Source organism: Halichoerus grypus, chromosome 3 (assembly GCF_964656455.1).
Source record: "Halichoerus grypus chromosome 3, mHalGry1.hap1.1, whole genome shotgun sequence".
Classification (NCBI taxonomy): domain Eukaryota; kingdom Metazoa; phylum Chordata; class Mammalia; order Carnivora; family Phocidae; genus Halichoerus; species Halichoerus grypus.
The window spans coordinates 162,780,241-162,924,419 of record NC_135714.1 but is presented as its reverse complement, the minus strand read 5'-3'; the positions used below and the strand labels follow the sequence as shown (position 1 = coordinate 162,924,419).

Below are 144,179 nucleotides of genomic sequence, written 5' to 3'. Positions count from 1 at the left end.
AAGACATAAATGTGAGGGGTGGAGCAAGATGGCGGAGGCGTAGGAGACCTGGATTTCCTCTGGTCCCAGGAATTCAACTGGATAGGGATCAAACCATTCTGAACACCTACGAACTCAACAGGAGATGGAAGAAAAGAATAGCAACAACTCTCTGAACAGAAAAGCAACCACTTTCTGGAAGGTAGGACATGTGGAGAAGTGAATCTGAGGCAACATTTGGGAGGATAGGCGGTGGGGGAGGGGGCCTCCATCCGCCACTTCTGGCAAGTGATAGAGCAGTGGAGCACAAAATTGGAACTTTTAGAAGTTGGCTCCGCTGAGGGACGTTGCTCCAGTGGCTAAGCGGGGAGTGGAACCCTCGTGGGACAGTGTGGTCTCAGGACCCTCGGGGTCACAGAAAGACCGGGGGTGACTGAGTGCGGCAGAGCTCCCAGGTATCGGAGCGGGGAAGCCAACTGCAGAGACGGAGCAGAGGAGTGGGCTCTCAGCTTGGGGTTGCCATAAACTGTGAACTGCGGCACTGTCGGGCCACTGCTCCTCCAGCAGGGACCCAACAAGCAGCAGATCCGGGGAGACTCCCCTTCCTCCCCTGGAGGAGCAGCGCAGGAGTGCACCGCAGGGATCTGCTGGGTTTGGAGACTCCACACGGGATCGGGTGCCAGAGATAGAAACGCTCAGTCACAGGCTGGGTGAGCACGGAGTGCGGCCGGAGACCGGGGAGACGGGAGTGATTGACTGCTTTTCTCTGGGGGTGCACTGAGGAGTGGGGACCCAACTTCTCGGCTCCTCTGGGGTGGAGATTGGGAGGCCATCATTTTCACTCTTGTCCTCCAAAGCCAAACAGAAAGCTTGCAGGGAACAGAAGCTCCCAAGAGCAAACCCGAGCAGATTACTTAGCCCGGACGAGCAAGGGCGGGGCAATTCCACCTCAGGCAAAGACATTTAGGAACCACGGCAACAGGCCCCTCCCCCAGAAGATCAGCAAGAAGCACCAGCCAAGACCAAGTTTACCAATCAATGAGAACGGCAGAACTCCAGAGCTAGGGGAATACTGCATATAGAATCCATGGCTTTTTTACCATGATTCTTTAGTCTTTCAAAGTTAATTTTTTTTAACTTTTTTTTTTTGAATTTTTCTTTTTCCCTTTTTCAACAAACATCATATCAATCCCTTTTTTAAAAAACATTTTTATTTTTCATTTTTAGAGTCATATTCTTTTTTTTTTTTTTAAAGATTTTATTTATTTATTTGAGACAGAGAGAATGAGAGAGAGAGAGAGAGCACATGAGATGGGGGAGGGTCAGAGGGAGAAGCAGGCTCCCTGCCCAGCGGGGAGCCCGATGCGGGACTCGATCCAGGGACTCCAGGATCATGACCTGAGCCGAAGGCAGTCGCTTAACCAACTGAGCCACCCAGGTGCCCTAGAGTCATATTCTATCCCTTCATAGTAGTTACCCTTATTTTTGGCATATATATATAAGATGTTCTCTCTTTAAAATTTTGAGGTACAGTTTCTTCTAACAGATCAAAATATACCCTAAATCTCTAGTGTATGGCTTTGTTCTAGTCTCCTGCCTGATCACATTCTCTCCCTTTTTTTTTCTTTTTTCTTTTTTAAATCCTCTTTTCTTTTTTCAATCAACTTCTTATATTATCAATTCCTTTTATAAAATTTTTTATAATTTTCATCTTTACAGTCATATTCCATCCCTTCATTGTATTACCCCTTATTTTTATACATATATAAGTTTTTCTTTCTTTAAAATTTTGGGAGGCACTTTCTTCTAACAGACCAAAATACACCCAAAATCTACTGTGTGGCACTGATCTATAAACCAGCCTGATCATATTTGATCATATTCTGGGTTTTTTTGTTTTGTTCTGTTTTTGTTTGTTTTTATCTTTTTCATTTTCTTTTTTTTCTTTTTCTTTTTTCTTTTTTTCCCTTTCTTTTTCCCTGGTTTCAGGTCTTTTCTGATTTATTTAGAGTATATTTTCTGGGGACGTTTTTACCCTGTTAGCATTTTGTTCTCTCATTCATCTATTCTCCTATGGACAAAATGACAAGACGGAAAAAATCACCAAAACAAAAAGAACAAGAGGCAGTACCAACTGCCAGGGACCTACTCAATACGGACATTAGTATGATGTTGGACCTTGAGTTCAGAATCATGATTTTAAAGATACTAGCTGGGCTTCAAAAAAGCATGGAAGTTATTAGAGAAACTCTTTCTGGAGAAATAAAAGAACTAAAATCTAACCAAGTCGAAATCAAAAAGGCTATTAATGAGGTGCAATAAAAAATGGGGGTGTTAACCGCTAGGATAAATGAGGCAGAAGAGAGAATCAGTGATATAGAAGACCAAATGATGGAAAATAAAGAAGCTGAGAAAAAGAGAGATAAACAACTACTGGATCACAAGGGCAGAATTCGAGAGATAAGTGATACCATACGATGAAACAACATTAGAATAACTGGGATCCCAGAAGAAGAAGAAAGAGAGCGAGGGGCAGAAGGTCTATTGGAGCAAATTATAGCAGAGAACTTCCTTAATTTGGGGAAGGAAACAGGCATCAAAATCCAGGAGGCACAGAGAACCCCTCTCAAAATCAATAAAAATAGGTCAACATCCCGACATCTAAGAGTAAAACTTACAAGTCTCAGAGAAAAAGAGAAAACCCTGGAAACAGCTCGGAAGAAGAGATATGTAACCTACAATGGTAGAAATATTAGATTGGCAACAGACCTATCCACAGAGACCTGGCAGGCCAGAAAGGACTGGCATGATATCTTCAGAGCACTAAATGAGAAAAATATGCAGCCAAGAATACTATATCCAGCTAGGCTGTCATTAAAAATAGAAGGAGAGATAAAAAGCTTCCAGGACAAACAAAAACAAAGGAATTTGCAAACACGAAACCAGCCCTACAAGAAATATTGAAAGGGATTCTTTAAGCAAAGAGAGAGCCTAAAAGCAACATAGACCAGAAAGGAACACAGACAATATACAGTAACAGTCACCTTACAGGCAATACAATGGCACTAAGTTCATGTCTTTCAGTAGTTATCCTGAATGTAAATGGGCTAAATGCTCCAATCAAAAGACACAGGCCATCATATTGGATAAAAAAACAAGACCCATTGATATGCTGTCTGTAAGAGACTCATTTTAGACCCAAAGACAGCCCCAGATTGAAAGTGAAAGGGTGGAAAACCATTTACCATGCTAATGGACACCAAAAGAAAGCTAGGGTGGCAATCCTTATAGCAGACAAATTAGATTTTAAACCAAAGACTGTAGTAAGAGATGAGGAAGGACACTATATCATACTTAAAGGGTCTATGCAACAAGAAGATCTAACAATTGTAAATATCTATGCCCCTAACATGGGAGCAGCCAATTATATAAGCCAATTAATAACAAAAGCAAAGGAACACATTGAAAACAATACAATAATTGTGGGGGACTTTAACATCCCCCTCACTGAAATGGACAGATCATCTAAGCAAAAGATCAACAGGAAATAAAGACTTTAAATGACACACTGGACCAAATGGACTTCACAGACATATTCAGAACATTCCATCCCAAAGCCACAGAATACACATTCTTCTCTAGTGCCCATGGAACATTCTCCAGAACAGATCACATCCTAGGTCACAAATCAGGTCTCAGCTGGTACCAAAAGATTGGGATCATTCCCTGCATATTTTCAGACCACAGTGCTTTGAAACTAGAACTCAATCACAAGAGGAAAGTCGGAAAGAACTCAAATACATGGAGGCTAAAGAGCATCCTACTAAAGAATGAATAGGTCAACCAGCCAATTAAAGAAGAATTAAAAAAAATCATGGAAACAAATGAAAATGAAAACACAACTGTTCAAAATATTTGGGATGCAGCAAAGGCAGTCCTAAGAGGAAAGTATATAGCAATACAAGCCTTTCTCAAGAAACAAGAAAGGTCTCAAATACACAACCTAACCCTACACCTAAAGGAGCTGGAGAAAGAACAGCAAATAAAGCCTAAACCCAGCAGGAGAAGAGAAATAATAAAGATCAGAGCAGAAATCAATGAAATAGAAACTAAAAGAACAGTAGAACAGATCAATGAAACTAGGAGCCGGTTCTTTGAAAGAATTAACAAGATTGATAAACCCCTGGCCAGACTTATCAAAAAGAAAAGAAAAATGACCCAAATCAACAAAATCATGAATGAAAGAGGAGAGATCACAACCAACACCAAAGAAATACAAACAATTATAAGAACATATTATGAGCAACTCTATGCCAGCAAATCAGATAATCTGGAAGAAATGGATGCATTCCTAGAGATGTATCAACTACCAAAACTGAACCAGGAAGAAAGAGAAAACCTGAACAGACCTATAACCATGGAAATTGAAGCAGTAATCAAAAGTCTCCCAACAAACACAGGCCCAGGGTGAGATGGCTTCCCGGGGGAATTCTACCATACATTTAAAGAAGAATTAATACCTATTCTTCTGAAACTGTTCCAAAAAATAGAAATGGAAGGAAAACTTCCAAACTCATTTTATGAGGCCACCATTACCTTGATCCCCAAACCAGACAAAGACCCCATCCAAAAAGAGAATTACAGACCAATATCCTTGATGAACATGGATGCAAAAATTCTCACCAAAATACTAGCCAATAAGATCCAACAGTACATTAAAAGGATTATTCACCACGACCAAGTGGGATTTAGCCCCAGGCTGCAAGTTTGGTTCAACATCCACAAATCAATCAACGTGATACAATACATTAACAAAAGAAAGAACAAGAACCATATGATCCTCTCAATAGATGCAGAAAAAGCATTTGACAAAGTACAGCATCCTTTCTTGATCAAAACTCTTCAGAGTTAGGGAGAGAGGGTACATACCTCAATATCATAAAAGCCATCTTTGAAAATCCCACAGCGAATATCATTCGCAATGGGGAAAAACTGAGAACTTTCCCCCTAAGGTCAGGAACATGGCAGGGATGTCCACTATCACCACTGCTATTCAACATAGTACTAGAAGTCCTAGCCACAGCAATCAGACAACAAAAAGAAATCAAAGGCATCCAAATCAGCAAATAAGAAGTCAAACTCTCACTCTTTGCAGATGATATGATACTTTATGTGGAAAACCCAAAAGACTCCACTGCAAAACTGCTAGAACTCATACAGGAATTCAGTAAAGTGGCAGTACATAAAATCAATGCACAGAAATGAGTTGCGTTTCAATACACCAACAACAAGACAGAAGAAAGAGAAATTAAGGAGTCGATCCCATTTACAATTGCACCCAAAATCATAAGATACCTAGGAATAAATCTAACCAAGGAAGCAAAGAATCTGTACTCGGAAAACTATAAAATACTACCTAGAGCAATCTACACATTCAATTCAATCCCCATCAAAATACCATCCACTTTTTTCAAAGAAATGGAACAAATAATCCTAAAATTTGTATGCTACCAGAAAAGACCTCAAATAGCCAGAGGAATGTTGAAAAAGAAAAGCAAAGCTGGCGGCACCACAATTCCAGACTTCAAGCTCTATTACAAAGTTGTCATCATCAAGACAGTATGGTACTGGCACAAAAACAGACACATAGATCAATGGAACAGAATAGAGAGCCCAGAAATGGACCCTCAACTTTATGGTCAACTCATCTTCGACAAAGCAGGAAAGAATGTCCAATGGAAAAAAGACAGTGTCTTCAACAAATGGTGTTGGGAAAATTGGACAGCCACATGCAGAAGAATGAAACTGGACCATTTCCTTACACCACACACAAAAATAGACTCCAAATGGTTGAAAGACCTAAATGTGAGACAGTAGTTCATCAACATCCTAAAGGAGAACACAGGCAGCAACCTCTTCGACCTCAGCCACAGCAACTTCTTCCTAGAAACATCACCAGAGGCAAGGGAAGCAAGGGCAAAAATGAACTATTGGGACTTCATCAAGATAAAAAGCTTTTGCACAACAAAAGAAACAGTCAACAAAACCAAAAGGCAACCGACAGAATGGGAGAAGATATTTGCAAATGACATATCAGATAAAGGGCTAGTATCCAAAATCTATAAAGATCTTATCAAACTCAACACCCAAAGAACAAAAGATCCAATCAAGAAATGGGCAGAAGACATGAACAGACATTTTTCCAAAGAAGACATCCAAATGGCCAACAGACACATGAAAAAGTGCTCAACATCGCTCGGCACCAGGGAAATCCAAATCAAAACCTCAATGAGATACCACCTCACACTAGTCAGAATGGCTAAAATTAACAAGTCAGGAATTGACAGATGTTGGCGGGGATGCAGAGAAAGGGGAACCCTCCTACACTGTTGGTGGGAATGTAAGCTGGTGCAGCCACTCTGGAAAACAGTATGGAGGTTCTTCAAAAAGTTGAAAATAGAGCTACCATATGATCCAGCAATTGCACTACTGGGTGTTTACCCCAAAGATACAAATGTAGGGATCCGAAGGGGTACGTGCACCCCGATGTTTATAGCAGCAATGTACACAATAGCCAAACTGTGGAAAGAGCCAGGATTTCCATCGACAGATGAATGGATAAAGAAGAGGTGGTATATATATACAATGGAATATTATGCAGCCATCAAAAGGAATGAAATCTTGCCATTTGCAATGACGTGGATGGAACTGGAGGGTATTTTGCTGAGCGAAATAAGTCAATCAGAGAAAGACATGTATCATATGACCTCACTGATATGAGGAATTCTTAATCTCAGAAACAAACTGAGGGTTGCTGGAGTGGTGGAGGCTGGAAGGGATGGGGTGGCTGGGTGATAGACATTGGGGAGGGTATGTGTTATGGTGAGCACTGTGAAGTGTGCAAGACTGTTGAATCACAGATCTGTACCTCTGAAGCAAATAATACATTATATGTTAAAAAAAAAAAGAAGAAGAAGAAGATAGCAGGAGAGGAAGAATGAAGGGGGGGAAATCGGAGGGGGAGATGAACCATGAGAGACTATGGACTCTGAAAAACAAACTGAGGGTTCTAGAGGGGAGGGTGGTGGGAGGATGGGTTAGCCTGGTGATGCGTATTAAAGAGGACACGTTCTGCATGGAGCACTGTGGGTTATGCACAAACAATGAATCATGGAACACTACATCAAAAATTAATGATGTAATGTATGGTGATTAGCATAACATAAAAAAAAAAAAAAGACATAAATGTGAGACCTGAAACCATTAAACTCCTAGCAGAAGACATAGGAGGTCATCTCTCTGACATCACCCTTAGCAACATATTCATGGATTTTTCTCAAGGAAAGGGAAATAAAAGCATAAATAAACTATTGGGATTACACCAAAATAAAAAAGCTTTTGCATAGCAAAGGAAGCCATTAACAAAATAAAAAGATGACCAACTAAATTGGGAGAAGTATTTGCAAATGATATAACCAATAAAGTGTTACTATCCAAAATATATAAAGAACTTACAACTCAATACCAAAAAAAACAAATAATCCAATTAAAAATGGCAGAGGACCTGAATAGATATTTTTCCAAAGAATACATGCAGATGGCCAAAAGACACACGAAAAGATACTTAACATCACTAATCGTCAGGGAAATGCAAATCAAAACCATAATGAGGTATCAGCTCACAGCAGGCTAAGTGTCCATCAGTAATTGAATGGATAAAGAAGACATGATGTGTGTGTGTGTGTGTGTGTGTGTGTGTGTGTGTGTGTGATGGAATATTACTCAACCATAAAAAAGAATGAGATCCTGCCATTTGCAAAAACATGGATGGACCTAAGGGGTATTATGCTAAGTGAACTAAGTTAGACTGAGAAACAAATACCATAAGATTTTACTTAAATGTGGAATCTAAAACAAAACAAGACAAAACAAACAAACAAACAAAACAGAAACAGACCCATAAATGCGGAGAACAAACTGGTGGTTGCCAGAGGGGAGGGGGGTTCAGGGATGATCAAAATGGGTGAAAAGGAGTTAGAGATACAGGCTTCCAGTTATGGAAAGAATAAGTCATGGGGATGAAAGGTATAGCATAGGGAACATAGTCAACGGTATTGTAATAGCAGTGTATGGTGACAGATGGTAGCTACACTTGTGGCTAAAATAGCATAATGTATAAAGTTGTTGAATCTCTATGTTGTACACCTGAAACTAATGTAACATTGTGTGTCAACTATACTTCAATTTTAAAAATTACTTAAAAAATAAAATTATTAGTAGTCCTATATAGATATAGATACAAATTCTTTGTCTAGTTCACTATTGTTAGACATTTTAGGTTATTACTTCATTTTTGCTACAGTGAATAATAGTATTGCTATAATAAGCTATAAACATGGTTGTATTTACTTTGGTTAATAATCCCATTCTTGAGGTTACCAAAACAAATTATTGGATCAAGCACTATGAACAGTTTTGTGATCCCTAACCCATATCAGGTTGCTCTGTAGAAGGACTGACCAATTTACAAAGGAAGGAGAAACGTGTTGGCACACCTCTTAGTCCCTAATACTGCCAACACTTAAAAAAAATCACTTGGTTAGTTTTGATAAAACTGTTAAAAACAGATGCAGTGGAACCTCATGGTTGTTTCAGTTTGAATTCTTTCATTATTAGAGAAACTAAAATTTTTCCATATTATCCTATCTGTATTTTTCTATGTGTAAAATATTTGTTTTGGCCTTTGTCTTTTTTTATATTAAGAAAATATTTTTTTTAACATGAGGAAACGTGTTTAAATATGTTCAATTTCAATTGACTATTTTTTTTAGTTATCTGTTGATATCATCATAAAATAAAAATAATTATAATCATCCAGGAAGTTGGAGATGGTGCCAAGTAATACCAACTATCTGACACTATCATATAGAAATTTGATTTAACACCTGTGAATCTATAAATGGATATGCCACTTATCCAATTACTCAGGGATCCTTAGTTATTTTGTTTTCTTTAAGAGTTCCATGTTCCTTTGAGAATCTGATAAAAATCTATGGGTCATCTCCATGAAAAATGCTCATATGAATAATGTTCATTTTTTATAAAGATTCACAGATTGCCATGTGTTCCCAGATAATGACATCTGTTTTACAGCAATCTTAGACTTACCTCTATCCTTTTTCCTTTCATAATGTTTCTCCTAACTGTACTCTTCTCTACAACCCATTGCCAATACCCTTGCTCTGTATCTAAGATTACAGAAAGGAACAGCAGAGGAGAAAAATATAAATGGACACTTATCAGTGCTGTCATTAGAACACTGAGTTCTGTGACAGAGATAAGGCCAGAGTGCTGTGGAGGTGCTTGAGGAGAGCCATCAGTCTAGTTTGAGTCATCCCTGCTCACCAGTTACATGCATCCTAACTGATCTCTCAGTTTCTCTCTTGTCTTCTGTCTCAGTTGTTTGCCCAGGAGAACAAGATGTCTTTGTAAAGCCTAATCAGATAACATTATTCCTTCAAAAACTCTCTACTCTCACTAATAAAATTCAAACCCCCTATCCATATCTTCCAAGGCTCTATCTGACCTGCCCCAGCTCTCTCTCCTACTGCTCTTTGCTTAGCTTAATTCATTCTAGCTCCACTTTAATTCTGCCTCAGGACTTTCCACTTACTATTGTCTCTACCCGGATCACACATCTTCTGGAGCTCCCATGACATTCTTTCTCTTTTCATTCAGGTCTACATAAGACCCTGGCTACACCACTTAAAATCTTCTGTCCTTCACCCTGCTTTATTATTTTTCATCACACAAACTCTTAAAGGCACTTTATTAATGTATTGTTTGTTTTCTGACCTTCCCACTCTTATAAGAGCCATGAGGACAGAGACTTTGTTTATTTATTGGTATATCTCTAGAACTTAGAACAGTACCCAGTACACATGATAAGTTGCTCAAATATTTGTTAAATAAATGCTGAGGTTATATTTTTCACAGAGCTGGAACAAACAATCCTAAAATTTGTATGGAACCAGAAAAGACCCTGAATAGCCAAAGGAATGTTGAAAAAGAAAACCAAAGCCTAGGGCATTGCAATTCCAGACTCCAAGCTATATTACAAAGCCATAATCATCAAGACAATATGGCACTGGCACAAAAACAGACACATAGATCAATAGAACAGAATAGAGAAACCAGAAATGGACCCTCAGCTCTATGGTTAACTAATCTTCAACACAGCAGGAAAGAATATCCAATGGAAAAAGACAGTCTCTTCAACAAATGATGTTGGGAAAACTGGACAGCAACATGCAAAAGAATGAAACTTGACCACTTTCTTACACCATACGCTAAAATAAATTCAAAGTGGATGAAAGACCTAAATGTGAGACAGGAACCCGTCAAAATCCTAGAGGAGAACACAGGCAGCAACCTCTTTGACCTAGGCCACAGGAACTTCTTGCTAGATACATCTCCAAAAGCAAGAGAAACAAAAACAAAAATGAACTATTGAGACTCCATCAGTATAAAAAGCTTTTGCACAGCAAAGGAAACAGTCAACAAAATTAAAAGACAACCTATGGGATGGGAGAAGATATTTGCAAACGACTTACCAGATAAAGGGCTAGTATCCAAAATCCATAAAGAACTTATCAAACTCAACAACCAAACAACAGCAAAATCCAGTCAAGAAATGGGCAGAAGACAAGAACATACTTTTCTCCAAAGAAGACATACAAAGGGTCAACAGACACATGAAAAAATGCTCAATATCACTCAGCATCAGTTAGATCCAAATTAAAACCATAATGAGATACCACCTCACACCAGTCAGAATGGCTAAAATTAACAACTCAGGAAACAACAGATGTTGGCAAGGATGTAGGGAAAGGGGAACTCTCTTACACCGTTGGTGGGAATGCAAACTGGTGCAGCCCCTCTGGAAAACAGTATGGAAGTTCCTCAATATGTTAAAAACAGAGCTACCCTATGACCCAGCAATTGCACTACTAGGTATTTATCCCAAAGATACAGATGTAGTGAAAAGAAGGGGCACCTGCACTCCAATGTTTCTAGCAGCAATGTCCACAATAGCCAAAATATGGAAAGAGCCCAGATGTCCATCAACAGATGAATGGATAAAGAGGAAGTGGTATATATATACACAATGGAATATTACTCAGTCATCAAAAAGAATGAAATCTTGCCATTTCCAATGACATGGATGGAACTAGAGGGTATTATGCTAAGTGAAATAAGTCAGCTAGAGAAAGACAAACACCATATGATTTCATTGTGAAATTTAAAAAACAAAACAGATGAACATAGGGGAAGGGAAGGAAAAATAAAATAAGAGGAAAACAGAGAGGAAGGCAAAGCATAAGAGACTCTTAGCTATAGGGAGCAAACTGAGGGTTGCTGGAGTGGAGGTGATGGGGTAACTGGGTGATAGGCATTAAGGAGAGCACTTGACGTAATGAGCACTGGGTGTTGTAAGCAACTGATGAATCACTGAAACTAATAATACAATATATGTTAATGAATTTGAATTTAAATTAAAAATTTAAAAAATAAATTTTGAGGTTAATACTTTGCTTATGCACTGTAGACCACAACTGATTCCTGCTCGCAGAATAGAAATTACACAAAACTTCTTAAAAATAAGAATTTTGAACTACTCCTAAGACAAAAAGATAAAAGTTGTAATTATATTAATTCACTTTTTTTGTTATTCAAAATGTAGAGCCAATCTAAATGTCCATAAAAAGGAGATGATACATCAACTACAGTTGGAATATTGTATAAAGTTTCAAAACAATGAAGTAAATTTTTATGTATTGATATGGAATGATGCCCAGGATTTATTTTCATTTATTATTAAATAAAAAGAGCAAGTTATAGAACACAGAATGGTATGTACAACATCATCCTATTTATATTAAATACCTACACACACTTCAAATCTATACAGATACCTATCAAATTGACAAGAGTGGTTCCCTTTGGATGGAACTGGATGGAAATCAAGAGAAACTTTTGATTTATTTGTATTGTGCACATTTTTTTAAAAAACAAGAATAAATTACTGTATTACTTGTTTGATTGAAAATAAATTCTAGACAAGAAAAACAGGTGTAAAAATAGCTAATAGTTTGATATTCATATTTGAAACATACTTATGAAAAGTTAACATGAGAATACCAGATTGTAATTTTTATTAAAAAAAAAAAGAAGCTGTTGTATATTGGAAAAAAAACTCAGTGCAAAAACCTATTAAAGGATTGAAACTATACAGACAGATTATTAAATTAAAAGTAGAATTCTCTTGGGGTGCCTTGGTGGCTCAGTTGGCTAAACACCTACATTTGGCTCAGGTCATGATCTCGGGGTCTGGGATCAAGCCCCATGTCAGGCTCCCTATTCAACAGGAAGTCTACTTCTCCCTCTCCCTCTGCTCTTCCCCCCCACTTGTGCTCTCTCTCTCAAATAAATAAAATCTTTTTTAAAGAAGTAGAATTCTCTCACATATGTACATATATGCATATATCTACATATATACTTCTTTATACATGTAACTACATTTATACTTATATACATTTTTACATATATATTTATAATACTACATATTTATATATTACTTAAAATGTATACAAATTAATCTACTTTGCAATTGCTTTTTAAAAAACTTAATAATTTATTTTGAAGGATTTTTTATTTTTAATTTCAACACTTAAGGCTATGCTGAATTCTTCAAAGGTTAAGGAGTACCTTTGACTGGATAGGCCGTAACTTATGAATGGTCATCTAGTTTATTTCTAGATTTTTGGTATTTCAAAATGTTTCAATGAATATGACTGTATATATCCATGTATATGTATATAGATCAATATAGATCACATATCATATAATAATATATGTGATGTATATGTATATGTATGTAATTAATATGTAATTGCAAATATTTATCATATATACTGATATAGATAGATAAATAGATGATAGATAGATGAATCTGAATTGCTTTTCTAGATAACATACCAGTTATACCTTTAGCAATGAAATATGAAAATTCTTGTTTCCTTATGCTCTTGCCAACTTAATTGTTGTCATTCTCACAAATCAAAATGCTGTCTCATATTGTTTTCCCTTTCTTTTCTATAATTATTAAGACATACTAAATGATGCTCAGTATCACTCAAAATTAAGGAATGCTTGCTTCAATGATATGGTTCAAAAGAGCTGTGGGCATTTATACCAAAGGGCATAGAAATGAGACTGACCTAGAATAGACTTTAAATAACCAAGTAACGCTCACTTAATCTGTAATATACCATCCAGACATACAGTTCAAACCCTAAAATTTTCACATATGTGCAAAAGTTTATTGTTCTCTATTAAGCATCCACCTCCCCATCATATCACAATGGTTTTCTAATGGCCAAATACAATGAATATTTGTAATACTTCGATCATTTGCCTTCTCTTCAGTTTTTGGCTTTACACAATAATCTGTCCTTAAGATTTTTCTCTTCCTTTTGCTTCTAGGACATGTGTTCTAGGTTTTCCCAACTCTAATATCATTCCAAATTTGATTGCAGGGTACTCTTCATTTGATCTTAGTGATCTTAGTGATCCCTTAGAGGTTGTCTTTAGCGCCTCCCCACAGTACACACATTCTCTGACGTACCTCTTTTATTCCCATGTTACCTACATGGTGATAAGTTAGAAATTCTGATCTCAGTTTAGCATAGATATCTTCTTGTGAGGCATTGACCTATATAATCCAATAGAAATCTCTTTCAGAATATTCCACTGGGAATTTAACACATCCCCGATGAGCTTTTCTCTTTTCCTCCACCACCACCCGCGAGGTTTTTCACTTCCTTCTCTATTCTTTACCTATAAACAGCACCACAATCAATTCAATCACTCAGGCCCTAAGCCGGGACTGTCACCTCCCCTAACCACCTAGTCATTCTTGTATAAGTTCTATCTCTAAAATAATATCGAAATATGTTACACTTTGTGTTTCACACCGCCCTAAATAGTCCACTATATGTTTTTTGAATGGATACATAAGTGAATAAATTGGATAGGAAGATAGTAAAGTGCAAGAAATGATGGCACATAGTGCCCTATGTTAATAACTAGAATAGGTTTAATGTTTGTTTTTCAAAGTGCTTTTTCAGAACTTTCAGAGTTAACTTCATTCATTGTCATGAAAATGAACACCAGTTGACCTTTTCTTGTACGTGCTCGCCTTTCTTCCCCCTCCCTCCCTTCATGCGCATCCTTTTTTCCTTTCTTCTCTTTCTTGAGTCTTGCCTTTCTATCTGGGACCCTCTTAACGCTTCTCTTCTGTGCCTGGCCCAGCACCCTCCCTCGCAGCACGCTGGTCAGCTCCTTTCGCCAGTGCGCGGACTCAACCCCGCCCACGCGGAATCCGAGTCACGAGGCTGCGGGAGGCGAGCTGCTAAGGGGGCGGGGCGGGCCGGGGCTCCGCAGCGCGCGTGGGCGGAGCCGGGAGCACGGACCACCCCTGCTATATCCGCGCCTGCGCGGCGCGGCTACAGGGCCAGTCGGCACGGAGGAGACAAGATGGCGCTGCGGGCAATGCGGGGGATCGTGAACGGGGCCGCACCCGAGCTACCCGTGCCCACCAGTGGGCCTGTGGTGGGATCTCGGGAGCAAGCGCTGGCAGTTAGCCGGAACTACCTTTCCCAGCCTCGCCTCAGTGAGTATCAGACAAAAGACAAATCCTGTCTTGCTCCTTAGCTCAGTCTCTTGCTTCCATTCACCTGCTTAGCGGGGGAGGGGGCATTTATTTTTCCCTCTCTCATCCCACCTACTCTGACTCATTAGTCTGTCTCTAGAAGGAGATTTGAGTGTATCTGATGTATCTGATGTTTTCGTAAAATAGGTGGGCGGAGGGCAAGAGCATCGACGAGAACTTTTTCCTGGGGTTGGTGGGCTCCTGGCTATAGCCCGCGCTCTCCAACTTCCCTAGACTGGGGCACACTTGGGCTCTTGCTTCTTGTCTCTAAAGGAAGGCCGCTTCTTGTCACTTCAATCTTAATCATCCCCTAACCTCAATTGGATTTGTAGGGGTCGAGGGAACGCCCCTTCCCATCTCCTCCCAGCAGTGTAGATCTTCAGGGCTGGTCAGGAGTTCCTGCCGAGGGAGACTGTGTAGTGCCAACGCTGACGTGATCTGGCCTTTCGTTGATGGTCAGGCCCGCAGCCAGAGGGAGATGTTCTGTGGAGGGGCTGCTCCACAGGAGGACACCTTGATATCAGAGAAGCTACAGCTGAAAAGTACCCTGCAGGTCATCTACTCTAACCCTCTCATTTTACAGTGGGAAGCTTAAGGTGCTGGGAGGGACAGGACTTGCCAGACTTTAAACAGTTATTGGCAGAGCAGAAACTAAAATCCCCCCACCTTTTTTTTAAAAGTAGGCTCTACGCCCAGCGTGGAGCTCAACACGGGGCTTGAACTCACTGAGATCAAGAGTCGCCTGCTCAACCGACTGAGCCAGCAGGCGCCTCTAAAATTCCGTTTAATTCTCGCTGGTCCTTTTTTTTTTTACCATTGTCTCTTCATTTACTGAGGAGTTAAACCTAACACAATTAAGTGCAAGGCTATCTTGGGGAGCTGAGTAGCTTTGGCCATATTATATAGTATTATGTGCAGAATAATATCATATGCATGTTTAAGTGCTGTGATTATAAAAAAAAAAAAACCTGCCTTAATAAATGAGGTTTTAAGTGGACTACCCAGTAGTTCCAAAAGAAATGCCTTTTTTTATTACTAAACAATACAGTTGTGTAGCACCAGATCTCTTCACAGCTTCCTTCGGAATTGGGGATGAGCCCTGGAAATAGACTCTTTTTAAAACTTGGGAAAGCTGATGTTTCCCCAGGTGGTGAGACTATGTTTGCACTGGTTAGTTGCCAGAATGCCTGTTTGTGGGTGGCTCATTGGTTAAAAAGAATTTCAGATGAAGGGTTTCAGTCTAGCCGCCCTCCAGTCTGACTAATCCCATCCTGATCTGTCACTAGGTCATATGACAGCACTGCAGTGTGAGGAAGAAGGAAAACACAGTTGATTCCGTGGTTTGCTGAGATGTGCTTTTTACAGTGGGAATTATCTGAATTATCTGAGACTGCCTATTGGAGGTTTATATAAGCTGAAGTAAATGTTTCAGGAAATTAACAGAGTCTATAGATTTTGACAATTTTATACCTAACAATTCACATTCTCTTTTATGAATTGCATTTGCATGCTTTGCTTTTCTTTGGGTAGACAGACATTATTGGTGCTTCTAGGAAAAGATTATAAGATTATAAGGGTGCAGTAGTCAGTTTCCATACAATTATTCATTCTGTCAATTCGAAGAGTATTAACTGAAATAATTGTTTCAAAAGTACTCCATGATTGTTAACCCTTAAGGGAGATGAGTATGCTTTTTCAGTATTATTTGTGTGCTTAGCCAGTGGCTAAAGAATTCCAGATGAGATTCCTCCTGACAAAGTTGTTGGAATATAATGCTTAAAACTGAACCTCAGGAATCTTTTTGTATCCTCAGTGCCTAGCACAGTGCTTGACACATAGAAGGTGTCTTGTAATTGTTTTATAACTTGCGTTTAAACCCCTTGTTCTAATAGTTTAGTAGATTCTTAATGTGGCTGGAATCAGAGTAGGGAGTTGGGACACTTGGTTGAATTACTTTTCTGTACCCGGGTTATTCTAAAAAGCATAAATGATGCCATACTTAGACTAACAGCTAACTACATTTGAATATCATCCTTTTCTTATATTGCCACATTCTTGATTCTAGCCCCACAGTTTTAATTGCCTCTGAATAAATACTGATTAACCTCTTAATTTTTCTAAAGATTGATTATACCATCTTAGGTGGTATGTTATTGTAGTTATTTAATGTGTGCTTTTGAATGAAGGAATGGGACTGTTAATATTGGCAGTACCGCTGTACAAATTGGATCCTGTTTTAAAACAACTTCACGATACTGGGTCTTTTAACAAGAAATAGAAAATGAGATACGTAGCCTTAAAGTTATCTTGAGCACTTTAGTTGAATTTCTAAATTCACAAGGAAAGAAAACTTAATTGTTGTTTAAACTTTGAGCAAAGTTCAGTAATACATATTGAACTTTTTGACACTGAACATTTTGAATTAGATATTTTCCATTGTTCTTGAGACCTTAGATTAGAACTGACCTTAAGTTTCTTATTTAATAAAGCAGAGGTAGCCTCAATGAAAAGTAAACTAAAGGAATCATAGGCCTACTTTTTCTAGAACCTCTCCCTCATTGCCCACCTGTCAGGGTGTGGGTCTCTACTGTTCTTGCACAATAGAAGATGATTGCCGGGGGAGGTTTTTGTTTTGCTAATAAGGTGGAGGCTAGAGTACTGGATCTCTTGTGCAATGACTGTCTACTTTTCTCTCTGAAAATTTCACAATCATTAAGTGGTGTTACTAGTGTTGAACAATCTCATATCCTGCAGGAGGAAGAGGATGTCATCTGACAAAACATGTGCTGCTTAAAACCTTTGTAGATTTTGGTTTTGAAATATTACTCCATAAATATTTATTGCCTGCTTGATAGTTCAGAATCAGAGATGTAACTTTTTGGTTGTAAGATATGTTCACCATGTAATGTAAACATGTGTCAGTGTTGTCAGAAGTTCTGAATATCCCCTGCGGATCTAACTTCTCATTCATTTGGAAATTTTCATAAGAAGAGTGTTCATTATTTTGGTAAATAGAAATGTTTATATAACTTGTGAATGGGTTTTGACTTTTTAGAAGAGCAGCTTAATGTCTTTGGCAGCCTTTCTTGAAACTGTCCTCTCTGCTTTGGGCTGTTAATGATAATGGTGAGGAAGGCTGGATAAATAACTGTTTAGAGTTAAATGGTGTTTGATATTTTCTTTGCTCGTATTTTTTTAAATAATTTTATTATCATGGAAGAGAGCTATAGTTCCTATACAAACTGTCGTCTAGTACCTGTTTGTAATCCAAATATTAGGAACTCTGTCATCTATATTTTTTAATTATATTGGAGACTAAGTTCAGAAATATTATAAGGTCATAGAATACCAACCTTAGAATTAGGGGTAGGGGGGAAGCCAAACAAACAAAAAACCAGTTCTAAGTCTGGTTCTCCCCTTGAGTAATAAATTTCTCAGAGCCTTAGTTTCTTTAAGTGTGGAGTGGGTATATCAGCCTTGCCTACCTCCCAGCATTTTGTGAGCCTGAAATGAGGTAACCTATCTGAAGACATTCTGTGTAAGTGTGAAGCACTCACCAAATGTAAAGTCTGGTGATATTTTTATTTGGGTTTGGGTTTGGGTTATAACATTTATTAATTCAGTTTGTATATGTCAGTTTAATTTAAACAAGCATGTTGCTTAAGCTCTGATTTGTATCCGAAGTAGTCTCCTTGCATTTTTGTGTGTGTGTGTGTTGCAGTGAGGGGAAACTGCTGAAGTAAGCAGTAGTAATTAGATTCTCCCTTTTCTGCTTAAAAACTCTTCCAATGGCTATACTCCCATTAGAGAAAGATTGTTTAGCAGTAGTGACAAAATGTAGACACAAGGGAAATACTGTCCAGTGCATTGAATAGTAAAAATAGCTTACTTTTTCATAGCTAAAGTTGCAGACTCGTGAAATTATTTTGAGTAGTATAGCTACGTAAGTCTTGCAAATAATTACAAGAATGTACCAGGCCACAAAAAATAACCAGTTCAGTTTTGGAATTTGAGCTGCAGTACAGAGTTAAAAGAACAAGTGACTTTGGAGCCAGACTATACAAGTTCAGATCCTTGGGCAAGTTACTTGATTTCTGAGTGTCATTTTTCTCTTCTAAAACTTGGAATATTAGTTAACTCATAGATCTTTTATGGAGATTAAGTGAGAATTCCTGACAAGTACTTATTAAATGTATATTGGTGGTGTAGGTATTAATCAGTTAGTTTGAATGGTTATTTACAGGCTTTTTAAAGGCTATATACATTGCAAATTTAGAGACTTTTTGATGAAGTAGAATCTTAATAAAAGTCAGCTTGATTCACTGTTTCCTGCAAAAACAATGACTAGTGTTTCTTTTTCTTGGTCATGCTTTTGCTTGTGACTGGCAAAACTTAATAATTTTAAATGAGCTTGAATTTAAACATGAGATTCTGAGGCATCTTTGTTGTAGAGGTTAAAGTTAAAGGAGGTGAAAATCATGGTGGAAAAAGTAGAGAGAATTTTCAGAACCTGAAGGATTTTGTTGGTTACATTTTATTCAGAACAGTTGCTTCTAAATCTCAAAACTAGATCCTCTCCCCAACCTCACCGGCCCATACCCTCCTCCTATCCCTGACTGTTTTAAGTGAAGGTTTTGAGATGTTGTTTCTATATTTTTAAAAACTGGGTTCTAAGAAAACATGTTTCAAATGTAGCTCCTTCTGCATTTCTACGGAGCAATTTTAGAAAGTGATTGAAAAATTGAATGTTTGAACACAGTAAAAATGAGAACAACAAATTTTTTAGGGGTAGGAATTATTTTTAAGAGTGTTAGTTTATTTTCATACAATGGGGAAGATTTTCATAAAAATAAGTGTGACAGCTGAGGTTTTTCTATAAAGGGAACAAATGATTAATTCTTTTACATTACCATCCATTCAAGTAACTTAAGTCTTTAAATTTGTGACTTGCCTTTTATTATCTAAGGTTAAAAAAGTCATTTGGGAGTCTCTTTTGAGATAATTACAATTACAGATATTCAGGCAGATATTTGGTATCAGGTTTAAATGTCCTATGAGTATGAATGACAAGTAAGTGCCCCAGATGGTGCTTTCCTGCTCGCAGCATTTGTACCAGGGCGCTTGCTTCCTGTTTTTAAGTTCTTAAGCCCCTTGAATGGACAGACTAGATATATTAAATGGTTTCCTCATTCTTGGGAGTCTACATTTGTGCCAGAAATGTCTGTCCCAAGACCTCACAAGAAATCAAGCAAGTGAAAAAAATCTCAATTAGTTGACAGTTTCTTACAATGTATTCAGTGCCTTGTAGTAAGTTTTCTTCATTTATTTTTTTTCAGCTGTTCCGATTATGGAATTTAGTTAATTCTGACATTAGAATTACAGTCTCCTGAGCGTTCTGTTTTATACCTAATTACCATTACATTTGACATGTTTGTAGGTGTGGTAGGGTTGCAGGATATCTCCTTTCTAAAATGAAGGATTTGAGTAGAGCCTTATAGATTGGTAGTTTATTCCTAGAGAATAATTTGCAGTAGAAAATAGAAGCCTCTAAACTGACAGTAACATTTGACTTTTTTTTTTTTAAGGATCTTATTTGACCTCTGGCCTTTCATTCCATTGCCCACTCCCCTCTTCTTAAAGCTCTTTTCCCTGTAGTTTTTATGACATTTAATTATGGCTTTTTACCTCACAGATGACAGTTTCTCAGATTTCCTTTGTGAGTCTTGTCGCTTGTGCTTAAAGTTGTTGAGGCTTTCCTTTCCCTTATCTACTTTGCTAAGTGCCACCTCTTCTTTAAAGCATTTCCTTTTCTCTTCTAGGTAAGAACTACTGCTAGGTTTTTCCTCTGCTCCCACAAACCCTCTGTACACCTCTGTTACAGCCCTTAACTCTTCCCCCTTCTCCATATAAAACTGGGAACTCTTGAAAGGACTCTGCCCCTGTATGCCTTCTTTGTTTTTGTATTCTGGGTCCTTAAAACAAAGTGACTTATAGTAAGAATGCAAAATGTTAAAAAATAATAATAATAATGCAAAATGTTTTTGGTTGGATGAAGGTGGATAATGAAAAGTTGTACAGGCACAGGTATATTTTATAAATTCAATTAAATTTTGTAACTGTTTGAGTGCTCCATATTATAATAGGTGCCGTAGAGAGAGGAGCTTTTTGGTAATACTACAGAGGTAATTGTAGGTTGTTGTCCTGTTTGACTAAAGGTGATTCTTCTGTTTCTTTCTAGCATACAAGACAGTATCAGGAGTCAATGGTCCACTAGTGATCTTAGATCATGTTAAGGTAATACCACTGTGATCATTTAACCATTTATGTAAAAACATGGCATTAAGTCCTGTTCAATACACTTTAAATCTTATGTTATGATTTTTAACCCACTCTTTGGTCTGAGTGTCAGTGCTATATAGGGGATGAGTTTTTTTTTTTTTTTTTAAAGATTTTATTTATTTGACAGAGAGAGACACAGCGAGAGAGGGAACACAAGCAGGGGGAGTGAGAGAGGGAGAAGCAGGCTTCCCATGGAGCAGGGAGCCCGATGTGGGCCTCAATCCCAGGAGCCTGGGATCACGACCTGAGCTGAAGGCAGACGCTTAATGACTGAGCCACTCAGGCGCCCAGGGGACGAGTTTTATTTATTTATTTATTTATTATTTTTTTAAAGATTTTATTTATTTATTTGACAGAGAGAGACACAGTGAGAGAGGGAACACAAGCAAGGGGACTGGGAGAGGGAGAAGCAGGCCTCCTGCTGAGCAGGGAGCCCGATGCGGGGCTCGATCCCAGGACCCTGGGATCATGACCTGAGCTGAAAGCAGATGCTTAACGACTGAGCCACCCAGGTGCCCCGGGGACGAGTTTTAAATCAAAAGTCAGAAGACTGGATTCCAGTAGTGGATCAACTATGGATTCTGTTGGAATAGCTCATCTGCAAAATTTAAAAAAAAAAAAAAATTTTTTTTTTTTTTTTTGGTCAATCCTACCTCATAGGTTTACTGAGGAAAAACAGTAATATATGAGTGTGTTTTATAACCTATAGGTTATTGTATAGCTATATGGTATCCTATGGTTCTTGTCATAGACTTCCATGTGTTATAATTATTTGTTAATAGTATTTGTCTTTTTCTACTAAATTTTAAGGTCTTTGAGTGAATAAACAAAGTTACTTTTATCTTTGAGGGCCTGACACTGGTATTCAAGTAACAAATAAACAAGAACAGATTATCTCGACAGTGATTAAAACCCTAAACCTATCTCTAAACCCTAAACCTAAAGCAAAGAACAGTTTTTAGTTTGTTGTAAGGATCTTTAGTTATATATTGGTTTTGTAGCCACACCTATACATAAGAATTATAAACACTATTACTGTTATCATAGAAAAAGTGACATAGAATATAGACCATAACTGAATACCCTAGGGAAAGCCTCCTACCTGAGCTCTATGATCAAAATATCTTCAGAGAAAATAATTTATATAGTATGCTTTCTAGAACAGTAATTATATACTGGTTGGTATTGGGGTGGTTTAGGGGAAAGGCACACAATTACTAGTTTGTTGAGAAAAGTAATGATGGAAATATGTTTGGCATGTGACCCCTCTGGAAGCAGAAAATAAATTGAAAAACATTTCATAAAACAAAGGGCAAAATGCATTGTCTCTTCAGTTTTATACTAAGATTATAATTTTATGCATGACAAAGTACCTATACAAATTAACCTCAGGATTAAATGTAACAAATTTACCTCCAGCCACAGTCTCATACTAGTCTACAGTTTGATTCAAAGTCTCAATATAGTGCACTCAGTTTGTACAAGGTTTAGGCAGGTGCCCATTAAATGTCTTGTGAAAGAGGGGAGCCTACACTTTTATTTTTGAGGAAAAGATAGGAAGCTTTCTTTGTTTTTGTTTTTGTTTTTTTATCCTTTTATTTTTTTCCTATAGTCTTTATTAGATAACATTTTGGGCTCACATTTTAAAAACATGAAACTTTTTTGTTAGTAACTGTGTTACTGAAAACAATATTTGCGTTTTTTTTTTTTTTTTTAAGATTTTATTTATTTGAGAGAGAAGACGGAGAGAGACCATGAGCAGCGGGAGGGGCAGAGGGAGAGGGACAAGCACAGCCCAACACAGGGCTCAATTCCAGGACCCTGAGATCATGACCTGAGCTGAAGTCAACATTTAACTGACTGAGTCACCCAGGTGCCCCCAAAATATTCACGTTTCAATTATGTTAAGCACTGAGCTCAGAACAGAAGATATGATGGGGAACAGTGGGTCCTCCCCCAGTGGAGCATCACGAAGGGAAGAAGCAAATATAATGCAGATAAACACATACCTATTTAGTAAGTGCTATGAAGGCTAAGTGTGGGGTGCTATGAGAGTCAGTAAGGAGAAGGACTTTAGAAAACATCTTTGAGGAAGTAACTTTAAGAGTGTTAAAAAAGTTTCATTGAATGTTTGCTTGGGGTAGAGCTCCAGCTGAGGAAAAACTGGTAAATAAATTATATGTAGTTGTAGGAATGGTTTTATAACACCAGATTTAGAGTGTCTTTTTAACTTAAAGGATGAAGGAATAGATACTCTTACACAAATTGTGTCAGAATAGAAGATGGAGACTGCTACTCAATTCTTGTTATGAAATTGGCTTATCTTTTTTTTTTTTTTAAGATTTTATTTATTTGTCAGAGAGAGAGAGTGAGCACAAGCAGGGCAAGTGGCAGGCAGAAGGAGAAGCAGGCTCCCTGCTGAGCAAGGAGCCTGATGCAGGATTCGATCCCAGGACCCTGGGATCATGACCTGAGCCGAAGGCAGACGCTTAAGCGACTGAGCCACCCTGGCGTCCCTGAAATTGGCATATTTTTAATTTCCAAACCAGACAAAGGGTGGTACTAGAAAAAAAGAAAGACAGTTATCCTCACTTATAAGCATAGATTCAAAAGCTCTTAATAAAAGTATGCTCATGTATTGGAAATTAGCAAAAAATAATTATGTAAAAAATCAGTAGAATTATGGCAAAGTAGAATTTATCCCAGTAATACAAAGATGATTTGATGTTAGGAAATATATCAGTAACTTAGCTTAATTCAGCTCATTCATAGATTAAACTAGAAAGAGCTTATGGTCTTCTCGATAAATAAATATTATCTGATAAAGTTACTCATTTCTTAAAAAAAAAAGAAAGAAAAGGTCTCTTGTAAATAAAGAGTAGTAGAACAAACTTTTAACCTCTTAAAAGATATCCACCAAAACCTATAGCAAACAGCATACTTAAGAAGAGACTCTGGTAACATTCTCATTTAAATCAGAAACAAGAGGAGGATGCATGGTTGTTACCACCACTCTCCATCTTTGTACTTAGAACCTAACCAGTGCTGTGGGAAAAAAGAAATAAGGGTATAAAGGTATTAGAAGGGAAAAGGCACAGCTGTCATCATTTCTTGGTGATACAATTAACTAAGACTCAAGTCATTCAGTGGGCAAACTATTAGAAACAATGATGGAACACAGAGTTGCTGGATACAAGAATCAGTCTACAGAAATCAGGAATACTGTATATGCCAGAATTCATTATTTACAGAAAACCATAAAACTTTGTTGAAAGACATAAAGAAAGACTTAAAATAAATGGAGATTCCATGTTCGTGAATGAAAAGACTCAGAGTGGTAAATACATTGGTTCCACCAGGCAACAGAATCAGTGAGAGAGAGAGAATTAAGGTGAAAGATTTGGTGCAGGCAGAGCAATTGTTATCAGTGGAGCAAAATTAAGCACCCTGAAACCATTTCTTGTCACACTGGGTATGTGACTTGGTGAATGGTAAAAGCAGCATTACAAGTCAATAGGGGACATGTTGTGCTGCTTGGCAAGTATTATTGGGGGGTAATTGGCTTTCTATATGAAAAAGAATGAAAATGAGAAAAATAAAACTGCATACCACAAACAAAGCCAGTTGGATTAAAGGCCTAAACCTGAAGAACCTATTAGAAGACAAAATAGAAAACTGTTTGTATGCATTTAAATTAGAAGGTTTTCCTAAACAAGATACAAAAGGCACAAATCATAAAGGAAGATAAGTCATTTTATTACTTAAAAAGTTTTGAAACTTCTGTGTGATAAGATACCATAAACAAAATTAAAAGGCAAGATACAGAGTGGAGGCGCATATTTACAAAAGGGTTAATATCCAGAATCTATAAAGCTCCTACACATTAAAGAAAAAGCAGATCCATTTGAAAAGTGAAGAAGAGATATAAGCCAGTCATAGGTAATTAAGTCTGAATTGTCAGTGAACATGAAAAGCTGTTTAGTATTAGAAATATTAGGAAAATACAAGTTGAAAAGATGTTATTTTTACTTTAACAAAATGGCAAAAATTAAAGTTCAATAATGTAAGATTGGCATAGCTGTAGGGAAAAGATGATTTTGTATACTGCTAGGGAGATTGTAAATTAATACAATTCCTTTGCAGAGTAATTTGAAAATTTATAGAATGGGCACAGCCTGTATGTAGCCCACGACTTGGTAACTTGGTAACCTATACCTTAGGGAAAACACTTGGCCCAAGGAGCCGCATGCAAGAATGCTTTTTTTTTTTTTAAGATTTTATTTATTTATTTGACGGAGAAAGACACAGCGAGAGAAGGAACACAAGTAAGGGGAGTGAGAGAGGGAGAAGCAGGCCTCCCGCTGAGCAGGGAGCCCGATGCAGGGCTCGATCCCAGGACCCTGGGATCACGACCTGAGCCGAAGGCAGACGCTTAATGACTGAGCCACCCAGGCGCCCCGCAAGAATGCTTTTGTAGCATGTTTGTAATAGTGTAGATTTGGAACAACCTTGAACTCCACTGTTAGAGAACTACTTAAATAAAATGTGTCATTTGATTTTAACTACATTTGTTTTATTTTAACATTAATTCTAAGATGCCCATTGGTTCACATGTTACCATCTCCATAATCAAGAGTTTTACAATCAGTGGTGCACCATATTTTAATTGTGAGATATTTTCCTTCACATCACTCAAAGTAGTGATGTGCTTTTCAATAGATTATGTTGATAAAATGAGGTAAATAGTACCATAACAGATCTGAAACATAAGATCAAGTGAAGAAAATGAAAAGTTGCAGGATGATATATTTAGTATGTTGCCATTTATGTAAATAAAACACTAAAATCTATTTTTGGAAACCTGCATTTTAAAATAGTAAAAGTGGAAGCGGAATATATATTTGGTTAGGAGAATTTGAAGGGGGCGCATTTATCTTATTATAATAGTGATTATTGTATTTTTAATTGGCATTTTATCCCCCTCCCCACCAAGCATACAGGTGAGTACACACACAGCCCAGAAGCAGACATCAGTTCTGAGTAGTGGGAATATGGTTTTATTGTAAGTTTTGTGCCTTTATTTAGTCTCAAAGTTTAAAACCTATACACAGGAGAAAAAATTGCTGCTGTTTTATGGATTTAAGACCTTTCTCTCTACCTTATGCTGTGTTTACCAAATTATATGCGCCAGTCTAAGTGTTTTAAGGACGTAGACTACCTGAGGATGTTACGAACTCTCAGTATATACCTGTGTGGTTTGGGGAGGTGAGGGACATTTTACGTGCATACATGCTATGATAGAGATAGAGTGTATAGGGTAATTTGGGGAGCTTTTAAATATTAGTTATTGACCCTTTATTTTTTCTGGTATAGTTTCCCAGATATGCTGAGATTGTCCACTTGACATTACCAGATGGGACGAAGAGAAGTGGGCAAGTTCTAGAAGTTAGTGGTTCTAAAGCAGTGGTTCAGGTAAGCATCACTTTCAAAACCTGGCCAGTTGAACAAAAATAAGGAACGCTTCTTGTCTTTTCTAGAGATCATTGAGTAAGTCTCTCTTTAGAGATTGATTACTGCCTGTGGGGAGAAAAAAATTATTTTTTCTTGTTGTCTTGCCAAATGTTAGCCATCTATATACATTGTAGTCCAGTAGCTCCACTGCCACTGGTAAATGGCTTTTTTTTTTTTTTTTAAACAAAGCAGATAATCACATGGAAGGAGAGAGATGAAGGGCAGAATTTATAACTTATGGGATGAAACCAAAACAAGATCTGAGTCTGTTTCTTTAAATTGTCTCTTATAATACCTAGTTTTTAATGTTACCAATTATGGGAAATGCAAGTTTTCTCAAATAACATGTTCCCTTAAAAAGTAATCTAGAGCAAGGGTCAGCAGGATTTCTGTAAAGGACTAGATAGTGAATTTTTTAGGCTTTGTGGGGCCACCTAAGGCCTCTGATGCATATTCTCCTTCTTCATTTCTTTTCCTTTTTTTTTTTTCTTAAACCCTTTAAAAATGTAAAAAACATTCTTAGCTTGGTGGAGTTAAACTAGAGTCATGATCCTTGATCTAGAGGTTGGCAGGTTGGTTCATCACCATGGACATTTCTTTGTTCATTATATTGAAAATAGTATTTTATTTTATATGGGCTGAACAGACAGAAATAGTACTTAAGTACTTATGATCTAAATTCCTTTTGCCCTTCTGATTACTTCTCTTTCTCACTAGGTATTTGAAGGGACATCAGGTATAGATGCCAAGAAAACGTCCTGTGAGTTTACTGGGGATATTCTCCGAACACCAGTGTCCGAGGATATGCTTGGTAAATGGATGTTGTTATGCATTTAGGGCAGAGATCTGTTGTCTTTTAAACATTTTTCCATGGAGTCTTTCTTAAAAATTACCTATTTGAGTCGTAGTCCACTCTGTACTATCTTGTTACTGTTTCACAGGTCGGGTCTTCAATGGATCAGGAAAACCCATTGACAGAGGTCCTGTTGTACTGGCTGAAGACTTCCTTGACATCATGGGTAGGATGATAAATGGGTTTCTGTGTTTTGAAGAAAATAGCCTCTGTTTTATATCTTTGTCAAATAGTGATTTTTGTCATATTGTAAGAAGATAACCAATGCAGTCCATATCAATTGTTTTATTATTTAATAAATAGAAATCATCTTAAAATTTTATGTAAAATATTTTAAGGTATTATAAAATATCACTGTGGTATATCTGAAATGTAAATAGCTTTGAAATGTAAATGGCTTCTAAATTAGGATTTTTCTCTTATTTGCTATACCTTTATTTCATTTTAGGAACTTGTTCTGCTATCATATTTTGTGAGGCTACAAAAGACTAATGGGAAAGTTTCTTAAACGGTTTCAGATTTTAAAAAATAACTGATTTTTTAAGAGAAGAAAGAAATGGCTTGTATGTTGTAGTCTTAATGTCTTAAAATTTTCTCTTTTGGAAATGCATTAGGCCAGCCAATCAATCCTCAGTGTCGAATCTATCCAGAGGAGATGATTCAAACTGGCATTTCGGCCATAGATGGCATGAACAGTATTGCTCGGGGGCAGAAAATTCCAATCTTCTCTGCTGCTGGCTTACCACACAATGAGGTGAGAGCTAGGATCTGTTTGGTGTGAAATTTAACAAGGGAGAATTTCTAAATGCTTCAGTGTTAATAAGAAGCCAAATAAAAGGTTTTCAACAATACTCACTTGTACCCAGTACCCATTTCAACAGTACTCAATGTTATTGTTTATATACTCCAACTACATTGAATCTTTATCCAAGCCATGTCTGTCTTCTTGCTTACTCTTACAAATCTTTACAAAAAGTACAAAGTAGCTTTTTTGGGGAAGGTCCTTTAGAACATCGTTTCATTTATATAATTGCAATTCCAAAAAGTTTAGGATAAATGGTATTTTGTTGTAGAAATGTTATTTTAAATTTCAGCTCAGTTCTTTTGTACTTCTTATCAGATTGCAGCTCAAATCTGTCGCCAGGCTGGTTTGGTAAAGAAATCCAAAGATGTAGTGGACTACAGTGAGGAAAATTTTGCAATTGTATTTGCTGCTATGGGCGTAAGTATAATTTTTTTCTATTTTGGTATGACATATAAGATTGTTTATTTTATTAGAACAATGCAGAAAACAACACATAAACATCATTGGATTTATTTCTAGGCAGAGAAGTTGTAACTTGGCATTTTGGGTAAACTCAGGATTAAAATTCAACATTTGACTGCAAAGTTTAAGAATAATTTTCTTTATGCCCAAAGCAGGCTGTTTACTCTGTTGGCTTTTGTGAAACTTTGGGGGTGCTTGAAACTTCAAAAGAAGGAACAATGTAGATCCATAGATTAGCCTTCATCAGAAATACTGAGAATTTTTCTTCTCCCAGCACTGATGAAGTCATTGCTATTTAGGTAAACATGGAAACTGCCCGGTTCTTCAAATCTGACTTTGAAGAAAATGGCTCAATGGACAATGTCTGCCTCTTTTTGAACTTAGCTAATGACCCAACGTAAGTAAATAGAGCTATTTCTTTCTGTTCACTCAGGCTTTAGACCAAAAATGTTACCTAAGACAAGGGAAGTGAAATGTTACAGTGAAGGCAACATGGGGCTAGGAATGGGAGAGCTGTGTTTAATTAAATTCAGCTCTACTTCTTGCTGGTTACTTGGCTTTGGGCAAATCACATAAGCTCTGAAGTTCAGTTTTCTCTTTGAGAAAATACAACAAATAATACTTGTCCTGTACTGTCATTGTGCATTTTAAATGAGATGATACGTATAAATTACCCAGACCATACTGAGTAAGAAATCTAGCCACTCCCTTGTTTCTTCTCTCCCTCCCTTCCTCCCTGTTTCTCTCTCAATTTTGAGAGGAATATAGTCCTGAGAAATTATGGGCCCATTGCTAAAATAATCTAACTTTGTAGCATTAAGTAGTTCTTATATGAAAAAACATGACTGCTTACTTAACTTATTCTAAAGTAATAATTGCTTTTTTATTTATTAAAATAAATTTATTTACTTAAAACTTAAATAAATTTCCTCTATTTATTTACAACTTTTGAAGGGAGACTATAATTTCCAGAATCATGTTGTTTTGTCTTTGGCCTTTTTATTGGAGTAACAAAGGATTTAATGTTCCATTTCAGTATTGAGCGAATTATCACTCCTCGCTTGGCTCTAACTACAGCCGAATTTCTGGCCTATCAGTGTGAGAAACATGTATTGGTTATCCTAACAGACATGAGTTCTTATGCTGAAGCACTTCGAGAGGTAACTTTATTCTCAAAATGGGTCACTTTTCAGAGTTATTATGTCTGTTTACAAGTGTTCATTTTTCTTTAATCATGTTTTTTTAAGCTTCACCACTCATGTATTGGTAGTAGAATACCTTAATTAATCGGAAAGGAAAACAAAACTTTTTTTCTGTCAACCTAGTTGAAATGATTATAGGATGAGATTTAAATTATTAGCTTAGTTACCATACTGTCACATCTCTCTGCATTTAAGACTTGATTCTAAAAGGCAGCAAATGATGCAAGCTCTTTGTTCAGTTACTCTCCTAGGATGTTCTGTCTTTGTCCAGATTGTCAATTTTTAACGCTTTTCAGAATTTCATCTTTAATAATGTTAGTATTTAAATATATGAAGAGCATACTCCGACAGCACCCTTTTTAGAACTTTTTCCTTCAGAAAACTTGGTGTTTATTTAGGAACAGTGTTAAGGTTCTAGCAGGTACCACCCAGAAGTTTGGGGTGTTCATTCTAATACAAGTTACTGAAATCTTGAGTAAGTTACTCTTTTAAACATGTAAGAAGGGGAAAAAAGACTTCTGAAGGGACATGCTATATGAATATCTAGCTTCTTAAAAATCCCTGAGATCCCTCACCATATCTCACTCTGCTGCAGTGTTTTTTCAGGGAAGGACTTTTTTTTTCCATCCATCACAGACCAGTAGTTTTCTAAAGTAAATTAAAATGAGTTATTAGAAAAGTGCATATTTTAAAGAAGATACACAATTTACAAGCCTGGGATTTTTTTTTTTCCGGTAGATTCAACGGACATAAAATTATTCTGTCAGATTGCCATTAGAGTTTTTAAATGCTTATCCTTCTTTGTGTTATCTCATTGCCCATTAATAAAAGTTGGTCTGCAGACCACACTTTGAGTAACACTGCTATAGCATACTCTTTTGGAGGTGCCAAAGTAGCACCTAAAAGTTGGGCTTAATGCTTTAGGGTTCTTGGTGATTATAGATTAATGTTATATATTAATGTTTTATATAATATAATTTACATGTTATATATAATATATAATTAATATAATATATATAACATAATATAAATTATAACTATTCTTATTTTGCACAATGAATGGACTCCTGGCTCTGTGATCTTGGGAAATTATTTAACTGACCCTTGATCCCAACTGTGATTGGGGTTAACAACATTACCTTCTTCATAGGATTGTTGTGAGGATTAAATTAAATATGTAAACTGCATCAAATGATTCCTGGGATGTATTTCCTTCCCTTTTGACCTTTTTACGTAAATATGGCTTACATAAATATGGCAAGATTCATGGCATGAAATAGATCTTGTGAACTAAGAATGTTGTCTTAGTTTTAAAATAACTTCCTTTGATTTATAAAATTGCAAGCAGATTTTTTTTTCTAATAAGCTAATTAAAGATTTGCATTATGGTGATATGATTGTAGCAAAAAGCTTTTGGTCCCCAATTGTCAACATTTTTGCAGAATAATCTGAACTTGTGTTGCTAGACTTTTAAATCATCTTCCAGAGACAGTATTTAAAAGTAAAATTATAAAACTTTGTAATTGGGTATGTTCAAGCAAACGTATTCTAAGCTTTACTTTTCATATTCTGGTATGTGACATTCTTCTCCTTGATTTACTGTCAGGTTTCAGCAGCCAGGGAAGAGGTTCCTGGTCGACGAGGTTTCCCAGGTTACATGTATACAGATTTAGCCACAATATATGAACGTGCTGGTCGAGTGGAAGGTAGAAATGGCTCCATTACTCAAATCCCTATTCTCACTATGCCTAATGATGGTAAGTTTTTGGTGTTTGGATTATAGCAGACGTAATCATTGTAAGGACTTGATTCTGAGAACATCTTACCTTTTTGAGTTGAAACTCTTTTATTTTTTTCCCCAAGTTTCTACTAAAATTCCAGCCAATTAACATACAGTATAATATTAGTTGCAGGTGTAGAATTTAGTGATTCATCACTTACAGTACCTGGTGCTCATCACAAGTGCATTCCTTAATCCCCATCACCTGTTTTACCCATCCCCCCACCCACCTCCCTTCCAGCAACCCTCAGTTTCTTCTCTGAGTTAAGAGTCTGTTTCTTGGTTTGCCTTTTCCCCTATGTTCATTTGTTTTGGAGTTGAAATTCTTTTGAGGGTTTATCCTTTAAGAGTTTACCTTAACTAGGTGATTTGTATCTAAATGAAATCTTTCATTTGTAAACTGCCCATAATAATCATCCTTTTGTAGAAGAAAAACAATTTTCTTTGTAATTAGAATTTTCAGTTTTCATTTATTAGGTTACTATTGAGTGTCTGCTATTTGTGGAACACTGATCTAGATATAAGGAAATTCTTTTTTTTTTTTTAATTCACTCTCTAATGTAAGTTACTCGATCTTTTGGATTGAGTTGGGTATTTTTTATGTACACGCACCAATAAGTTAAGGTAGCTTAAGTGCCAAATGAAGAGCACAAATAGTAAATGCCGCAGGACTTTCAGGACAGAGTGATCACCAGAGGCTGGTTAAAAATGACTCTGTTTTACTTTGCATGTGAAAGCACACACACAGTACAGTACCTGTTTGAGTGTATGCTCAGGGCTGAAAAAGTCAGTAGTCCTCTTCTATTACTGCTTTTTTGTCCTGATCTCAGTGTTTAAAAAGCTATTTTACAAGGTATTTTCAGAAATAGTAATAACTCACTGTAATTGAGCACTGTTTTCAGTGCTTTATAAGTATTACCTCATTTGATCCTCATAGCAACTTTGAGGTAAATGCTCTACTCTGAGTCACAGGGAGGTAAAGTAATCTACTGAGGTTAAGAAGTGATAGTTTTAGAACCCAGACAGTCTGAATTCATAATTCAAACTGTGTACTGTCTCTGACATGAAAATGTTTTGTTCCAAGAAAGTACCTATAAAATTACTTTATGTAATTTAACCAACTTAGAAACATCTTGCTTTGTAGAACTTTCTTGGTGCCGCCTGCATAGTGGTGTTTTGCTTACCTAACATTCTTGTACTTGCTTATGAACTAAGAAGTTCTCTCAGTGTATGTTAAATTGGCAAACCTCTGCCAGGGAACTTCGTGTTTAAAATGGAGTTTTATTTATATTTTGGGGGGAAATAACTAGGAGAAATGGTAATTTTTCTGAATGCAGCTAATTTACCTTATGTGCCAATACATGTCTAACTGTGCTGCAGCTCAGTAAATGAAACCATCCAATATGATAATCGCCAGCTACATTTGGCTATTTAAATTCTAAAGTTCATTAAAATTAGATAAAATTTGAAATAAAGTTTTCAGTTACAATAGCCACATTTCAGATTCTCAATAGCCACATTTGGCTGGTGGGCTACCATATTGGACAGCACAGATACAGAACTTTTCTGTTATCACAAAAAATTACTTTAAAGAGCACTGTCTTATATAATTCTATAGGTAATGCACACTGACTTCCTGTGATTTGTTTATATGATATGGACACTTTAACTAATGTCAGATGTCTTCCTCTGGTAGATATCACTCACCCCATCCCTGACTTGACTGGATATATTACAGAGGGGCAGATCTACGTGGACAGACAGCTGCACAATAGACAGGTATTTGACATTTAAGCAATGCTGTAAAGCTTACACATCTACTCTTCAGTTACTCTTTAGTGATTAGTGACTTTGACTTTGCTCTTAGGAATTATTTTGTTAGAAAATATCAGCTTGTTTTTCATATGGTTATATAATTGTCATCTCTGTATACCAAGATCCTGTTGTGAGTAAGAGTGCCAGTATTTAAGATTTAAGTTTCCACTTTTCTTTATTGTGCCTTAAAATGGAGTCAGTGGTCTCAAAGAATTTTTTGGGATATTCTATGCCATAATAATATCTACCAGTCTTATTAGTAATACAAAAATACGTTTTTTCTATTTTTTTTCGTGATGTATAGTTGACATATTAGCTTTAGGTGTACAAAGTAATGATTTTATACTGATACATATTGCAAAATGATCACTGTAAGTCCAGTTAACATCCATCAATACACATAATTACAAAATACTTTTTCCTTATGATGAGAACTTTTAAATCCACTCACCTAGCCACTTTCAAATATGCAATACAGTATTATACATACTATAGTCACAATGCTCTGGATTATATCTTTATGACTTAATTCATTTTGTAACTGGAGGTTTGTACGTTTTGACCCCCTTCACCCATTTTGCCCAGCCCCCATCTCAGGCAGCCACCTGTCTACTCTATCCATAAACTCATGGGTTTTTGGTATTTTAGGTTCCACATAGAAGTGAGATCATAATAGTATTTATCTTTTTCTATGTAACTTAATGTCACTTAGGATAATCCCCTCAAGGCGCACCCATGTCGGTAAATGACAAGATACCTTTTTTTTTTAAATGACTGAATAATCAAAAAGAGATTGATGGTCCTGTAACAGATGCCGGCTTCTAAAATCAACTTTTAGGAGGAAATACTTACTGTTAATCTTTTTACTTGGTTTGTGATATATGAGCCAGAGCTCAGAGGCTGTTTAGATTTGATACTCCAGGCAAATGTTGAAAATCTAGTTTTTCAGTATCATCTTGTACTGTTTTTTGCAGACTTCACTTTCTGAGTTTGATACTCAAAAGAAATACTATGCCATGAAGTCTCACTTCATTTTCTAACTAGGAGAAGATACTAGAACTCCTCTAGGAAATAAATAGAAGTTTTATGTAATTTAAGAGATAATAATGAGTTTCAAAATGCTTCTTTACTACTGGTAAATCTTGAATTTTGTACTTAAATGTATTTTTTCTCTTATGTTCTATGTAAGATTTACCCGCCTATTAATGTGCTGCCCTCATTATCACGGTTAATGAAGTCTGCTATTGGAGAAGGTATGACCAGAAAGGATCATGCCGATGTATCTAACCAGCTGGTATGTATATCCTCTCAAGGATGGTGTTTAAAGAAATGAACACCTTTCTTGGTCCATTCTTTTTGCTGTCTTACACCTCTTATCTTTCTCCCATATCATTGTACTTATCCCCCATCCAAGTAGAATTTTAGTATAGGTTACATGTGGAAGATACAATCATTCATTAGAACCAAACCCAGTCTTCTTTTTTTTATAAGGATAGATGCTGATAACCAAGATTAAAAATCATTTGCTTGAAACCCACATCTAATGCTATACAAGATAGTTTCTAAATTAAAAACAAACCAAGCCATAAGGCCATTTTAGGTTTTTATTAGTAACCATAATAATAATTACAGAATATTCCTAAAAAGATACTCGAATTTCTTACTTAAGAAATTAAGCAATCATCAGAACACTCAGGGATACAGCTTTATATATTCTATGAAATCCTTGGTTTCTGTAGCTTTTTTGTTTTTAGATTTTATTTACTTATTTGACAGAGAGAGCCAGAGAGCACGAGCAGCAGGGTGGGGCAGAGGGAGAGGGAGAAGCAGGCTCCGCACTGAGCAGGGAGCCCAATGCGGGGCTCGATCCCAGGATCTCGGGATCACGACCTTAGCCAAAGGCATACTCTTAACCAACTGAGCCACCCAGATGCCCCATAATCCTTGGTTTCTGTAGTTGTATGAGATTGTGCACCAAGCACAAATAAAGAAAAGTACCTTTGACCTTAAAGTAAAAAAGGTAAATCTACTCCTGCTGCAAATATTTTTCTTGAACTTCGAGATGGATTTCTCTGTGGTATGAGTTCTGACTTTCAAATGCTCTATAAAATGCAAGCTCATTAACATATTGAGGAAGTATATTTTTTAGTGTTAGTAGTGCCTGTGGACTGCATGCCTGAAGACTCCTTTCTCGATGAGACTACTTTATAATAAAATCTGATAATTTCATAGGAACTTTATGTGAATTTTGTTTGTAAATAATGTGAAATTCCTTCTGTGGTCTCTTACGAAGATAGCTACAGAAATACTCTTAATTTATAGCCCAGATTACTTTTAACATTTATAAAATCTTATCTGTGTTCATATAAATATTTTTTTTCTCCTTAGTATGCATGTTATGCTATTGGTAAGGATGTACAAGCCATGAAAGCCGTTGTTGGAGAAGAAGCCCTAACCTCAGATGATCTTCTTTACTTGGAATTTCTGCAGAAGTTTGAGAGGAACTTCATTGCTCAGGGTAAGATGACTGTTTTCTTACAAACATAATTTTGAAGACTTCTTTCCCAATCTGAGAGAATTTACATTGATCTGTACATGATTTTCCTTCTGATTAGAGAAGAGGTTCTTCCAGCTGCCTGTCATGTCTTTTTGCCATTAGCCCTCTGGCTCCTTCCTCTCTGCCTTCAAGTCCATTATCCATTTAGCTCCCATCTGAATTTTTCTCTTCCTTACGCCTGGCCTTCTGCTCTGCCGCCTCCATTGCCGGTTCTCCTTCCTCCTCACCTCTCTGCAATGATCTTCTCATGCTTTGGGAGTTTGGGGCTTTTGTGATTCACTTAATTTCATCTCCTTTTCTGCTCCTTCATTGTTTATGTTCTTAAAGGCCTAGCTCCCTGTTCTTTCTGTGCTTCCCCCTTCCTCCCCCAGCTTTGACTTTTTCCCTCTGCTGTTGACTAAATTGCTGTGTATGACCCTTATCCTTTTTCTGAAGCTCTAAATCCCACATTAACAACTAGGATACTTTTGTTTATGCTGCCATCTCCTCAGGCTCAGCATGGTCAGAACCCGAAGTTTTTTTTTTTAAGCTGACCACCTGCTTAGCAATTCCCTTTTCAGTTTGTCTGCCTCTTGCATGAGCATTGTCTTACTTAGCCCAAGCTCAGTAATTGGGCATTATTTATAACTTTATTCATTTATTCTCCAGTGACCAAATATTTACCAATTTCTGTTGTTCTTATTTAGAATATCCTATTCTGGTTTCATTTCTATTACAGTACCTTAGTCCAGTGTTTCTCAAATTTTAATATGCTTTTGAATCAACAGGAGATCTTGTTAAATTGTAGGTTCTGATTCGGTAGAACTGGATGGGGCCAGAGATTCTTCATCTGGACAGGTTCTTGGATGATGTGGAAAGCTACTGATCTCTGACCAACTTTGAGTCTTAAGGCCTGGTCCAAACCCTTGTCCCATCATCTTGGTCATTAGTGCCAGCTTTTTCACCATTCTTCCCGACTCCCTATATCCCTCTGATATTTGCCAGAATAAATTTATTACTAATTGTATTGATTGTCCCTCTAGTAAAAAGGCTGTAACGGTTTTCATTACATAGCCCATGTTCAATTTTCGAGCTGTTTTGGTTGGTCTCTCCCTTGCCACTATTTCTGACCTCAGTGGTACTCAACACAGATCTGTTAACTTTGGAATAATGCATCATGCACACTACACTCTTCTATTTATCTGATGCATTTCTTACTAACACCAAACCCCCAAAAATAATGTATAATTCTTTTTAGTGCAGAACCATAATACCTTAAAAAGATAAAAAATGAAGTTCTTCTGGTAGAGAATATAACCCAGAACTCCAGCCACTCTGATTCCTTAGTTAAGAAATCAAATTTTATTTGCAGGATAAGAATGACTCTACTACTAAAAATAATTAGTAACAACTTTGGAAAACAACTGACCTATTCAAGGTGTTCAGTTGACATTTAAGGTTTTCTAAGTGTCTGTACTACCTTCCCTCTCACATTCATCCTCTGTTGCTGGAAAACCGCATTTCTCAGTAATCCATAGACAAAACACTGGGTCTAATTTCCATTGCTCCAAGTATTTAGATCCTACCCAGTTGTCCACAGAGTTGTCCCACACACGCTAGATTGCCCAGTGCCTCTAGCCTGCAGGCCTCTCCCTTTTTTCTGATTCCTGATGGTATTTACTCTCTGTACCCTCACTTACACATTCGGTTGCATCCAGTGTTAGGAGACCTAACTGCTTTGTGTCTCTCTCTCTCTCTTTTTTTTGGTAATACTTGATGCTCACAGTAGTCATATAGTGAAATAAATAATAACACTGAAAAGTTGGAAGTAGTTTGCCTTTACTCATTTGACTTCAATTTTTTCTAAGGTCCTTATGAAAACCGCACTGTCTATGAGACTTTGGACATTGGCTGGCAACTGCTCCGAATCTTCCCCAAAGAAATGCTGAAGAGGATCCCTCAGAGCACCCTGAGTGAATTTTACCCTCGAGACTCTGCAAAGCATTAGCTGCTACTTCATCGCTGGCTCGATACACTTGTGAAATACTGGTTCTGTTTTCTTTATTCCTTTCGCACTCCCCCATTCCCCCATCTTTGTGTTGAAGTTTACCTTGTTACCCTGTAATTAAAAACAAAGACTAGGTAACATTGTGCCAGTGTTGCAATGTTTTAAACTTCTAACAGACTTTAAAATATCCCCTGTTGAAAAAACCTGGATCATCAGTGCTCTTTTTACAGTAGCTGCAGGGATGGAGGTGAAGTTTTCCTACAGATGTATGTGTTTGTACATAGTGGTGTAGTTAGTTTCCTAATAATGTCTTCATTATATGGGTCTCCTCGACCTTCCCTCTCAGCCCCCTCAAGAGTATCACTGTCTGAAGTTACAATGCTTTGATCTCTAATTTAGAGCCAGGATCAAGTCTGAAAGAAGCCTCCTCTCTGAAGAGCCAGGGGCCGCTTCACTGCACATTTGTTTTTGGATTGTTGCTGTGCCCATGGGTGTGTGCTGCTGCTTCAAGCAGCTGGTTTTTACTGTCCACCTGCTCTGTCCTCTAATGACTAGATTGGAAAAGGAGTTTTCCTTTTTCTCTTTAGTCCTTACGAGTCAGGACTCCTGTGTCTTACTGTTCCCCCCCGCCCCCCGGGTAACACAGAGTCCTGCAGCTTTCGCACAGCTGGCTTTGATTTGACAGTAGTGAGATGCCTTGTCTTGATGATCCTTACTGGGTTTCCCTGCATCCCTGCAGAGGAATCATAATTAAAATAACTAATAGAACTGTTGCTTGGAAGGGGGGGGTACGATAAAAGAGGAGAGAAAAACCCATATCCATTCTACATTCTGACATGCTAACAGTGGTTTCAGCTTCTGAAGTGTTGACCAGATGCTGAGGGCAAGGTGGGGAGGAGAAAGCTCTTGTGTGTATGGATATTTTAAACTCTGTTAGAGAGCAGCCTTTGGAAGATCCCCTATTTGATCCCGTTTTCTGACCCCTCTCTGCCTTTTCAGGGTAATCTTGTGGCACAAGTGATAGCATTTAAAAGCTTTCGGCTTTTAATTCTCGCTCCTTCTTGCTGTGAGTCCTGCGCTGTCTTCTGTGCACTTCTGCCACGTCTACTGTTCGGTCTCTTTGTGTTCTTTGTTACTTGGTGCAATAGCAACTTCTCTGTGCATTCCATCTTTCCAGTTGTGTAAAGTAGGGAGGGGGTGGGGGGGAGTCAGCATGATTATATTTTAATGTAGAAAATGTGACATCTGGATATAAAATGAAAATAAATGTTAAATTAAATGGAAGTTACCTAAAGTGACTCTGTATCTTCTAATCAGAAAAGCAGTATCAACAAATGGATATATAATATATAATAACACACTTCTTTGATTTACAAGTTTTGAACATCATACCCAGTGTTGTGAACCAGCCCCCTGAGTTACAGGGACATGGCCCAATTTTTATATCCTTCTGTCTTCAGGTTGCCCTTTTACCCTTTCAAGCGCTTTCCACAGTAATAGATCTTCCAACATACTGTATTTTTTCCAAGCTTGAGAGTTACTACGGGTGTTGTATAGCATTCTTTGTTTCAAACCTATCTGCAATGAATGATAGAGGATGATAAATAGAAAAAGAAGTACATACTGAAGCAAGCCGAAACTTGCTTCAAATAAAATCTTAGATGTCCAGAATATAAAGAAAACATGCTGTGTTAAGGACGAGGGTGTGGCATTACGGAGAACTTCCATTTCTCTCCCCTCTTCAATTCAAGGCAACTTTTAGGAGATGTAGAGCAAGAGGCTCAAGCAAGAACTAGGTAGACCTGTGTTCTAGTTCTGGTTCTGCCAGTAACTGTAGGACCCTGTTTAGTCTTTTAACAAATTTGAGTCTGTTTGCCTAGATTCCTTTTAAGGTTATTAGAAGTACCGGAGATTTTGTGTACTAGATAGTGTCTAGTACTAGTATTGCTTTTCTAACTAGACAGTGCCCGATCTATGGTAGGCACTCGTAATAGGCTGCTTTTATTAATAAGGCAGATTTGACTTATTATTCTTATATAATACTTAGGAATAGTTGACTTAGTAGTGCTCTTGTTAGTTAATTTTTAGTGGAAACATTTTCTTAATATATCTTTTTATACCAGCAATAAGACCTAATTAAAGGACCAGTTAAAATGAGGCTTTAACATGGATTCTCACTGTGATTACATCATTTAAAAAAGGAAATATTTCAGTCAGCTTAAAATACCTGGGAAGAGAAAAAGTATCTTCAAAGGTCAGGCTAACTGATTGACTCATTAAACATTTATTGCTTGCAATTGACTGTCTGTCACTTCAGTTTGTGAGATTTCATGTAAGTGAAAAAATGTTTTCAGACTAATGTAATAAATACCTCACTGAGCTGTTTTATTTTCAGATGTCTGAGGTCAACAAAGCATTGTGTGCTTTTAAGATTTTCTAATTGTTGACACTAGTAAGGGAAAGTTAGCTTAATCTATAAACAACAGAAAATAGTTCTCCAGACTAAACTAAGTATACCATTTGTAGACTACGAGAAAAACTTAGCAAGGCAATACTTGAGGGAAAATGATCTTTTGGGGAAAACTTAAGTGCAAAGAACTGGGTTTTAAAAATGAAAGTTTTGTGCCTTCCTCAGCTACCAACTGTAGTTTTATTCCGAACCCTTTTACCAGGTTGGGGCTGAACACCTGCCTAGTGCTTAAGTGAACTGTGTAGTGTCCTTAGCTGCCGCCTCCTCTATATAGAGCCCTGCAGTGGCAACAGTGAGCAGGTGACTTGATGTTTAGAAACAGTGAGAAATCTCTTTCAGTGACTTAACAGTCCCAGAGCTTTGTATCCTCAGCAAGAGTGGCAAAACCTGCCTGAAAAACTTAATAAATGTTTTCATACACCTGGACAACCTGTCTGTCCCTGATCAGTCTGCCGCAGTTCCTGAGGAAGGGAAAAGGAGAGTCTCTGCCCGTGGCTATATCTGAGGTTGAAGACACAAATGAGCAACACCTCCAGTTGTTGTTAGAAGCCTGGGGGTCCGCTAGTCTAGAACAGAACATACGGCCATTTGCTGTCATGAGTGGCTGTAAGTAGTGCACATATATTTGACAGACCACTTTCCCAAAGGATTGCATCTCCAAACTCCAGAGCATTTTATAAATGTAACAGATTTGTGACTTGTTCAAGTTCAAATAAGGAATGGCAGAACATGAGCTAGAACCTGGGCCTTTCAAGTTAGTCTAGTGCTCTTTCCATAGTGTGATGTTAACAAAGTTCACTTCATAAACTGAAATGGCATCCACAGATTCAGACTACTCTCTGGAAACCAGGATTTTATATTGTGACTAGAGTTCCAATATTCTATGGGACTTAATGGTGTGGTGAATGTGAACAAAAGACCCTGAGGGGCTAGGGTCCGGAATTTCAGGGCTCACACCTTTAAAAAGTTAAGCTTTTTTGAGGGGGAGGTAAGACAGGGCTGGCTGTATGTGCTGACCATAACCTCAAGAGCGGCTTGATTACTTTTAAGCAGTTGTATTCTTCACTTCCACAAGAGGGCAGCACCTCTTAACAGCCCTGCCCTGGCTCAACTGTCCCCTCCAGAGATGGGGACACTTTTCAGCTGCAGCAGCAGGACAATCAATGATTCATTGAATCACATGGTGTTTTGGGGGGCTACACATTAGCCTGGGGGCTATAAGGGACCATGCTGTCATAAAAATAAACCAAAATCGGTGCCAAGAGCCCTGGACTGGACTCAGAAGTTGTGGGTTAGAAGGATTTCAGAGGTCCAACTCTGCTGATAATTGAAGGCCCTTTTAAACATCGGAAACATGGAAATCTGGTTCTGTTGAACATGGAACTGTCTCAGGAGGCATTCTACTTCAGGAATTAACCTCTCTGATGGTTGGGGTGTTCCCAAGTCAAGGTAAAATGCTCATAACTTTACCTTTTTTTTTTTTTCTTTTAAACCTTGGCCTGTCCCCCAGGGCTCTAATGTGTGACAACCCTACACTGCTTTGAAGATAGTTGCCACTTTTAAGTCTTCTTCAAATTTTCCTAGTTTACCCCTTACTTTACAGGTAATGGAATTTTTTACCTCTTCAGTAACTGAATAGGATTAGGACCCATATCTAACCTTCTGGAATAGGAATCTTTGTACTTCTGTTATTAGCACGAAGGAGAAGTTCTCAAAAACATAGAGGCTCAGCCCATGAGAATCAAGTACTCTCCCAAGCATATAGCTGGAACTGAAGTCATGGAAACACTGTACGTGGTCTTTGGGACCAACTCCCATTGAGGCTAGGACTCTGATTCAAGCTTAGGTTACTGGAAATCTCAATATGCTCTGAAGTAAGACATTCTGTTCTCTGGTTCTATTGTACTTTCCCCTAGGATCTGCTTATTCAGTAGCTCTCAGGTGGAACTCAAGCACTGGGGAAGTTTCATTAATGGTTTACCTAATAGACACTCATTGTACAGATAAGACTCAAAAAGTACAGATGAGTACAAAGAAATAATCCCATAATCCTACCACTCAGAGAAACTTAACACTTTGTCATAGAGAATCCCTTAACAATCATGGCTTTGCCAACTGTGGCTTTGCCCACTTCATCTTGTTAAGCCAAAACCCATGGCAATTTTGGCTTCTTTCTCCCACAGACTCTATCAGATTATGGGAATCACGTCATCAAGAGGTGTGGTTAAGCTACAGACTCTTCATAACATACACTTACAAAACAGCTATATGTTTTAATCTGAGTGGTATCCGAGTTAAAACAACACAGCTCATGTAACAAACATAATTTCAGTAATATTCAGTATTTCATAATAAAGTATTTCATAATAAAGTATTTCATAATAAAGTATTTCATAATAAAGTTCTTTTGTTCAGATTTTTTCCACTACTGTGAAGGGAATTACGGTTCTCTGGCAGTACTTAAAAGCCCCTTCGCATCGGTCCACTACTTCTGTCTCCTTCAACTGCTTTGACCAAGGTTGCAGGCAGGTGTGGGGAAACTAGTTTCCATTATGCTGCTTTCTATGCTTCTCTTCCCCTTTCCCATCCTGAGACCTCAGGAACTGGAGGGGTCAGGCTGAACCCTGTGGGAGGGCAAGGAAGGAGAACAGGCTGAGGTGTGAGCAAAGCTAGAAGCCCCCACCCTACCTGAAGGCAGAGGCAGGGTAAGGGCTGAAAGGTTTGTATGCTCATTTCTGGGCCATCTAGAGAGTAACTTGGCCCAAGAAGTGTACCCCTGAGTGCTCCAACAATGCCAGTTACCTGTGTGTTTGGCCAAGGATTCTGAAAGAAAAAAAAAAAAAACAACACGAGTATGAAAGATGTTTTAAGCCAATAAGGGTTGGCATGGAGAAATTTAATCATAGGTTCAGACTGCACACCATGGTTTACAGGAGAATCTGCTTTGATAGATTATTACCCAAAGCACTGAATGTGCCCTGGACCACTTGCAGGTCATACAGTTGCAGGTCATGCAGGAGAATGGTTAGTCGTGTGTGTGTGTGTGTGTGTGTGTGTGTGTTTTAATAGCAGCTATATTGATATGTAATTTACATGCCATACAATTCACCCATTCAGAGTATGCCATTCAATGTTCTTAAGTATAGTCACAGAGTTGTGCAACCATCACCACAATCAATTTTACACATTCTGATATTTCCCCCCAAAAATCCTGTACCAATTGGAAGGCACTCCCTATTTTCCCCCAACCCTATCAGTCCCTATGGGTTTGCCTATTCTGGACATTTTATATAAATGGAATTACATAATATATGGTCCTTTGTAACTGCTTCTTTCACTTAACCTAATGTTTTTAAGGTTCATCCATGTCTAAGCATGTATTGTGCTTCATTTATTTTTATTACTGGATAATATTCCATTGTATGGATCTACTACATTTTATTTATCCATTCATCAGTTGAGGGACATTTGGGTTGTTTCCACTTTGTGGCTCTTCTAAATAACACTGCTATGAACATTCATTGTACAAGTTTCTATGTAGGCATTTCTCTTGAGTATACTCCTAGAAGTAGCATTGCATTGCTGAGTCATGTGGTAACTCTATGTTTAACCTTTCCAGGGACTACCAAACTGTTTTCCAAAGCAACTGCATCATTTTACATTCCCACCAGCCATGTGTGAGGGTGGGATTTTTTTTTTTTTATGCCAAAGAATTCAGTTTGCTTGAGAAGTGAGTAACTTCTAGAACTCGGAAATTACTGTGCTTTTAAGGATGTATTTAATCCCCTTAAAAAAAATTAGAGCTTTACTTACTATGAGATCAAGTGCTTAAATACAGTCCAAACTAAGAGATAAATGCTGCATCCTGCCGTTTTACGTAGTTGCCTAGGAAGCTGCACTTACCAAGCATTCAGACATTTTGATGACTATATAACACTTTATCATGAATAGACCGTATTTCCTCTATTGTTTAACACTCGGGATAGTTTTAACTTTCACTTATGCTGTGATGAATTTGTTGGCATATAAATAATTGTCTGTATTCTGGGATATTTACTGAAGGGATTTCCATAAGTATAGGAAAAAGAATACTACTAAAGCTCTTGACTGGTATGGCACCATGTGTTTAAAAAATATTTATGACAACTTATGGTCCCACCATCAATGTATGAGTATTCATTTCATTGTGCCCTCACCAGCACTGGGTGTTCTTTCTTGCCAAAGAGAATCAAAACCAAAATGTTAATTTTATTAAGAAAAAAATTCCATTAAAGTAACATATATAGAAAATTACATAAATCATTAATATATATAGCTTGATGAATTTTCACAAAGTGAACACACCTATATAACCAGACACATCTCAACAGACTGGAAATTTCCAGCACCTCAGAAGTTACCATCATGTTCCCTTCCAGTGACCTAACCATTTCCCACTCCCTCCCCAGGGAAACCCCTATCCTAACTTCTGATACCATGGAGTGGGGGAAGCTTTGCTAATTTAATGCATTAAAAAATGTATATTATAATAGTTGATGTAAATCAAGTTATCACAGAATTCCCAACCTTTTTAGCCATTTGTGTTTCTTTTGGAAATCTAGGGCCTATACTTTGCAAAGATATATTTATTTCAAGGTCACCAGTTGGGTGGGGAACCAAGGAGCCCACATGATTTCTAAGTCCCAGGATCTCAGATTTGACCTGGGCCAGTGTGCCATGCTTCTTGTGCCCTGTATCCCTCTTGGGAATCCAGTGGGACTTCCTTATCATCTTGCGTAGGTAATGAGGGCTTTTTCCTGCCCCTCATATATCATCAGACCAATCTCCGGAGAATGCCCCTCCAGAATTCTAAGCCAGCAACAGAATTTTCACACAATCAAACATTTTACCGGAGACAAGACCACTGCTAAGCTCTACTACTGATCAATTTTTCTATAAGTGGTGAACTCCTTTCTAGAATAGGATAGAATAAGTATCTTAGGAAGCCATTGCTCTTTCCCCACAGACCTGGGCAGGAGCCTGGAATGGGAGAACTCCTGTTTTGCCAGGTCTGGGGACACAGGATACTTTTTTCAGAAGATTCTCCAGCCCTGCCTTGTCTGCTCTGTTTCCTGGGCTTCCTCTTACACTGACACCCAAGAATTAACATACCAGAAGTGATGTCGCCACAAATTCAAGAGATTGGCACACTTACTTCTCTGCTGCTGCCATGTAAAGAGAAGGATTAAGGAACATAGGGTTTTCCTCAGAAACTCTTGGAAGATCCAAGTGAATTGCTGTTTTCAGCACTATCTCCCAACCCTGCTGAAACCCACCATGTCATAATGTTCTTTACAACTATCCCAAGATAGGCCAGGGTAACATTATTCCCTTTTATCCAGGGAAGTCAAATAATTAATTGGATTTGCTGGTAGAACAGAGACTGGAACTCAGGGATCCTGAAATCTTAGTTGCGTGCCCTTCTATCATTCTGTACCTTTGCTGTGGTTAGGAGTCCTCAGACTCTGGCAGCCAAATGTGGATAATCATGGTTTTTGGAGAACAACAGGCCCAAGAGGAAATCTTTGGTGTTCTACCACCAAATTATGAGAATTTGGGCAAGTTATTTACCATCTCTGACCCTGTTTATCATATAATTGAGGACAATACCTACTCTAAACTGTTAGATTAAGTGAAAACACCACTGAATACCTAGCAGAATATCTAGGTTTAAATCCCTGCTTTGCCTCTTTCTTATTGATTGAAATATTGTTTAAGCTCTGGCCCTTCATTATGCCTTTTATTTAAAAAAAAAAGACAAGACAAGAGAACATATTTTATTGATGATCAACTGATTCACAGTTATGGAGAAATTTAATGCCCACACCTCAGTGAATAAATCAGTTAATTTTAGCTTCCTCAACTATAAATCAATCTGAGCAGGAGTCATCCCTATAATCATCATGTGGTAATAGAAATCAAAAGTAAATGAAAACCACTTTATAATGCATGATCTCAAAACAAAGTAGAAATATTAAGACTTCATGTTTCTTAAAAGAGTTTGTGGTCTTAAGCCTCAAGTGTTCAGAGGAAGCTAACATGTCTCTTGTATGGCTAGTGAGATACTTTCCATTTTATTAATGTCAGCACTGAAGCTAGATGTTAAGTACGTGCCCAAGGTCACATAGATAGCACACGATTGACCTGGGTTTAACTCACAGTTTGTTCTCCAAAGACAATGTTTTTTAGGATAAGAAGGTCATGAACAGGACCTTAAGTCTTATTAGAGAAATGAGACCTTGAACCATAAAGATGAGTCATACGAGTTTCTCAGTGGGCTACCAGGATTGTATTCCTAAACAAAACGGGTTGAGGGAAGAGGGGGTCCGGACTGGCAACTTCTGCCAAAAAGCAAAACAAAATAGCACATAGTGACTCTGTGCTGCCTTCTCTCCCCACCCACCACCACTGCTCCCAACCAGATCAGCAGAGAGACCTCAAGAGAGCTGCCATGGGGTGACAGCATGGGACCTGGGAGACCCGACTATCCCAGCGACTAAGAAGACCTCTCATCTCCGCTACGTGATACCCACCAGGATCAGGCCTCAGAGGACAGAGGTGGCAGTGACTAGGGAGCCCTCACACCCTCAGGGCAGGACAGGATCTCGCGGCTTCTGAGGGGCCCAGGAAGGTACAGGAGCAGATATCAGCCCCAGAAAGCCTTTACCCTACAGGCTCCAGAGAGTTTCAGTGGCACAGCCCTGTCCCCTCCAAGAGAGGGTGCCCTGCCCCAAGAAGTTCTCAGAAGGCAGCCTTGGCACAGCCCCAGGCAGCAGTTGGACATGCCCGAGAGGGAGCCCCAATCCCAGCTCTGGCTAGGTCCTTAGACCACAAGCCCCAGACACCACTGCTCATGGTTTGATCATCAAAGATGTCAAATGTTGGGTGGACCCTGCCCTTCAGGTGATGCCTGGTTCAGCCTCAGGTTGGGAGCTGTTAGGGGACCATGCCCTGTTAACCTCAGCCAAGACAGATCTGCACTCTGGCCCTGAAAGAGGCAAGTGACCCTGCCAAGTAGTAAAGTGACCAGCGCAGAGAAGGGACAGACGAAGGGGATGGAAGGAGGAAGAAGGAAGGAAGCAATCATGTCTCCCGCATGTCTGAGCACCAAGGATGCCCTGAGAGCTAGACTGCCTGATGTTTTTCTCACGCCTCCCTTCGCCCACCTTCCAGGGGTGGCACTGGGATTTTAACCTTTCCTGAGGCCCCCTCTGTCCTAGTGGGCAAAGAGCCTGTTAAATATTATCGGTGGGCGCTGTGTTATATATACTTTCTCATGCCCAGCTCAGTGATCCATGCAGTAAGGCATGTTTACAGATGAGAAAACTAAGGCCTGTGTCAGCTACCTCGTGTCCATTCCCAGCCCCCAGCTTCTGGAGCAGAACCCTGTCTAGTCTCGGGTGCTGGCTTTGGCTTCAGGGTTTGAGGTGGAGCCAGATGGTGTTACTGGAGCGCCCCTTCCGCCAAAGGGACTTCTGTGCCTCCTTATCACCAAGTTCACTCACTGATTCTTATCAAAACCATCCAGTGTCCTGTGCCCTTCTTGTAAACTAGCTCAGATGCCCCCCAAGGCCGCCTGGAAGAAAGCTGCTGGTAAAACAAAGAGTCACTCGTGCCTTCCTCCCCTCCCCCATCACCACGGCCCCTGTGGGGACAGCAGGTATCTAAGCAAATGGCGAAGCAGGACCGCAGCTGCCGCCCAGCACATTAAACACTGTTTCCTTAATTCCCTCTCCCACTAAGTGGTGATTACCCGGGCTGCCTGGGGGCTGATCCTTCCAGCCACCTGACTTCAGCCCCTGGGGCACCGGGGAGCACACTTCCGGCGGGGGCAGACCCGGCAGATGCTAGGCACTGATTATTCCGGGTGGGGGGTGGGCTGCTTGGAGGGGCCGACATTTGCACTTCAAAGGGGGACAGGCCCCAGTTCTCCACTCCTGGGACCTGGTTCTATTCTGGGGAAAATCAAGCTGCTTTGAGTGAGTTACCCATGGGGGCCCAGCCCTTTCCTAACTGGAGGGCAGTTTTAAACAACCCCGCCCCCGCCCCCGAATTAAGGCGCACTTGCTAGACCCTCCCAGGGCCCTCCTCTGTCTTGCAGCTCTGCTTGGATGGGGTTTGTTTCAGTCTGCGCTGGGTAAGAGGGACTCCGGGCACTAGCCCCCACTCTGTATTGACGCCCTTTGATCTCAGTCCTCCCAACAACCCCTTGTTAGGGGTTGGCTTGTGTGCCCCAAAGAGATATATTGCTGTCCTAACCCCCAGTACCTTAGAATGTGACCTTATTTGGAAATAGGGTCATTGCAGATGTAATTAGTTAAGGTGAGGTGACCCCTAATCCGATATGACTGGTGTCCTCCAAGAGGAGAGAGACACAGAGAATGCCATGTGCGGACACGGAGGGGCAGGGAGAAGGTCAGGGGAGATGCCAGCAGAGGTGTGATGCTGCCACAAGCTAAGGAACACCTGGGGCCAGCAGAAGCTGGAAGAAAAGGAAGCATCCTCCCCTGGAGGGTTCAGAGGGAGCAAGGCCTTACTTGATTTCAGACTTCTAGCCTCCAGAACTGTGAGAGAATAAATGTCCATTCTTTTAGGACAACCAGTTTGTTGTGCTCGTTAGGCAGCCCTAGGGACAGTACGAGACACCTGAAAGGTAGGTGGCATTATCCTTATTTAACTAAAGAGGAAACAAGCTCCAGAGCTCCCCTGACTTCCCCGACTTCCCCGGGGGGGCAGGAAGCTGAAGTTGTGGGGCCACTCATGGTCACATACCACCCTTCTTGGCATGGTTTCGCAAGGACTTCCCTATAAGCCCAGAGCAGTCTGCTGTAGAGGAGACGAGCCCTGGTGTCACTTCCTGCCCCCCCATCCCGCCGTCTCCCCTGTGATGAAGCCCCATGGGAATTAAGGTGCAGTAATAGCACTGCCCACCTGGGTGTGAGGGGCTCTGCAGGCTGTAAATGCCATGTATTGCAAGAGCCCTCAACTCCACCCCACCCATGGTGACCTAGTGGGTCAGAGTGAGGGCTGCTGGGATCCAGGGGGGAGGTTACATCCCCACCCACAACCTGGGCCCTCCCAGGCACCAGGGAGCAGCCCTTACCAAAGTTTCCTTTCATGAATATTGGCCATCAGCATTCCAGGCAATGCAAGACAGTTTGGATAAGCTCAGCAGATGCAGATTGGAGCACAGTGATGGGGAAAGACAACCAAGGGGGAGCCAGGAGAAAGTGTTGTTTCAAGGTCATTAGCCACGTGGGTGGCCTCTGCAGTGTCCCAGTCCTTTGGGGTGCCTGTGAAATGGGGATAGCATACATCACAGTACAGGGCTGCCATGGCACTGTCTTTTTTTATTGGTTTACTCTCTGTGTGTGTGTGTGTGTGTGTGTGTGTGTGTGTGTGTGTGCATGCGCATGTGCAGAAGAAAAGTAACGATCTACCTTCATAGGCTTTTTCCTTTTCTTTTTTTTTTTTTTTTTTTTTTAAAGATTTTATTTATTTATTTGACAGAGAGAGAGACAGCGAGAGCAGGAACACAAGCAGGGGGAGTGGGAGAGGGAGAAGCAGGCTTCCTGCCGAGCAGAGAGCCCGATGTGGGACTCGATCCCAGGACCCTGGGATCATGACCTGAGCCGAAGGCAGACGCTTAACGACTGAGCCACCCAGGCGCCCCGCTTTTTCCTTTTCTGACATAGTTGTGCTGTTTGGGAATCGGTAAGTAGAAAAATACCCTACCAAACCAAGATTTTTTTTTAAGATTTATTTATTTATTTGAGAGAGAGCATGTGTGTGAGCAGGGAGAGGGGCAGAGAGAATCCTCAAGCAGACTCCGTGCTGAGCTTGGAGCCTGACGTGGGGCTCATTCCCCGGACCGTGAGATCATGACCTGATCTGAAATCAAGAGTTGGCCACTTAACCAACTGAGCCACCTTGGTGCCCCCAAACTAAGATATTTTAAAGATGGCAGTATGAAATTGAACCTGAGAATGTTTTGCTTTTCTTGGGCTCAGGAAGCAGGAGGAGGGAGTTGATAATGAGATTGGGGAAACAACACTTTGGGGTGGGGGGCATTACTTTGGTCTTCCTGTCGCTGTATCTTTCTGTGATGCCGGCTCTCACTTGGAGCTGGCCAGTTGGCACCATCATGGCCCCTCCCGCTTTCTAAGTACAGCTTATGAGGCTAAGCCTAATGAGAGCCAGAGCCAGAAATTCCCTGGAAAGCATTTGCTTCCACAGCGGAAGGGCCAGGGAAGCTGGTGTAGGAGGCTGGTGGGACTGGAGGGGGTGTCAGCCCCCTCCTCATTTCTTCTTTCCTGGGGTGGGCAGGGTTCCCTTGGACTCTCTGTCTACATATGAAGGGCTTGGGTGGATTGTCCTGAGGTTCCTCTCAGGCTGACCCTCCAGCCTGGTGGTGACCAAAGCTGGGGCCAGAGCAGGCCAAGCTCTGAACTGCTCAGATTGGCATTTTCAGGGGCTGGAGGATGGGTGGGTCTAGCGAGCTTGGGCCACTTGTATGGACGGTGGGGGAGAAAAGCAAGATGACCTTGAACCAACTGACATTTGTCTACTAACCCCTGCCCCCTTGCTGCACCCACTTCCCCTCCCCCCAGCCTGGAGCCCAGCTTTCTCCTATAAACCTATTTTTCTCCAGTTTGGAAAATGCCTCAGAAACCCATTCACTCACTCAGGGGGCACCTCTCCTGGGACATTCATGCTTTTGAAAGCTCAGCCCAAAGATGTGCATTTCTAACAGTGGAATTTCAGGGCTCTGATGAAAAGGGCTTGCATTGAGGGGAGTGTGGGGCTCTCTCAGTCTGTGGGACAGTGAGGAGCAGGAGCTCAGAATACAACCTTCTTTGGCTAGTCGGGGACAGCTGGATCCAAGGGCTAGAACAGAGGTAGAAGGAAGAAGCAGCCTAGTGTCAGAGTGAGAACTCATGTTGTGGCTACAGTGAGGCCCCGTGCACCGAGGGCCACAGCTCCATCATGTGCAAAATGCAGGGTTGTTTGAGTGATAAATGCAGATGCCAGCTTGAGAAGCCATCTATCCCCCAGCTCAGTAAATATTAACTTCCCTTCTTCTTGTCATGGGCAGTGCCCCCCTTGCCCTCACCCCCTAGCCTGCTCTATTGTGCCCCTGTCTTCCTGCCTGGAAGAACTGATCAAGCAAAGGGAAACTTGGACCTTGAACCCTCAGGCTGGGTGTGTACTGCCTGGCTCTGGACCCGCGCAGTCCGAGAGGATGCCAGCAGGTGATGGGTCATGGCCGGCAAATTGTCCTGTTACTTTTGGTGTGAGGAATTTAATTTGTCTCACCTGTCACTGATTACAAGTGCTGTCGTAAGCCTACTTATAGCTCAGTTTAGCCATAATTGAGGCAGTGGGGGTGGTGGACACTGAAGGGACAATACAGTGGGGCCTCTGCCTGTGTGCCTATGGGTGTGCTGGGGCCAGCACTGTGTGGCAGGGCTGAGGGGGGTCTGTTTGACAGGAAAGGCTGCACTTAGGGGTGTGTGAATCGGATTCTAACTGGCTCCCTTTGGGCATGGGGTTTCGGTCATTGTCACAGGCGGGCTCCAGCCTAGATCTGCCCCCCCACACTGCCTAGCAAATCCCTCTTTGCTCCTTTCTTCTCCCAGCTGTGTGTCCTCACTCTCTCCCAGGGGTTTTGCCCCACAAGTCAGTCTTCTGGAGTTGAAGGCTGGAGAGAAAAGCTTAGGTGGGGGAGGGGGACAGTTGACTAGAATAGTCAGCTGTTCCCCAAGGGGTGGAGTTTTGCTGAGGCTGCTGGAGTCTTGGGCACCAGTGTAGTTCAGCATAGCTGGAAGTCGAGACATTATATTAACAAATAACAATGGTAGCAATAAAGTATGATAGTGGTAATAAAAATAATAGCAATACTTTAGCTACCTTTCAGTGGGCATTATGTCATTTAATTGTAAAAAAAAAAAAAAAAAACCCTCTGAAGCACAGGGAGGTTAAGTAACTTATCCAATGTCCTGAGCTCAGCAGTGGTGGAGTCTGGACATGAACTCAGCTCTGATTCTGCAGATTGAGCACTTGACCCCTTGCCACACTGCGGAACGGGTATCTCTGCTCAGGTCTCAGGGCTGAACACAGGGCTGGGCAGCAGAACAGGTTTTTCTCATAAAGATTGTAACTGACAAGAGGAATGTCTTGGCATTTATTGAACTTATATTGATGGTAGATGTGATGTTTCAGGAAAGTGGTTTAGGTTTGCCAAGGTAGGTGTTGGAACCATGAAGTGGAGAGACTTGAGGCCAGGTAAGGGGATTTAACTTCATTTGGAGGTCGGGAGGGGGAGCCCCTGAAGGTTTTGAACAAGGGAGAGACCTGGTGGGAGAAGCACTGGGCCGGGGTGGGGGGTGGTGATAAACCTGCATCTTGTATGTCAACAGACTTAATGGACCAGAGTGGGGGCAAAGTAACCAGTGGGGTTATTAGATTATCAAGGTGACTAGCTCTATCGTTCACTAGCTGTGTGACCTCAAAGATGTCCTCTCTCCCCTCTGGGTCTCTCTTTTGTCATCTATAAAAGCGAGGTGGTTGTAATCAGAAGATGTCTAAGAGGTCTTGGGCACTCTGGGAGTCTTTTGGTGACCTTAGCTGGCCAGCAGATGCAGGAAGAAAAGAGGATGGAGAGAAGGATAGGATCTGGGATCTGATTGGATAGAGAGGATGATGGGAGGCAGTGGGTCAAGGATGGCTCCAAACTGCAAGGAGAGATTGGTAGAAGAGAGATGTCCTGGGGGAACAATCTGGAGTATACAGTAGGTGAATAAACTGCTTGGGGCCCCAGCAAAGCACACCCCTCCCACCAAAAGAGACACTAAAAAATGGGTATATGGATACAATGATTGAAGCGGAACATTTCTCAATCATGTTACATGGGGAAAGATGCTATTTTAACTTTAGCATCCATATAAGGATTGTATCATTTCATAAAACTTTGTTTTTAATTTTCATGTGTGGAAGGACAATGTGTGATGCTGAATTCAAGCTTTTCAGTGTTCTTCACTGGAAGGGATGGGAGGAATTGTTTCTGAGGGAGAGGAAGCTGAGGTTGTAGGCTGCTCGGGGCTGCCGTAGGAGAGGTTCAGGGCAGCGAGAGAAGCTGAGGAGGGAGAAGCGCTGCCAGCTCTCTGTGAAGAAGGTGTCTGCTGGGGCCCCCAGGAAGGCTGAGATTTCCAAGAGAGGGAACGTGGGGTGGGAATGGGAGGTCCAAGTTAGGAATGGATGATGACTGGCACAGGCTCCCAAAATGTTGAAATAAGAAGACATTTTGGTTCTCCAACCTTCCTTTCCCTGTACCGAATTCCCCCATGCCACCCTTCCATGTAGCACCACCTGTGCCCAGCCAGCTTATATCATCCTGTTTCTTTCCTTTATGGCACTTATCTGATTGAATTGAAAATCATCTGCTTTATTTACTTCTGGAGTATAAGTTCCATGAGGAGAAAGGCCCTTCACTATTTTTGTTCACCTCTGTATTTCTGGTATCTAGAACAGGGCTTGGCATAAAACAGAAGCTCAATAAATATTTGTTGAATGAATATATGTAGGCATACATGAGTGAATGAAATGGTGATATTTCAGGCCCTCTGATGCCTGGGTTGGAGAGAAAGTTGGAGGCAGCTTGACCTTCTTCATGTAGCTTAGAAAGCACCTGCTGTGGAGGCCGCCTGGAGACGTGGCCACTCTGCCTCCCCCCACCCCTCACAGGCACCAGTGTGCATACTCTATTCATGGCTTCATGAGAACCCTGGGACTGCTCCCAGTGCTGGCCAGGCTGAAGCTCAGCTGCTTATTCTCAGGGGAGGAGGAGCCCCTCTCTCCCTTTTTCTTTTTCTCTCTCTCCCCCTCTCATTTCCCTTTTGATCTTTTTTTTTCTAAAATAGTAAGTAGGTTTGGGGGCTTAAGAAAGGCTTGTGTCCTCAACAGCACTCCAGGGGAAGATGGGCAGGGAGAAGGCTTTGCTCCCTACTTTGCTGCCCTTCCTGCCACTAAAGCAGTCTTTTCCATTGCCCCATCCCTTCCCAGGAGTCATTTCTATTACTCCTAGCCCAATAGACAGAGAGAGTCTTGTTGAAGTGGCAAGTAAGGGGGTCACCAGAGAGTGTTTGGTTATCTATTTCTATGCCACATAAGAAATCACCTTGAATTTAGTGGCTTAAAAACACTGGCATTTAATGTGCTCATGGTTCTGAGGTCAGGATTGTGAAAGGGCAGAGTGGAGGAAGCAAATCCCTGCTCCATGGGGTCTGATGGATCAGCTCCACTTAGCTGGAGCCTAGCGGGGACAACAGGAGCCCTCCTGCTCCATGAGGTCTCTCCAGCAGACTAGAGGGGCTTTGTACATGGCAGCGCAGGGCCCCCAGGAATATAAAATTGGAAGCTCCCAAGCTTGGGCTGCCTTCTAAGCTTGGGCTGGAACTGGTGGAGCCTCACTTCTACTGACTTCGATTGGTCAATGTGAGTCCTAGGGCCCACCAGAACTAAAGGGGAGGGGGCCAAAGCGGGGTGTGATTAGTGGGAGGCCTATTTCAGTGGGTGTCACCAATGCAACAGCCTCCCCGCCATGAGCCAGCTCAGGACAAAGAACAAGAAGGGTTACTCCGGGGCTGATGCCACCCATTTGTCAGAGTGCTGGGCCTTGGGATTAGACAGATGCAGGCTCCTGTCCTGGCTTGCTCACTTCTCAGCTGCCTGGCCCTCCTTGAGTTTGGAGGTCCACCGCACCCTGGCCTCCTGCCTCTCCAACCTCCAGTGCTGCTCCTGTCACCTGCATAGACAGGCAGGAAGCCCCAGGTTGGTGGGAATGCCTGTCCTGGGATGTGCTTCCTGTCTTTCCCTTTCTGCTCACTCCTCTTCTGTCCCATACTGGTCCCCCAGACCCGTTCCTGCCTGCCACCTTCCCTAGAGATCCTGATTTGTCCCACCTCAGAGGCATTGCCATTTATCCCTCATGTGTTCCATTTCCTTTGTACATGTCCCTTCTGTCTCCTGCCACCTGAGTAGAAGCCCTTTGAGTGTAGGATTTGAGCCCAGAGCAGTTGGGAATGCTTGTCCAGGTGAACGAGGCAGCTTGGCATGGAGAAGACTGGACAGATGGCCACCGTGGTGACCACACCTTCCCAGAGGGGAGGCCCGGAGGTAGTGGCAACAATAGTCATTCAGGTCTCCTGCCAAAGAGGCTGGAGTCAATGGGTCAAGGAATTGGCTGGTGAGGTGAGCAGCTAGACAGTGAGGGAGGGGAGGCCTAAGTTTGGGGCTGGGGAAGGAGTTCTCTTTTGGAGAGGACCCTGTGCGTTACAGACAACCATGTCCCTTCGTCTCCTTTTCTCCTTCCTCGGGGTCAATTCAGGGTCCTTTCACAGATAAAACTACAGGGTTGGAGAGTGGTACAGACTGCCTGGAAGTCTACCTGATGCCACGGCCCATGCTTTCCCCTGGCCAACACTGCCTTCATCAGGCTGTCTGCATTTCCTTCACTGGCAGGGAGAGACATCACTTTTCCTGTTCCAGATGGAGGCGCCCCAAGGAGCTGCCATACTATAGCCTGGAAGCAGGGTAGCTTGAGGAGACAAAAGTAGCTCTGGAGGGCATGAGTAATGGCATTCTTTATTCATAAATAGAAACATAAAATTATCAGAGATAGTTTACATGGCCAAGAAGGGGCATCAAAAATAAAATGAAGCTGTCAAAAGCAACTTAAAAAAAACCAAACCAAAACAAAACCAAACAAAAAAACCAAAAAACAAAATAAAAGAAACAAAACAAGAAACAACCCAGAGAAAAATAACTATGTACATATTCTTCCAAATGCCAGTCTATCCAAAGCCAGCCTTGGCTGGAGGTTCCAGCTTTGCCTGCAGACTCAGCACAAGATGGACCACGCAAGAAGTGCCCACTGGACAGGGTGCACAGCCTCCTGCCATGGCAGCTCTGGTTTAGGAGAACTCAGGACCCATAGGGAAAGCCCTCTCCCAAAGCTGCTGCTCCATCAGCAAGAGATGGCCCAGGCTGGGCCGGGACAAGAGCAGGGCAAGGAGCAGAGGGTCAGCAAGTGTTTCTCAGAGGAGAGCTAACCCTCCCCAGGCCCTATAGAGCTCAGTGCCTATGGGGGCCAGAATGCACCCAGCAGCAGTTACCTGAATGACCCAGCAGCCAGAAGACATGCCCCAGGGGGAGCCCTGAGAGACTCTGGTCATTGCAAGGCCTGGAGTCAGAGTGCCCTTCTTGGTGAGGTGGTACTGGGTGCTGCTCTCTCTTTGCAGGCAGGCAGAGCGTTTTCAGGCCAGGCATCCTTTGGAAGAGCAGAGCAGGTCGATCTGACTGAATGAGCAAGCATGCCGGCAGGAGTATTCAGAGCGAAGGGCAGCGAGCTCATGCTGGCTGGCCCTGGGCCAGGCCGTCTGCTCTGAAGCCCCTGTCATCTGACTTCCCAGTCCCCGCTCAGCCTCTGTTGTTCAGAGGCTCCTTCTGGAGAGGCTGGGTTTGGCATGGTCCGGGAATAGTAAGGATGTGTTTCCATAGGGAAGGGAAGAAAAACCACATGGCGGTAAGATCACTATGTTACAGGACACTGTTGCGCTCTGGTGCCACTGTGGGCCACCCTGGGGCCTTCAGCTGGTGGGGGGGCATCCACGGGTTGGCCTTAGGCAGGGATGCAGAGTGCTTGGTATGGTCACACCATGGTGGAGCACAGACCTTGCCCCTGAGTGTCCTCCCCTGGGCTTAGCACCCATCTCTTCTCAGCAAGGTCTGGAGGGCAGGGCACAGGGCTTTGGCTGCTCTCTGGGGGTGGAGGGCAGTGGGGTATCTCCAGCCTGGGTGGGGAGCAGCAGCCCCTCTATCTCATGGCGGTCTCACTGGGGAAAGGAACTCAAACAAGGCACAGGCTGGTGGAAACAGAGGGGGTGAGCGCTGTGTGTAGGAGTGCTGACAGTACGGACTCCATCGTGGGCCCTCCATCTTGCTCGTGTTCGCTTGATGACCTCTCCTGGGGCTGTGTTCTGGGCCCCTGGGAGGTTAACACACATACCTTAGAAATGCCTTCGGAGGCTGGGATTGGGGGAGGCTGTTAGGCCTCCCATGAATCTGCTAAAGAGAACATAGTCTTTCCTGAGGCACAGGTGGTGCTGCAGATCTAATTAAAGGTTAGCTGTCCATTAGGTGCGTGCAAACCCTTGAATCTCACCGTAATGCCCTCCTGTGTGTCCCCTAGCTTTATAGAATCTGTGGATGAAGGTCCAGACTTTGTGGAGAATAACTGCATGCAGCGCCTGGATCATCCTCCACCCGATTCTCCCTGTCAGTAAGTTACCCTGAATAAAACTCTGTAAACTGGATGGAGTCACCCGCTTTGTTTTCTGGTCTCAAAGTGCCTTCTCAGTTGAAAGATATTTTACCATCCCTCTCCCACCCTCTAACAGCGTGGCAGAGGGAATGAGACATTTTTGACTTGAGGGCCTGCACTGTGCCCAAGGGGGCGTTTAGCCTATCCATTTCAGGTTTAAATCTGCCCTATGACTAAGACCAGTAGCTTGAAATTCCAGAAAAGCTCCTCTGTCATGGGCACAGCTTAACCCCAGGGACCAGAAGGCAGAGCCAAATGCAGGGAAGATGGCCCTGCTCTCAGCCCGACTCAGGGAAAGAATGCGGTGGCTCTGAAGGGGGGGGGTGGGGGGTGGGGGGAGGTGACAAGAAGCAGCTCCCACTCCCACTCTAGGTCCTGTAAGGACTGTGGTCAGGGAGGCAGAACCAGGGGGTTTGGTCTCAGACTGCTAAATACCCAGACTCTCTCATCTCTCCTACCTCAGTAAACCCCTCTCAGCAAGCAGGCATGAAGCTCAGGAATCCAGCAAGGCTTGGCTGTCCTAAGAAAGAACAACAGCTGTAGCTTGAGTCAAAAATAGAACCTGGAACAGTTCTGGCTGCCTGCTAGATCTGGCTTGCTTCTGAAAAGACAAGAAAGAAAAAAAGAAAGAAGACTAAAAAAAAAAAAAATTTTTTTTTTCCCTCTGAACCAAGCAACTAAGTAAGAAACCCCACCATTCTCTCCTCCCCCAGCTCTGCGCATCTTCAGAGGAGAAACACCAGCCTCCCCCAGGCACTGGCCCAGCCCCTAGTAAACTGAAGCTTTCTGGATTCTCTACAACTGGGGGCTCCTGTGGGGCCCAGGTGGAGGGAAGCTAGCCAGTGGCCCTGGGGCCGTTCATAAGGCTGTATTTGTGTCTCTTCTCCCTGCCTGGGACTCTGGCCCACCAAACTCTGGGATTGTTCCTGACCTGTAAGGAGTCTTGTCTGAATTTAGCACTGGAAATGCAAAGGGGAAAGGGTGTGCCACTCAACTGAGCCACAGGCAAAGGAGGGAAATGTCAGATCATCCCTGCACCATTTTCGTCGTATATAGGTTATTCTGGATCCAGCAAAGGCTGGATTCTTGAGAAGAAAGTAAGTTCAGAGTAGCCACTGGCCAATTTAAATCAGGTCGGGGCACCCCTACCTCTAGCCCCATGAGGAAAGATCTGGAGGCTCTCCCAGGGAAATTTGGAAAACCACACCTTCCCTGTGTCACAATCTTCCCCTCCCCAGGACCTCAGTGTCTATGGCTTTAAGAAGAGTGGTCACTGAGGTCAATGGCTACCAGCTGTCCAAAGGCTGCTTACCTTCAGTTAGCAGGGCCCAGCAGGGTCTGGCCATTACTACCTGGCTTCTCCCTCTGACCCCCTCTGGGCTTTGCTGAGTCTAGACATTCCTGGGCTGCCCCAGATTTCCCCTCCTTTTTGTGGCTTTCTAGGATTGGGACAGCTCTGATGTTGCTAAGCCAGGTTCTCCATACCAAAATCCAACCCCTACAACTCTGAGGCCAGAGAAGAACAGCTCAGGTTATGACCGGGTCAGGTTCTAAGGTTTATGATCACAGATGGCTTCTTTCTACTCTCAAGCCATCCCAATGTGTCCAGGGGCAAAAAAAGCAGTTGTGCGAAGAGGCAAAAGGGAGCTTCTGTCCTGGGGTGGCCATCGGCCAATACAGCAGTTACCACCATCCCTGGGAGAGGGTCTAAGTATTTTTGAACAAAAGGCAAGGTTAGAGATCTCTTAACCAAATGATGGAGATCCCTGAACCCATCTCTTAGGAAAGCTAGAGGTCTGGTGGGCTGCAGGGATGGTAAATGCTGGAATGTGGGCAAGGACTGCAAAGGTTATGTAGCAGTCCTTCCTCCCCCCGCTCCCCTGGAGAATCCCAGTCTGTGCCTTGGGGAAGGCCTCTCACAGAGGCCTGAGTTACTGAGCAGGGGAGTGGGGAGAGGAGCCCTCCGTGACAGGCTCTGTACCCCTGCCTCCCGATGCCAGATCCCTGGCTCTCGCTCTCCCTCTCCCGGTAGGCCCCTCAGATCTCAGTGGCTATGATGTCCTCATAGGGGATGTCGGCCCCTTCAAGGTCAATTTCAAAGGGCTCCCCTGCACCATCCCCATGGGCCAGTTGCTGCAGAGCCTTCTCCAGGCGCTGGTTCCGCTGGTACATGGCTAGGTAGCTCTGCTGTAACTGCTTCTGGTACTGGATCACCTTCTCTTTCTCCTCCTTCCACACCAGCCGCTCATGCTGGAAGCCTGACGACATCTGGTCGTGGCCTTGCCGCTCCTCCTTCAGCTCTGCACGCAGCCGCTCCAACTCCCGCTGCAGGGCGGGGATGTCCTCAGAGAAAGTAGTCCCTGGCCCAGGCCCCAGTCCTGGCCCCAGAGACACAGCATCCCGCTGCAGGGCAGCCTGGGCCCGCAGCTCCAGCAGCTCCTGCTCCAGCAGGTTCACCTTCTCTCGGAGAAGCTCAGACTCATTTTTCTTGCGCTGTAGCTCATTCTCACAGACCTCTAGCTCTAGGCCCTTGGTGCGCAAAGCGCTCTCCAAATCTTGAGTCTTCAGCTCCATGCCTTCCAGTTTGCCCCGTGTGTCCTTCAGCTGCGCCTTCAGACTGAGGATCTCACTAGCCTTGGCATTGATCTCTGTCTGGGACTCCTTCAGCTGCTGCTTCAGGAGAGAGATTTCACCTGACTTCTGGCACACCTGCCAAGGGTTGGGTGGGGGAGAAGAGAAAGTGCTAAGATGTAAGAGGTCCTTACCCCGGGGCAAGTAACATCTTAAGTGCCTAAAGAATTAGGCTGGTCCTGACACGGTATCTCAGGAGCATGACAGTCTGGGTGACCCATGAAGGCCGAGCCCCTCTCTGAGCTTCCTTTCATTCTGTAGCCTGACTTGGTCCGTCCACATGCCTGCCTCAATCCCAAATCAGAGTCTAAATCTCAATCTGTACCCAAACCCACGGCTATGTGTAAATCAGTGACCACTACCGGTAGCTCCATCATCCACACTTAACAATCAATGATATTGATTTCTGTGTCTGCCAAACTTCTATCATTCATGTTTGTGCCCATATCCTCTGACCTCACCCCTGTGCACACCCAGCTCCCCTCTCTCCCTACCGGGATAAAGACTGTCTTCAATCATTAACCGCTGCACTCCAATGACAAGCAACACACCTGGCTCAGAGTGTCAAATTCAGATCTGCCACAAGGAGAGCTACTATGTTCTCCCCCTGCCCCGCCCCTCCACCCTTTCTATTCTTATTTCTTTTCAAAAGTTGGCCAAGAGCAGCAGACAAAACCAAAGGCACTGATTCAGATCCACGGGTCTCCGGGGTCTTGGTCATTTGGGGTCATAGGTGGCTCAAAAGAAGATCAAGACCAGTCTGGCCGGCCGTGTCACAAGAATGACTTTTCTCCTGCCGGCCTGTGGGAAAGCTGGACAGAATGAAGGTCAGGGCCTGGGCCTCTATAGAATGGATTCTTGGATCAAGACCAGAAGCCACCTTAATTTCTCCTCACTTCACTCACAGTAGTAACCCCCAACCCCTTGTGCTCATGAGCCACTTACGAAGCAATGCAGAGCTCTACCCATAATGCTTGTGTGGGACCAAGGATGCCTTTCTAAGACCAAGCCTGTATTTGTTTCATGGAGGGAGCAACATAGAGTCATGGTTGGGGCATGGGCCTGCCTTTGAGTCCTGGCTGGATCATATATGATATGATATGATTGGCTGGTCCTGGCAATATACTACGTTGGTGTTGTGGTACTATGGAGTAGTGATTAAAAACGTGAACTCTGGAGCCAAAGTGTTGAGATCAAATCCTGGCTCTGATACCTATTATGTGGTGACCCACCGTGGGCAAGTCATTTAACTTGCTACTATAACCTCTCTGTGCCTCAGTTTCCTTAACTAAATTAAGGATTAGTAACAGTACCTACTTCATAGGGTTATTATAAGGATAAAATGGGAGAACCTAGGGCTTGGCACTTAATAAACACTTGATAAATTATTATCATTCTAAATATGTTTGTAATATATTTACGTGTTATTTTAAATATTTATTTTTTTATTGTTTTGCTGTACAGCCTGACTGGACAATCTGGGAATGAGGTCACGGCAATGCCCATCGTAGTTGGGGGTTGGGCAAATAAGGGTGGATGCCTAGCGCCAGGACTAGCTTATATCTCTGAGTTGCCCCAATGTATCCTGAGCCCTGGCTGAAAAACAATGGCTGGGGTGGGGTCTGCTTTGCCAACATCAATGGGAAAGCGGACAGGCACTGCTCCCACGGTCAGCATCCTTTCCTCTTTGGGAGACCTGGCAAACACAAGCGACTTTCCCTTCTCACCTGTCCAGTCCCCCTGTTCATCTCTGCCATAGGAAGGATCCTTTTCCTCTACTCCTGATAACACTTGTCATTCTAATTTCCAGAGTACGTACAGAAAGCTGCAGGGCATATAGGAAGCTGTGCTGCCGAGAATGTGTCACCGGCACCTGCGGGTGGCGCTGGTCTGACCAGACACATTGCCTCCTCAGTTCCTTTCCAGGGTAGGAGTCTTTGCGGAGAATGCCAGAGCCACATGCCCACACCCCTACCAGCACCCCCCGCCCCCTGTACCACCTTGAGAGGCCCTTCAGGTGAGGAAAGCTACCTTCTGGAGAGCAGGATGTGGAAGTTACGCAGGCTCTCCAGCAAAGCCAGGTCCAGATGCCTCATTTCTAGGTGCTGTGTGCCCTTCTCTTGCTCATGTTTCCATTGCAGCCCACCAAACAAAGCCCCACTTACACTTCTGTGAGGAATGAGCCATTCTGTCAGTGATACCTGCCCCAAGTGAGGTCACTCTTCCTGGTGGGTGGGGTCCCTTCTCTCAAAAGTAACAAGGTCTCTGCTCTCTTGTGGTCTCTTGAACCAGTGTGAACTCAGGCTCAGGAACGGCTTGTGCTTCCTTTGAGCCTCCCGCAAGAGGAAGTGGGTCAGCCCTCGGACTGCCCAATGAGGCCTCCGTGCTCCTGGTTCTAGCTTCTCAGTCAGTGACTCAGTTAGTAAATTCAGTTCTGGAGGCCATGAGGCCCTGGGGTAGCAGAGAGTAGGAAACTCACACAAATCATAGCCCCTTCTTTGGGTCCCAAGGCTGGCACTTTGGCTCACTCTGCTTAGGCAATTTGTGTTCACACACCATGGGCTAGGACCTGGAGAAATGGGGACTGGCATCAAACACCTGACCCCCCTCCCCGCCCCCCGCAGCCCACACGGTAAAGCCTCACCTCCCACTGGGTCTCTTCCAGCGCGGGGGCGAAGCTGGTCTTCTCCTTCTCATAGGACCTAAGCTTGGTCTCCAGCAGGTCCTGCTCCTTCATGAGGCTCTCAAGTTCCTGCCGGAGCTGCCGCTTCTCCTGCTGGAGCTGGAGCACCTGGAGGTGCAGCCCCTGCTGCGTGCGCTGGCTCTTCTGGGAGGCTTGCTTCGGCTTGCTGCTGCCCTTCTGCTCCAGGCCCTCCCGCCCCTCCTTGCAGCGCCACTGCCGCTCTTCAGAGGCCTGGCTGGAGGGCAGCTCCTTCTCCTCCAGGCTGCGCTGCAGCTTTTGCAGCTCTCCTTCTCTCCCCAGCAGCTTCTGCTCAAGCTCCTGGATGGTGCACTCGTCTGTGGAGATGGGGCAACGCACACATGAGGAACCCTTGTCCACCTGGCTTGGGTGGGCCAGTTTGCTACCCCCATCAGAGAAAGACAGAGCCTTCAAGCTCATCATGTTGCTGTCCTGGAGGATGATGCCCTGGGTAATGTTGTGGGCTGAGCCCCCAAAACGGCTGGTGGGCCCCACTGGCGTAACCAGCGGGTCCAGCTGGTAGCTGCTGCTGGTGCTGTGTGTGGGCAGGCTGGACATGGAGTTCCGGCCGGAGTCAGACAGCGCCCCAGAGCACAGGCTGGGCTTTGGCTCCTGTTCCTTGGGCCTGTCTGGAGGGGCAGGGTGCAGCTGGTGGCTGGAGCTCTCAGGGGACGAGTGGAGGATGGCTCCTGACCGCGGCAGCACCGGCTTGAATGCTGTGGGCCTCGCTGCACCCTTCTCTGAGCCCTGGTGAGGAAAACAACCGTATCCATCCCATGTCTTCCTTCAGCTCCCCTCGCACCCTTCCCTCCCTTGCCTGGGTATGTGTACCAGCCACACAGCATCCTTCTTGGTCATAGCCACAGGCAACCTTGCCTGTGGCTATGAAGCAGCTGAATATGGTGAGTGTCTCTCAGGAAGGAGAAATTCCTTTGTGTCTAGGGATGGCCATCCTTAAGGATGACTCAGGCATTTTGTTTTATAAACTACCAACCTGTCATAAGCTTGTCCCCACCCTCCTGAGATGGCAAATAGCATTTTTAGGTTCACTGGCTGAGATCCCTGGGCCAGGGCTCTGGCTCTGGGTCTCTGGGTGGTAGAGGGTAAAGCAATTAGGCTGGACGAGCATGGTGCTCTTGTAGAGGTCAATCCCTTCTTCACTTTCACTGCCCCTTCCAGTAGGCCAGGAGTAAGAAAACTGGCTATGACCAGTATTGAAGGGGTGGGAGGATCACTTGAAATAACAATCCTTTTCTGAAAACTGTCATTTTCATTGGGAGAGTGCACGGCAGTCTACAAGCCCTTTAACTTGAAAAACTGAAAGCTCTTTGCAAACTAAGGGGGTCTCTTCCGAGTATATCAAACCCATGGATTCATCCCCCCAGGTGGGGGCAAAGGCTTAACTAGGAAAATTTTCAGGTCCACTGGTGGGACCCATGAAAGCTTGAGGTGGCATAAGGGCTGGATTTCTGAGTAGGGCTGTCCTGTAGGGCTCTTTTAATCTCATCCTTGCTAACCTGATGATGACAAACTTGGCTCTTATCCAGCAGCCAAAGATATTTCCAAGGCCCAGCTTGAGTGAGGAGCTGCTGCACCACAGAGGAGCGAGTGAGGGGAAGGCCCACCTCCAGGAGTCTGCTAGCAGAGAAGCGGCTAGCTCTCTCCAAGTGGACTCTCCATCGGCTCTTACAGAGACAACAGAGCTCCCTCCTCTTGCCATGCACTTGAAAATGCTGCTCTTCGTCCTGCTTTGACAACCAGTTGCATTCCAGTAGAGCTCAGAAAGGCTTTCATTCCCCTTTGCTCTTTGATTAGGGCTCACCCAAGGCTTCCAGATTAGGGGATTGACCAGTGCTTCAATTCCTCGTCCAGCCTTTGATCTCTGTGGTGTAATTGAGCACTTCCGCCCTTACCACCACTGCTCTGGCCTCTTGGAGGGTTAAATGTTAGTGTCACCACCTCCATTCCCCTCCCTGCCTCCCTGCTCTTTACCCCCATTTTGTCTCTATTGGTTTTCTGACCCACCCACCCTTACCAGAGACCCTTGCTTACCATTTCTAGCTGATTGGAGAAGGGCATAAGCTTGGGTGGGGTGGACGGGCCAAAGTCCACCCCAGGCTGGCCGCCCATGTCCCCACTAGACAGTGCAGTGTAATCTGGGTGGTGGGAGCCCCGGGCTTTCTGGCTGACCTTGATGTAGAAGAAGTCTTCACTCTTTCCCATTTTGGAGCTGGACTTGCCATGGCCTGAGTCCTGAGAGAAGCCAAATCTCAGCAGCCCATCTGAATACCGATTGAGCTTCTTGAGATGGGAGGATTTGCCCAGCTTGTATCGTGAAGCCCGGCAGTGCTTGCCGTGGAAGCTGTGGCCAGAGATGAGGCTACTGACACTGCCCATGCTGGCTTGGGGCCAAGGACAGACAGGGCAGAACGGGGATCTGGTGTGGCTGAGGCAGCAAAGGGCAGTCCTGGTACCACGAGGGAACTGTGGTCATAGCAGAGGCCTCGAGGAGCCTGGGAGAGCTGAACACCTGGAAGGGGACAGAAGGCAAAAGTCAGCCTGAGAAGGGACAGTCACTGCACAGTCCTCAATGGTGACTTGGAGAGGAGTTGGTTCTGACTGCTAGATCTGAGCAGTAGAGAAAGTATGCTTCTCCTAACGAAAGCTCAGCCCTGACCGTTACTGGACTCTTTGTTCATTCTTCCTTTGTCTGCTAATTCAACAAACATTCACTGAGACCCTCCTTTGGGATGGCCCTCCTCTAAGTCCCGGGATATTGTAGTGACTAACATGGCTATGGTCCCTGCACTTGCGGGACTTGTGCTCAGAGTAGTGTGGACAGGCCATCAACAAATCAGTGTCTACTATTCTTAGTGATATACGTGCTATGGGGGAAAACTAAGCAAAGTAAGTGTAGAATTCTGGGAGGTGGTTATTTTATATGGGCGGCACAAGGGAGGCCTCTCAGTTGTATCATTTGAAGAAACCTCAAGAAAATGAGTGAGCAAGCCAGGTGGAAATCTGGGGGAAGAGAAAAGAAGCTCAGAAGCCCCAAGAACAAAAGCCCTAAGTCCCTGTGGTGGACTGTGCTTGGAATATGTGAGACCAGTCAAGAGACCAGTCTGGCTGGAGAATAGTTAGCGATGAGGGTGGGGGGCATAGGACAGGCAGAAGTCAAAACTAGCAGGTACCAGGAAACATAGAGCCTGGTTGGGCATAGGGCTGGGATTTAACTCTGATTGAGATGAGGAGCCCCTACATGGCTTTAAGCAGTTGATTACTTGATCGTAGGCTGCAGAGGGTCACTCTGGCTGCAGGGTGGAAAAGGAGCTGCTGATGGGCCTGGGTGGAAGTGGTGGGCTAGTTACATTAGGCGAGTGACTAACATGACTGGGCCAGGGTGGTAGCAGTGGATTACATTTTAGATGTAATTTTAAAGTCCAGCTGATAGGATTTGCTACAGGACTGGATGCGGGGAATGAGAGCAAGAGAGGAGTCAAGATGACCTCAATATTTTTATCCAAGCAACTAGAAGACATAAGTTGCCATTTATTGAGGTACAAAAGACCACAAAAAGAACCAGCTTAGGATGAGGTGGGGGTGGAAAATAGGAGTTTGGTTTAAGACATTAAGTTTGCAGAGCCTATTAGACATCCAAGGAGTGCTATAGAGTAGGCAGTAGGATGGGTGGAGAGCTGCAGATTTCCATGTAAAAGCTGTTGATTATAGAAGCCAGCTATGCAACTAGGTGACATAACTACGGAAGTGAAGGCGGGAAGATAAGAGAAGTCTGAGGACTGGTTCATGGAGGTCAAGAAGGTGAGGAGGAATGAGGAAGAGAAACTGAGAAGGCTCTGACTGATAGAGAAGACCTAAGAAAGAAACTGTTTTGTAAGGATGGTGTCAGGTGCTGCTGCTGCTGACTGAGAGTTGGTCAACAGGTCAGGCCATGTGGAGGTAGGTTGTCACTGACCTTGACGAGACCAGTTTGGGTGGAGGGGTGGAAACCAAGGCCTGACCGGAGAGGGTTCCGCAGAGAAAGAAGAGGGAAATAATTGTACCCCCGAATGTTGAGAAGTTTAAAATGCTTTTAAAAGTAATAGGAATGCCCAATCCAGGAATCACACTACTGGGTATTTACACTAAAAATACAACAACACTAATTCAAAGGGATACACGTACCCTATGTTGATTGCAGCATTAGTTATAATAGCCAAACTATGGAAGCAGCCCGAGGGGGATGGATGGATAAAGAAGAGGTGAAATACATATATATACGAATGATGGACTGTTACTCAGCCATAAGATAGAATGAAATCTTGCCATTTGCAACAACATAAATGGAGCTAGAGAGTATAATGCTAAGTGAAATAAGTCAGTCAGAGAAAGACAAATACCATATGATTTCACTCATATGTAGAATTTAAGAAACAAAACAAACGAGCAAAGGGGAAAAGAGAGAAAAAGGCAAACCACAAAACAGACTCTTAACTATAGAGAACAAAGTGATGGTTACCAGAGGGGAGGTGGGTGCAGGGATGGGTGAAATAGATAATGGAGATTAAGGAATCCACTCATCAGTGATGGGCACCCAGTAAGTATGAAAGTGTTGAATCACTACTATACATTAACTATACTGGAATTAAAATAAAAAACTTAAAAAAAAGTAATAGGAATGCATTTTATAACCAATGCTGAGAATAACAACAACCTTGCCAGTCACCACACAGAGGAATACATTGGGATGTCAACACCAGCACATTTGCAAATTTGGACAAATCTCTAAGCTTAGGCCACATGACTTTCAAAGCTGGGAAAATCTATGTGGTTGTCATGCATTGTGAAGGAGTATTTCTTAGTTAAAAGATAGATGATGGGGGGGGGCTATGAGTTTAATAAAATAGGAAATGCAGAAGAAACCTTGTATTCTTTATTCTGCTCTAAATTACACCGTTAATCCTAAAGGTGTGAAAGAAGTCCCAGGCAGGTTATAGGGCACTGTATGTGCAGAGTGGAAGAAAGGACTCTTCAGACTCTGAATATGAAGGCTTGAATTCAAACTTGCATTGTTAGCCTGAACTGTAAAGTAGTTATGTTATGAATAAATGCATTCTATATTCCATTAGTAGAGGCACAACACAACAAGACATCATGGTGTAAGTACAATGTATGCTTTCTTTGAAAAGCTTTTATTAAGTTGATGGTTTCTTAGAATCAAGGAAACACAGTTATGCCTACCTCATAGGATTGTTAAGAGAAGTTTAGGAGACACCAAAATAAGCTAATAGGCCTGGTACGTTTACTAAATGCTTACACAGTAGGCACCCCATAACTGGCAGGTATTTTCCTTGGTATTTATCGTTGTTCTCTGCAGCATTCTTCATCCCCATGTTATCTTCAATGCCTCACCTCATTTTCCAGAACTAGTGCTCTCCGTTCCATTGGGATGCAACTTTCCTGCATCCCAATCCCCAATGATGTTACTTAGGAGTACAGAGATTCTCTGCTAATTTACCAGTTGACGATAACAAAATGTGTTTTTCACCTCCACATCTTCCATCTCTTGCTTAACTGGGCCTTCAGATCCTAAGAAGCAAAAATTCTACTGTTGTCCCATGTAGGGAAGCTATTTTTAGCCAAAAGCCTCTCCTGCACTCTGCACACTACACCACTTGGGCAATGAGTAACTTACTTTTTGCCCATCCAGTACACATTTATGAACATTTATATATACAATGTTGTAGAGATAAGACAGTTGGCTATGGTCTCACACAGATATGGATTTCAAAATTAACCTCTCTGAGGTTTCCTTGCTTATAAATTGGAAAAAATAACTATTTCATAGGACCAATATGAGGATGAAGCAAACTAACAAGTCAAGGGCAGTGCTGGGCACATGGTTAGTGTTCTACAAATGCATGTGTGATCAACTGAAGGCCAAGATGAGGGTGTTGCCCTCAAGAAGCATACAGCATAGCTGGAGTATAACTATAGTATCCGTCAGACATGCTACATAAATCTGTTCTTGGCTCTCCTGTTCCGGGACCATCTCCTCTCATGCAATCCTTGAGACGGCCTCCAAATTTGTCTTTCCCCAGTCTGTTCTTCTTAAGTAGCTGAAGTGTAAGTGTCATGCTCCCTGATGGTAACCCTTCAAGGCTTCTAACTATTCCTAGCATAAGCAGGCCTTGGTTTCTACCTATTGCTCCAATCTTATCTCGTCCCATTCTTTCCTTGCTCACATCTGAAAGGATAGCCAGACTCATCTCTCCCCTATTGGTGAACACACCAAGACTTTCCCCACCGAGGAGCTTTCACACCTGCTGCTACCTCTGCTGACAATTCTCTTTCCTTAGCTCTTCACACAGATCTTTCTCATCCTTCAGTTCTAAATTCAAATATATTACCTCTGCAGTGACCTCTGGTTACCCTTGAAAAAAATCCAAGTCCCCCATTACTCTCTATTATACCAGCCTGTTTATTTCCTTCATAACAATTGCTTAACCTGAAACAATATTATTTTTTAATTTGTTTATTGTGTGCATCTTCACCAGAATATATAAGTTCTATGAAAGCAAACACTTCAAATCTATAGCTCCTAGAACAAAATGAGGAAGTGAGGCATGAGGTTACATGATGTGGCCCTTGTCATTTAACTGGCCAGTGGCTAAGCTGGGACTTGAACCTAGACCCAAATTCCAGGGTGTCCATGCTACAGCACAATGCTGGGGACTGCAGGTAAGGCTCAGAGATGTTAGGGCTCCCATTGTGGATAACAAAGTAAGTTTCCAGGGGTGAGGAAGAGAAAGCCTGGAGGAGAAGTCAGGGTCCATGGCCTCTAGCCATAGTCACATTTCCCTTTTGGGAAGATGACAACAAGGTTTTAGGAATAGGTAAGCTTCTTGGTTCACCTGAGTAGCAATGTGGATGACCCATGATGCCTGAATACTGTGCTAGGCCCTAGGGGATTGAAAGGAGGAAGACACATGATGCCAGGGAGTGCAGGAGAGGAGTGGGTGCAGGATGGTGGCCTTTGGTCCCCTGAGTGCATTCCTGTCCCATAGCGCCAGATCTCTATTCTCCATTTCCTAGGTCTTGACACAGAGAAGAGCTCTGAAGTTTGAGATTATCTCCAGATGCACTTGAAGCTAAACTAATTACCTTTAAGTGTCTAGACTTGTTCTTTTATCAACTTGGAGAGAGCATCACAGAAAATGTGGCTATGATCCATCCTAGTTCCCAAACCCTAGGTCTTCCCATCCACCCACCCCTGCCAGACTTGCTATCTATGTACTCAGGAAGGACAAGGCATAGCGGCACATTTGTATTCCTGGGAAACAAATCCCTACTGGCCCAAAGTACTGTACATACTTAGGGTAAAAAATAAGCAATCACGCAGATCCTGGAGGTTCAAGAAGGGGAAAGAAAGAGGGAAGAGGACAAGAGAGGAAAAATAAAGGAGCCATAGAACCTCTCACTGAGCATATCACAGCAACATTCTCCTGCATGACCTCCCACTGACTTTCCAGAAAGAGTCAAGCAAGAATTAGACTCCAGGTTTAAGAGAAGGGAAGAAAAGAAAAGAACAGCCAAAAACATCTGGTAGAAAAGGGCCCCCCAGCCTATACTTCTCAAAATTTGGCCCCAGGGAATTCAGGAGACTTCCCCCCCAGTACCAGGCCAGTCCTCCCTGTCCCCTACTTGACCCCACCCCCTGCCTGCCCTCAGTATGGCTGCTACAACAGGACCAGAAATCTTGGAATCTTGGAATCTTGGGAAGCCCTCCCTTTTGAGCTGCTTCTACTCCCAGCACAGCTGCTTTTCCCCCACACCAGTTTGCACTCTCCTTCCCCAAAGAAACCAGGGCTCATGCCAGAGCGACATATCTCTCTGATCCCCTTTTATGGAATGTGGAGATGGAGACATGGAGTTGAAAAGGGGTCTGTCTAGACTCAGGAAGGTGAGAAAGAATATTACTCACCCTCCCATCCCAAACCCTGAGGAAAAGCAGCTATGGCCTTGCCCACAGGAATCCAGACTTCTGGCCTAGGAAGAGTGAGCATCTTTACCCACTGTCTCCTCTGCCCTCGCCCAGTCTGGAGAGGTCGCTCACAAGATCAGCACGCTCAGCCTCGGAAGGGTTATTTTTCCATCTGCTCCACCTTCTCTCCCTCCTTCCCCTCCCCCTGTCTCTCCTCCCCTCTCAGTCACTGCCCAGGGAGTCGTCCTGCAGGAAGGTCCAGCAGGAACCCACTGCCCTGCTGTGGGACATCTCTGCACTCTGCCTGGCACCCTCCCACCAAGATGCCAAAGCCCAGGGCTCACTGGAGACTTTGGGGAGGAACAAATAGCTTAGTCTTAGATTACTGACTTAACTAATGACTCCCTGAGATGGGAGCAAGGAAAGGAAGTGAAACCAGAGAAACTGTTGTTTCACCCGAGTGCACCTCCTCCTCCACCCCACCCTCCCATGGTCAGACTCCAGGTTCCTGCAACACTGTTTCCTAAGACTTGAACAGACTTTGGAGCTGCTTCAAAGAAGGTCCATAAGGTGAAAGGCAGCAGGCATTGGAGGGGGCAGCCACCTAGACTGTGATGAACAGGCTCCCTCCAGGCAAGGTATCTCACCAATGTTTGCTCTGGTACCTGACATGCTGCTCTTAGAGCCTTCTTCATCCACTAACTTTAATTTTAATCCCTTTGTAAAATACTGAAATACTATAAAAATAATCCAAGTAACTTGTGCAGAATTGACAATTGTTAAAATGCTACTTGTTTTAGAAATAAAACATCTCAAAGTTAAATCCCCATTACTTCTTCCTTTCTCCTTTCCTCCATATCTCACTCCCCAGGGAGAGAGAATCCCTATCGTGGATTACGTATGTACATTTTTTTAATCATTAAATATTCTTAACATAAAGAATAGTATAGGTATTGCTTTTTTACTTTACATAAATGGTATCCTGATGTATGTATCATTCTGCAACCTTGATTATTTTATTCAACATGATATATTTGGGACCAGTTCATGTTCCTTCTTTTACCTGCTGCGCAGTAGTATCCTACTACATTTCACTCCTTCCTCCCTACTCAGATGTTTCCCTTTTGTTGCTAAAATACTCTTGTATATCACTACTTCTCCACATGAGTGGGAAGTTTTCTAGGATTTATTTTCTTTGAGTCTTAGATGTCTAGTTTTTAGGAGAGGTGACATCTGAGACCCTTATTGGCCAATACATCACAAGAGGGCAGTAAGAATGGGACAGCAACCCCAAATCACACTTCACCATATTACTCTGGGGTGAGGAAGCGGCACACTGCTGCTATTAACAAGAGGGTGCCACTGGCAGAGCGGAGGCAGGAGGCAGCAACCCTGTGATGGAGTGGGGGCGGGGGCGGGGAGGGGGTAAAGGAGTTTTGACCAAACAGAGAGATCATCCTGTTGCAAGTGATGGAGGGCCTCCCTGCTCTGAGGCAGTCTGGACAATGAGGGCAGCATCTTCCATGGTCAAAGTTTCATAATGCTAGAGATAGTAGGACCTCAGAGATCCTTTACCCCAACTCCTTTACTACACAGAGGCTACATGGAAGCCCAGAGCAAGGAAGGGACTTGCCCAGGTCACATCAGGAGTCCTGGACTCAAAATTCCCATTTTACCAATAGAATAGGGCCAATTGGGTTCCATTTTCCAGTTTGGGGGTGGGGCTCTATGTGGGCCACATGTGTAAAGATGGGCTGCGGGGAGTGTGTGTGTGTGTGTGTGTGTGTGTGTGTGTGTGTGTGTAAGGCTGCTTGATAAAAATGGGATTCCATCCTGTGGGCTGGCAGTGCTGCACCATTCAGAGAGGATCACTCAGTGGGTATAGTGACTGAGAAGGCAGAGGAAGCCACTGTAGGCTCCACATGGGCCCCAGCCATAGATGGGGGAGCTGACCTGCCTCCAGGAATGGCTGGTGGTTGCTGGGCTGGGGCCAGACCTCTGCTTGCAACTGCCTCCTTCCTTCTGGTGGGATGTCACCAGTCTAGGATAACTTTGAGTCTTAGCCATGGGAACCATACCTATGCATCCTCATGTTTAGTTCCATCTGTGGAAGTTGGAGAACTTCACACTATTATTCATTTACATTGTCCCTCAAGGTGGACCACATGCCAAGCAACGTGTTGGGTGCTGAGAAAAAGAGGGGCAAGGCCTCACAAGGAACTTGATTTGGTAGTGAAACTGTAGCTTCCTCTCAAAGGAAGAATATGGCCCTCTTCCAGGCCTGGCTAGTGTGGCCCTACGGGAAGACCTGCAGACCACAAGAAGCCTCTCTGCTGGGCCCACAGCTGCTACTCAGTGCTTGGCTCACTAGGCACTCAACCTTCAAGGCCTAGTGATGGCTCCTGCATTATTTAACCTTTCAGGGATGAACGGTTATCTCTCCAATTATCTTTTAAACCTTCCTGAAGGCAGGAAGGGCTGAAGCTTCTTTGTATCCCACACAGTATCGAGCACAGTGCTAAGAACACAGTAGGTGCTCAATACATGATTTTAATAAAGTCAGCTCACAGAGAGCACAGGGATTTACTGAGCGAGCTTGTGGAAGGGAAGGTGGGCACAGGGAGGATATATGACTTAAACTGAGGTCCCACAACAGATACACAGGAAGCCAAGTCTTCAAACCTAGAATCCAAATCTGGTTTCAATCCAAATTTCCATCTTTTAGACTTTATTTGAGTCAACTGGTCACTTGGGCAAAGTAAGTTTACCCTCTCCTTCCCTTCCCAGTCCTGTTCCAGTTTTTGGCCAAGACACAGAAATATAAGGCAGTGTCTGTTTTTAAGGATCTGGTTGAGAGACAAGACAGGTACACCTAAATAAAAAGAGGTTAAAAAGCAGCACTGGGTTAACTGAAAATACAGGAGGGACCGGCAGGAGTTTGCTGAATCGGAACCAGCTCTCTCTACCCTCAGCACATGAGTGCTTTTTAATTTTTTTTCTTTTGTATGGAAGTGAGGTAAAGGTTCTCACTGTATTGTCTGCCTGTTACAGATTGAGGGTTTGTGTCCCCCATAAAAATTATATGTTGAAGTTCTAACCCCCAATGTGACTAATAGTATTAGGAGGTAAGCAATTAGTTTTAGATGAGCATGAGGATAGGGTCCTTATGGTGGGATTGGTGTCCTCACAAGAAAAGACCAGAGAGCTTGCTCTGTTCATTTGTTCTCATTCTGTCTCTCCCTCTCTCTTCCTGTCAAGTGAGAATACAATAAGAAGGTGGCCATCTGAAAGCCAGAAAGAGAGCTCTCACCTGAGACCTAATCTGCCAGTGCCTTGATCCTAGACTTCCAGTCTCCAGAACTGTGGGAAATAAATGTCCGTTGTTAAGCCCCCCAGTGTGTGGTATTTTGTTAGAGCAGCCTGAGCTAAGACAGCCCCCCCCCCACACACACACATACACACACACCAGATACCTGGCAGAAGACACTGCCTGGGCAGTCAGGTTACCCTGTTTCTGGCATTGTCTTCACAGTCTTCCCTCCTGCTTCTCTGTCTGCTTGGTGTTGATAGCCCCAAAGTGCAGAGAACTGCTGTTCTTGTGGAGAGTCCTATAATGGAAAGATGCTTGGTGGGAAGTCAGGAAAGCTGAGTTCTAGTTCTAATTCTGCCTCACCCCAGCTCTGGGATACACAAACAGTTCACTTTCTGGACCTACCTGCTAGGACTTCTTTGCTCCTTTAAGCAAAGTCCCCAAAGACAGGACCTGTGCCTGCACAGTTGTGGGTCCATAGGAGGAACCATCAGATACCATTCAATTAGGCCCCCTACATAGCAGTATGTTCTATCTGCATTATCGCATTAGGCCCTCAACAAAGGATCACAGATTGATGGATCTGTTTTGCCATCCAGCATGAGATTTAACATTCCAGCATCTCTATTTCCTTGTGTCAGATGAGCATAGCTGATACCTAACTCACAGAGCAGGTATTTACAGGATTAAATGAAATCACATATTTGATAATGGTTGGCCCCAGTAAGAAGAATGGTACACATGGGATGAATTTAAACCAAGTGCTTGTGAAATTATAAGTCGGTATCGAAAGATGCTAGAACTAGAGCTTCACATGTCTTGAAGTTAAAAGAGCAGGTCTTTACGTATAAATACAAAGAACAAACTGGTGGTTGCCAGAGGGGAGGGGGGATGGGCAAAATGGGGGAGTAGAAGATACAGGCTTCCAGTTATGGAATGAATAAGTCATGGGAATAAAAGGCACAGCATAAGGAATATAGTCAATGATAGTCAATGATATTGTAATTGCAGTGTATGGTGACAGATGGTAGCTATACTTGTGGTGAGTATGGATAAACTTGTCAAATCACTGTATTATACACCTAAAACTAATGTAACATTGTGTGTGAGCTACATTCAAATAAAAAAATTAAAAAAAAAAAAAAAGCAGGTCTTTAGGGAAAGATTACCACCCCCCACTCCCACCCCATCTCCCTGTGGCAGGCATGGCTGGATTCATGGGGACTTGCCCAGCAGCCAGACCTGCCTCTCTGCCTCCAAGAGGGCAGCTGGGGCTTGCAGAGATGTGAGAGCAGCTCTGGGGCATCTGCCAGCTGGGGCTGGAGGGGGCGGGGGCTGGGGGTGGCTGGTGGGTGGGCCCCTAGCCAGCTCCCCAGCAGAGGTCTCTCTGGGGCTAAATGGGACACGTGCCCAGAGTTAATTGACTCCCCTTTCAAGATGACTCTCCCCCTGACCCTCTGTTCCTCCCCCTAGTACACTGACTGATTCAGCTTTTCTTATCTAGAATTCCAGTGTTTGTATTCCTGTTCTTGACCTCTCCTCCTATTTGCTGCTCTAGATGAGGGTTGGGGGCTGGGGCTGGGGCCAGGGCTGGGGCAGGTTAATCATCTCAGCTCAGACTGCAAGTCCTCGAAGTTTGGTTGCCTGGAGGGCTCCATGTGCAAAGCTCAGTACATATTTTCTGAGTAAACGGGTGAATGAAAAGGTGAGACTGGAGGAGGAGGAGGGTGGGGGGAGTGTGGGCAGCATGAGGAATGGCTGAGGTCTGAGGGGGAGCATGTGGCCCGGGGGTTGGGAGCAGAAGCCCACGCAGCTCTCAGTTAAGTGCACTTGGGTCTGTGAAAAGGCAGAAAGTGAAAGGGAAATCACTGGCAGGCTGAGTCATTCCACTGGGGTGAATAATCGGAAGCAATTCTGCTTCCCACTGCTCAGGAGGAATCAAAAGCCATTCTGCCTGGCAGCCTTTTGTGTGCAGGTCGTCAGCTTTCAGCTGTGGCAGAGCCTTCCTCCATCCCAGTGGGCAGCTTGCGATGATTGACATTTCTCCTCAGGAACATGATTACCCACCCATTCCAACCTGCCCTTCTCTCTTCCAAAAATAAAGCCACAGTTACATGCAAAGCTCATGCAAATTTAACCCCGCTGCTTTTAGTGCAGCAGCTGCTCCCTGTGAGAAAGCAGAAGGCAAGCCTCATCCACATTCATGACTCAGGTGCCAGTAGGCACAAGGGGTCCCCTGTGAGCTGGGCAGCACCCAGTGAAGAGAGCCACTTCTCCTGGTAAAGGGGGCAGCATCCAAAGAACAGTGGCTCAGATCTTAAATGAGTGAGTGAGATATCCAGAAGAGGTCTGGGAAACTTCCTAGCTCCTTCCCATCTCACGTGGTCAGACATAAGGAACCCAGGACACTTAGGACTTTGGAGACCAGAATGCAGGGGTCAGACAGCCCCCCTTCCAGCCAAATCCTTACCACCCTAGAATGCACACTGAGCAGGGCACTTCCTGGAAAGGTGGATTTGAAGATAGGTCTGCACTAAGTGACTGAGGGTCAGAACCAATAAGGTCTTGGACAGTGATTAAACAGGTTTTGCCTATTCGCCATCTCTGTGGCTGCCTGAGGTATTGTGAGGCCAAATTTAATTCAGTAGGGAGGAATCTGTAATAAATTAGCAATGTGGGCCATGGTTTAGGAAAGAGGGGTGATGACACACTGTCATCACTGGATACATGACATCCTTGGTTCAGGTACCAAAGTTGGCACCTGGTTAGCCTTTGGCAAATCGTGGCCTCTTGAATTGGATGGGAGAGGTTTCAAGTTCCCTCAGGATTTTTGACTGTGGAATGCCTTTGTGGCTCTACCTCACCAAAAATCTGACTCTTCCTTCACCTATCCCCAGCTCCATACTGTGCTTCTCTTCACTCTCCAGATTACGTTCCTTGGTCAGAGGAAAATACGACAGGTGAGCTACCTCCATTTCATTCCAGGAGCCTGAGGGAGGGAAAGGGCAACCTGAACAGTGAGAGGGCTTTGAGGGTCACAGAGACAACCATCTAATTACTCTACCTATTCATGAAACCCATCCTAAGGGGGCAGGAGCCCCAGGGCAATCAGGACAAGAAACAAGTTGGTACCAGATCATAAATAGAACAGAAGGGAAAAAGCTTTTAAAACCCTGGGGTGCTGCTTCAATGTTCCACAGTAAGAGGCTACTGATGCCCAAAGAGGTTGGGTTATTTGTCCAAAGCCACATAGCAAGGCAGGAGCAGAGCTGGGGCTAGACACTTGGCTTTCTGGCTCCCTAGTTAGTGTTCTTTCCACTTATATCTTTGTTAAACAGGAGAAAAGAAAGACGAGTGGGATTATTCTATGCTGAGAGATACTCTTTAAAAATGCTCAGATCAAGAGTCAGACCAAAGATGAAATCAAATCTCCCACCCCATATACCAGCAACCTGTGACTTCATGTGTCATCATCAACCATAAAGAGGAGCTGAGGCCAGGTGATAAGTAGTATCTTTCCTCAGAAAATCAGTGGAAAACTGGAGCTCATGAGTTTGGTTGGTGTGAGTGTATGACAAGAAATAGGAGGTAGCAAGACAGAGTAGAAAGAAGCAGGCAGAGTAGGAGCCTTTTGCACCTACAAGACCCCTGGGAGAGAGCACCATTTGGGGAATAGAATAGGAAGATCTTAAAACAGAAAGCAATGACTCTTCCAGAAGGTAGGGAAGCTTGAGGGAAGGATGAAGGGTGGATGAAGTGGGGGGAGCATGTGCTTGTCCTAAAGAAGCCCCCCTTCCCTCTTCCCCTTTTCCTTCATCTCCACCACAGACTGGATTTTATACCCAATGAGTATATCCAATATATATAAATGTGTACTGGGGAGCAGGGAAGATACCTGGAAAGTTTTAGTACACAGAAAGGGATTGGAATTAGAAAAGCCCTGGCAGAGGGCGAAGCTCAGATTCCCGACTCTGGATACTGGAAATGATCTAGAGTGGCTTGAAGAGTTCAACCTGGTCCCTTAACAACTGTGGCTTTTGGGATTTGGAGTTTGTCCATGTGCACCTGTGTTTTTACGTGCTCAATGGCATGGTCTCTCTGTTAGGATCTGTGTGCACAACATGGGAATCCTGTGACCATTCCTGATGAGTCTCCACATGTCCAGAGTTAATGTTCTCTCAGTAATATCTGATGTATCTGGCTGGGGAATTTTGACTTCTGTGTCACCTCTGCCCTGACTTCTCAACCTCCCCACTTCCTGTTCCAGGGTGTGTTCCTGTCAGTGAACTTGAAGCCTCACATCTTGCAAAGGAGCCTCTGGTGAGCATCAGGCAATCCCTCTGCCCTCTTGGAGCCTGCTGCCCCCACTGGTTCTGAAAGTAAGATAATTAACCTCTTTCCAAAGCTCAGGGATCCTGTAGGGTTGGCCCTTGGCTGCCCCTAAGCCGCTCATTACTGTCCTCATCACCTCTGTGACACCTTCTGGTAAGGGTTACACAAAAAGAGACCCTGAAGTGCTACATGGAGATGCTGGGAATTGAGGGTTACTACAGCTTTGCTCTTGTCCCTCCTTCCCTGTCATGGTCCAGTGATGCTGAATGGTTCATGGTTCCCCCACTTGCCAGTCAGTGCTTTTCCACACAGACTTTCCCCTGCCAGGAAGGACCTCCCTGAGCTTGGATACATCACAGGGAAAGGTGGACAAGCACCTCTTCCTCCCATGGCCTTCCTTGGCTGTGTCATAAGGAAGCAATGCCAGTCCTAAGCCCTACTAGGAAATCAAATCCAAGACCACAAATATCCAGTCCCTGCACTCTAGGGGAGGGGGAGGGTTGGGCATATGGCAACTCCTGCTGGGGGGCTTGGAATAGAAGCTGAGATCTGGGCAGAAGAAGGGGACTTCCAGCTGGCGGCTCTTAGAGAACCCCCAGCAACATCTCCTGTGCTGTGTCCCTTCACTATTTTGAGCTGGTAAAGCACACTGGGTCATCTATTTGCTCAGTGCCTCTATGGACATTAACCATATCTACTTCATCTGATATCTCTGAGGATTAAATCAACAATGCAAGTAGAGCATTTAGACTCAGCACCCAGCTTATCATAAGCACTCAATAACCGTCAGCTATCATCATTTGATATCCCAAACCCTATTTATCTTTCTAGGCCCACCTCAAATGTTGCCTGCTCTGTGGAGCTTCTCACATAAATTTGAGGTATGTCAGTCTCTAGATCCTCTTTGGCAATGGTTCTCAAAGTGCGGCCCCCATACCACCAGCAACAGCTTCATCAGGAGCCTTGTTAGAAATGCACATTCTCAAGCTACCCCAACCCTGATTTCTGGGGACAAACAATCTGTGTTTTAACAGCCTTTCAGAGGAAACTGAAGCTTGAGAACTGCTGTTGTGGTATTTTCTTTGTATTCTATCATTGTATTAATCATAGCCTACCTGAATTATCACTGTAAGCTCCTTGAGGGTAGGGAACTTCTTTTATATTCTGAGGAAATGCTGGGTAAATCCTTGTGAATTTGAGTTAGGTGAGCATTTTAATTAGATTTCATCTGAATAATTTCTAACTTCCCATTTCTCCCGAACCTTGTCTCCTGGTTCCCTCAACCTTCCTGTCCTCTCAAGGCCCTGAGGAAAATCTTACCTGCCTTCAGTAAGAGAAGACTATCTTCCTTTCTTCATTCCTGCCTCCCTCCTTTCCTTCCTCTCCCACTTCCATCTTCCCAATTTAGGGCTCATGAAATTAACAGTGAGTGTAGAGTAAGGGTAGAGAGAATTTTTGGAGTATCAGAAAGAGCCAGATATTAAAAAGTTTGGATCAGGGATATAAAATATTGTCCCTGCCCCAGTAATGTTGCAAAAGCTTTAAAAACCTTTTAGGGTGCTTCTCAGGTTGAGCAGATCTCTCAAAATGCAAAACCAGGGCAAAGAAATCTGGCCCAAATCCCCTTATACACAGAGTCCTTCAAGGACAGCCCTGAGCAGCCTGCTTACTATAACCCTTTGCATTATAGTCAGGTGGAAGAGAGCAAAGGGTATGAGGACTCCTTTTAATACTTACCCCATCCTGCTATACTGGCTATAGGGCTCCCTTTCTCTGCCCTGTGGGTAATATAACTAGAAGATGGGGTGACTGTGGCCAATGAGACACATATGTTGCATAAACATGTTATTTAGCCAACCTGGCAGCCAGACTTGCTTCTCTCTGTGTCCAACTAAAGCCACCGATTTGCAAACATAAGTTTTCCAGGGAACACAGAATCTGTTAACACAGCACAGGCTATGGCAGGGTGAACATAAAATTTGGATACTTTTAAAAGTGAAAAGACACTAGTATCAATTACACCAGGACAGCAGACATAAACTGAGGCATATGGTCACCTTATGTATCAGCTATTATTTCTTCCCATGAGGGCCAGGCCATGGATGAGGATGTCAGGAAAGGCATCTCTTGGCCCCCATCCCTTCCTCTCAGCCACTTACTGTTCATTGATTATAAAAAACAAGGAACAGGAAGCAACTAGGAAATAGCTAAATGGACAACTTACCAGGTGCTTTACCTACAGTGATATATGGGTACTATGAGACCTTATACATCCATCACCTTTGCAGTGGGTTTTTTTTTTTTAATTCAATTAGCCAACTTATAGTAAATCATTAGTTTCAGGTGTAGTTTTCAATAATTTATTAGTTTCATATAACTCCCAGTGCTCAACACATCACGTGCCCTCCTTAATGCCCATCATCACCCAATTACCCCATCCCCCCACCCACCTCCCTTCCAGCAACCCTCAGTTTGTTTCTTATAGTTAAGCGTCTCTCATGGTTTTTCCCCTTCTCTGATGACTTCCCATTCGGTTTTCCCTCCCTTCCCCTATGATCCTCTATGGTGTTTCCTATATTGCACATATGAGTGAAACCATATGATAATCGTCTTTCTCTGATTGACTTATTTTGCTCAGCATAATACCCTCCAGTTTCATCTGCGTCAATGTAAATGGTGAGTATTCATCCTTTCTGATGGCTGAGTAATATTCCATTGTATATATGAACCACATCTTCTTTATCCATTCATCTGTTGATGGACATCTCAGCTCTTTCCATAATTTGGCTATTGTGGACATTGCTGCTATGAACATTGGAGTCCAAGTGCCCCTTCGGATCACCACATTTGTATCTTTGGGGTAAATACCCAGTAGTGCAATTGCTGGGTTATAGGGTAGCTCTATTTTTAACTTCTTGAGGAACCTCCATACTGTTTTCCTGAGTGGCTGTACCAGCTTGCATTCCCACCAACAGTGTAAGAGGGTTCCCCTTTCTCCACATCCTCGCCAACATTTGTTGTTTCCTGTCTTGTTAATTTTAGCCATTCTGACTGGTGTGAGGTGGTATCTCATTGTGGTTTTGATTTGTATTTCCCTGTTGCCAAGTGATGTGGAGCATCTTTTCATGTGTCTGTTGACCAATTGGATGTCTTCTTTGGAGAAATATCTGTTGCATTGGGTTCTTATCTCATCTGTGCTCACCACAACCCTGGACAGGTATTATAAGCAGAGTTTCAGGGGTCACAGCTAGAAAAACTGATTCTAGAACCCAGGACTTGGGTACAAAGGCCAGAGCTTGCCTATTGCCTCATATAGCCTAGTCATGGGGCAAACATGGTGAAAGCAGGATTGAAATGCCTGGTGGGGCAGGCAGAGCTAAGTGTCACCTCCCAGTACAGGTGTCAGCAGTAACTTTGACAGGTAGAGAGATCTGCCACTGTGGAGGTAAGCTGCTGGGAGTACCCGTGACTTTGTCTGACATTCACAAGTATTTGGGGAACATTTACTATGTGCAGTCACTATCAGGGCTCTATAGACACCGCAGTGAGCAGAACAAACATGTAATACAGAAATACAGAAAACATGTTATACAGAAAATGACAGATGTAGCTTACATTCAAAGTCCTGTACAACCTAACCTCAACCTGCCTTCTCACCTCACCTCCTACTATCACAAGCTTCACCAGCTAAGCACTCTTCCTGACTAGCCCCAGTACTCAGGGTCATGGACATTCAGGGTTGCGTCTGACATCTAGAGTGACCTCCTTCCTAGCACCCCTGACAGCTCCCAGGGACCCATCTAGTCCTTCCCCTTCTCCATGCCTTTGCTTGTGCTGCTTCCTCCCATGTGAGGCACAATGCCTCTGCCCTTCCTGGATCCAGCGCTCCCTGCCTTCTTCTGCTCCATACTGTGTTTTGCTGAGTAATGATTTTGTCAACTAAATCAATAAACTCTTTCTGAGCCCGGATTCTAATGTCTACACCAAAGAATCAAGATCTCCTAGCAAGCTCGGGCTTTTACTCCTGCCTTTTGTATTTCTCAAGTCACATCTTCAATGTGTAAGCCCTGTACCACCTCTGCATCTTACTCCCTGAAGGCAACTTCGTCTCTACAATACACAGATAAGTAGAAGCACTGGGAGCAAACTCCCTCAATTCCCTGAACACATAAACTTACCTACAGTTGAAGTGATTCCTGCCTCCTTTGGTTCTGTCACAATGGAATGTCTTCACATCAGGCTAATCCTTCTAGCCATGGCATGATTCCATCAACTCCAACCTTCTCAGGGGCCTGGCACTAACAATTATGTTCTATTCCTTCTATTTCTCCAAGTTCTGGCTTTCTATTATTCCCTCTCATGAGCATTTACACATGCACAAATCTGCCAACTCAAAAGCAACACAGCAGCTCCTGAACTCCATTTCCGCCCCTAGGAATTACTGCCTTTCCTCCTGTTCACAAACAAGCTTCTTGTAAGAGAAGGCCATACTCACTATTGCCACTTGCTCATTTCCCACTTGTCCTCTGTCTACAGAAGCCTGGCCTTTGTCCCTTATAATCCACTAGAAATGCTCTCCAGGGATGTTGGTAAGTCCAACTCACACTTTTTAAGTTACAAACTTGATCTCTCAGTCACTCCATATTTGTTTGTTCAGTTTTTTTTTTTTTTTTTCCCACTCCATTCCTTTTGAGATACTCTTTTCTCAGCTTATATGATACTATGATCTCTTGGCTTTCCTCCTGTCCCCTAGGCCTCTCTCTCTGTCATTTTTCACTCTTTTGATCTGAAAGGTTGGTGTTCTTCAGGTTACATCCTGGACTCTATCCTCTGCTCCTGATTGGTCCATCCTTTCTGATGGCTACAGCTGCATCCACATGGTAACGATTTTTGGATCTGTGTTCATAACCAAGCCTCTATACTGAGCTCCTGACCTTAATATCCAACTGCTTGCTGGCCATCTTCATTGGGATGGGCCACAACATCTCAAAGTCAACATATGCAAAATGGAATTCACCATTCTCTTCCTTGCCGTTACCCACCTTTCCTGAGTCCCACCTTCTAGGTTCCTAGTCTTGGAGAATAGTACAACTGTGACCAAGCCAGAAATCTGACCCCAAGAAACTTGATGAAGCCCAGAACCTCTTTACTCCTTCTTCTCACTCCTATATCTGACCAATTACTAAATCCTGTCTTCTTAGTGATTTTCCTCAAAACCAGCATTTTCCTCCAATTCCACTGCCCTATCTTAGTCTAAGTTTCTATCATACTTCCCTTGGGATATCAATAGGCCTGTTATTTGCTCTGTTCCAACCTCTCCCAAAGCTTCTCTATTGCCCAAAGAATAAAATCAGAATTTCCTAACATGGCAGAGAAGACCTTCATGATTAGAACTGTTTATCTTTGTATCTCCATAACATATGGCACTGCTGCCTTCCCTCCCCTTACCCTTCCCTCCATCCATTTTGACTGACTTGAGATCTGTAAATGTGTAGTATTCTTCCACAGGTTTTCCCATGCTGCTCCTTAGACCTAAGTCCCTGAGACTTTCCCGAGACAGGGCTTCCAATAGGAGGCCTTCCTATGTCTTCAATACACCCTCTGCTTGTTCTTATAACAGTGTGAATCACACTGTAGTTCAAGTCCTCTGTATTCATACCTCTTTCTCAACAGATTACATGACTATTTTATATACTGTTCTCCCAGCCCAGAGCTCAATAAATGTTTGTTGAATAAATGGATAAGCATGTGTTTAAAAATCATATTCTAAAAAAATAAAATAAAAATCATATTCTATTTTATAGTTCATGGGTTCCACGAGCTACCCTTTCCTAGCTGGAACACCAGGAAACACTAAAACAGTGGGAATTTACAAACTTTTTTATCCCTAATCCCCACCCCCAGAACACACAGGGTAGCCTGGAACACAGGCTGTGACAATTTTGGCTCCGCCATGCTTTAGAGAAGGCTTCTCTGGGTGGCACCTGTGCCTCAGTGGCCCCCTGTCTGAGTTCCTGGTCCAGGGCTCTGGGTCTGTTGGCTTGTAGGTTTGTGTGTTGGACTTCCTCATGGGGTAAGAATACAGTTGAATGACATAACCTGATGGGGCCGAGTATGCACTGGATTCAACATCTTTATTGGTGCTGTGTTTTTCTAAGTTATCTATACTCTGAGTTCCATTCTGCGAAGAGAATTCTGCAAAAAGACCAATTGTGCCAGGACTGTGGAAATTCCTGGGATAGTAGACTGCAGTACTAAAACAGGGAAAGTCTCACTAAAACCCAGACGAGTTGGTGGCCTTATCTCATCAGGAAATTGGGATTAGCACAAAAGAAGACTGAATTAGTCCTCAGTGACACCTTAACCTGGCCCTTGGCTCCTCATCAGGTGGCTCTCTGGGCTGACTTGACAGGAAACAAAGATAGAGTGGCTGGATGTGTGTGTCTCAAATGGTTTACCACTCAGGGGTGTGGTCTTGGGCTTGTGGAGGGAAGCGTCTGTCGGGCCACAGTGGAGGGCAAGTGTGGAGGAGGAGAGGTGAGTTAATTTGCAGGGTGGGAGGGAAGAAATGGAAGAATTGAGCACATCCGTTAGCTCCCATCTCCACTCCTCCTCAATTCCCTGCTTTCCAGCGGACCCAGAGAGTGGTGAGCAGGGAGTGGGGCAAGGGCCTGAGCCAGAGGAGGAAATCTAAGTGGATGTGGGAGGGGAGGGCTCCACAGGGGTGAAAGAAAACCAGAGGGAGGGGAAGAGAATGGACCAGTGAGGACGAAGGAAGAAAGAGGGAAAGTGGATAGCAGCAGAAGGAGGGGCAAGGGCCATCACTGTGATGTAAATGCAGTGACTGGGAAGCGGGGGAGGGGGGGACTGAGGGTGGGAGGGGGAGGGTACTGGGCAGAAACAGCAGTGGAGATGAAGGCAAAGATTCTATCATAGCTGTTGATTATGGAGATCTGATTTCTTTTGTGCAGGCGTCACATGCTAGGTGAGCTGTTATTAACTAAAAGAAGTCAGGGCTTAGTAGCAAGGAGGTGTTTGGTTGAGTGCATCTTAGCATGGTAGAAGAAATGGGACTGGAGCACATTTTAATGGGAAGAGCAGTCTTTAAAGCTACCAGCCACCTATCCCTTACCCATGACCACCACCATGACCCCCCCACCCAAAAAAAAAAGCATAAGAGGGTTATCAAGAAACTATCAAGAAATAATATAATCGTGGGAGAGATTTGTTTTATTTTATACATCTTAACATACTATGGCTTGAAGAGTGAACAAATGTTAAAGGTGTCCCCAGGATCAGACATCAGGATTGAAGGTAAGTATAAGGCTGGTATTTATTTTAACAGAACAAAACAAAAAAAATGGTTTAAAAACTGGGCCTTTATCTGGGGATTTTCACTTTGAAGCTTCCACTCTGGAGGATTTTCACTCAGAGAGTTGAAGGGTAGAGGGGAGAGTGGTAGAAAACTCCAGCAACCCCAGGTGGGAAAACTGTCCTAAAAGCACCCTTTTCTCCATTTCTACCCATCTCAGGGGTTAGAATCTAGTGCAAGATCCAAAACAGCAGGATTTATCAGCATCTTGGAAACTTCCCAGGGGGTTATGCGTGTCTATTGCCAAGTCTGGCTTGGTGCAAAGTTGGGGAATTCTGAAACCAGAGGGAAGCTGGCAATAGGAGAATGCGTGTGAAAGCCCCTCCATGCAAGCAGGAGTGTCCTGGTATGGGAAAGAAGTGTAGAAATAATACCATCAACTGTGAGTCCCTTGAAATGTCTCACTCACCACTGTATCATTTGGCACAGCACCTGGTGCACAGTTGGGGCTCAATAAATGCTCACTGAATGAATGAATGAATGAACGAATGAATGAACAAACAAATGAACTTCCTGCCTTAGGTTTCTTCTAGCTCAAATCAATCTTCCACACTGCAGCAGCTAGACGTTACCTTGCTAAAACACAGACCTGATCCGTTCATGTTGAAGTCCTTTTCAGCTTCTCCTCTTGGGAAAATTGTCTTAATTTCCTTCCTCAGAGACCTGCCCTCTCATTCATGACTCTACATGACCTGAGTCCCAGCGTCCCCTTTCCAGTTCTGTTCTCCACTTCTCCTCCACTGGTTCCTCATCATTTCCTCCAAATACCCCTCAATACATAATACCCTCAGAGCCTAGCTTGGCTCAATTTAGAATTTCTTTCACAACTTGCTCTTACGACGCAAGCCTTTAGTCTGTGATAACCCACTCTTCAGGGTCCCACAAAAATATTGCTTCCTCCATGAAGCCTTCCTGTCTTTCTTGCTCCCTTGCCTGTGGTTTTACAAGAGAGGGCCTGAAGCTATGGCAGCACTGATTTCATGTTATCTCTCAAGTCATTTGTTCTTTACCTCTCTACCAACCCCAAGACTCACACTTCGATTTGTCTCCACATATTCAGCTAAATGACTGTTAAACAAAGGAGTGAGGGAAGCCAGAGAGGCTCAAAGAGGTTGGAAGAAGAAATGTTAGTGGGATGATGTTAGGAAAATATAAAATGGCAGATACCTACCTAGCTTTGCCTCAGAAATTGCTGTAATCAGCGCTGAGCTTCCTGTTCCCCAGCCAGCTTCCACCCCAAGGAGTAGAACTTCTACTGACCACAGGAGAGAGAAAGGCCCTTTGGCCAGGGAAGATGCTCTCATTCCCACTGGCACACCCTACCCCAGCCCCCAAATGTCATCAGAGTAAAGATGAGGTTGAAGTCCCCTACTTTTCTCAGTCTTTTCTTTCTAGGAACTGACCCTGATCTTAGAGCATCCCACACTAAGGGTGTGCCCTTCCTCCTGCTTTTATCTGCCTGGTAATAGTGCTAATTGGAGGGACTTCAGTTCCTTCTGCAGCCTTGTTTTGTAAGCATAGAAGTCCTCTCTAATTTTCTGGATGTGGATACCATTCCTGCTGGCACCCTTCCTTTGCAGTTCAATTGTCACTCCAGGCCTCATGAAAGGCCCCTTACAGCTCATTCATTCACTGTACCTCATTGTCCCTATCCATTCATTGACATTCACTGGGATTATTCCTCCTGCTGCCACATGCACAGAGACGCGTGCACATGTGTTCAGACCCCACGTCCCATTAACAGAGAGGACACTTGAAATAAAGAGCAGCACTGCCTGAATGTGGGACTGCCCTCCCCCTCTATTAGCTGGGGAGTCTATCGTGCTAATGTTATTTCAAGAAGTATCAGGAGAACTGGCAACCTCTGCAGAGCAGGCAGGGAGGAAGTGGTGGGGGTGTTCCTGGCAGCATCTTTCACTAAAACACCATCAGCTACATCACTCCAAGATACTAATCCCCAGCCCTTCCCCTGCCCCCATTCTCCCCAGAGCCAGCTAGTTCTAGAGATTCAGTCTCTGCCTTCCTCTTAGCCATTAGCCTGTTATTCAAGGTTCTCCAGAAGACGGCTCTCAAGTACCTTCCAGCAGGCTTATGGGCTATGTCCTCCTTGAATTGAATTCTACTCCTACCAACCAGGTCTGCTCCTATGATTTTTAGCTCACGCTTTGCTTATATATTCTCTCTAGTCACTGCTTAGGGGCCAGGTGGTTGCAGTGGCATGGAAAACAGTTATTCTACCTCAGCAGCTCAACAAAAACGGTGTCTTTTCAACATTTTTTAAACTAATGGTTAATAAGATGGTTGTTAGGACTATGAAGAAAGTCATTAGAGGAAGCATAGCAAAAGTAAGATCATGAAGTAAGAGACACAAGAGAAGAGAGTCAGTGGAATGGTGGTGCTTTGTTATGGTCTATTGCCTACCCACCACAATACAGTACCCCCTCCAGCCTGGCCCCAGAGCAGGCTCATTTCTCCCTGGTGTAGGATACCAGTTCTCCCCTTAGTACTGAAACCCCACTACCAGGCCTTCTAGTACCTACTCTAGCCCTGCCCTTCCATGAAGGAGACATTCCCTGATCCCCACCAGGGCCCACAGTCCTTCTGATTCCCATGAGCTTCTTGGCAGTACCCTCAGCTGGCACTCAAAAGGTCTCTGCATGTGCACCTATCATACCTACTCTGATGAGATCCGGATTTCTAGAGGGAAGAGGCAGAGGCTCATACCTCTGTAACCCCCCAGAGCACCCTGGGGGAAAAGTCTGCACCTTAGCCACTGCTCCCTGAGCTCACTGGGCTTCTGGTCAGGCAAATGCAAATTGCTGGCCTAGTCAGAGACAATGACATTTGTTCCTTCCCAGGATAGACAGGACCTGGTGGGCCATTGCTCTGGAAAGGGAGCATTTTGTAACTAAAAGAACAGATAGATATGGACTGCAGCAGAGGCTCAGCCACTAACTACCTCTAAGAGCCTTGGGGAAGCTACTTCACTACTTTGACCCCAGATTTTCTTTTTGCATTTGTAAGTTGCAGTTGGGTTTCTCAGCCTTGGTGTTATTGACAGATTGGACTAGATAATTCTTTATTATAAGAGGCTATGTATGTGTGTGTGTGTATGTGTATATATATATGCCAATTATACCCACTCTCTGCCCCCCTTCCCTGCCCAGTTGTGACAATTAAAAATGTCATAGACATTGCTGAATGTTCCCTGGGGGGTAAAATCATTCCCAGTTGAAAACCACTGATGAACACCTTGGGATTATTCTAAAGATTAGATAATGTGATAGCATATGTAAAGCATCTGACAGCATCTAGCATATAATAAGTACTCAATAAATATTAGTACCATCAGATATTTTAGGTAGAATTTGGCAGTTTCCTTTCCATCTTCACCTACCATGGAGTGTCCCTGGGGCCTCAAAATTTGGGTGGAGTGGGGATGGCTCTAGAAAGGAAGCTCGATAGAAGATGTCTAAGCCCAGGGATCTCTCCAGTGTGTTCATGGCCTCAGAGGAGACATTTCTTGGATATTCAGGTGTGTCTTGGAAGTGTCTCAGGGTAAAGGGGTGGTGTAGCTGGACGCCCAGAGACACATGGAGTCAGTAGTTTTGACAGAGAGCCTTTTGTAAGCAGGTCGCCCATTTGTGTTTCAATTCCTCCTCCCCACCCAGTTGTTCGGGGCAGATATATGACCCATTCCAGATGAGGGATATGGCTTATGTAGAGAAGCAGCTTGTACCAGCAAGGAGAGGATGTGGAAGATACTGCTGAGAACTAATTGGGCTGGGGCACAGGAAGGAAGGACTCAGAGGAAGCTGGCTGTAAATGTAGACCCCAGAGGATAGCTTTCCTGCCCACCTTGCCCTCAGTGCATCTGGTCTTTGCAGCTGCCACATTCTGCCTGCCCAGCTCTAGGCTTCTCTACTGGGGTGGGAAGACAGAGGAAGGAAAGTCTCCAGAGGTAGTATTTCAGTCAGGCCTAGGAAACATGGAAATCTTCCAAGTCCACAACTGGCTTCTGTGAGAGGCAAAACGGACCCAATGTAAGGAATTTCAGAGTTGTCCAAGCTATAGACACCTCAACTCACTTTTTTTTTTTTTTTTTTTTAAGAGATGGAATAGAAAGGAAAATGGACTAGGGCTTTGAATTGCTCCTCTGGGTAACTGACTGGTTGTGTGGTCTTGGGTGAGTCATTCTCTCTGGGGCTCCCCTTGATCATCTGCTTTTGGGCAGCACTGCAACTGCTCTTTCCAATTCAGACACTTTGAGAAGCTCTGGTGAGATCAGCAACTAAACATGCTTTGAGAAGAGAGAAAGAATTATTGTGCACACCCACCACCAAGTTCAGCCTCACGCTCAGGGAGAGCAGGCTGCACCAGAGCCATTTGAAAGGGAGTCACTGGCTGAAAGGTCTGAGCTCCCAGTATGAAGACAGCCCAAGGTGGGCCACCTCTGGGGGGCTGGAGTAGAGCTGTTCCCTGAAGGTTACCAAGGTCAGTGTGTACTAGGAGCTGGCAGAGGGGGTCTAGCAGAACAGGTGAGGAAAAAAGAGTTCATTGTTTTGATTTGGTTTTGGTTTTAATCATGACACAAGCCATGTTTCTCTCTTTTTTAAGTGGGGAGTTGAGATCCAAAAGTCCCAAAGGAGCATTCCTCACTTGTATGTGTTGTTCATGGGGAGCTGTGACCTGACCCAGTGGGTACCTGGCCCACTGTGGGTCCTTCCTCTGCATTTGCTCTCCCTTCCCTCCCTGAGGAGGCATCTCATGCCTAACATGTGGTGACAACCTTCAAGATGGCCTGCCTCCTCTTCCCACTAACCCATTCTGCACAAAGGTCTTCTAAACATCAGATTTCAACACTTGCCTCATTTATGTTCCTGATAACCTTTTCCTGCTCCCATGGCCTAGCTCATCAGAACCAAGGCTACTGATAATGTTAGAAAATCTCCCCACTGGAGATGAACCATGAGAGACTATGGACTCTGAGAAACAAACTGAGGGTTCTAGAGGGGAGGGGGTTGGGGGGATGGGTTAGCCTGGTGATGGGTATTAAAGAGGGCACGTTCTGCATGGAGCACTGGGTGTTATATGCAAACAATGAATCATGGAACACTACATCAAAAACTAATGATGTAATGTATGGTGATTAACATAACATAATGATAATAAAAAAAACAAAAGAAGTAAAGTGAAATGCAAAAAAAAAAAAAGAAAGAAAAGAAAATCTCCCCACTAAGTAATAAAATCAAAAGTTGTGTGCTTGAAACCTATCTTACCAATACTTCCTCAGGGAGGGAACTTGGACAAGCCCCTTAACTCTCTGAGCCCCTTTCCTTATCTCTGAAAATGGCATAAGGACCTCACATGTGGTGATTTCATAGGTGTGCAGTGAGACTCAATGACACAGCGATGCGGAAGGGCTTTACAAACTATAAAGTGCAGCACCAACATTAGAATCCATTCAGATCTCTTGGATCTCTCTCAAAGTTCATTCCAGATGGTTTTCTTGTTCTCCTATTGTTTCTCTCCGTAGGGATTTTCCCTCGTGTAATTAACCAGGCAAATTATTCCCTCCAGAGCTCAATGACCTTCCTATTCTGATGTTTTCCTTCACCACCCACACCCTTTGTACTGAGTCCCTGACCTGCCTCAGTTCCTCTGCACACAGATGAGAATTAGTGAACCCCACCAACAAATATGCCTAGGGTTTACCCATTATCTCATTTAATCCTTGCAATAAATTCAGCAAAGTCTCTGGATACAATGTCAGTATACAAAAACCAATTGCACTTCTATATACTAGCAACAAATAAACAGAAAAAGAAATTTTAAAAACATACTATTTAAAAATGTACATTTAAAAAATAAGTTACACATGGTCTCTACATTGAAAACTGGAAAGTATTATTTAAATTATTTAAATTGTTATTTAAATTATTTTATTAAATTATATAATTATATATTACATAAAATTATTATTTAAAGTAAAGTATGATAAAGAAAATCTAAACAAATGCAGACATATGTCAGGTTCATGGATTAGAAGACTCAATATTCTAAAGATTTGAATTGTCTCCAAATCAATCTATAGAGTCAATACATTACCAATCAAAATCCCAGCAGCTTATACACTGACACTCAAAGGTCCAAGAATAAACAAAACCATCCTGAAAAAAAACAAAGCTGGAGGGTATATGTTACCAGATTTCAAGACATATGAAGTAGCAATAATTAAGACAATGTGGTATTGACATAAAGGTAGGTAGACTGACCAATAGAACAGAATAGAGTCCAGAAACAGTCCCACACACAGTCACTTGATTTGTGACAAAGGGGACAGTGCAGAGCCGTGAGAAAATAAAAGCTATTTTTATTAATTGCTGCTGGGTCCACTGGTATCCATTTATAATAAAGTTATCTTGCCTCCTACTTCATACTACATACAAATAATTTCTGATGAATTTCTGATGAATTACAGATATTAATGCAAAAGGTAAAATGCTAAAGCTTCTATCTAGAAGAAAACAAAGGAGAACAATTTCTTGACCTTGAATAGACAGAAATTTCTTAACCAGGACCTAAAAAACACTAATCATAAAGGAAAAATACTGATCAATTAAGAATTTCTCTTCATCAAAGGTCTCCATTGAGAGAGAAAAGACAAGCCAGAGAGTGGAAGAAGATACTTATAATATACATATCTGACAAAGGACTCTCAACAGAATACAAAAAAGAACTTTTGTAAATCTCTAATAAAAAGGCAGAAACCAAATTAAAAATGAACAAAAGATTTTAATTAGTCACGTCATAAAATAAAATATGCAAATGGCCAAAATGTATAAACAGGTATTCACGACGATTGGTCATCAGGGAAATGCATATTAACCAACTGAGCCACCCAGGCGCCCAGGGAAATGCATATTAAAACCATAATTAAATACAACCACAGCAATGACAAAATGAAAAAGCCAGATAACCAAGTGCTGGTTAAAGATGTGAAGCATCCTCTGAGCAGATATGCTCATCCACACTAGGAAAATGGCAGTATCTACTCAAGTTGGATATATACACGCCTTATGACCCAGCAGTTCACTCCTAGGTGCACACCCAGTAGAAATGTTCCCATGTGTTTACTAAAAGACCTAGCAGCATTATGTGTAAGGGTCCCAAAGTGGAAATGCCTGGAAACGTAAGTCCTATCCACAGTAAAATAAATGAGGCACGGTGTATTCATACCATAGAACATTACGGGGCAATGAGATCCATGGAGCTACTCTTACACAGAGTAGCATAGCCCAGTCTCTCACAAAAAGATGCATGCTATATGGTCCTATTAATCAGATGTTGATAAAGAGGGCAAAGATATGGTGTCAGGATGAGGGACAGAATTACAGAGGGTAGGGGTACCAGAGGGGCTTCAGAGGATACTTTTAATGCTCTATCTTTTGCCTTGGGTTCTACTTACATAAAAATTTTTTGAAAATTCATCAGTTTGTTCATCCATGCTTTGTGCACATTTCTGTATGTATATTATATACTTGAGTAAGATTTTCACTTAAAAAAATTCTCACAATGACCCAGGCAGGAAGTGATTCTTTCTCCCAATTTGCCAATGACTAAGGAGGCTCAGCAGGAACAAAGAACTGGTCCAATGTCAGATAGGGATGAGCGGCAGAGAGTATTGAAACCCATCCTGTGTGCCTTCCTTAACACATCTCCTGACTTTACATCCACTTCCTCACTGGGGCTTTGTGCCTTCAGAAGCAGAGACACTGAATCCTACCTGCCTTATACTCCCTTTGAGGCCTGCACACTGCTGGACATGGTAACCCAACAGATGCTCAGTGCTATAGACTGGAAGTTTTTGTCCCTCCAAATTCATATGCTGAAGCCCCAACCCCCAATGTGATGGTATTTGGAGGTGGGGCCTTTGGGAGGCAATTGGGTTTAGATGAGGCGTTAAGTGTAGGGCACCCATAATGGGATTAGTGTCCTTATAAGAAGAGTAAGAGACCAGAACCCTCTTTCTCCACCACATGAAGACACAGCAAGAAGGCAGCTGTCTGCAAGCCAGGAAGTGGCCTCTCACCAGACACCAAGTCTTCTAGCACCTTGATCTTAGACTTCCCAGCCCCAAGAACTGTGAGAAATGAGTGTTTATTATTCAAGCTACCTGGTCTATGGTATTTTGTTATAGCAGCTCAAGTTAAGATACTCAGTAGAAAGAAGGCCAGAAGCTAAATCAACAAACTTGCCCACCCACCTTTTTCCTCTCCCTCCCTCCCTTCTACTCTCTTTTCCTTCTTGGCTCTACAGAGTGTTCCTGAGTTTGCCTGCTTCTTTGACTCTGTCCCCCTACTTGGCAGAGTGGTGCTAACTTTAGGATGGGGATGGCAGGGTGGTTTCAGCCAAGTGGCTTCAGCGGTGCTCCCAGAATGTGCTGCAGATGTGGACTGGGATTGTTGCTCTGGTGCCCTCGTCTCTCTCAGGCCACCTGCGCTGGGCCACCACCCAGAAGGGTGGGGTTTCCTCCACTCAGCTACTCCTGGAAAGATCCTCAGGGATGAGGGGGGAACCAGACTGGTGTGGCTTAGCTCCCACCTCTCTCTGTCCCCAGGGCTTGGGGGACACACACTCTTCCACTTTTGTTTCAGCCTCGAAGCTTTTTTCTCCTCCTGCAGAGAAGAGGGAGTGAAACTGTCCCTGCTGGCAGATCCCTGGGCAGAGCTCCCTCCCCCACACAGCTGGGGGATTCTTCAGTCTCCACCTCAAGAAGCAGGACCTGGATGCTGTCAGAAGCCCCCTCGGAAAGGCTGAGGGCCAGCCTCCCACGGCTCAAGAAGGGGGTCACCACTGCCTAGGAAAGGCTGTGGGGAGACAGTTTACCAATTTACCTTCCTCTTGCCTCTGGCCAGAGGTAGACACCCGAGCTGAAATAGCAGAGTCCAATCCCCTTGGATGTCAATCTGGGGGATAGAGCTCCTCCTAAGCTCCCATCTGCTGAATGTTTCCTTAGGTTTGGATGAAGGACTACACATACATGATCTGAAGCAAGCTGCACCTCAACATTGAGGGGGGACACTATTATTATTCTCATACAACAGATGCAGCAAATGAGGTCTCAGGTTTTATATCTCGCAAGGAACAATGCCTGGCTTTGAACCCAGGCTGCGGTCCACAGTGCTCTAGCCATACACACCATCTGTTTACCTCTAGGGGCATCAGGTGCTCCACAGACCTCACCACCAGCCAGGGATCCCCCTGCCCCATTGCCCAACCCTCTCCCCACAGGCTTGCCTGCTCCTCCAGACCTCACCCTAACTCTGTCCCATGACCCCCACCCCTCCATCACCTCCCCCTGCACTCTGGCTTCAGTTGGTAATCCTTTTTAGGCCTTTGCACTCCTAGTCTTGGGCCACCACTGTGGCCTCTCCAAGCCTCCGTTCCTATCTGTAAACTGGAGCTAACAGTAGTACATACCTCACAAGGTTCTGGTATGTATTAGGTGGAGTTTTATTTGTAAAGGAACTGGGATAAAATTAAGAGCTTAGTACACGGCAGCTAGGTTTTATCTTTGTTTTTGTTTTTTAACATACGGAACTTAGTGACTCAAAGCATTTCTGGGCTCTAATCTTGATATATTTTTCTCCAACTTTGCTGGTCTCTGGGCTCTACTCCTTTCCTTTCATTATCTAAAGAACTGGGGACATTTCCATTTGGGGCCTTTAGAGATAGACTTTTTAAAAATATGAGTAATCACCTATTCGTTTTTTGTAGGAATTGCTCTTAAAGTGCTTAGAAATCACCAATCTAACAAATAAATAGTATACTCTCTGAGGACGCCAAGTACGCATGGGGCCTAGCACAGAGCCGTGCCCAGCAGAACTCAGTACATTCAGATAGGCAGCAGCACAGGTACGAATACTGGGGAGCAGTACCAGCCCCTTAAGCCAGCAGCCCCCATCCTTTAGAGGGCTACAGGATGGGGTGTTTTTAGCTAGAGACATCTCCTCTTTCCCCCTGCATGTGCTCTGAGTCACAGCCAGCTAACAGCAGGCCAGCCCCAGGGTGTAGATGAGATCAGACACCTCTGTCTTCCCCAGAGGCATTTCTGTGGGTCTCTGGCCCTAAAGTTCTCTTGGGCTGAGGCCTGTGATGTGGGCCTGCTCCCGTCTCTTGCCGCTCCTGTTCATCCCACATGTTCTGCCACCCCTCCTTGAGGAAACTAAACAGGAGACCCTGCGGGAAATCCTTTTCACCTGCGTCCATGGAAAGGCAAGGGGAGGACAGACTGGGGGAATCCAAGGGATCATGTCAACTCAGTGGCTTGGAGCAGGGTGAGTAAATGTGAAGCAGCACAGGGGCTGGTTTGCACCAAGCAATGCCTGGTCTTGCACTGGATCTGGTACATACGGAACACCCTGTGGTATTCAGGCAAGAGAAAGCTTCACAGGCATCAGTCTTAGAAACCAGACTCCACCTTCTGCTGGCACCCTCTTACGATTCAATGTGGAAACATATTTGTCTGCAAAGACTGAGACCCTAAAAGCCGTTTCTGGTCCACGGGAGAAGCGGCTGATCCCTGAGGTCCTCCCACCACTGTGCCCCTGCAGACGTGTCCTTGGAAGGGCTGTGCAGCCAGCACAGGTCTGGGCAAGGCAGGGAGACAGTGCTGCAATTAGACCAGATCCCAGAAACCCCACCTGCCTCCCTGTCCCCATTCCTGAGCTGCTCCAGGGCCGGGCAATGGAGCGGGGTTCGCAGTTGCTGACAGAAAAGGTATGAGGAGGGAAGAAACAAGAGAGGAGCTCTTGGTTTGTGTTCATCCCTTCATCCTATTTTCCTGTCCTGGGACACACCTCTCTAGGGCCCTACGGGTGGAGGCATCTTAAGCAGGGACCTCAAACATAGCACCATAATTTTTGACCCTTGGCAGGCTTCCCTGAAACCACTTTACGCTGATGAAAGTAAGGCCTAATTCCAGGCTACCCTGTGTTTCTCTAACAGGTTCCACATCTCTCATCAGCCTCTGAATCCATGAAGTGCAGTCAAGTGGGAGTTTATAGTTACTGCCCAGGGACTGTGCAGAGGGCAGTTCTTTGAACTCTGTCTTTCTCTGCAGGCTGGAGGTTCCCACCATTGCCTAACGGAGGAGGGCAGAGGCTGCTGGAGGGAGGTCCCATGGCTGCCTTTGTTCCTGGACAGCTCTTTAAGGTCTCTCCAAGCTGTCCTGACCCTAGAATCAGACAGCCCTGAAACTGAGCTAACATCCCCTCTCCCAGATGTTCCTAAAAGCCATGAGAGCCTCATGTTGCTGGAGGCACTGTCTTCTCCCCAGCAGATACCCACACCATGCTAGAATGGAGAAATTGCTGGACTCTGAAGATGCAGGTTCTAATGTCAGATCAGAGACCTAACAGCTGCGTGCTGTGTGCTATGGAAGAAATCACCTCAACTCTCTAGGCCATGCCGTTAAAGTGGAGAAGTTTCCTCCATTAAAAAAAAGAAAAACAAACAAACAAAAAAACCCGAAAAACCAGAGCACAGAGGGAGGTGAGAAGGCAGGTGGAAGGTGCATTAAATGCCAAACTGCTCATTTCACATGGGGGGATTCATATATGGGTCCCTGGTATAGAATGTGTGTCAAGACAGGAGCAGCTTCTCCCCGGTCCACCCAGGCTGCCCGGCCCCATATTGTTTAATGTCATTTAGGCAGAATAATGTTCCTCTAATTTCCCAAGGCAGAAGTAGACTCTTCAGCCTTCTTCATTCTCCTATGTGGGACTCACCCAGACCTGGGCCTTCTTGCATCTGTGCATGTCTCATAAACTAAATGCAGAGAGAAATTTCAATTTATTTGTTTTTCTTTCTCCCCTTTTCCTGACCTTATGTGCTACATAATCCAGAAAATGATCCAGATGGGAAAGGCATTGGCTTTGAAGCAAGAGGCAGGAGGAAAAAAAAGAAAGAGGCACAATATAAACCCCTTGTATCCAGACGCTCACTCTGGGGAGAAATCTTCCTCCCCTAACTCCGTTCCACACGTGTTCCAGATGGCGTTGTGGGGTCTTCCTGAGGGTGGAGGGAAAACCCAGCAGATCCACAGGGTCTCTGAGCCCTTCCCTCTCCTGCCTCCTGTCCTCCACACATTTGGTGTAAGCCAATGTGAGCACGAGACCTACTTTCAACACCGAGTCTCTACCTCAGGACATTCAATGATGCCACACTCATCTGTTCTACATAATTCCATCATTCAATTTACTTTCTTCAAATTGACACGGTAGATGGAGATCCAGAGCGGCAAAGGTGGAAGTGTTTCCCTCCCATGTTGTTTTTAGTTACAACTGTCTCCCTCTGCCAGAGTAAGCAGATAAGAGAGTAGCTGTCCTGACCCTAAAGTTTCCCCTCCCTGCTCCCCTGAACATGTCCTACACCAAGGTCTCACGAACCTCCCACACAGACATCTCAGTCTCAGGCCTGCTTTCCTTCCCCTGGAGCTGATGGGAAGGGGATGAAACATGAAAATAGAGCTCCTATTACGTTTCACAGGCCTTTACTTATATTGGGTCACGTAATTTTCATAAAAATTCTCCCTGGGACATAATATAGAAAATGAGAAAACTGAGGCTCAGAGAGGCTCAGAGAGGCTAAGTGACTTGCCTGATGTCATACAGCTATTAGGCAGCAGAGCCAAACACTGATCCATCTGATGCCAAAAACCATGTTCTTTCTGCTCTCCACTCCCAAATTTGCCTAGAAGGGTTGACAAGCATGAAAAAGCCCAAGCCTCACCTTTACGGCTTGCCTGCTCTCTCTACCAGGGCTGTGGGTTGCTGTCCAGGTGAAGATGAACTTCTCTGGGAGACTAAGGGAGCATGGCATGAGCTGAAATGCCTCGTGAGCAAAGCCCTGTCTCCAGGAGCTAGTCACCTCTCCGAAGATGTCACAGGACACTGCCATGGTCCTGCCCTTGGCTAGTCCGGTTTTTAGCAAACACAAGGGAAGCTCCTGGGCAGGGAGAGGAAGATGGGGAGTGATGTTCTAAGATCTTCACAGGTCCTGTGGGCAGGAGGACCCCTGGCACCCTGTTCTTCTGAGATCAAAGGAGGTCCCTGCTTGACCGGCCCCGCCTCTCCTGGCACTGGGGAGCACACCTGCCTTCTGGCTGGGAATCTTTCCCAATGTGGCATCAACTCTCTGGGTGGTTAGCATAGCTCACTGGCACCCACAACCTTCCCATTTTGTTCAGGTTTGGTTTAAATTGGGCACATATGAGACAGAGACAGCAAACTTGATTTTCATTTTGGAAAGGTGACAACTGGTCACAACTGTGACTGGCATAGTAAACCTTCACTGTCACATTAGATGGGAGCTTCTCAGAACTCTTAGAACAAAGGAAAAGGCAGAGGAAAGGAAGGAAATCAAACATCTGAAGACCCCAGAGAAATAAGGATAGAAAAATGGAGGCTGAGTATCAGCTGTCACCAGGGACTCCCTTGACTTGTGGGGAGAAATCCAAAAAGACTGAAAACATCCCATTATTGACAAGTTCTCATACGTCCTCTTGGGCAACCCTGGCTAACACTAAAGGTTTGAGGATCTGAGGAATTCTACTGGCCCTTTTGTCTTTGTCCACAAATAGCAGTGTAAAGAATCTAAAGTGGGAGCACCAGTCCCGGTTCTGCCACTGATGAGCTGTGGGACCCTGAGCAAGTTCCTCCCCAGTCTGGGCCTCCATGTCTTCACCTGTTCAAAAAAAAAAAAAAAAAGGCCCCCTGTGATTCTGTCCATGTCCAAAGCGGTGCAAAGCAAGGTGTTATCCATGTATCCTATTATAAATAAGTTTCTAGACACATTGACACCTGACCTTTGATGTTAGACTAGGAGCTTTCCTCTCCTTGACGCTTTGGCTACCCTATGTTTCCAGGCTGTGTGAGATCTCTGGGAACATGTGCTAACAACCAGGAGATAGGAAGGAGAATAGAAAGTCATTCTAATAATCATATTTCTAGAAAGAAGCCTCTCCACCCTCAAATCTATTCTATTCTCCATTGCTAGATTAACTTCCTAAAACCAAGGTCTATTATAAGCCACTCTTCTACCTATCACGTCAGTCACCTCCCACTGCCTACCAAATAACAAGCAAACTCCCAAGGGGTGCACAAGGCCCTTCTCAATCTGATTCAACTTGCTTTTGTTCCCACCATCTATTGTCCCCTATCTTTGCCACCCACCCCCCGTACATCTCTTAAAATCACGCCCAGACCATGGGGTGCTTCCCAAGTTCTATATCTTCCATGAAGACTTTTTAAACTGATTCCTCTCTGTAGAGTGATATTTTCTAATGCATCTGTTGTCTCCCCCAGTACCAAGCCTGTCTGGAACAGTGTGTCTCATTTTTTGCTCCTCTTAGGATCTGGTAGAGAGCTTGATATGAACCTAGCATTCTCTGGCTTTAAAAGAACGTAACTAAAATAAAAAGAAATGGGTTCTAGGGGTCCAGAGCAGGAGTTCTTCGAGGTGAGCAAAGACAACAACTTGGAGAAGAGGGGTTTTGCGGGGAGTGGGAGGGGTGCATAGAATAGAATTTAAGGGTCCTTTCAAGTCTGAGATTTTGTGTTTCTATGCAGAGTACTGGACATTTCGTCAACACAGGCTCCTTAGTTTCCTGATAAATCTTGGAACCTTGGGCTTGGAGGTCCTGTCTGTAGCTCTAGCATAGAAGTAACTCCAGTCAAGAGAGAAGTTTTTACATCCTGGGGAAGCTGAAAGCCTGGTGCTCCTGGTAGATGAGGAAATGTCTCAGGAAAGACCAAGCATCCTGCGCATACCCACTCCCTGCTAGTGCAGTGCCTCTGACCAGGGCAGCTGCAGGCCCATGGAGGGGAGGAGCACAGGCCACTCCCTTCAGTGGAGCACTGCCTTTTTAGTGCAGGTGGAGGTTGGGGCTTTGCCTGGAGGCTCTCACTTTCCCCACCTGCCTGCAGTTCAGTTTGCCTGCTGGTGCCACTCAGACATTGGGGCTGGGGAAGGCTGTCTCCTCAAGATGTGCGCACATTCTAATCCTTCCCAGCCTCCGTCGTGTGTGTACTGTTGAGATGCCCTTCAATGGGAAGGAGAAGAAGGAAGTTAAAGCTGGAATGTCTGAAGGTTTCAATAAATAAGGGAGGTGCTCTGAGTGGTTAAAGTGTCCTTCTGAAACCATGCTGTCCCTGACCTTGCTGCTGAGGTGGCCAGGGCAGACCCAGCCCAGGCATCCTCCCCACACACTGGTCAGACTGCCTCTTAGCAGTTGGCAGGTCAAGAGCAATCTCAGGGCTCATTCCCCCAGACTTCTATCCCTTGACATGCCCTGCGAACTCCCCATTGTCCCTGCCTCCCTAGTTGTGTGGTGGCTTCTATTCTCAGGGCTTTCTCATTATCTTCCTTGAGAAGAGGGTGAGAGGGAAGGACCTGGGTTGGGGGATTCATCAGGTTCCAGGCCAGCTTGTGTTGGTGCTGTGTTCCCCCTCCTTGGGAGACCAAACAAATGTTATCAGTGACTCAGAGAACCTCCTGTCAAGGTCACTCTGTTCTGCCTGATGCTGTCTCCGCTGTCTGACATGAGAACTAACTCTGTTCTCCACCTCCTCCCAGCCCCAGTGCAATCCTGGGTGCTGGATGAGCTGACAAAGAGTGCCCCATCTGTTGGCTGGTGATCACATGGAGCCTCTGCACAAGGACAGAAAGTCTCCAAGTTTCTACTTCCCTAGCTGGTCTGTCCCTGTGTGGTATAACCCTTTCCCTCCCCGAAGCTTCTCACCGAGATAGTAGACCCAGCCTTGAAACTTCCCCTGTTATTCTTTCTCCTCTTGCCTCTCTGGGTTCCCAAACTCTGTGGCCCTTGGGCAGCACAGGGAGATCTGAAATGGCTGAGAGGGAAGGGCCACCATAGGCCTCATCACCATTACCCTCAGCCATTGGGGGTTGAGCCCTGACTCTGTCCAGAGCCTGGAGCTATACACCTGAGACATGACACATTTTCCTTTCGAGGGATTTATAATCTAGGCAGGAAGGAAGGATAGAGAAGCTAAATACTAATATATGGGAACAGATGCTCAATGCGTGTGATAGTACATGTTGCAGAATTTAAGGAACAGGGAGCTGATGGGGGGGTCTTTCTCTCCCCACAGCTGATGCCCTTTCTTCCCTCCAGACCAGGCAGGTACAGCCCCTCAGTAGTGAGTACACCTCTTTCACCCTAGAATCCTGTGTCTCCTCCTATTGAGCCAGGACACACTCACCTATTGCCCACCACCCAACTGTCCAGAGTTTTTGGAGTTACCGGGGAAAGGTGCTGGCAAACCCAAGCTTTGTTTCCCTGCCTCCTTAGCTTTCTCTTACCTCCTTCCCTTGCATGCCTATACTCAATTCTGTCTTCAGCAGGAATATAATGTTCAGCTGCTTTACACCCACTCTCTGAATGCTGCCAGCGAATAATGACTAAGGTAGTGGGTGGAAGTACAGCAAGTTGAGACCAATTTAGCAGTCCAGGGTGCCAGGAGGAGGGTGATTTAGCAGCAAATGGCTTTGTAACAGCAAGGAGAGAGAAGATGCCCCCAAAGCCAACAGGCCAGTGAGCCAAGTGCACAGCCCTGCCCTGGTGCCTCAGGCAGGTATTGCCTCAGCCACCTGGCAGTCTATGCATTGCAGTTGGATTCATGCACAGGGCAGGGTTCATTCTTAAACACCAAATGATTTTCAAAGCCATGCCCACCCTCACCCTGATCTCAGCTCCACTTTGACGCTTTTGAGGGGCCTGTGTCCTTGGGTACCCCTTAGCCTAAGAGTCTCACCTAGAATGGTCCCTCTTTGTCTAGTGGATGCTGTGACCTGGGAGCTTCAATTCAAAAGACTGCTCTGGGCATGGCAGAAATTGAGGTTCTGTGGCATCAAGGAAGGGGGCAGCCCAAGCACACTTTAGATCATACCACAGAGAGGCCAACCCAAGCAGACATAGGTGTGGATCTTCCAGGTCCTGCCACCTGGGAATGTCTGAGGATTCATGTTATGGGATGTGACTGTGAGTGTGGGTATAGGAAGAGAGCATGTCTCAGTGGAAGAGATGAATGAATGAATTTGGTGTGTGTGTGTGTGTGTGTGTGTCTGTTAGCAGTCATCCTGAAGGTAGTTACCTTCTCCCACAGTGATTAACTGACATGGAAGCATATCTATGGGTGATCTGGATAGGGCAACTCTTTACTGTCTTTGTTCCAGGTACTAGACAAAACCTGTATCACATCTGTTTAGACACCAATTTGGCCTATCACTTAGGAAGAAAAATCACCAGTCTACTGGATTGATTAGAACAATTAATTTTAGCTTTTAGCTAACATACACACACACACTCACTTTCTGTTTGCTAATTAATGAGGCCTCACAATTAGGTGATTGTAGCCCTGGACTGGGAGTCAGGACAGCTGGGTTTGAATTCCAGCATTCCACTTAAAATCTTGGGTGAACTCCTTCACCCTTGATAGGCTCATTCAGTTTTCTCGTATGCCAAATTGTGGAAGATATCTTCTCACAGGGTTGATGATGATGATGATACTTAACAACAACAACAACAACAACAACAACAATAATAATGTCCCCTTTTAAAGTGTAAAGTCCTGAACAAATAAAAAGGGCTATTAAAATTATTATTACCAGAAGCCTAGAGATGGTGATAGATTGTTAGGTGGAAGTTGATGTCTGGCAGGAAGCAGGAGAGTGACAGAAGCAGGATGGAGATGGCAGATACAGAGGCAGCACTGCCAATTGGCAGCTAGCCCAAAGCCCAATGCAACCATGCTTGATTTTGACACGTCTCCACCCACTTCTCTAAGTCCTTGGAGAAGGGGATCCAGAGCCAATATGCACACTCATTTTGCTGGAGGCAGTTGTTAGAGGTGAGTTACTTCCCATCCTTCATTTTCCAGCTCTGTCTAGTCTGGGTGTCTTGCTGAGCTGCATGGAAGGAGGAAACAGGCTCCCACCTGGGTTTCCCTTGGAAGAAAAAGCTTCATCTCCTCAGGTCTCAGCTTGCATCTTGGAACTATGACCTTGCCGCTGCTATGTCTACTCTTTTTATACCTTCCTGAGGTTTAGCTTCAATTTTTCGTTCATGACCACCTCTTCCCTGGTGTCTTTGAGCTCACCTCGCTCATGCTGAGCAGCTGCTGTGTTCAAAGTTAGTATGATCCAGTTTTCAATGTACTTGTCAAGATTCATGTGTGCTGGTTCCTCTTCTCAATTCTCATCACAAATTTTAGTCTCAAGCCATTATTGAACCATTTTTTTTAAATCCCCCACCTCCCTGGCAACTGGCATGGATGAAACCTTGAATAAATAGTGAAGTACAGTTTTAGGGAAGCTAAAATCATCACAAACCCCTGAGAAGGCATGTGGCAACCCTGCTATGAGAAATAATGGTGTGGTGTAAAGGGCATGGGAAGGGAGTCACCAGACTGTAACCATGTGACCTTGGGCAAATCATGGCCAGATTACCTCCCCAAACATAGTTGCAGTTCACACTCCCAACAACAGCGTGTCTATTTTAGATCAGCGATTTTCAGACTGCAGCAGCATAAAGATCTATTCAAAAGCAAACTCAAAGACCTACTACTTAAATAGACTAAAGATTCCCCAGACCGTTGGATACTTCTTTGTTGGCCACCCCCTAGGAATACCTCATCACTGTCCTGGAACCACTGTCCTGCAGTTCCAAGCACACGATTTTAAAAACCTTAATTCTAGATCATATCTGGCACCTCCCACTGGTATATATTTGTTGGTTGACTGACCCCGAGTTAGAGTGCCTAGTTTGGCAGCGTGGGTGGTGGCTAGGTTTTCTTTGTGTTCCCAAACTGGTCAGGAACTGAGATGGAGAGCCCTATCTAAGCAGAGGCCCCAAAGGAGACGACCCAGTAATAGAGGCAGGAAAGCCAGAGGTCACACCAACAAAGTGTGTCCCTGCAGAAATCTGCTGTTGGGAAAATGCTCCCTGCCAATGGTCTCCGACAGCACTTCCCCTTCCCATTACTTTATTAAACATGCATTTACTAAAGGCCCACTCATAGTAGCCAAACAGTATACTCTGAACTGGGCATTCACAACACCATCACTGCCTCTAAGAACTTTGCAGGCTCTTCAGGACCAGTGGGTCAATGCCGGGGTAGTGTGGAATGATGGTAGGAACTCAGAAGAAGGCATGTAACCCAGACTTAGGGAAAGGAGAGGGGAAGATTGCTTGATTCTCATGGTTAAAACTAGAAGTACAAGTGGGAGCTTGTTAGGTGGAGGTAGAGGGACAGGGCAAGAATAGTTGACAGAGAGGAAACATGTATTTCTATTTTCAAAGGTAACAGAAGAACACGGAAAGAGCCAGGGCTGAGCTGAGTGGCGTTCAAACCCCTGCTCTTCCATTCTTTATCCTAGTACACTATTTAACTCTCCTCATCTAAGAATCATACACACCCTGCAGGGCTGTGCTGAGAATTAAATGAGATAATGAATAACGAGTACTGGGCACATAGTGTACTTAGTGAACGGTATTACGTGTTGTTAAATATTACCCATTATGCCAGTCTATAAGCTGATTAACCACAGGTTTGCCCTCATTACCTTATTCGTCTTTGTAGCCTCATTGCCTGGCCCAGAGCTTTGCATTTTGTAGGCACCCAACGAATGTTTATTAAGTGAATGTTTAATAAGTGCAAAGACATATAAATAAGTTTTCAGGATTAGAAAGCCATTTTTATATGGCTGGAACCCATCCACCTCTTTGCCCATACAGGCAGGAACATGGCTTCTCAAAACAGCACGGCAAATCTTTCCCTCACATACTCCCAAAGCATTGGCTCTCCCAACACACACCGCACGGCGGCACACCTTCGGTGGCAGCTACTTCAACCCACATCTACTGGGGCACACACAGACAGACAGACAGACAGACAGGCGGCTCCTCTACAGACGCACAAATACACAAGCTGAGTTGTTAAAACACGTTTTACTTCGTGAGGTGCACAGAGGCGGCTGTAATGTTAAATAACAATCACCTCAAATGCCCCATCCTCCTTCTTGCTCACACATACACACTCTTGAGAGACAACCTCTTTTCTCTGACCTGGGTTTTTTCTCACTTCATGGAGAGTGAATGTCCGCACACACATCTTCTCAGCTGAGACCTCACCCTTGGACTTCCACTTGCTAAACCTAACTTTGCTCCCATTAGCTGTGGACCTCAGGGAAGCCCTGCCCCTCTGGTGCCTCAGTTCTTCACTGGTAGAACACAGAGAATTAACCATGCTTCATGCCAACCTGGTAGTTACATTGCGAGGATAAAGGAGATAACAAATGAGATAACGTCTGTGATGTGCAGAAAGCACCTCAGAAGAAAGGCACTGGATAAATATAAGGTGTAAATACCACACCTGATGAGTGTGTATGCCCCTGCCCACAGATTTCCACCCACACACTCTGCTCTTCTCCACCCTTGAACACAGACACCCTTCCTGCCTGTAACGCTGTCTCTCATATTCATTTTCATGTGTGTACATATATATACATACTTCAGCACCTGTATTTTCCCCAGCATGCCCACAGAAAATTGTATTTGAACTTAGGTTACAAACACTCTCTAGCCCCTACCCACAGACTCTTCTCAAGGGTCTCTGGTGCTGGAAGAACTGCCAAGCATACAGCTCATCTCTCTGTGGCTGGACTCCTCGGCTCGCATGATTGCAGTTAGGCTGCACTTCCAGCAGAGCAGGAGACCCTTTACCTGGTACAGCTCTTGCCAAGAGCTCTCCAGAACTCAGTGCCTCCACACTAGTTGGTCAGCACCTAAGACCCAAGACCAGGGCTGATGGTTGCAGGAGGGTGTGGATGGAATGGGAGAGGAGGGGCCCAGGAAATATAGATGCTCAGATCCCTAAGCATTCTTTGCTCCTGGGGAACTGAGGGCTCTGAAGCTAAAAGTCCCAAACACTTTTCTAGGCCTGACCTACTCCTGGGCCAGCAGAACATTCATTTGCTCCACAGTTCACTCCTTTCCACTTGGAGCAGGAAGGAGAAAGATCACCTGGCCTATGGTGTTTTGATGCCTGTTGCTGCTGAGTTGTATGCTTTGAAAACTGGAGTTCAGCATGTTGAAGGGTGTGTGTGTGTGTGTGTGTGTGTGTGTGTGTGTAGGGGTGGGGAGGGAGTCAGGGCCTGGCGCCTCTGGTGGGTGCGAGAAAGAAGTGAATGTGGTGCATGTGTAGGTGTGGTACTGCGTGTGTGTTAATTTGGCTGAATGGCAAGTCCAGGACTGATCCTAGTTGGCCCACAACTCCAGGAGGCCACTTTCCACGTTCATCAACCCCCTCTCTATTCACCTCAGCGCCTGTGACCGATTCCTTCAGTGAGACATTCCAAACGTCTAACTGCATCAGTGTCCCTGCCACCCTGTGAGCACGGACACAGCCCATCTCCAAAGTTCCAGACGGCAAAGTGCAGTGGCCCGACCCCAGCTGTCAGACCCTCTGTCTGGGGCCAGGGTCCCCCCCGGGCTCACGCACATTCCCCTTTTCCTCATCTCAGACATCAGTGTCACCCAACACTTAATGTCCATCAAGATCAGATTCAGGGCTTGGAGCAGATAAAACCAGTCTGCAGAAGACGGAGACGAAGACAGAAGGACAGACGCAGCATCACTTTCCCCAGGCTGGGACCAGAGCAGCAACACCCACCCTGGCAGAGGGGGAGACCCTGACAGTTACATGCGGAGACAAAGACACCTAGACAGACCCTGCCACAGACAAAGACCGACGGACGCACGGACGCACTGGCACGCCGCGGGGAGCGCAGTGTCCCCTGGAGCCCGAGTGCCGGTTCTGCGGCGGCAGGCACTTCTCAGGAGCAAGGAAGACCCCTCGTCCACCGCACCTTACCTGCCCCCCTGCGCCTCGGACTGACTTGGGAATTTTTTTTCAGTGTTTTGCAGTGTGTTCCCGGCTGTCTTCCCAGAGCTGCCGGCCCGGCGGGTCCCGCGGCGCCGCCGCACCTCGCGGCTCTGGCTCGCCGGACCTGGCGGCCAGAGAAACTTTCGGCCTCCCCGCGCGTCCGCCGCCCGCCAGCTCCCGGCGCGCCGGCCTCCGCGCGGGGTCCCGGAGCCGAGGGCGGGGCGGGGCGGGGCGGGGCGGGGCGGGGCCAGCCCCGGCGCCGCTCATTGGCTGGGGCGCGGCTCTCAGCCTCTCACTTGCCGCTCGGCGGCCTTTGTTCCCGGCTGACAGCTGGGGCTGCTCTAGACCTCTCGGCTCCTCCGCGTCCGCCAAACGCCGTCCCCCATCTCTCCGCTCTCACTTCCAACAGACCCCGCCGGGCGGCCCTGTCTGAGTCTCTCCACCCGCCGGTCCTTCCCTTTCTCCGACTGTTCCTGTCTTGTTCTTGTCCCTTCCTTTTTTGCCTTTTATTAACGCGCACTCCATTCTTATTCCTTCGCGTGTCCTTTATCAATTCCTTCGCTTTCTCCATCCCCCCCCCCCGGATTCCTTTCTTTCTTTATCACCCCTTCTTACTCACCAGTTTCCTTTCCCCAGCACTGTCTCTGCAACCCCTAAGTCCAGCGAAAAGCCTGGATTTCTGGGTTCAAAGACGGGACCAGCAGCCTACTGATGGGCATTGCCTCACCAAGCTGGGATTATAGACCCGAGCCCACAACACTGGCACTCCCACTCCCAAGACATTTCAAAAGCAAACTTTTCCAGCTTCCTCCCGGGGACTAGGTTTCGGGTGAAAGCTGAGGCCTGTTCCAAGTTTATAGCTATAAATCTCACCCAGTACCTTTTTAACGCTATCATTTTCTCTACCACGCTCACTTTCAACTTCTAGCAGTTGGGCTAGGAAGGAAACCAAGCTTACAAGCTTTGGTAGGACAAAAGACCAGTTAAAGGGGTTGCTGGGTGTGGCATAAGGCTCTGGTCCCCAGGGTTCACCCAGACTAATCCTCTAAACCCAGGCATGGCTCTACCCAGGGAACGTCATCCTCAGCCAAAAGAGGTGTGTATGTGTGGAGGAGGGAAGATTGAAGCGGCTGATCTCTGACTATAAGTGGAGTGGGGGAAGACGGCCCAAACAGAAGCAACATCATTTTGTTTCAGCCACCCCGCTGCTCAAAACCTTATAAGAGATCCTTACTACTTCCAGATCTTGACTCTGAACACCCCAGCTCTCATTTGCAGGCTTCCTGGAAGGAAACACAACAAACATTTAAGAGTACAGATAGGCTCTGCTAATTATCAGCTGTGTGACCCTGAGCTCTTCTTTTCCACCTTTGCATATACTTGTCCCTCAGTTTGAAAGGCCTTTCTCTACCTGTCAAAATTTGAGACTTAAAAAGTAATCCTTATTCACACCATCTTTGATCATCTCATCAAAATTACAGTTCCTTTTTCTAAAGCTCCATGTCTCTTGTCCTGTTCATTGGCACAGCATATGTATACTTGCTTGCTTGGTGGCTGTGACTGCAGGTCTGTCTTCCCCTAGACTATGAGCTATCTAGAATCAGGACTGGACTCTACATCTCCAGAGACAGATATGGTGCCTCATGGGTGAGAGTTTCTCAGAAACATTTGCTGAATGGATTAATATAAATCAAACATCTCAGCACTTTTTTTTTTAAGGTAGAATCTTGGAAGGTAGAATAAGGGATCAGGTGGGCTTCGGATTTCTGTCAAACTCATTTTTGTCTTTTTAGATGTGGAATTCCATGGAAGGGGAAACATAATAATCCTGGAAACCTGTTCCTCATTTTGGCCTTACCACTTACTATTTAAATACTCTTGGATAAGCCATGTTCCTGGCTAGGTCTCAGTTTCTTTATCTGCAAAGTGGGTAGTTTGGGTGAGACTCTTTAGGGTACTCATCCAGCACTGACATACTGTGGTTCTCTGCCAGAGACATTCTGGGTGGAAGATAAGGCATGACATGTAGCTCTCTTATAATGACTGAGTTAGGCAAAGGGTATGGACAGTGTGTTGGTGTGTATGTGAGGGGTGGAATCAAGATACAGTATGAAACAACAGAAGCACCTTGTGCAAGGGATGCGTCAGAGATAAAGTGGGGTGCATTGAAAGTGGGGGTGGAAGTAAGGAAGCAGAATAAGGGGAGGAGAGCTGCCATGGTACGGCGTGTGTGTTGTGTGTGTGTGTGTGTGTGTGTGTGTGTGTTCATGAAAGCCTCGGGAATGTGGTCTCCAGAAGTAGAAAGCCATAATTAGCTCCCTGATTCAGCTGTTGGGTATGGTAATGCAATGACTGGGTGTGTCTGCTCCTAACACCCCTGGTGGGATTCTCAATGTGGCACCTCTTCCTTTGTCTGGTGAAGGAGTATTGCCCTAACTGGGCCTGGGTGTCCCATCTGAGCCTCTGCATCCTTCAGGCTCTCCCTGGTCTGAGCTGAGTCTGGAAAGCTGGATCACAAAGCATGTTTTTATAAAAAATTCCCTACCCTCCTCATCTGTTCACCACCTAAGATTCAAGTAGTTTACCATTCTGGCTTATCATTTTGTCCTTCATCTCTAGGACCTTAGATTGGCCACATAGGACCAGGCCCGTAGACCAGTTAACCTAACATTTTCTCTGGATTAGAAACACCCCTGCCTCTCTCAGTGTGCTTTCACCTATTACAATTTAATTAATTGCCCATCTTCTTGTCTGTGTGTTCAACTCTTCTGTAAGCTTCTCAAAGACCACATCTTTCCTGTCCAATACTGAATGACCAGCACATTGTTGGTATACAGAAAGCACTCATACAATATTTGAAGGAATTCTATGGAGGGGTGAAAGATAATGTTTTAGAGAGAGACATGGACTCAAATACAGAAGATTCACATCTATTCCCACGTCTTCAAATTTGTGGTCTTGTCACGACTTTTCTGAGACTCCATTTGCTCATTGGTAAAATGGGCCTATTAACATTAGCCCTACCTGTCTTGTGACAATGATGCAAAGATGAAGAGAATTAATCAGGTTGAAGCTGGTAAGAAAAGTGAAAAATGTCAAGTAATTGTTTAACATTATTTCAAGTCTAAAAAAAGTCCAGGTACTTGAGTTAGAGGATAAGAAAAGCTGACTATAGGGGCATGCCTGGCTGGCTCAGTCGGTGGAGTATGCAACTCTTGATCTCGGGGTTGTGAGTTCAAGCCCCATGTTCAGTGTGGAGATTACTTTAAAAAAATAAAATTTTTTTTTTTTAAGATTTTATTTATTTATTTGACAGAGAGCGAGAGAGCACAAGCAGGGGGAACAGGAGAGGGAAAGGGAGAAGCAGGCTCCCTGCTGAGCAAGGAGCCCGATGCGGGACTCGATCCCAGGACTCTGGGATCATGACCTGAGCTGAAGGCAGTTGCTTAACCAAGGACCCACCCAGGCATCCCTAAAAAAATAAAAATCTTTAAAAAAATAAAAAAAGCTGACTATATTAAACTGAGGCTGGATAATCTCCAAAAGTAGATGAGAAAATATAGTGATAGATCACTGAGCTGCTACTCCATCTATCCCCAAGCTAACCCAGGAAAGTATAGGAAGGCTGATTTTCCTGAAGGCCAACCTAATGTCTCTTGACCTTAAAGGATGCCCCACCAGTGTCCTGTCTCCCTCCAGGGAAAACAAAAACAAAAACAAACAAACAAACAAACAAAAAACAGTTCCTCTGGAGTTTCCCTGGATGTACAGTTTTTATAACCAGAATTTACATTTCTTACCTGTATGTCCCTGGTCACCTTGCACCTCTTATCTCTGAACTTCAGTAAACTCTGCTTTGGGAAGAACATCTCGTCCTTGACTTCTCTGGGTGTTATGAAGACAAATAGGATAAAATGCAAGTAACGTTTTTTCTTTCCTAGAAAGCAAATGCTTTCCTAGAAAGCATTTCTTTCCTAGAAGTGACTCCAAGGAATTGTTAATCATTGTCATTGGGAGGATTATCATCTGGAACTTCATTTTTAGTACTTAATCTGTATTCAGGAAACCAGGGAAGTTGTAGAGGGAACAAAACCCCATTAGGAGCACTAGGGAGAACTTGCTGACAGAATTCCTATCCAGTGATGACTCATTCACACTAACATGCTCAAGTTGCCTTAAGAAGTATGTCCACTCCACTCTCTCATTGAAAGGAAAACTGAGTCAAAGAGCAAGGTGAGAAATTTGCCCAGCTTTACTGGACAAAAAAACCTTTACCCAGGGTTTTGAAGCATGTGTCCTATAACTGCCTCAGAAACCTTATAACTGATACAGTGCCTGAATGTGGTTTGGTTTGGTTAGTGTAGACCACAGGCAGGCAGCCTTCCTCTGAGCAGAGAACCAGTTACCTTGGTAATGCAAAACCAGGGCTCAAATGGCACTAACTAGCTTCTAGTGTGAAAAGGCTTTGTTCAGCCATCAGCTGACAATGCTCATGTGATAACTGTTAGCAAACCATTCAATGTAAGTGCAGGGTTGAGCTAGATTACAGAGAAATAAGGAGGAAGTATTATGATTTGACATGTCCTGCCCCACCCCAAATACCATTTTCAGTAGGATAAATAGGCTATTCTAATTCAAGATCCTAGCTGTGAAAGGGCCTGGCCTATCACCTGTTCTGGAATCTATCTCTTCTGTTGTTTTAACTAGTTTGTCTGAAACTGTGAATCAGGAGGATGTTTCTAGTTACAAGTAACAAAAAGCCTGAATTAAGCTGGCTTAAACAATAGGCAACAAAAATCTCATGAATTAATATATTAAGAGATTAGCTTCCAGGTTAGTTCATTCTGTGGCCTCACAATGTCATCATAGATCAGGTCTTTGCATTTCTCTGTTTTGCCATTCTTGAAATATAGGCTTTGCCCTCATGGTGGCTGCTTCATGACTTTGGTTGGATCTGCCAGCCATGTTGTCACCCAGAACCAGGGATAGGCTTAGGAATAAAGGACCTTTGTTCCTACATCTCTATCTTAAGATCAAGGAAACCTTTCCTGGAAGGCTCTCAGTTGACACTAGACAGGATTGGAGACATCATCTAGCAGTCATTGGCAAACTCAAGGAGACTACCATTATTGGCTTTGGCCAATTGGTTGGGGTGGAATAGATACTGGGACATACCCATGCATTTCACCTTTGTTTTCAAGGGGGAAGAGGGAAGCCATGGAGAAAACCAGTCATTGCTTGACTATTATGTACCTCATCTTTGCTGGACATTTTATCTATAGTATATTATTTAATAATCATAGAAATCATTATCTGTTTTCCAAATGAAGAAATTGCAGTTCGAAGTGGCTAAATAATGTACCCCAAATCCCACCACTAGTAAGTGGAGGGAAAAGGACTGGAATGCAGGTTCATCCAAAGCCTTTGCTCTCTCTACTGTTCCAGGCTATCTCACTCAAGTTGACTCTTCTCAGCTCTACCCAAGCTAGAGACCCCCAAAATGAATTGAAACCTTCCAGGAACCACTGAAAGCACAAGAGATAAAATGGCTTTCTATTGTCTCCAACACCTCCATAGTGTTGCCCCCTTCCTTACCTACTTACCTCAATTTCTCCCTCTTCCCCAGCGTGTATGTCTCCTCAATTCTATACTGCTTCCTCACCTTCATCAAGGCCACATTCACCTCTCAGCCCTTGCTCTCCTTCAAACCATAATAGAAGTCTTTCAAGGCCCTCCCCAAGCCCTGACCTAGCCCCCCTTGATCCCCCACCCCCACTCCTCTGAAGTCTTATCAAATAGCACATCCGTGTCCTGCTATTCTTTCATTCATTGTGTACTTTGTAATTTATGTTCTATTGTTTCACATGAATGCATCTCATTTTCCTAGTAGATGTTTTAGTGCTCAGCCCAATGCTTGGCACATGATAGGCACTCAACAAATATTTAATGACTAAATGATGGCAGAGACCACCTCTTATTTTCCTATATCACTAATAACATTCAGCCTGCTGCTGAGCACATAGGTGGTAACTAATAGACTAATTGACTTTGAGCTAATTTCTCCCCAGGGCTGAGGAATGGCATACAGATGAAGAAGTTGACATGACCTTTGTCAGTTCTGAGGGAGGCCTTTGGCAAATGGACCCTGTCAAGCTCACATTTACTTGTAACCCTGAACTCATTTAAAGAAATAGAACATATGAGACCATGACTTCTGGGAAATCATTTAGTTCCTCAATGGAATGCTGGCATGATCATTTCCTTCCCCCCAGGGGGAAGAAAAAAATATCAAAGGCCCTTGAGACCCTGAGCGCTGAAATTTAACTTACACATTTACTCAGTCATTTCTCAGGAACCTTCTGAGGTGGGGGTGGATCCTAGACAGAAAGGCCAATGCTGTACCCTAACATTTGGTAGGATCAGAGACTGGTCTTCTGGGATGAGGGAATGGCCTGGGCTTGGGCTCTTACTGGCCTGCCTGGATTTCTATTTGAATCCTCCAGGTCACTGCACCTCTCAACAAGCATTGCCATTCTCCCCTTAGGTCTTCTGGGGTTAACCTCACTCCCTGTACTTTGTGTGTCAAACTGTCTAGGTGTTGAGTACATATTTTGCTTTATTCCCATACTGACTATAGTTACCATGAGAAGGCTTCGATCTTATTGCCTGCAAAAATAGAGGAGCTAGAGAAAGGGACAGAGGAGTGGAGGTGGTGGGTGGCTGTCGCAGGTATTCCCTGAGCTTTCTTCCAGAAGTCTCTGGCTCTTTTTAGCTAAGTTTGCTGGAAACAACAAAGAAGGACTGTTGCAGCAGTCAAGTGAGCATTCCATCCAAAAGAGCCTTTTGGTAAACTTTGAGGAGTTTTGCTTTTATGAAACAATCAAGACAAAATGTCAAATAGCATCAATTTGCTGGATGTTTCCTAGTACTAGTGCCTACCTCATGGTGCTTAGCACAGCACCTGTCACACAGGAAACCGCTTTAGTTATTGTTTTCTTTGCCACCTCCTCTCCCCCAGTCAGAAACTCAGCTGGGTGGACTCAGCCAAGTCTCTTGCCCATATCCTCAGTTTCTGGCACTTTTGAGTGGTATTGACAATATAATTCCACAGGGAGGGACACACACACAAAAATATAGAGCAGATTAAAATATGTTTACTAAAATTCTTGGGGATACTGTGATTGCTATAAATGGAGCATGGACACTGACAGCTTTATATTGCTTCCTTCCCAGCTCCACCTTCCACCCACTTCCCAAAAATCTTTGAATTTTATCAAAGAATATAATCTAACGAATGAGGCAAGAGTGAACTTTCTGGCACTATCAGTGGGTAGAGGCAGCACCTAGGAGGGCAATAGGACTTCATGTTGTCTTTGAGATCCCAAGGTTAGGTTCTCAGCTGAGAACAAAATAGCTAGCTCGAAGTTAAGGGGGAGGCAGCCAGGGGACCCTGTCCAAAATGGCAGCTGGAGAGGAAGTAGCCGGCTGCCTGTTCTGGAACCTCTCAGAGCAGTGTTTAGAATGTTCTCTCTCATTAATCCTATTTAAAGCTGAGAGGGGAGCCGGGGAGTCCTGTTTCAACTTGCAGTGGTGAGGTTCCCTGCTGCCATTGCTGCAGGGCTAAGCCCAGTGCTGGGAGGGGGAAGGGGCTTTCGAAGGCACCTCTGCTGGCTCACAGCTTCTTAGAAGAGCTTCTCAGACTCCCCCCACCCTTAGACCTGATTTTACTGGCCTGCCTCTGGCCTTAATATGTGTTGAGGAAGAGGATGCTTGGTGAGAAGGCAGGAGGTGTGGGCTGGCAGGCTGGCTGGCAGGCTGTTCTGGTAATGAAAGGGTGTTGGGAGAAAGGTGAGGAACTCTCCATTGAGGTGTAGGTGGGGGAGGGAGAAACAAAAAAGAAGGGGCTCTTGTGCAAGAGTGTTTTCTGGGAAAGTGCCTCTCCCTCTGGGCATGGGGAGGTCTCTAGCTGGTTTAAAAATACATTCTGTCTTTGGGGTTCTCATAAAAAAGCAAGATCTAGGGAAAGGGGCCTCCCTGGCCTTGAAGAGGGAATGTGAGTGAACCTAGTATTAATAATGTAGGGTCAACCTTTTACAGAGGGAGGATAGTGGACAGTGCTTACTTCTATAGTATTATTTCTGGGAGAACAAAAGAGACTTCTTTTCCTAAATATACTACTGTAAGTGAGAGTCAGTACTTGAGATTCACCTACAGGTGAGACAAAATCTTCTAGTGTCTGAAGATCAGAGTTCATGGCTGGCTCTGATGTTTACTAGCTATGTGACCATGGATGTCATTTAACCTCAGCTGATGATCTGTAAAGTGCAGAGAACACCCCCTCACACATATTTGTCATATATATCACACTGGTTGTCACCAAGACCAAATCAGGTGACAATATAAAAGTTCTTTTAAACCTTAAGTCACTGTATATACATGGCAGATGCACCCCTTTCACTCAGAGTCTGCCCCACTGATGCAGTCTTTAAGGCCCTAGTATATACTTGTTCCTCAATATTCTGATAAGCTTTCAGGGCCAAACACTGAAATTCCACAAGGACAAGCTTTCTTTCCTAGTTATTTCCTCTTGTCCTGAGGATCCTTTCTTAACCTGGGTCTCTTTCAGGTTGTCTAGAAATGTGCCATGATAAAGGTCAGAGCCTTTCCTAGGAAGACTGGCCAGTGGTTGAAAGATCTGCATGCTGGGCTGCCTGGGTGGCTCAGCCGGTTAAGCCTCTGACTTCAGCTCGGGTCATGATCTCAGGGTCTTGGGATGGAGCCCTGCATCACATCGGGCTCTCAACAGGAAGCCAAAATTTTAAGCTCAGGTCCAGCATCAGCCACATGACTTTATAAAAGCACTTAATTGTTTTGTATCTTCATTTTTCCTCTCAGTAAAATGAGGATAATAAAACGTGTCTTGTGTTTCCCTTTGGCTTGCATGAAGGTGATGGGGGATCGTGAAGGAAAGGCTGCAGATGTGAGGTAATTTAGACTCCTGGGGTTGTCAGGCATCCTTGATAAACGCCCATTTGGCAGTGCTCTTGCTATCTTGAAGCACAGCCAACTTCACTATGATTTGCATCAAACTCCCACAATGCCAGGCACCACCATTATTGCCTTGAAAGCAGTAAAGCAGTAGGGTAGAATATGCTATTTTAGGACTTAAAACTGAAAAGCAAAAAAAAAAAAATCAATGTGGGCATAGATAATTTAACAGAATTGTACTCATGAGGAAAGGGAAGACATTATATATTAACTTCTAGTCAAGTGGAACTTGACATTTACATAGCAAGTGAAATCACCACAACTAAAAAACAAGTTAACAGCCCTATTATCCGCAGACAGTGAAAGAGAGAGAGGTGAAAACTATGTCTAAGATGTCTCAGGGGATTTGAGGAAAAACAGTCTTGCTTTAGGTTGACAGAATTTTGGCCTGGACATCAGAAGATGTGGTCCTTCAGGATTTCCTTTTCTTCCTCTAGAGCACAGACTTAATATATTTGTAAATTAATATATATTTAATACTTTTGAAGTGCAAACATTATGTCATTTGATCTTTGCCAATCTTTTAATGTAGGAAGAGCAGGTATTATTATCCCCACTTAACAGATGAGAAAACTGAGGCTCAATAAGATTAAGTTGCATACTTAACAAACCACAGAATAAAACAAGCCACTTCTTTCTTTGGTTCACATTCTTGACATCCAAACTGAAAAACTCACCCTGTAATTAGAATTTCATAGAATTTGATGGGGATAAAAATTATCCTGTACAAAATCTCACCCAATGCAAGAATGCCAACTACAATACACAAAGAAGGTAGTTAGCCAATTCTGCTTGTTGATTTATTTTAAAAGAGAACTCACAAACTATTCTATTTTTCATATACCATTCTATTTTTGACATCTGTATATGTTGGGGAATTTGGTGAAATTAAAATAAAAATCTCTGTCCCAGTAATGTTTGCCTATCATTTAATGTTGCAGCTTAAAAATGATGAAATGAGGGGCACTGTGGCTCAGTCGGTTGAGTGTCTGACTACTGATTTCAGCTCAGGTCATGATCTCAGGGGCAAGATCGAGCCCCGAGTAAGGCTCTACACTCAGTACAGAGTCTGCTTGAGATTCTCTCTCTCTCTCTCTCACCCTCTGCCCCTTTCCCTGCTCATGTTCTCTCTCTATCTAAAATAAATAAATAAAATCTTAAAAAAAAAAGAAGAAATGATGAAATGATGGCTCCAGTCTAAGTAACAAGTCTACCATGAGTTGGGGAGTGAGCTTTGGCTCTGACTGCCAGTCTGGTTTTCTTATCCCCAACACCATGCCAATTCTGCTCACCTGAGACCTTTTTTTTTTTTTTTAAGATTTCATTTATTTATTTGACAGAGAGAGAGGGACAGTGAGAGAAGGAACACAAGCAGGTGGAGTGGGAGAGGGAGAAGCAGGCTTCCTGCTGAGCAGGGAGCCCGATGCGGGGCTCGATCCCAGGACCCTGGGATCATGACCTGAGCTGAAGGCAGACACTTAACTAGAGAGTGGGGGAGAGGGGCAGAGGGAGAGACCCTCAAGCAGACTCCCTGCTGAGCACAGAGCCCCATATAGGGCTCCATCTCACGACCCATAAGATCATGAACTGAACTGAAACCAAGAATCAGACGCTTAACTGACTGAGCTGCCCAGGTGCCCCTCAAGTATTTCAACCATCCTCATCACTGTGCTAGGTACTAGGAACAGAGCACTGAGCAAGACAAATGTGTTTTTGTCTTCTAAAGCTTGCGGTCTGGTGGGGACTATGGTCATTGAACAAATAAAATAAGGTGTAGCGAGGTGCTATAGGAGGTGCATGGATGTCTAGGAACTATGTTGGGGAGGACACCTACTCCGTGCTGCCGCTAGCCATCCTTGTTGCTGTGTGCACACATGCTGTCTAGTTAGGATCTCTAAAGTGTGGGGCCCTGGAGAGGCAACATTAATCCAAGAATTTGTTCAAGGCAGAGTGCAACTATTCTTTCTCTCTCTCTCTCTCTGTCAACACACTAAACTCTGTTAAAGCAAGGAAAGATTGAGTTTGCTTTTTACCAGATGCTCTGTACTGAGGTCCCCTCAAGTCTATATGATCTACTGTACAGTCAGACCTGATTAATTTTTTTAAATTGAAATGAAGCAATTCACAAATTACTTGTATTATATTTCATCTTCTTGGTTTGGGTGCAGGATCCTAATCTGTAATAATCTCTTTTTGTCTCTATTTCTATTAACAAAGATATGTTTGTAAGAACTAGAATCTTGTTCAGGTTATCCTAGTTTATGAGAGTTTATTGTAAGGATAAGAATAGCTTCTGCAGACCCCCAACAAGGGCTTTCAGAGGAGGGAAGAGGAGATGACCCGAGCAGCTGCAAAAGAACAACCTTGGGGACCCATCTGCCACGTAAGTATTCTCACTACTCTACCTCTTCTTCCTATTCTATTCTCTATTCTTTTCCTTCTTATTTCTCCTTGTGGTTTCTTTTTATTCTTGATTTCTTCCTGTTTCCTTTTCTCTGTGTCTTTCCACTTCTACACTATTTGTCAACTGCATTTGCTGCTTTTGGACACCTAGAAGATCTGATTAAGTCAGCCATCCCTCTCAGGAATCAAGTGTCCGTATGCCCTGGCTATTTGGATCAGGTTCCACCCCTGATCTAATCATCTATGGGCAGGACTGTGGCATTGTGTGGGAACAAGCATACTTACCTACACATAAGGAATCTCTCAGAAGAGGGATGTATATATGTAAGCCCCAGAGCACAGTCTCTTAAAGACACTAATAGTGTCTGAGTGTTTCATAATTATCTCCTTACCTATATAGGGATTTAATTCTATAAAATATTCGTTTTCTGTTTTCTGAGTTTTATCCTTTCATGTCTCAGTTTCAGACCTGGTACTTCCCTTACAAAATGAGCAGTTTCACTTTTCCACTTTACGCGTGTGCTGAAAGCAAGAATCATGATCCCAACCACTTGTCACTTGAACAAGAAGAGATTTATTATTTTTAATCTAAATGATGCTTGTTATAACAGGAATGTCTTATGCATTAACAGAGATAGTGTCTGAACTTATAGGAGAGTTGGCAGGCATTCAGTTTCTCTTCTTGTCACTCTATCCAACCTTTGAAGGACAACTGGGAAGGGAGACTCAGAGGCTGGCTCTCTGAAGAGGTGGAGACATGTACATCTGTGGTCCCTGTGGTTAGCCATTCCAGCATTCTTTGTTTGGGAGAGCTTTATAGTTTCTGCAAAACTTGAAGACTGCCATTAAAAATGGTACTTGGCCAAGTGTTCATCGGCTGTGTACTTCAAAGGTGGAATACAATTACTCCTCCGGTCGCAAGCAAGCAAAGAACGAAGGTGAAATGAACTAGCGACTAGCCTTCATAAAATCAGAACTTGGTTATATACATTACAATAGATGTTAAGATCAATATGGCAAGAGAAGTCCTTTAAGTATGAAATTAAAGTATCCAAAGATAGATGTGTCTGGGGGAATATCAATAAACTCCTATTGTTTGTCCTATCATCTTCAAAGTGTGGGAATTTCTTAGGAATGCAAATTCCCAGGCTGATGCCACCTACTGACAGAGTTCCTACCTACAAAATCTGAAACTCTGGTGTGGGGGCCACCAATCTACGTTTTAACAGGTGGTTTTTATGCATGCTCAATCTGAGGATCACTGCTTTCAGTCTGAGAATCAGGGCCACTTTTATTTTGCAAATATTGCTAACCAGGGTAAAAGTCAAATAGATGTACATTCTAGATGTTTACAATGGCAAATGACAAAACCATGTATGTGTGTGTATATATGTATGGTATGTGTATATATATATTAATATATTATATTTTATATATAATTCTTATGTATTTATGTGTATTTCATATACAGTTAACCTTTGAACAACATGGGGGCTAGGGGTGCCAACCCCTGTGCAGGTGAAAATCCATGTGTAACTTTGACTTCCCAGAACTTAATTACTAATAGACTACTGTTGACCAGAAGACTTACTGATAACATAAGGTTGAATAACACATATTTTGTATGTTATATGTATTAATTATATACTGTATTCTGACAATAATACATAACTTGAAAAAAATTTTTTTAGTATTTCTAGGTTATGTGGTTTGTCTGCAAGTTTTTTCAAATTGTTTCAAATCCCCCCAAATTTTTCCACTATGCTCACTGAAAAACAAATCGTGTATAAGTGGGCTCAAGCTGTTCAAACGCATTTTGTTCAAAGGACAACTGTAAACAAAAAAAAGACAACAACAAAAAATATGTGAAAATATATAATAAATATAAAATATATTTTTCTTTTTAATATTTATAAAATTATATTTCATATACCACACACACACCTATATGCATATGTGAAATAAGTCTTGTAAATTACTATTCAATTTGAAGATGATGTTCTTTTGGGGGTTTGAATAGCACCATTCTTTTCTACTTCGCATCACACCCAATTACTGATAAGACAAAGAAAAAGTAGCTGTGGTTGAAAAATTTACATACCACCTTTATTACTAACAAAGACCAGATTGGAGAATGTGGATTGAGTCAGTGGGCAAATGTATTTCTTAATATACAAAGAAACTCTTCTGGGGCGCCTGGGTGGCTCAGTCGTTAAGTGTCTGCCTTCGGCTCAGGTCATGATCCCAGGGTCCTAGGATTGAGCCCGATCCCTGCTCGCCGGGAAGCCTGCTTCTCCCTCCCCCACTCCCCCTGCTTGTGTTCCCTCTCTCGCTGTGTCTCTCTCTGTCAAATAAATAAATAAAATCTTTAAAAAAAAAATATACAAAGAAACTCTTCTGTGGGGAGATAGAGAGAAATCAGGAATACCACACTTCACATTAAAAGAAACACCAAGAATGGGGATGAAGTATTTCTCCCTAACAACTCTAGATATTTAACCCACGGGTTTAGCCATTAAGCTGAGTCAACAAAGAATATGGCTTCCTCTTCAAGGCTGGAGATCAGCACTAAGTCAGGGCAGTTGTGTTGTACCCTCAATCCCCACTTCCCAGGGACCACCTATAGCTTCTTTGAGTATTTTCCTGGGACCTCTGCAGGTTAGTTTGGTTTATCCCTGAAGGCTCTGAAATGGGTCAGAATGGTCCCATAGTTAAATAAACCCAAGATTACTTTGTACTCATGGTTAAAAATTGATTCCCTGTCCTATCCCAAATTATATCTAACCACATTTTCCAACATAGTATATCAGAGGTTTTTCAATGAAATTAAATGACCCACTAAGATCTTCCAATTATAAACTGTATAAAGACAATTCAATAATAAAATGTCAGTTATTTAGGAATGTCCCAGATTTGAATATAAATGTCCCTTATTATCAAATTCCCAGGGGGAATTTAAAGTTCAAAGACTAAATTTCCTTGTCAAGTCAAAGTTCAAAGAAGCTAATCTCCATAATCAAATTTGCTTGCTTTTATGAGTTAAAGTTCAAGGAAATTAAAGTCTAAAATTCACCCTCTTCAATTTCTTACTGTGCTTAGACTCAGCCAGAGAACTTCCTGATGGTTAGGTTGAACTGAGATTCCTTCAGTAGGTGCACCCTCACTGTAATTCCTTCAGGCCCTCAGGAGTTTTATTAATCCAATGCCAAGCCTCACATACCTCACTTTTAGAGAGCTTGATTGGTTGATAGAACAATTAATTATCACAGTAGAGACTTTCTGTATCCCCAAACCCCAGACAAATATTCTCTCCTTGACCAATCTCTGTTCAGGCTCCTCTGCACTCTTATTCAACTAGGCTTGGTCCTTCGGCATGTTCTCAAGAGCTCAGTTTTAGCAAGAATCCTGCTAAGTCAGCTAATCCAGAATCCCCCAACCTTGATATCTGATCACTCTCGATATCTACTCAGGTTCTTCATCCTATATCACCCCACAGGTGACTTCTAATCATCCTGGCCACCTTCAGCAAGAATCCTGTTAGGATGATTTACCAAAATCTCCCCTTACTCCTGGTGTTTCCTGTTAGTAACTTTCCATCCACCACCCTCTACCCTGCTCCTTGGCTATTAATCCCCACTTTTTCGTGTTGTATTTAGAATTGAGCCCAATCTCTCTCCCCTATGGCAAAACCCCATTGTAGTAATCCCTGTACCTATTGTAATAGGCCCCCTGAATAAGTCTTCCCTACATTGTTTGACAAGTGCCAGAATGAATATTTTTTTCCTTAAAACCCTGGCCCCACCAAAAGACTTTCTATATGTCATTTTGGTCTGAAAATTCAATTCCCTGCTCTATGCACCAAATGATGAGGTCCCTCAGTGGATTCAATCAATGGTACCTCTTTTTCCCAGTTCACCTCTGATGCAGATAAGGGCAAAGTCATAAGACCTGGCTTACATCTGTGGGCAAACGAGTTTTCTAATTTCCCGAATTATACACACATACCCAACAAGTAACAGAAAATGTCAATCTGAGTGAGGACCCCCCACCACTCCCCTCCTTCTCTCCAAGATATAAGACCTAGCATGGAGTAGAAGAGAACTGCAATTCCCCATAGACAGCTCACTCTCAAGAAGAAAAAGGGAAGGGCGCCTGGGTGACTCAGTCGGTTAAGTGTCTGCCTTTGGCTCACTCAGGTCATGATCTGGGGACTCAAATGCTGCATAGGGCTCCCTGCTCAGTGGGGCGTCTGCTTCTCCCCCTACCCCTCACCCTGCTTGTGTTCTCTCTCTCTCTCTTTATATTGAATAAATAAATAAAATCTTTTAAAAAAAGAGGAAAAAGGGAAGAAATGAGATGAGCTGGGCATTCCTAGTTTACTATCTTTAAATTCATTAACCCAATTAAATTATACATTTTCCCCTGGGAAGTAAGAAGTAGAGAGAGACCAGGAGTATCACACCTCCCTGTGGAGGAAACATCTAAAGTGAGGAAGAATTGTCCACCATCCATGTGGGAGAAGTTGTATTATATCGGATTATAAGAGTAGTGTTTAATAAATCTACTATGCAAACTAGTTCTTAAACAGGGAGTCCATTCCTTCTTTTCCTTAGTTTTTGTTCTAGAGATACATTAAAAATGAACAAACCAATAAACCCTTTACATTGTTATGCTTGCTTTTTATAAGCTATCCAGTTTATTCTACCCCTAAACCTTCTGCCATTCTTACCACTGCTTAATTTGTCTCTGAAATAGTTAACCATCTGAATGTTTTCCCTTAAATTTAACATTAATAATACCTATGGCTATCTCAAGTCTCATAAAGTATCTTGTCCTTTTTAGTTATGCAACCAGCTTCTCAAACAATATGGTAAACTGGCAATTGATTTTCCACATGGGTGCCAAGGCATTAAGTGAGAGAAAGAATAGTGTTTTCAACAAATGTTGCTGGGACAATTGGATATCCACATGCAAAAAAATGAATTTGGACCCCTACCTCATACCACACCAAGAAAAGGAACTCAAAAATGATGATAAATTTAAATGTACAAAATATAGTGATCTGAAGGGGCACCTGCACCCCAATGTTTAGAATAACAATGTCCACAATAGCCAAACTATGGAAAGATCCCAGATGTCCATCGACAGATGAATAGATAAAGAAGATGTGGTATATACATACAATAGAATATTACTCAGCCATCAAAAAAAAATGAAATGTTTCCATTTGCAACACATGGATGGAACTAGAGGGTATTATGCTAAGTGAAATAAGTCAATCAGAGAAAGACAATTATCATATGGTTTCACTCCTCTGTGGAATATAAGAAATAGCACAGAGGATCATAGGGGAAGGGAGGGAAAACTGAATGGGAAGAAATCAGAGAGGGAGACAAACCATAAGAGACTCTTAATCATAGGAAACAAACAGTGTTGCTGGAGGGGAGGGGGTTGGGGAGATGGGGTTACTGGGTGATGGGCATTAAGGAGAGCACATGATGTAATGAGCACTGGGTGTTATATACAACTGATGAATCACTGAACTCTACCTCTGAAATTAATAATATACTGTATGTTAATTAACTGAATTTAAATTAAAAAAATTTAAATGTACAAGATAAAACCATAAAACTCTTAGAAGAAAATATAGTTATAAATCTTTCTGACTTTGGATTAGGCAATGATTTCTTAGATATGACACTAAATACTGTAAATGCCTAATTGACAAAATAAAAAAGAGATAAATTAAAATTATTGTATTGTAAATGATACCATCAAGAAAGTGAAATGACAACCTACAGAATGGGAGAAAATGTTTGCAAATCATATATCTGATAAGGGACATCAGATATCCAGAATATATAAAGAAGTCTTATAACTAAGTAATAAAAGAAAACCCAATTTGAAAATGGGTAAAGGATCTGAATAGACATTTCTCCAAAGAAGACATAGAAATGCTTAATAAGCACATAAAGAGTTACTCAATATAGTCATGAAGGAAATCTTATCAAAATACAATGAGATACTACACCTATTAGAATGGCTATAATCAAAGAGATCATGATATGTACTGGTGAAGAGGTGGAGAAGTTGGAATCTCATATATTGTTAATGGGAAAGTAAAATGGTACAGCTGTTTTGGAAACCAATCTGGCAGTTCCTCAAAAAGTTATACATAGAATTACCATATAACCCAGCAATTTCACCTCAGTTATAAACCCAAAGGAAATTAAAATTTATATCTGCCCCAAAGCTTGTACATGAATATTCATAACCAAAAAGTGGAAACAACTCAACTGTCTATCAATAGATAAATGGATAGATAAAATGTGCTATATTCATATTACAGCATATTATTCACCGTAAAAAGTGATGAATAGGCAAATCCATGGAGACAGAAAGATTATTGGTTGCCTCTGGCTGGGGGGTAGGGTGTTAAAGGAAAATAGAGAGTGCCTACACATAGAGAACAGGGTTTCTTTTGGAAAGATGAAATGTTCTAAATTTGATTGTGATGATGGCTTTACAACTCTGTACTAAAAACTCTGTACCAAAAACCACTGAATGGTACACTTTAACTGGGTGAATAGTATGACATAAGAATTCTATCTCAATAAAGCTGTTAAAACAAAACAAATAAATTTGTGTGTTTCTTGAAGGCAGAGACCACTTATCACGCTTCTTTGTGCAATGTGTATGAGTGTGTAAAGGAGTGGCTTCATAGATTTTGCCCTGGGTTGAGCTCCCACTTAACAAGACTTGACAGCACTGAAAACAATGAAAGTTTTCATTTTCTTAATGATATTTCTGAGGACTACATCAGGCAGAGGTAGTGTTCACTTCCCCATGCTCATCTTCTTCCTTTGCTGTTTTATTAAGGAGCTTGGAGAAAGCTGGGTCCAGAAATATCAGGAATGACAGGCACTGGAGAGCCAGCCATGTCCCCTCAATGCCTATAGCTGTTGTACGGTCCATCACAGTTGAATTGCCCTGTCCCTGTTGGTCCCCTCTTATTGTCAACATCACTCACAAAAGTGCAGGGGCACAGTGTCATGCCTCCATGTACACTTCTGCCTAGACGAGTTAGAGATCCTCCATGCATCTCTAAAGCAGGAGCTCTCACAGGTCCTACTGTGGGTTCTCCATCTCTGGAGAATCTCTGCCCAAGATTTTGGTCTATAGGTATTCCCCGTCACTTTGTATTGTACATGGACTCAAATGCCACCTCTAGGAAAGCAAACTTGAGGCTCTTACCATGTTGAACCTGATCAGTTTTTCTCTGTCTTCCCCTGCTTCTCCCTATCATCACCCTCTCCCCATGTCCACACTCTTCCCTGGAGTTTCCAGCTTCTTTTCTGGCAAGCCATATCAGATAATGAGGAACACATAATTCAAAATCAGACAAACCTGCGTTAGCATCTGCCCTCCTCTTCTTGTTACTTGTGCGAACTCAGAGGAGTTACTTAGCTTCTCTGAGGCTTTATTCTCCTCATTCCTAAGTAGAGAGAATTATAACTTGCTGAGAGGGGAGGGGTGGGGAGAAGTGGTGGTGTGAAGATTAAGTGAGATAATGCAACTGAGGCATTTAGCATAGCGTCTGGTCCCTGGAATGTGGTCCGGAATTGGTAGCAGCTTTTATTCTTTCTGCCTCAGACTGGGCTGAAAGCTCACCATAGACAGTGTGGTGAGGAGATGCCCTAGTGCTGAGCCTCACGGCTTCTGTTTGCGCTGTTCTTAGGGCGCTAGACTTGCAACATCTCCCTTCCCTGTCTCTGTGAATCAGCTATCCTGAGTGCTTTGATGGGGGAAAGGCAACTGACCCAGTCCCTAAAACATGCAAAACAGTGACTTCAGTCCTCTCAAGTTTGGGACTTCTAGGTTGGTCCTGGAGTCAGGGCCAGAGGAGAGCAGAAGAGCCATAGAGCTGTCTCCACCACATTTCTGCTGCCCTGCCTCAGGACACTCATCATACCCTCCAAGTCATCACATTTGGAGAGAAGTTTGTCCTCTCTGGGGACATGTTTAAATGCATTAATGCACTGAGGCCCCTAGGTCATAAGCATTTTCCAGCAACCTCCCCTATCCTTGGCCCCTCCGCAGCCATTACACATTCCAAGGGCCAAAGTGTTCTTTCTCAGGCTGGTGGCCTTGTTTAAGGTGGTCAGGACAGGGATTCTCACAAAGCCCGGGAGCAGCTCTGAAGCCCTGGGCTTGAGATGTGTCTTCATGTCTCCTCATAACGCACAGTACTTGGATACTGCTCAGTAAATATTTCTGGACTGATTAGTCAGTGTGGGCTGCTTTCCTTTCCTTTCCATCTCTGAGAGCCCAGCTGAGTATGGAGTGAAAGGGAAATGAAATAAACATCTCAGGCCCTGTAGCCCACCAGGGTCAGGATATTCACAGTGCTGTTGTGAGTCAGAGCTGACCCTTTTTTGTCATCAACCAAGGCAACGGAACTAAGAGCATAAACAGAGGCAGAAGAGGAGGAAGGTTTTTAGAACAGAGGGACTTGTCCCTGGGTAACACTTTATCAAAGCCCACAGCTTTCAACCATAAACTTTTGGTAGAAATGCTTTATAGGCCAGATTAGTTTGTGAGCTTTTGTGTACAGAACCACAGTCGATTCTCACAAGGCCTTTGCAAGGGATGGTTTTCAACAAGTTAAAACTCAGTCAGAGCTGTGATCATGTCCCCCAAACGATTTTCTCCTTAGCTTATTTTCAAAGGGTTTCACTGCATCAGATAGGGGAGGCACTTGGTCCGTATACTCAGATATGTAGCTGGGTTTGGAAAAGGGGAAGAGATGTTTTACCATTAATTGTTATTAGACAGTCTGGAGGTCTGTGATTTGAAATTAGGTTTTTAATTTTGTCCACCGGCATTTAATGGAAATATTCAAGGGCAATTGCTTAGGGGTTCATAATAAATGTTGAATTTAAAACTTTTCCTACCCCTCTTGGTTTATACATGGGCTAAAAGTAGGACATAGGGAAGTTAAGAGACTTGTTCAAAACATGACAGTAAGTTAGGATCAGTGGTAAGACCAGAACCAAGCTTTCTGGCTCCTAGTTAAGGTTCTTTTCAACTGCTCAGGCTGCTTCTTCCCCCTGTCTGTGTCTCATTTCCCTTTCAAAGACTGTGTACAAAGACTATGGAATGCTTGCTGGTTTCTCCTTGGTGGGAAGGGGATGGTGAGGCAGTTTAAACCTTAGACCCAACTCACTATTGTTCAGCATTGAGAGTGGGATAGACATAAAAGAATAGAAATTAAATCACTTTTCAAGGTGAGCTTTGAAGAACACTATTTCCAAATCTTGGCATATCACTCATAAATATAGGGTTCTGTAGATCTGGTTATTGCCAATTTTCTGTAACAAATAATGATTTATGTCTATGCAACATTTTGCAATGAAATAACGTATGTTAGCACTTGAATCTGAGGAGACACATTTGTACCCTTAGTCACTAAACTTTCATAGTTATTAATCTTGCCTGTGTGTTTCCTAATCGGATCATAACTTTCTTGAGTGCAGGGACTATTCCTTATATTCCTTTGTATTTTTCACGGTATCTACCAATGTTAGATATTATGATTTTTGTATTTTCAAGTGCTAAATTTTGTTGCAGAGTATTAATTAAATGGATTATAAACAGAGCCGAGATGAGCTCTCTCACTATCAACTTGTGTCAGTAATTCAACTTCTCTTATCTCTTGCCACCTCAAACATCCCAAACTGCAGACTAGCCATTTACAGATGAACTTGAAAAACCATGAGCTAAGTTGGAGGAGGAAAGAGAAAACGTTTGGCTACATATGAAGATTTATTGACTGAGAAAATGTTAAGAGTTTGAAAATACCGTAGAGATGATCTAGCTTGAAGATTTTCAAACTTTTCTCCAGAAGGTAAAGCAGGGGAAACATTTCCCCCAGAATGGCATATACAAATGTCTTTGAACTTGTATGCATTTTATTTTCAAAATCATGTACCTATGCCCATTGCCTTCTCCACTTCCCAGTCCATAGGGCCAGGCTCCAAGCAACATTCTCACGTTAACTAAAGGACTGGCAGATCCTTTACCCTGCCAAGTCATTCAGATGCTATATGTCAGGAATTTAGAAGTTAAATTAAAACAGGCTAAGAGTAAAAAAAATAAAAGAAATAAAAGCCCAGGAACTCCTGCTGCTGAGGCTTTCAAAATTGCCCTGACTCCTACCCTTACCAATGCCACCTTATTCAGACCATGAGATTCTCCAATATCCTGATGATACTTCCCTTTTGGAAGCTAGCTTGATTTGAGTGGACATCTATTTTTCTGCACATATAAGATCTTTAACAGATATGTGTCAGTTTTATACTCAGTTCTGCTCTCATAAACAATTAATTCTAACATTTTTATTTCATTAGTGAAAATCCTTTGCCCCTGATTATTTTAGACATCCTCTGACTTTAATACTATAATACAGTTTGTGAAAGGGTAGTTCACATTAAAATGGGGAAGAAAATGTACAAAATTAAATAATTTTAAATTGCTGGTATTTGACTATTTTTGAATCTACAGCAATTTCATATGGTTCAAACTAATACATTTTACATTAACCATTAGGAACAACAAGGAATATACACAGGTATCCAATTAATTGCTTCTTCTCTCAATAAACATTTACTGAAAACCCATATGTGCAATTCAGTCCACTTGAAGCTTAAAGAATCACAAAAAAGAATGATACACAGACTCTATGCTCCAGAGGTTTACTGAGGTGGTTATAATATAAGGTAGACAGTGATACATATGATAAATGAGGTTTAGATTAAGTATTATTTAGAAAGGAAAGAGAGATTTCTTCTAAAAATATTGAAATTTTCATGAATGTGATTGTTTTAGAGTAGGGTTTTTAAAGATAGATAACATTTTTATATTCCAATATTTGGGATAAGGAAAGTATTCCAGAAAGAGGAAAGAGAGATTTCTTCTAAAAATATTGAAATTTTCATGAATGTGATTGTTTTAGAGTGGGGTTTTTAAAGATACATAACATTTTTATATTCAAATATTTGGGATAAGGAAAGTATTCCAGAAAGAGGAAAGAAAGTGTGAACTGAGAGAGAAGGAAAAAAGCTGTGAAATTATGGTTCATGCACAGGAACCAGAAATTAATGTCTTGGCTAGAATGCAGTGAAGGAAAAACATGAAACAGAACATTAGAAGGGAAGATTGTAGCCAAATTATGGAGAACATTGTAGCAGTCAAGAATTATAAAGGCTTTCCAACCAAGGAATGCTGTGATTAAAGTTGAATTATAGGCACTATCATCAAACAGTTTGAGAAGGCTGAATTGAAGTGGGGATGACTGGTGGCAGTAGTCCAGGAGAAAGGTGATGGGGAAGAATTTGGGTGATAGCAGTGAGATAGACTCTTGAGGTTTAGGTTGGTATAACCAGACCAAAGGGACCATACAGTGTCAATTCTTTTTGATACTTCAGAAAGATTGGTCATATCTCCTTCATTCTATGAGAACCTCAGAAAGGGGAATTGAAGGGATTTTAATCAAAGGGATTCCAGCAGATAGCTTGTATTAACTTGAAGTAAGGAATCAGTGAGAAAGACCTGCATTAAGCAAGGAAAAATATACATCTGAAACTCATTTTATCATAAATTTAAATACTCATTGAAATGTAAATATACAATTTATAAAAATATAAATTTTGGAATCACTTCCACTTAGTGAGGCCTCAATTCACTTTCTCTATTTGCTGTCCTCAGAGCTCTCCTAATATTGTACAGAGAATTCTAAAGTTTTAGCCAAGAAAAGCTCTCTAGGTGAAAAAGGGTGACAATAAAAGCAGCCCTGAATTTTCTCCCTTGCATTTCATCTTCCAGGAGGTGTCTCATAAGTAGGTCCTATTGTCAGAATCATGCTGGATCTTTGGGTGCTTGTTCTAGAGATCTTTGTTGCTCAAACCTAAGAAGGTTTGTGGCTTACTTTATAAAACAGATATAAGACTTCCAAGTCAGTTTATGTTGAAATAACTGGGACCATACTCATTTTCCTGCTGTGAACAATTAGAAAACTGAAAAAAAAAAAGGCAATAGTTTTTGTACATTGGACAATAGATAGTACAAGACTAATCCCAAGAGAAAGAAAAAAAATAATAATGTGAGCTCTAAGATTGCTCAAGTTTTCTGCTGGGAGGCACTTTAAAAGTTAGCACAAAGAAAAAGTCTTAGACAGAATTCAGCAGTCTTTCTGAGTGGCGCAAACAGAGAACAGAGTTTGGGAAAGCTAAAGTAGTCAGAATTTCTGAAATAGTGTGCTAGAGATGGTGCCATATGGAAAAATAGATTCAGAAATCTACATAGTAGTGCCCTTAAATCTATTGCTTGATATTAAACTGCACATGCATAAAGTAAAATTCTATTGGACCAACCAAAGGGCAATTCAGGGAAACACTAAAATGAACACAGTCTGGAAAGTATTTAACTTCTGATCAGCTGGTGTTGAAAGTCTTTACTGAGCACTCAAGGCTTACAGTGGAAACCCCAGAAGTGTCCTGCCTTAATAGTGGTGCTAAACTAGTGATAGTGTAAGGGCTCCCACTCTCATAAAACTAAAAACAAGCTTTCAAAGAATCAAGCACACCCACAAGGAATTTAACTGTCTGCCAGAATAAAGTCCAATCTCCCAATACCTTAAAAAAGAATCCAGCACACAAAAATATAAAACATGATCTCTAGCATTCAATCAGAAATTACTAGATATGTGAAGAAGCAGAAATATGTGACCCATAATCAAGAGAAAAATCAGACAATAGAAATAGACACAGAAATGACAGAAATGATAAAATTAGCTGATAAGGACTTTGAAAACTAATGCAAATATGCTCCATAGCTAAAAGGAATATATGAGTAAAAGAAATATATTTAAAAAGAACATATGGAATTTCTAGGAATAAAAAATAGAAATATGAAATAAAAAACCCACTGGATGGGATTAGTAGAAGGTTAGAGACGCTGCAAAAAAAGATTACTGAACTTGAGGATATAACAACAGAAACTCAGTTAAATGAGCTACACTTTCACTTTAAGAAGCTAGAAAAAAGGTGAGCATATAAAACCAAAGACAGGGGGAAAAGATGGCGGAGGAGTAGGGGACCCTATTCCAACTGGTCCCCGGAATTGAGCTGGATATCTACCAAACCACTCTGAGCACCCACGAAATCAGCCTGAGATGTAAGAAGATCTGGATCTCTACAAACAGGATATCGTGGGCGGTTGGTTTCGAGGTGCGAAGTGGGGAGCTGTGATTCTGCAGGCAGATATCAGAGGATAAATGGCAGTGAGAGGGAGCCTGGCTGTGGGGATCCTACACTGCCCGTGAGTGATAGCCTCCCGCACTGGGGACGGGGCACAGACTCACAGACTGGTAGCAGCAGAGAAAGGACTTTAGGGCAGCCCCCAGGGGGGAAACCCAGAGTGGTGGGGTTGCGCGTGGGAACTGGGAGTGGCTGGCAGTTTTAGAAACACAAAGGGCAGAGACGTGCCCCAACCTGGAGGCAGGACTGGGGGCACTGCGGAGGGGCGCACAACCCAGGACACTGCAGTTTATAGCAGCACAGACAGAAACAGAGATAGTGTGGCCTGGAGAGCTCACTGAAGAACAGACTGTGATCTCTCTTTTCTGAGACAGAGGGTTGGAAATGATCTCTTCTGCTCTGACTCTAGGAAGAGACGCGGAAAGCCACCAGGGAAAGCCGCCAGAGAACAAAAGCCCCCCAAAACCGGTTTTCACTGAGCCCATCCCCCCCCACAGGGGGCAGGGCAACTCTGCCCAAACAGGGTTACCTGAGAAACAGCAAGGCAGGCCTCTTCCCCAGAACACAGGCTGGGAGAACAAGAGGCCAGCAACCCTAAGTTTCCTAGAAAATGGAGGCATCTTGCTTGGGTTGTTGTCAATAATTTGGTCTCTATACATTTCCTCAACCACCCATCAACAGAATGACTAGGAGGAGGAACCCCCAAAATAGGAAAGACTCAGAGATTATGACTTATGCCACAGATTTACAAATGGATGCAGATATAACCAAGATGTCAGAGATAGAATTCAGGCTAGCAATTGTGAAGACAATAGCTAGAATGGAGAAATTGATTAATGGCAACATAGAGTCTCTAAGGGCAGAAATGAAAGCTGAATTGGCAGAACTTAAAAATGTTATCAATGAGATCCAATCTAATCTAGATAATCCAACATCTGGGTAAGTGAGGCAGAAGAACAAATTAGTGACCTGGATGATAATTTAATAGATAAAAAGGGAAAAGAGGAGGCCAGGGAAAAACAACTCAGAATCCATGAAAATAGAATCAGAGAAATAAGTGACACCATGAGGCGTTCCAATTGGAATCCCGGAGGGAGTGGAGAGAGAGAGAGGACTAGAAGATGTATTTGAGAAAATCGTAGCTGAGAACTCCCTAATCTGGGGAATGAAACAAACATTCACGTCCTAGAGGCAGAGAGGACCCCTCCCAAGATCAAGGAAAACAGGCCAACACCCCGGCATGTAAGAGTAAAACTCATAAATCTTAGAACCAAGGAAACCATCTTAAGGGCAGTTGGGGGAAGAGATTCTTTACATACAAAGGGAAGAACATCAGAATAACATCAGACCTATCCTCAGAGACCTGGCAAGCCAGAAAGGCCTGGCAAGACATATTCAGGGTACTGAGAAGAAAATGCAGCCAAGAATACTTTATCTGGCAAGGCTGTCATTTAGAATGTATGGAGAGAAGCAGAGCTTCCAAGACTGGCAGAAACTGAAAGAATATGTGACCACTAAGCCGGCCCTGCAAGAAATATTCAGGGGGGGTTCTATAAAAGGAGAAAGACCCCAACAGTGATGTACAACAGAAATTTACAGGGACAATCTATAAAAACAACATCTTCACAAGCAACATGATGACAATTAATTCATATCTTTCAATAATCACTCTCAACGTGAATGGCCTAAATGCTCCCATAAAACGGCACAGGGTTGAAGATTGGATAAAAAGACAGGACCCATCCATATGCTGTCTACAAGAGACTCATTTTGAACCTAAAGATACATCCAGACTGAAAGTGAAGGGATGGAGATCCATCTTCCATGCCAGCGGACCTCAAAAGAAAGCTGGGGTAGCAATTCTTATATCAGACAAATTAGATTTTAAACTAAAGTCTGTAATAAGAGACACAGAAGGACACTATATCATTCTTAAAGGGTCTATCCAACAAGAAGATCTAACAATTGTAAATATCTATGCCCCCAACATGGGAGCAGCCATCTACATAAGCCAACTGTTAACCAAAATAAAGAGTCATATTGATAATAATACGTTAATTGTAGGAGACTTCAATACTCCATTCTCAGCAATGGACAAATCATCTAAGCAGAAAATCAACAAAGAACCAAGAGCTTTGAATGACACACTGGACCAGATGGACCTCATAGATATATACAGAACATTCCACCCGGAAACAACAGAATACTCATTCTTCTTGAGCACGCATGGAACTTTCTCCAGAATAGACCACATACTGGGTCACAAATCAGGTCTCAACCGATACCAAAAGATTGAGATTATTCCCTGCATATTCTCAGACCACAATGCTTTAAAACTGGAACTCAATCACAAGAAAAAAATTGGCAGAAATTCAAACCCTTGGAAGCTAAAGACCACTCTGCTCAAGAATGTTTGGGTCAGCCAGGAAATCAAAGAAGAACTTAAACAATTCATGGAAATCAATGAGAACGAAAACACATTGGTCCAAAACCTATGGGATACTGCAAAGGCGGTCCTAAGGGGGAAATACATAGCCATCCAAGCCTCACCCAAAAAAACAGAAAAATCCTGAAGTCACCAACTAACTCTACACCTTAAAGAACTGGAGAAAAAACAACAAAGGATGGCTAAGCCATGCATTAGAAGAGGAATAATTAAGATTAGAGCAGAGATCAATGAACTAGAAACCAGAGACACAGTAGATCAGATCAACAAAACTAGAAGCTGGTTCTTTGAAAGAATTCATAAGATCGATAAACCACTGGCCAGACTTATCCAAAAGAAAAGAGAAAGGACCCAAATTAATAAAATTATGAATGAAAGGGGAGAGATCATGACTAACACCAAAGAAATAGAAACAATTATTAGAAACTATTATCAACAACTATATGCCAATAAACTGAGCAATCTGGATGAAATGGAGGCCTTCCTGGAAACCTATAAGCTGCCAAGACTGACACAGGAAGAAATTGACAACCTGAATAGGCCAATAACCAGTAACGAGATTGAAGCAGTGATCAAAAACCTCCCAAAAAACAGGAGTCCAGGGCCTGATGGATTCCCTGGGGAATTCTACCAAACATTCAAAGAAGAAATAATACCTATTCTACTGAAGCTGTTTCAAAAAGTAGAAACAGAAAGAAAACTTCCAAACTCATTCTATGAGGCCAGCATTACCTTAATCCCCAAACCAGGCAAAGACCCCATCAAAAAGGAGAATTTCAGACCAATATCCCTGATCAATATGGATTCCAAAATCCTCAACAAAATCCTAGCTAATAGGATCCAACAATACATTAAAAGAATCATCCACCATGACCAAGTGGGATTTATCCCCAGGATGCGAGGGTGGTTCAACTTTCGCAAATCAATCAATGTGATAGAACACATTAATAAGAGGAGGGAGAAGAACCATATGGTCCTCTCAATTGATGCAGGAAAAGCATTTGACGAAATACAACATCTTTTCCTGATTAAAACTCTCCAGAGTTTAGGGATAGAGGGAACATTCCTCAAGTTCATAAAATCCATCTATGAAAAACCCACAGTGAATATCATCCTCAATGGGGAAAAGCTGAGAGCCTTTCCCTTAAGATCAGGAACATGCGAAGGATACCCACTCTCGCCACTATCGTTCAACATAGTACTAGAAGTCCTAGCGACAGCAATCAGACAACAAAAAGAAATAAAAGGTATTCAAATTGGCAAAGAAGAAGTCAAACTCTCTCTTTTCGCAGACGACATGATACTTTATGTGGAAAACCCAATAGACTCCACCCCCAAATTACTAGAACTCATACAACAATTCAGTAATGTGGCAGCATACAAAATCAATGCACAGAAATCAGTTGCTTCCTTATACACTAACAACGCAACTGTAGAAAGAGAAATTAGAGAAATGATTCCATTTATAATAGTACTAAAAACCATAAGATACCTCGGAATAAACCTAACCAAAGAGGTAAAGGATCTATACTCTAGGAACTACAGAACACTCATGAAAGAAATTGAAGAAGACACAAAAAGATGGAAAAATATTCCATGCTCATGGATCAGAAGACTAAACATTGTTAAAATGTCTATGCTACCCAGAGCAATCTATACCTTCAATGCCATCCCGATCAAAATTCCAATGGCATTTTTCAAAGTGCTGGAACAAACAATCCTCAAATTTGTATGGAATCAGAAAAGACCCCGAATCGCCAAGGAAATGTTGAAAAAGAAAAACAAAGCTGGAGGCATCACGTTGCCCAATTTCAAGCTACATTACAAAGGTGTGATCACCAAGACAGCATGATACTGGCACAAAAACAGACATATAGACCAATGGAACAGAATAGAGAACCCAGATATGGACCCTCAACTCTATGGTCAAATAATCTTTGACAAAGCAGGAAAAGACACGTAATGGAAAAAAGACAGTCTCTTCAATAAATGGTGCTGGGAAAATTGGACAGCCACATGCAGAAGAATGAAACTCGACCATTCTCTAACACCATACACAAAGATAAACTCAAAATGGATGAAAGACCTCAATGTGAGACAGGAATCCATCAAAATCCTAGAGGAGAACATAGGCAGTAACCTCTTTGACATTGGCCACAGCAACTTCTTTCAAGATACATCTCCAAAAGCTAGTGAAACAAAAGCAAAAATGAACTTTTGGGACTTCATCAAGATAAAAAGCTTCTGCACAGCAAAGGAAACAGTCAACAAAACAAAGAAGCAACCCACAGAATGGGAGAAGATATTTGCAAATGACACTACAGATAAAGGGCTAGTATCCAATATCTATAAAGAACTTCTCAAACTCAACACCCAAAAAGCAAATAATCAAGTCAAAAAATGGGCAGAAGACATGAAAAGACACTTCTCTGAAGAAGAGATACAAATGGCTAACAGACACATGAAAAAATGTTCATCATCACTAGCTATCAGAGAAATTCAAATCAAAACCACATTGAGATACCACCTTACACCAGTTAGAATGGCAAAAATGGACAGGGAAAGAAACAACAAATGTTGGAGAGGTTGTGGAGAAAGGGGAACCCTCTCACACTGTTGGTGGGAATGCAAGTTGGTACAGCCACTTTGGAAAACAGTGTGGAGGTGCCTCAAAAAGTTAAAAATAGAGCTACCCTATGACCCAGCAATTGCACTACTGGGTATTTACCCCAAAGACACAGATGTAGTGAAAAGAAGGGCCATATGCACCCCAATGTTCATAGCAGCAATGTCCGCAATAGCCAAACTGTGGAAAGAGCCGAGATGCCCTTCAACAGTTGAATGGATAAAGATGTGGTCCATATATACAATGGAATATTACTCAGCCATCAGAAAGGATGAATACCCAACTTTTACATCAACATGGATGGGACTGGAGGAGATTATGCTAAGTGAAATAAGTCAAGCAGAGAAAGTCAATTATCATATGGTTTCACTTATTTGTGGAACATAAGGAATATCATGGAGGACATTAGGAGAAGGAAGGGAAAAATGAAGGAGGGGGAATCGGAGGGGGAGACGAACCATGAGAGACTATGGACTCTGAGAAACAAACAGGGTTTTAGAGGGGAGGGGGGAGGGGGGATGGGTTAGCCTGGTGATGGGTATTAAGGAGGGCATGTACTGCATGGAGTACTGGGTGTTATAGGAAAACAATGGATCGTGGATTACCACATCAAAAACTAATGATGTAATGATGTGACTAACATAACATAATAAAATTTAAAAAAAAAAGAATTCAACATCAACCTGCAAAGTTGGTTGATAAAATATTTGAAAGCAAGAAAAAAATAACCCTTTCCATATTAGAAACAGATATAAAGAAGTGGCAAAGTGAAAAATAAAAAAAACAAAACCAAAGTAAATACAGAGAGGAGAAAATAAAGAGCAAAAATCAGTAAATAGATAATCGGAAAGAAATAGAGAAACAAGAAATAACAAAACTTATTCTTTAGAAAGATAAATAAAATTTATAAACCTCTAGCTAGACTAATCTCAACAAGTAAAAAAGAGAAGACATAAATTAACAGTATCAGAAATGAAAACAGAGGAAATTCTTACATTGACAAAATTGACACATTTCCCTGTTTGATGTGTGGGCTGAAGAGGTGGTGAAGGCGTTGAAAATGCTAGAGGTCTTTGTGGAGTGAGTCTTAAAAGGTTCTCTGCCATCATGAGGAAGGAGATTGAAAACAGAAAAGATGGATGGCTGTAGTGGGCAACAAGGTAAGATGAGTAAACCATATCTTGAGCAACCCTTTTAAAAATCTTAAGTCATATAGTCTAGTCATGGAGCTATGTCACATGTAAAGAACAACAATCCAAGCAGGACATCAGATTCTTACTGGTGTCTCTCACTGTTATTCAAGAGGATGTAAGTGTACTCCATAGACTCTCTTTTTTTTTTCTTCCATAGACTCTCTTATTAATTTCCCTTCTCCTCACCTATTCTTTCATGTTCAGCAATTCCTGGGAGCCTGTAACTCTGTTATTCTAGAATATAATCTTATTCTCCATGTTTTCCTGCCTCTACAACATTGTTCCTTCTGTCATTTCTCTCAATCTGGCCATGTCCTTCAAATACTTGACCCCTTTATACTCCCATGTAAAACTCCCTAGGGAATGTATTTCATCTTCATTTTGACTGCTTTTTATTTTTTGGAATCCAGCTGTTTGGATTTTGTCCATATATTTCTCTTAAAATAGAGAAGTAGACAGAAGCCATGGTGGTGATGATGATGGGATACTTTGAATCCCCACACAAACATTTTAAATTCTGACATACTTGTAAAAGCTTGCTTATTTAGCTTGATGTTATTTTAGGCATTTATTTTTCTTTCATTATTTACAAACATTTTGTTAAAAGTTCATGTTTTATTAATTGTGCTATTAGGAAAAATAATATAAAATTTGCAGAAGAAAAATTAGCATAGTGCATCAAAAACCTCCCTTAAAGATAGGCAAATTTTACTAATTTTTTTCTTTTTTCTTTTTTTATTATTATGTTATGTTAATCACCATACATTACATCATTAGTTTTTGATGTGGTGTTCCATGATTCATTGTTTGTATATAACACCCAGTGCTACTAATTTTTTTTCTAAGAAAAAATCTTAATAAACCTTTATGAAGTTATGCAAACATTTATCTACCAGGATATTTATACAACAATGTGCATAAAAAGTGATGTATTAGAAAGAACCTTATGTCCAACCAAGTGGAAAGGAGTTAATAAAATAAATTATGATATGTATCACCTAAAATAATGCTATAAAATGCTTCTTGAAGGCAAGGTGTTTTTTTTGTTTTTTTTTTTTTAAGATTTTATTTATTTATTTGACAGAGAGAAAGAAAGCCAGAGTGGGAACACAAGCAGGGGGAGTGGGAGAGGGAGAAGCAGGCTCCTGGCTTAGCAGGGAACCGGATGTGGGGCTAGATCCCAGGACCCTGGGATCATGACCCGAGCCGAAGGCACACGTTTAATGACTGAGCCATCCAGGCTCCTGTTGATGGCAAGGTTTTAAAATGTTCATAATAAATGGTTAAATAATTATGGAAAACAACATAATTAAAAGATTTCACTTTTTATTGAAGAATATAGTTCATCCACATTTAGGAAAAAGTGAAGTCATGTGCGATACATCAGCTTAGTGGTTGGGTGGCAGGTGATTTTCCATTTTTGTGCTTTTCTGTTTTTGACAATGTACATATATATCAGTTAGGAATACTCTTGGCTGCCTATATCAGTAGGCATGCTCTATAGAAACCTGATTTCAATGGTTTAATCAAATAGATCTGCCTTTTATCTCCTAGAAGTTTGAAAATGGATGGCTTTTAGTCCTGGTTCAGCATCTTGACAGTCAGGGAGGACGAACATCTTGGATATTCTTATGGCTTTTTCTTCACATTTGTCACCTGAGCCACAAGATGGCTGTTGAAGTTCTAGTGTTAATACCTTCATTCCAGGCAGAAAGAAGGAAAAAGGGGAAAGTGGGAATACAATCTTATAGGCCAAAATTGAAAAGTGTGCTCTTTGGCCCTCTTCAGCTCTAAAGGGTGCTGGGAAATTGAGTATCTTAGCTTTTGCAGCCTCATAACTATAGGCAGACCAGGGAGAAATGTCTAGGAATGCTTGGTTGAGCCAAAATCTGGTGTCTGTATTATTTTGCATGTAATATGTATGCCTGTCAATATGTACTACTTTGATAATTAAATTTTAAAAAGAGGTTAGTAAAAACCAGTAAGTCATTTCAAATGGAGGCCAAATAATGTAGAATATAGAATTTGAAGATACCATTTCGATGGGTTGTATTGTTTATAATATTTGTTATGTGCATAACATTGTGCAAAATGCTGTGGAGGAAAAAGGAATTTCTGACATTGTTAACCATTGAAAGACTTACAATCTAGTCTAGGAGACATGTTCTATCTTCAGAAAATAATGTAGTATAGACTACAATAGGAAAGAAATGTCAAAGTCAGTGGTGGAAGCAAGTATTTCCCTGAGATGTCAGCAGGGACCTAGGTATGGACAGAGAAGCTTCCTGGAGGACATAGCACCTGAGTTGGGTTTTACAGGATGCAAGAATTCAAAAGGGTGGGCATAAGAAGGATTCCTTGAGCTTGGCAGTAGCCATGGGGAAGCCACAGAGATGGCAATGCAAATGTCATGTGTGGGTCAGTGTGGAGGCTGGGTGAACTTAAAGAGTTAAGACATGTTTTGGCAAACTTATAAAGGTTTTCAAACAGATATTAACATATTTTCATTCTAAGGTTAAGAGAAGGCCACATGTCCCTCCAGGGAGCTCTTACCTCATTCCTGTGACATCTGTCTTGCTGACTCAGGGTCTCTGCAGGCCTGTTCCTGTTGTTTCCAAGGGCCTTAGGTGCCAAGAACCTATTCCTTCATTAGGCACCTTCCTACACTTTTTGTCCAGTCAGGGCTGCCCAGCTTAGACATCAGCCTCTTGGGCTCACAGACCTGCTTTGCCAACTCTGCCATTAGTTTTCTACCAGCACCAGGAAGAGACCTGACCAAGACTTTGGGAGACCACAAAGGTACTAGCCTTTGGCATTTGTGCTTTGTGCCATGCCACTGGGATTCTTTATAAGACACTTGGAGAAAGTGATTTTAGGCATCCTAGAAATAAGAGGTAAATGACAAGTATAGTTTTGACCCAAGAAGGGGGCCAATATTGTAGGGATGGGGGACTCATAAAAGTGACTGTACTGTAGTCCTCCCTATGCACATTCATGTTGATGCTTCTCCTATAATACTTTCTGGGTCGATATTGCACCTCAGATTGCTCCACAGCCTGGTGAGGAGACAGACACATACATATATATTGCCACATAAATAAGACTGCATCAGAGTTAAGTCAGGGAAACAAGGAGCTTGGTGATTCAGGAGAGGTTCCTTAGAGGAAGTGATGTCTGAGATCAGGCTGTTTTGAAGAGTAAATGTTGAAAACAGAGCAGTGATCAAATCTGAGATATGGCTATTACCACGCCAGGGACATGGGTCACTCATCATTTGATCCCTGCTATTTGGGATCAAATATCTTTTTATCTAACTTTTTATCTAACCTTTTTACTAGTTGCTTCTTTTACACATAGATGAGTAGAAAGAATTTGAGACATGGAGTCAGGTGACCAGGATTCTTGTCCTAGCTACTAGCAATTTGTGATGTGACCTGGGGCATTTTCTCCATCTCTCTGGATCACCATTGCCTCTGTTGTGGTATGAGGAGTAGGTGGACATTTGCCATTGGATACCTTCCTTCCTTAGGGGCATCCCCACCCAAAGAATTTTGGTTAGAAGCAGAGCCCACATCTCACTAAAGAATGTGAAAATATGCTTGTTTTTTGCCGTCTTTTGCACCAGGATGGAGACTGATGACCTAGGCTCTCCCAATCAGATGTGCACTGGCCAGAGTCTGAATCAAAAGGAAGCAAGGACAGTGGAGGGACCTCCTGGGGGTGGTAGCTTTGCAAACAGGCAACAGCAACCACAGTTAGAACTTCAAAGTCTAGTGTCCATGAGAGTGGCAACTGTTTTCTCACCTGACCATCATGTTGGGCTTTACTCCTGGAAGCACAGCTCTAGGCTGGGCTCCTCAATGTTCTTACCATCCTTTTAACACAGTCTTTTCCTGCCCAATGAAGCTTGTGTTAGTTTCTGTTGTTTGCAGCTAGGTACCCTAATTGATACCACTGTTTGGATGATATGCTCTCCATGGTTCCTTCTAGTTCAATGTTCTGTGATTCTGGAATTTGTCTTCAGACTGGATAGCACAGTGCTGGACCCTTAATTAATGTTTATTGACTAAGTGACCAAATGGGCATAGGATCTCTGCCTTAGACTTTCCTTTTCCATGCTTTTCATTATCTCACTCAGTGATCTAAGAGATACCAACATGGAGGTAGCAGGAACCACATCAGCAAGAAAGAGAAATGTAGTTCCACAATGCCCTATAATTTTATTGTTTTTTTTGACAAACTAGTCAACACGGAAGTACTCCCTTCCTGCATGATGTTTATCCCAGGAAGATGCAGATGTGGAGGGCATTTTGTCTATCCCCAAAGAAGTATAGTCTGATTAGGGAGATAAGATTATTACATTCTAAACTTTTAGTGCTGAACAATGTGGAAGAGACATAAGGACTCAGAATGGAGATATCAGTGAAGAGATAAAGGAAAAAACATCAGTGTATAGTTTGAAATTTTGAGCAGGATTTAGATAAGCAGAAGGGAGTTCATATTTGGTGGGGAACACAGCGCCAGTTGGTGCCCAGAGGCAAGAATGAGTCAGAAAAGTATGTGGTGGGGCAGAGGGTTCACACTGGGGGGTGGAGATGGGGTGGGGGTGGCAGGAATAGAAGGGAAGCCTTGTTTTCAAGGGTCTTGACCACTCTGCAACTATGGGAAAGACCATCTTCTACATTTTACTAATGGGTTCAGAAAACAAATAAACAGAGAACATTAAGAACAAATAAGGAAATCACTAGGCCCAGTTCAAAAGGAAATCATTCAGAGACTAAAGGAGAATTCGCTTTGATTCTATAAGTATTTTGAGTGCCTCCTATATGTCAGGCACTGTTCTGGGCACAGAAATAAAGCAACAACCAAAACTTAGTCTATTCTCTCTTTTTTTAAGATT

The 144,179-nt window shown here is 42.9% G+C and overlaps 2 protein-coding genes across 3 annotated transcripts; one reads left to right on the top strand and one right to left on the bottom strand.

The window, feature by feature from the left end:
* The first annotated feature begins 14,535 nt into the window (after nucleotides 1–14,535).
* ATP6V1B2 (ATPase H+ transporting V1 subunit B2) lies at nucleotides 14,536–38,201 on the top strand. The gene is made up of 14 exons (XM_036064762.2): nucleotides 14,536–14,713; nucleotides 20,991–21,046; nucleotides 26,465–26,563; nucleotides 27,320–27,413; nucleotides 27,544–27,621; nucleotides 28,070–28,209; nucleotides 28,576–28,677; nucleotides 29,022–29,119; nucleotides 29,759–29,882; nucleotides 31,531–31,681; nucleotides 33,401–33,483; nucleotides 34,709–34,813; nucleotides 35,908–36,037; nucleotides 37,924–38,201. The coding sequence occupies exons 1-14, from the start codon at nucleotides 14,578–14,580 to the stop codon at nucleotides 38,061–38,063; spliced, it is 1,536 nt and encodes a 511-aa protein (XP_035920655.1). The 5' UTR covers nucleotides 14,536–14,577; the 3' UTR covers nucleotides 38,064–38,201.
* A 17,995-nt stretch (nucleotides 38,202–56,196) lies between these two features.
* LZTS1 (leucine zipper tumor suppressor 1) lies at nucleotides 56,197–108,459 on the bottom strand. Of its 2 annotated transcripts, XM_036064763.2 has the most exons (5): nucleotides 108,236–108,459; nucleotides 74,739–74,873; nucleotides 65,337–65,814; nucleotides 63,228–64,031; nucleotides 56,197–60,661 (listed from the first exon to the last, which is right to left on the bottom strand). In XM_036064763.2, exons 3-5 carry the CDS (start codon nucleotides 65,679–65,681, stop codon nucleotides 59,990–59,992), a joined length of 1,821 nt encoding a protein of 606 aa, XP_035920656.1. In that variant the 5' UTR covers nucleotides 65,682–65,814; nucleotides 74,739–74,873; nucleotides 108,236–108,459; the 3' UTR covers nucleotides 56,197–59,989. The 2 variants fall into 2 exon arrangements, with proteins under 2 accessions (XP_035920656.1, XP_035920657.1); XM_036064764.2 differs by lacking the exon at nucleotides 74,739–74,873.
* Between the last annotated feature and the right edge of the window lie 35,720 nt (nucleotides 108,460–144,179).

Coding starts and splice junctions, on each gene's coding strand:
- ATP6V1B2 (XM_036064762.2), top strand. CDS start 14,578: ATGGCGCTGCGGGCAATGCGGGGGATCGTGAACGGGGCCGCACCCGAG. Junction 29,883..31,530: donor ATGCTGAAGCACTTCGAGAG/GTAACTTTATTC, acceptor ATTTACTGTCAG/GTTTCAGCAGCCAGGGAAGA. Junction 36,038..37,923: donor GAGGAACTTCATTGCTCAGG/GTAAGATGACTG, acceptor ATTTTTTCTAAG/GTCCTTATGAAAACCGCACT.
- LZTS1 (XM_036064763.2), bottom strand. CDS start 65,681: ATGGGCAGTGTCAGTAGCCTCATCTCTGGCCACAGCTTCCACGGCAAG. Junction 64,032..65,336: donor TCTCCAATCAGCTAGAAATG/GTAAGCAAGGGT, acceptor TTTCCTCACCAG/GGCTCAGAGAAGGGTGCAGC. Junction 60,662..63,227: donor TGGAAGAGACCCAGTGGGAG/GTGAGGCTTTAC, acceptor AACCCTTGGCAG/GTGTGCCAGAAGTCAGGTGA.